Here is a 103,008-nt window from a genome sequence, read left to right as displayed (position 1 = left end):
CTTTCGAAGGAGGTCGAAAAACCCTTGTCTTTCGAAGGAGATCGGAAACTCTTTTATTCGAGGGAGAAAAATTCCTCCCAAAAGGAGGAAGCATTATTATAAACCTAAAAAAAAACTTAAAAGAAACAAGGATTGGGGCTTTCCACTGGTTATAATTAAACCGAGGGAAGCCCCTTCAAAAATCAACGATGGAAGCTAGGGTTTTGGAGAGAGGAAGGAGGAAATAGGAGAGAGTTTTGATTAGATGAAATATATCACTTATATCATTCAATTAGATTTGAAAAAAAATACACATTTATTTATTTATTAATATTAATAATAATACGTAATATTATTAATTATTACTACTACTGTATCATAAGGTTTGGTCTCAAACAATAAAATTTTCAAAACTTAATCAACTTAGTAATATAATAGGGTTTGATCCCGTATGCTATGGAAAATTTTCAATGTTTAAGCAACTAAGGTAATTGACATCTATTAAAAAAAAAAAAAAAAAAAAAAAGGTAATTGACATTAATAAATGGTGACTCAATATTTCCTCTCCAACTATTTAAGTTAGGATGGATATGAAATATTTATTGTACCCACACCTGATTTTGTGTAAAATTTTGTATATAATAAAATAGATTTTATACTAATAATAAATTTGTATAAAATATCTAAATCATATTTCAAAAAAAAAAAAAATCTTTCCTAAAAAAAAATCTAAACCATATGTGTAGTAAGAAAATGACTTTTTCAATCACATTTTATTATGTCACCATATCCACCAAAATTATGTGATTTGTAGGAGTTACGACCCCATCACAAATAGTTAGACCATGTTCACAACACCTTAAAAAAATAACATTCAATAAAAATAATTTTAATTCAGCAAAAATAATTTCAATTCAGTAAAAATAAATTCAAATTAGTAAAATTAAGTTCACTTCAGTAAAAATAATTTCGATTCAATAAAAATCAATAACTTTAAAGAAGAAATATAATATAAAATCATTTAAGTTCAGCAAAAATAATTTAAGTTCAACAAATACAAAGTGAAGTGAACTGGGCCTTAATTGGTATGTACAATTAAGATTTGTTGTTTGTCATACACAACTTTGACCATATATATAGTTACATTCTATTACGAGTAACAAATTGTTTATTACGTTGGTGTCTTGAAAATAGGGGTGTAAATGAGCCGAGCCGAGCCGAGTACTACCTTGTTCATGTTCAAGCTCATTTAATTTAGGCGAGCCCGAGCACGAGCATGAGCTTTCAAGCGAGCTCAAAAATTTGTTCAAGCTCGGCTCATTTAGTAAACTGTACTATATATATGTTCGCGAACGGCTCGTGAACGGCTCGTTTATTAAACGAGTATTTTTCATAAATGAGCAATTTTCCTAAACGAGCTTTGTACTTTTGACATTCGAAAATCTCAAAATTAGCATAATAATGAAATTCTAATTATAATCATAAAAATTAAATTAACAATTGTAACATCAATAATTAATAAAAAAAGTTATTATTGATCAAGCTATATTTCACTTAAAAACACTTTGCGTCTTTGGTAATCATATATTAAGATACTATATATATAATTCAATAATAAAACGATCTTTTTCATGAACATATATAAACAAGTAGTTCGTGAACATAAATTAACTAGTAGTTCGTGAACGTAAATAAACGAGTAGTTCGTGAACATAAATAAACTAGTTGTTCATAAACTTACTTGAACGAGCATATATATATGTTCATGTTCAAGCTCATTTATTAAACTAGCTTCAAATTTTGTTCAAGCTCGGCTCAATTATTAAATGAACGAACATGAACGAGCTTCAACCGAGCTCGAACCCGAGTAGTTTATTGGTCGGCTCAGTTCATTTACACCCCTACTTGAAAATAAGCATTGAGAGTGAACCAACCATAATAACAATTATTAACTTTTTGGTGTTTAGAAAGCCACAAGGGCGGGTGATGAGAATGGATCTCAGGAATTCATGATCTCCTGAAATCGGGAGGGAAGCTATAACTACTTGAGCTATCCCTCACTCTCTATAATACCAATTATTTATTAATATAACATTGAAAAATGTGGTCCAATTGGTATACAAATAGCGCAAAAGTACAACTGTAGCAAATAGCGATTATTAATGAATATGTATTGATTCATATTTGATAAGAAAATAGATTGAACTTAAATAAAGTATTATACCAATTAACTGTTGGGGTAGTGGTGATTGTGACTACATTTAAACTAATTCCTAAATTCGAATTAGCCCAAAAGGTGAACCGATTGAAAAAGGGGGGGGGGGGATTATAAATTTATAATGTTATCTTGACTTATGAGAAGTTCTTTTTTTTTTTTTTTTTTTTTTTAAAGGAAGATTTTTCCTACTAGGAAAAAAAAAAAACTCCTTAAAAGTGTTTAAGATATTCAAGTTTCACTTATATTCAAACTTTTATTACTACCTTCGATTTTTATTATTTGCAACTTTGAAATATTTTATATGTTGCAAATTATACCCCAAAGTTGCAAATAATAAAAATCGGAGGTAGTATTAAAAATAATCCTAAAATTTAACTAAATAAAAACAAACCAAATTGAATGAATTTTTTGGTGAGCAATTGATCAATTATTAATTTATTTAGCTCTTTTATATATATATATATATATATATATATATATATATATATATATATATAAACTCCTTTCTCTCTCTAAAACCCTAGCCTCCATTGTTGAATTTTGAAGGGGCTTCCATCGATTTTAATCGGTAGAAAGCCTCAATCCTTGTTTCTTTATTGTTTTTTTAGGTTTATAATAATGCTTCCTCCTTTTGGGAAGAACTTTTTTCCCTCGAAAGAAAAGGTTTCCGATCTCCTTCGAAAGATAAGGGTTTTTCGACCTCCTTCGAAAGACAAGGTTTATCTCCTCTTTTCAAGGGAGAAATTTCTTAGTTTTGAATCCATGGTAGCAGATCTAATGGATTGTCGTGAAATTATTTCGTTGGTGAAAAAGTTATCAAGTTTTTTAATACGAACAGATGAACCAGAAGGAAAACATCCTCACGGCTACAAAGGATCGTTAGATTGTCTCTCCAACAAGGTTGTAAAGCTGTAATTTTCAGCGATATAAGCGGGAGATGCTCCGCAGTGCAAGATCTACTCGACGGTCGTAGTTTTTAAGAAGGAAAATTCTATTTGATTCAATATCTTATGTATTTGTTAACGTCGAATCTCTATTGTAGATGTCGTATGACTTTTAATTAATGATATATTTTTGCTATTAAAATAAATAAATAAATATCTATATATATATATATATATTATTAAAAAATATATAAACCAAAAAGATTTTGATGTTTCCTCAAATAAACATATTATTTATAATAATTTGATATAATATAAAATATAAGTGAAAAATGTAATCACAACAAATACTACAAGTAAATATTAAGAGTTTAATTTTTACACATTTAAATATGTGAAAGTAGTCAACTATGAACAGTACTATAGTAGTACGTATGTTGGATGTGAGAGTAGCTATCAAACTTTTTACTAAATGGGATGGGGTCCTACGATCACATAAGCTTCATCTATATTTTGCCAAGTATTAAAAATGTGTTTGTAAACGTCGTTTTCCTACTCGGTTTGAATTTATTACTGTATTATTTTTTTCCCAGCTTTTATGCAATTTCAAATTTATCTCCATCTTAATTTTCTACTCGGTTTCTAAATTTTCTGTATTGTAAAATGTGAAATATTACACCTTTGAGTTATTTTGGATGCATATGCCACATTTGTTTCAGATTTTATAAGTCTCTCTACTTTGCAAAAAAAATTAAAATGTAATTAATGAGGGACATGGTTTAAAAAGTGACATCAAAAGGATGTAAAGGAAAAACTAATAGAGGAAAGAGAAAGGTATATTAGGATAATTAAAAAAAAAATCAAAATTAACATGAAACTATGAAAGGGAATCAATTTGTACCTTATTTGATACAGATTGCTAGTAATTTTATAATTATGTGAAACTAATATTCTATATGTTTGCTAAATTTGAGATGAATGAGCAATTTTTGGATACCTCCAAAAACTTTTATGAACCTCTTGAATATAGCATCACATTTCTAACCATATTAACCAATATCACATCACACATAAATTAACACCGTACATCTTTAATTAAGCAAAAAAAAAAATTATAAACAATTGTGCACCTTGAAAAAAACTGAATAAAGTTGAATAACCTCAACAATTTCAAGACAATGGAGAATTATTCTCCTAAAATTCTTTTTTTATTTCTCCAAAGTAGCAACTTGGTGTAACGCCCTACCCACACTAGCTAATTTTTACGTACTCCATCCGTTTTTTTAAAGTGCCCCATTGAGGAATTTTGCATTATTATACTTTGACCAATGTTTGTGAATTATACATAAGAAAAAATATAGTCTCGTGAATACTGGTTAGAATCGTCTTAATAAGTAGATAATTAATGATTAATTGTTATAATTTATAGTTAATGATAATTAATTAAAGATATTATTAGTCAAACTTTGCATCGTCATACGTGTCATGCATGTCACAATGGGACACTTAAAAAAACGGAGGGAGTATATATAAAAAACCAAAGTTGTGTATTGACGAAGTGTGATGGTGAAAGTGATGCATTTATTTAGATAGAATGAAAATAATATTTTTATTTTGTTTGAGTGACTTTAAAAGAGTAAAGCATACAACTACTCCCTAGACTTAACCAGAAGTTGCACTTTACTCACTAAACTCTTAAAAGTTGCAAGTTACTCACCACTCAGGTGGATGGAGATCATTTTTCAGGCAGTAACCTGACATAGCCAAGTTATTAATTCCCTAAACTTTGTCAATTGTATTAATAGGTAAACTCCCTAAACTTTGGTATTTTTTATTTTTTATATATATTTTTTTATTTAACAATCTAATCATACATTTGTAAGCCAATGGGAACTCTAAATTTAAATTCTAAAACTATCTAATTTTTATACTTTGAAGGAAATTATTTATTTATTTATTCCTTTGCACTAGTTTGGTTCAGTTATTTTTTATTATTTTTTTATTAGATGAACCATATACATTAACATCAGAGTAGAAAGAATGACTTACCAAATCAAACAATCAGGAAACAGATTATTCTTCGAACAAGATGAGCATATATATTTGTGTGCCATTATATATCACATAGTAATTAGTTTGAATGTTTGATTTATTATACATATAAACTCAACTAAATTTATGACTAGAATCAACATTGTTTTTTTTTTTTTACAAGAGCTAAAGCATTTGAAAATAATTATTAAAGGAAGACAAACTAGAATTAGCCATTTATTAAAAAAAAAAAAAAAAAAAAAAGACTTTGCTATAATAGCCATTTTATTTTCATTTTTACAGAATAATTTTATTTTTAATTTTTTTTTTTTTTTTTTTTGGGGGGGGGGGGGGGCTTTCTTCACTTTCTATTTTACAAAATAATAACAGAGTATCGAAAATGCATTGGAAAGTTTAGGATGTGCACTAAGGGCTTGTTCACATTTACTTAATTTCAGTTCAGTTCAACTCCAATCAGTTCAGTTCAGCTCTTAATTTCCCTCTCTCATAAAATATTCATTTCAGCTCAATTCAGTTCAGTTCAGTTCCAATCAGTTCAGTTCAGCTCCAATCAGTTCAGTTCAGTTCAGTTCAGTTCAGCTCAGTTCGGTAAATGTGAACATGCCCTAACTTTTATGTCAGAAAGTTTAGGGACGGAGTTGCTGATTATTATGTCAGAAAGTTTAGGGAGCTCTACCAATTAACCTGTAAATGAAGGTCATAAGAGGTTACAATGAGTAACTTGCAACTTTTGAAAGTTCGGTGAGCTAACTGCAACTTTTGGCTAAGTTTAGGGAGTAGTTGTGCAATTTACCTAATTAAAAAAGTTTACCTTCCTCCCCTATTCAAATTTTCTTTTACTTTCTTTCTATTTCATCAACATAAATACCTAATTTACCCCTCAAACATAGGCGGATAAGTCCAGACTCCATCCCCACCCCAAGTTACCCCATCCCTATCCCTATCCCTACCCCCACTCCAAGTAACTCAACCCCAACCCCAATAGAAAAAGACATAAATCAAATTAAAATTAAGTGCGTTTTTGTGTGGTTGGAATTACCTCTTTTTATTTTGCCAGGATTATTTATTCAAGGGCTACTCAATCGGTTAGGGGTTACTCCTAAATAAGTAAATTTGACCACACGGTGTGACCAACCATATATGAAAATTTGTGACCAACATAATTTCACACAATTAAATTACCAATATAATGAGGAGGAAATAGTAATAGAGTATTGTTATGTATTTGCAAATACATAACAAAAATTAAAATATTCTACAAACACAAGTAGATAGAGAAAAGGAGGAGAGAGATAAGAAGACATAGGTATGTAGGTAGACCCTACCTATTTTTTTTTTGTTACATTGCCATCATGTGACGGTGATTGCATGCTAATTGTTTTCACTGAAAGCTTATATAATACCATTGGATTTTTAGTGGTATTATTTATGCATAAATTTAGTACCATTGAATGCATATATAATATCTCTATATGCATATAAAATACCACTGAATGTTCAGTGATATTATTTGATAATCCAATTATACAAATTTAAATTTTGAAAATGCATATGTTTATGCATATACATAATTACATAAATGTCTCTTGTTATACACAAGCAAATGCAATGGTATACTCCCTTTAAAATGCCTTATGGCCTGTTTGGAAACCAAATTCTGGATTTGGCCCAATTACACTGTTTGGATTTACTCTGAATTTGGGAATTGGATTTGGCCCAATTCCAAGGTTTTGAAACAAAAGTTAATTTTGGTTGAATTAAAATTCCAACTTAAAAGATGTCATTCGAAATTCCAACAGTTAAAAAAAAGCCCAATCCTCTCTCCTAATTTCTCAAATTCTCTCTCCTATGGATGGGTTTCCTATTTTCTCTCTCCTCCATTGAAGAAGATCGTGACTACTGAGCTTTCTCGATCTCCTCTGTCGATGTTTTTGTCAATTAATCCTCCATTGTAGTGGCTTTTGTGCTCTCTTTGCCATTGAAGCTTACCTTGAATCCTCCATTAAAGCACACCTTAATCCTCCCTTGAATTAGCTTTTGAATTTCTCTACTCTTCAAACCTCCTCTCTTTTTAATTTGTTTGATAAGCTTTCGTTTTTTTCCCTAATTTTTGGTTTAATTTTGTCAATTTGATGAAATTAGGGATTATCTATTGTTAAGTTTTTCCCAAATTCATGCTTCAATTTTGTTGTAGTTTCAATTTGTTTAATTTGTGCGGCAGATTTCTTGTTCTTCTTTATTTCTTTTTTTTTTCTCTAATTTTTTTAATTCTCTGAGTTGATTTTGGGAAAAAAGCGAAAAGCAAGAACGAGTTCTGAAATTTGGTGGCAAAAGAAATCAATTTTGTTGCTGATGAAGTGTATTATCGTTTTAGCTTGAATCTAGGATTTGAAATTTTTTGTTTTCCCAAACAAGTTTTTGGAATTTGAAATTCTTAATTTGCCAAACATGAAACTTGGAATTGAATTCTAGAAATTGAAATTCTGGAATTGAAATCAATGATTTCAAATGAAATGTGAGTATCCAAACACAACCTTATGTAATTTAGAATGAAGGATATCTTAAGTGGTTAGAACTTTCCTCCCGATCTTAGATATTTGAGGATCCTGAGATGGATTTTCACTCGCGCCTTTGTGGCTTTTTTTTTTCCTTTCAAAAATCCAATATGTTCACGCTTAAATTAAAAATTAATTTCTTTCAAAAAAATAAAAAATAAAATAAAAAATTAATTAATTAGTTCAAAAAAGAGTTTAGGCAATATGGTCAATTTGCCTATAAATATCCAAGTCCATATTCCCCTTTTCTCCCCAAGTCCATATTCCTCGAAATCAATACACCAACCTCATATACAATTATACATCCATCATCACCTTATTCACGTCTTCTTCTTTCTCTCTCCTCTCATTCCCCAATTATTCCTCCCGATTCCCCAAATATTTTTAAATTAATCCCCTTAATTCTGTAAATTCGATTCAATCGGAACCCTAATTGCTGAACTTATTTTGAAATTGCCCAGAATTTCGATTGTTGTCATCTGAAAACCCTAATTTGTTTCCTCTTTGGTTGGTGTTCTAATGTGAAGAATCAATCATACGTATGAGCTGGTCGGTATTGAATCTGGGACTGTCATCGAATTCAAATCACTTCATTACTTGTCTTTTGATCTTTATTCTTCATTATTCACCTCAATTAAGCTCTACTTTGTTGTTTAATCTTAATCAACATAATTTTAATTCTTCATTATTATTATCATCAAATCCATCATCTTCATCTACCACGTTGTTTTTGTCGAATAATAATTCGACCTTAATTCTTCAGTCTAGAAATAATCCCAAATCATCATCATCATTCAATGGAGCTCAGAAACAAGAATAATCGCCAATTACGTCAAGGTATAATTTTTTTAATTAATTTTTAAAATTTCTTTTTTGGGATATTTAACTATTTCTGGGTGAATTTATTTTTGGAAGGAGTTTATTTGTCGGTTACTGATGGTGGGTCTCACTTTTCGCAGCTGTTGTTATGTGGTCGGTGTGGTGGGTTGTTATGTGAAATCTGAAATCTTTACAATATCAATCACTCGTTAATTTTTTTTATTTATTATTATTTATTTATTTTTTTTTATTTATATCTTACTTGTATCATTGTTATATGATGATGTCGTTATTTTCAATGTGTACTTTATATGTAGTGATTAAAGATTGATTTATGAGTTACTCTTCAACAAAAAAAAGTTTGATTAATCAGTGAGTGTAAAATTACCCAACTTTATTATCAATACCCTGTTTAATCTTAGTTGACATCGCTTTAAAGCGTGTTTGCTAGTACTTTGTACATGGTTTTAAACACGAATCTAACAAGACCCTACATGATTTTTTTGGACGAATGTTATTAAGGAGAACTTTCGAAGGCTTGTTGGAAAACAGGAGAATGATTTTGAATCTCACACTCTGCACTTAGTGCCCTAGGTTAGAGCCTTGTTGGGGGGTTTTTAACAGTTCTTCAATGGTTGTGACTATACATGAAAATGTGAACACCCATATTGTATAAAGTTTTGAACTTTCATGGTTTAATCATGATCCAATACATGGTTATATTCACTGTATTTGTTGTTGTAATTTAGTTTTGATGGAATTATGCAAATGTTCTGAAAATACTTGTATCTTTGCAGGTCTATGTTCTTCTGGCAATGAGGGGAGGCAGGGTGCCTCACCATCTGTCATAGTAATAGGTTCTGGTATGGCTGGTATTGCTGCTGCTCGTGCTCTTTATGACAATTCAATTCAGGTGCTTACTTAAGTTAAATTACTCTTGATCAAACCTACAAATTGATGTTACTTCCTACTTTATTTGATGGGATCTGTTGATCTATTGTATATTTTCTTCAAACTTGAATGTTTTGAGTTATTTGATTTAGCAATTTTTTGAAGTGCTGGGAAAGGGGATATTAAGAATCTGTTTGCCTTCTTTTTACTTACAGAGATTTTTTTTTTTTTTTTTTTAAATTTAATAAAAAAGATTCTTGTCTTTAGCAAAATATAGGAAAGAGAACATTTTTGTAAGAGAGATTTATTATGGAATTTGGAAACTTAAGCATATCACTAAATGAGAAATTGACTAATAAATGGCTCATTGGCCTATATTTTTTTTGTTGTTATGAAGAAGCAAATGCTATTTGTATTATTGTATAAATTTAATAGGAAATGCCTTTTGTGAATCCGTTATTTTGGTTAGAATAGGATTGCTGGAGCTTCTTTAATAGTCAATTAGGTGCATTGATGCTAGAGATTGCATAGTCCTTCACTGTATCTTGACATGTTATTCTATGTGATAGTTGCTGTAATTGGTGTGAAAACTTGAATATTATGTATTTTTTTGAAGGCTATTTCAGTTCTCAATGATATTCAGTTCTTGAACTTTTAGGTTACGGTGCTGGAGTCACGTGATAGAATTGGAGGTCGGGTATGTACAGACTACACATTTGGTTTTCCAGTTGACCTAGGTGCATCATGGTTAGTTTCTCAAGGACTTGAGTGATACATATTTTGGTACTTGTAGCTTTTGTTGTCCTTCTCTCCCATTGACTGATAATTAACTCATCAAGCTACTAATGATTCCTCAGGTTGCATGGTGTGTGCAATGAGAATCCGTTGGCACCTTTAATTGGTAGACTTGGCCTACCCCTTTATCGTACTAGCGGAGACAACTCTGTTTTGTATGACCATGACTTAGAGAGGTAATTCTTCTACGGTCAACTCTGTTGCTTATGATGGTATTAATTTCTATTATCAGTTGATACAATAATTTAAGTCTATTCAAGAATGAAGTTCTATCAGTTGTTCTTCAGGTGCTTCTGGGCCAAAATCTACACTTTTGGCTGGATGATTAATTTGAGTCTGAGTTTCTTATCTAATTTCCATCATTGAAAAGGTTGGTCTGAGAATCTTTCTGCCAGACAATTTTCTAGGTTATGGAACTATAAGTTCGCCCATGCTCAAGAGTCTTGACTTTAAAAAGCTCCGGATAAATCTAGTGATGCAGTCCTCATTCTGAACCTTAAAACCTGTGTAAATGGATGGGGTGGAGTGGTGTTTAATAACTAGTTTTGAAAAAAGAAAATTGTATGTATCATCGCATCTCCAATTTCTCGAGATGCTTTTAGGCTTTTGTGTATCTTTTTCACCGCATGAACATCATGATACAGGGTAGGGCAGGGTGATGGTAGGCTTTTTCTTGTCTAGTTTAATGTGTTTCATTTAGTATCACTACTACCCTGACTTTTGATAGTTTGACTGCCAGTCACTCGGCTGTCAGAGGATTGTATTTTGTTCTATTAACTAAAGTTACTAAACTTATCATAGCTGAAATATACCTTATGTTTTTATGAGTTCTCAAGTGTTGTGTCACTTCTTTGATGCAGCTATGCCCTTTTTGATTTGGAGGGGAGTCAAGTACCTCAGGAGCTGGTTGTCAAAGTTGGCGAAACATTTGAAAATGTTTTAAAAGAGGCAAGTAGCAGTTCTCACATTGTTTATCATGAATACTGTTTTCCCCTCAGAATGGCATTTTGGGGGTCACTAACTCACAATATTTACTCTGGTTGGTTTTTGATATTTAGACTGAAAAAGTACGAGAGGAATGCAAAGAGGACATCTCTATACAGGAAGCATTTTCAATTGTCTTTGAAAGGAGACCAGATTTGAGGTGAGTAGTATTTCTCTCTATTAAAAGTTATGCCTATTTGTTGTTAGGAAAGGATTCATTGCAAGTGTTTATAACTACAGGTTAGAAGGGCTTGCTCATAAGGTACTGCAGTGGTACTTGTGTAGGATGGAGGGTTGGTTTGCCGCAGATGCTGAGACCATATCTCTGAAGTGCTGGGATGAGGTAATTATTGTTCTCTCGTCTCCTTTTTTTTTTTTTTGCTTTGTTATTATTATTTTATTATTATTACATATATACATCTGTTCTGGTAGTTGTTACACTCTGTTTGTCCGTTGCATAAAGTTCTCAACACTTTTACTTTGACAAAATCTTTTTACTACCTACTCTTATCAAAAATATGTACCCCTTTCCAGTCTCTTTCTTTACTCACCTTTTTCTTACACCCATCCACTTTTTTTACACTCTTGTCTCTTTTACTTTTGTCACTCTTTTTACACCCTGTCACCAGTCTCCACATCAACTCTCTCCAATTGGCTCTTTATGTTCCAGATAGTAAATGTTGAGAACTTAAGGAAACCGAAGTATTATGCTGCTAATTCTGATGCATCATAGTTTTATGGCATTTATGCATCTAACCTTCCAAATTAGGCACTTTTTTCCATTAAAAATGCCTTTTTCATTTGTTATTTACTCTGGATTTTTGTTGCTTTCTTGTTCTGTAGGAAGTGCTCCTCCCTGGTGGACATGGGCTTATGGTGCGGGGATACCTTCCTGTTTTAAATACACTTGCCAAGGGTCTAGATATACGTCTGAACCACAGGTTAGAACATGGTATTTTTTTGTGTAAAACCTTCTATATTTCATACACCTTTTGTCTAGATGCATGACTTAATGCTGTCATTGTTCTCCAGAGTCACAAAGGTCACAAGACATCATAACGGGGTGAGGGTAATGGTAGAAAATGGCGGTACATTTATAGCCGATGCTGCAGTTATTGCTGTTCCTCTCGGTGTCCTAAAGGCTAATACAATTAGCTTTGAGCCAAAGCTTCCAAATTGGAAAGAGGATGCTATCTCCAATTTAGGAGTGGGAATTGAGAATAAGATAATTTTGCACTTTGAAAAGGTCTTTTGGCCAAATGTGGAGTTCTTAGGTGTAGTTGCAGAAACTTCATATGGATGCAGTTACTTTCTCAATCTCCACAAGGCTACTGGCCACTCTGTTCTTGTATATATGCCTGCTGGAAAGTTGGCCAAGGACATTGAGAAAATGTCCGATGAAGCCGCTGCAGGTTTTGCTTTTAAGCAGCTGCAAACAATTCTTCCAGATGCATCTGCGCCTGTAAGTTCTCAATTCTTGTGTTGATGTCCCATCTACCAGTTTGTGGGAAATGGATAAAATGTCTAGATCCTTCTTTTGGTTTGGTAGTCTTGTGGAACAATCTTAACTGAATTTTCAAATTATGCATGTTGTTTATGCAGATTCAGTATTTGGTGTCTCACTGGGGCTCCGATATAAACTCTCTTGGTTCCTACAGTTATGATACAGTTGGGAAGTCCCATGATTTGTATGAGAGGCTTAGGGTTCCAGTAGATAACTTATTTTTTGCGGGGGAGGCCACAAGCGCTAGTTTTCCTGGTTCAGTTCATGGTGCTTATTCAACTGGCCTGCAAGCAGCCGAGGACTGCAGAATGCGTGTCCTGGAGCGCTATGGCGAGTTAGATCTGTTCCAGCCAGCCATGGGTGATGAATCATTCAGCGTCCCCCTCCTTATTTCTAGAATGTGATGATCATGGAGGAATGATATTGTTTCTCTAAGGTGGAATATTGCATGTAATCTGTTAAAAGTGCAGCTTTGGTTAAGCCAATTGCTGTTCTATACTTTGTACCTTATTATGTTGTAAACAAACTTCTCAATATATAAATGAAGGACTTTGCTTGTGTGTAAATGTATATACTCCGTACTAATTTTCAGTGATAGCTTGTCAAATATGAAGTAATTACTTTTGAATAAGCAAACGTGTTTCTCATTTGAAATATAGTGGGGAAGTTGTCTATCCAGGGGATCTGAAGTAGATCGAATCAAGAATGATATAAGAGTTTTGTCGGTGTTTAAATAGCCAAGTTAAATCCAAAATTGAAGGGTTATAGGTACGGTTGTATGGATCGAATCACGGTTCGAGTTGTACGCGCATTGCACAATGTATGGCGTTCAAAGAAGCCATGAGATGGTTAGATACTTACACTTTGTTTGGATAGGAAGAAATGGAAGGAAAAGAAGAGAAGAGAAATGGAGGGGGACAAAATATCTTGTTTGGGTAAAAGATTGGGGGAAGGAAGGGGAAGGAGAGGGAGAGATCCATTTTCCCTTTCTCTATAATAATCCTAATCTCTCCAAAATTGGAGAGATTTGGAGGGAAAATGGAGCTCACCTCCCCCTCCCTTTCTTTTCCCTTCCCTTCCTCCATTTTCCCTCCCCTTCTTTTCCTTCCGTCTTTGCTATCCAAACAAAGCGTTAGAGTGAAGAGTGTATCAATGTCAATATCATCATTGTAGTAAAAGACTTTTCCTTTTGTGGGGTGACCATGAAATAAACGAAGATCCAACAAATAATAAAGTGTACACTATTTTTTTAAAAATTATTTTTCTCTCCTAATAATAATTAGGAAATTTTAGATTTTAACACCTCATAAAAACGCAAAAATTGATTTTAACACCCCCCCCCCAAAAAAAAAAGGATTTTAACACCAGATAAATTTCTAAAAATTTGGTATTACCACCACTTAACTGATTCTGTTTAGGAATCCGTTAAGTGGTCCATAAGCCACGTGTCGTGTGATTATTGGCCAAAAAAATAAAAAAAAAAGAAAAAAATAAAAAATAAAAAAAAATAAAAACCTAAAACTACCCAGCCACCACCACAGCACCACCCCCGCCTCCCCCCAACTCACCACATCCCTCCCCGAAACCACCACCCGTGTCGCACCACCACCCCCAACCCACCTGAACCCTCCCCCTCCCTTTCCCGCAACCGTATCGCCCCCAAAAACCACCAAACCCAAAACCCTTGTTCCTCAAAACGACCACGAATCTGGCCAAAAATGGCCGGTTTTAGGGATTAGTGGCCTTAACCGGCCGATTTCGGCCTTTTAAGGCCGGATTCGTGGCCGATTAGGGGGGCGAGGGTTTTGGGTTTGGTGGTTTTTGGGGGCGTTACGGTTGCGGGAAAGGGAGGGGAGTGTTCAGGTGGGTTGGGGGTGGTGGTGCGACACGGGTAGTGGTTTCGAGGAGGGTTGTGGTGAGTTGGGGGGAAGGCGACGGTGGCGCCGGGGTGGTGCTGTGGTGGTGGCCGGGTAGTTTTAGGTTTTTATTTTTTTAATTTCTCTTTTTTTTTCAACAAATAAAATGCTGACACGTGTTACTGTGGGCCACACTTAACGGAATTTTTGGATGGAAAACGTTAAGTGGTGGTAATACCAATTTTTTGGAAATTTATTTGGTGTTAAAATCCATTTTTTTTATGGGGGTGTTAAAATCAATTTTCGTGTTTTTGTGAGGTGTTAAAATCTAAAATAACCTAATAATTACGTAGTAGAATAATTGATGTTCATTTTAATTCAATATTTCTACTTTTAGTTATCTTATCCAACGTTCTCGGGACATTCGTTAGCTTTTTAAATATTTAACTATTTTTTTTTTGTGTTTAGAGAGTTACAAGGGCGAGTGATGGAAATCAAATAATCACTTGGCACTGGGATGGGGGAGGGGGGTTCTAACCACTTGTGCTATTCCTCACTTTCATTAAATATCTAACTAAAAATTGTAAAAACATGATATTTTGAACATACACATTACACGAAATCTAACACACGTGAGTGTATCTTTCACTTATAAATTACGAAAGCTAGTTAAAGTATAATTTGTATAATGTCATAAGTCAAATGCTTTTAATCCGAAATATAGGAAAAAAAATATCCATAGCTTCTAGTTCTAGGCCATTCACAAGAGTCAAAACTCACTTATGAAGGATGGAAATCAATTTAGCCTGTAAATTTATTATAGACAAAATTCGATCACAAATGGTATGTATCACTGTCCAATTGTTCTAACTAAGAAAAAATACACATGATTATGTTTTTTGAAAGAATACATGATTATTGCCTCAGAAAAAAAAATGATTACTTGAATAACCGATATTTTGACTTTTTTTTTTTTTTAGGAAAACCGGTATTTTGACTTTTGAGAAACAACAATTAGCCCTTTGGCTTTGTATCATAAATTCATAATTAGGTTTTTTGGTTTCGTTGGGTTTGTGGGACTACACGTTTAACACGAAACACATCATGTGGTTGTCCTTTCTTGAGTTTCTTCCTATCTTCATCTTTTGATTGGAAAAGTATAATGTTAGCCATATACTTATGGTAGCTTTCTCATGTAAGTACGTAACCTTTCATTGACTATTTATGGTTGTTTTTTTGTCATAAATGATATACTAATAAATGATATAGAGGTGATTTGATGGTGTTTTTTTTTTAGAGAATTCGAGAACTCCAATTATAAGGCCTTTGACTATGTATTGTAAATTCATAGCTAAACCTTTTCGCTTTGTTGGGTTTGTGGGACTACAAGAAGCATGTCATGTGGTGATTCAAGTAAAAGCCATCCTTTTATGAGAGAAGAGTCAAATAGAGAATGATGGGCCTCGGAGTAACAAACAATTTCTCTTATTGAGACAAGAACAGTAAATGTTAAGATTAGCAATTTTCTCATACATTGTATAAATTTAACAAATTTTTTTTTTCCTTTGTTGGTAATCCCAACTAGAAAATAGTTCTCGAACTAATAAAATGAATTAAATTTAGGAAGATATTGACTTGACCTCATTTTTTTTTTAAAAAAATCTATTAATTTAGGGCAGCGTCTTGGCTTGTCTTATAGCTAAAGCATGACAAGACACTGCCTAGAAAGACAAGGCAATACAAGGCCAAGAAAAAAGGTAAAATGGTCAAGATAAGACTAGAAAAGTCATCTTACGATCAAACATCATGACAAGAGGTGGACTAAAGCATATGAATGATTACAGGCACCGCGTTCGACTCTTAATTGGGGCCTTTTAGGAACCCTATAAAAAAACCTGACCAATTTCGGAGATTTTATGATCTGGTGTTGAAAACTCACAAGATCGTTGGAGACGCATCCTTGGGACATATAATGTGAATTGGAACAGTAGGCGACCATTAATTGGTCACATAAAGGCTCGTGGTGGCTTGAGTCCATGGAAGGAGGTGTATACATAAATCATAAATGACTAAATTGATAGTTTGGAAGCAAAGTAGATGGCTAAAACCACCCAAAAAGCTTCATGTAGTTTTGTGGTTCTCGTTGAGTCTACGAAAAGCACCCTAACATGTTTTTCTTTCTTGACCCAAAAAAGTCAAATATTGTCTAAAACTTCAGGTTATAATCCACGTTTTGGACCAATTTTGGAGATTTGGGACTTGATGTTGAAAACTATTAGGATGGTAGGATATGCATCTCGAGGTCATATAATATTGTAATTGGAACCATAAGAGGTCTATTAATAGGATTATAAAGTCTCAATAATGAGTTTGGTTCAGCTATGTGGCTGTTTTGAAATTATATTGTATGGGTTAGTGAAGAGCTACAAAAGATCTTTGTTTATATCTCCAATTTGGCATTCTAGGTCCTATTGCTTTCGTGGGCCTTTTTGTAAAACTAAATAAAATTTGCAAGGTTGGTAATCCTCTATGCTTTAATTTGAGTAGCTCCACATTCTCTCATGATGATCAAAGCTCCCAAAGTACAATCATAGTATGTCTCAAAAATACATTCTAGGATCATTCTTCAGTTGATTTTTCATTTTTTTTTTTAATTTTTTTTTTAATTTTTTTTTTTTTTTTTAAAATTATCTTTCTTTTTATAGGGCGTACATATATTAGGGAGCAGTAAGATCTTGACAAAATACATTGAAAGGGTTTGAAATTGAAACAATATTAAAGTAAAACTTAATAAATTATTTTGTATATTGAATAATTGAATGGAAGTTAATAATATTTACACATGACACATCCTTAGCAGTTAGATACATAAATAAGAACTAGCCATCTTATGACTTATCACCTCCTTCAGTCTATCTTTGTTACAGACAACACTTCTGTGTTCCTCAACAACCACTCATCTTCTCCGACCAGGCCGGTGTTGCCGAGAGAAAGTATTCCTAAGCTTTTCTTTTCACAAACTATTGAAATGCATACATCATACAAAGTCTTCTATCATAGCAGTACTCTGTCAAAATTTCAGCCATTTGGACGTGCAGTACCAAGGATATGCATGTTTGTGCATATCCACCAATGACTGATGACTCTCACGAACCCCTCAAACCAATAGAAAAAAGGAAAAGAAACGGAAAATTTGAACATGAATATGAAAGAATACCACCTATATTTTCTTTTGGAGAGGAAAATTGTATTCTGCAGAGTGCAGACGACAGCTGAGTAAGATCTAAAGAACAGAAGTATAGCTTTCGATAGGATCAGATTCTTCAAGCATTGAAGCTGCTTGAAAACACTCAGCAGCATCAGCATTTCGTCCATCATCTCTATGTACCAATCCAAGGTAATACCAAGCTTTACGACTTGTAGGTTCAAGTCTCAATGCATCTGACAACAAGTTTCTTGCCACAGGCAATGCTTGAGGTCCCATTTTTGACAGCAATGCACCGAGCAGTACCTTGCAGGGCACGTAATTTGGGTCCAACAAAATAGCATTGGTATAAGAAGCCAAAGCTTCTTTAACTAGCCCACGCCCTTCATACATGACACCTATAAAAATAGAAAAGAAAAAAAAAAGATCATGAAAAACACCTCAGAAAAACACAATTCTTACCCCAGAAGTCAATCAAACAGAAGTCTCTGAAACCTTCAGTTTTATTTAAAAATCAATCTGGAATTATGCAACCAATTACTGAAATACTGCATGATACAGGTCCTTTCGATTATCTATATTGGTAGAATTTCTGGCCATCTAAGTAAATTACATTTCTCAAGTCATAGCTAAATGCACTACAGTACTCCCATGATTTTCAGAAATCTCCTTTTAAATGGTCTAATCTACTCTAGATAGTCCTTGTCGTTTGAAGCCTTTTTTGAATTCCTTCAAACATTAATTAAACCATTTTTCTCTGTTTACTATACCAGAAAATGCTTTCAGCAAAGTGGTTGTTATTAATTTTTTTTTTTTTTTTTTTTTTTTTAAAAATTTATTTTAAGGAGGGGGAGTTTAAAATTTGCAATATCAAATAACAAATGCAGCGGTACGTCAGATATAATAAGTGAGCTTGCCAAGAGGAATGCAGGTTATATTTTTCACCTAAACATAAACTTCAAAACGCTTGCAAAAATTCAAAATCCATTTTCTTTTTTAATGAAGAATGATGGGTTTCACATCCGTAATTCTATGCTCCTTTTTCATTTAGTTCAATATCAAGGTTTAATAGCCTGCAACCTTGTACACAACTAGGCACAATAACATTGCTGCATAACTATTTATTGTTTTGGCAGTCCAATAAACAACTACATACAATAAGCAATGTCATAAACTACAAGAATTTTTTAACCATTAATTTGACAAAAAGACCGGGATCGAAATGGCACCAGTAACCCTTTCTGGTTCAGTCATGACTTAAGAAACATTATCCATGACAAGCAGATTAACATTATGTTAGGATGACAGTAGTGAAGGGAAGAGGGAGGGGGGTGGGGGTGGGGGGGTGGGGGGGAGTGGAGAAGAAAAAAAAAGGGAAGAGAAAGGGAGGTGAGGGGAGGGCGTGACCTTCCATTTTTCTTCCAGTTCTCTCCAACAATTGAGGGATTTGGATTATGAAAATGTGAAGTCAATGTACCCCTCCATTTCCTTTCCTTTCCCTTCCCTTACCCTATGCCTTATCCAAATAAGGGAAATTATATCCCTCAATTTCCCTCCCCCCCCACCCCCCTTCTCTTTAAATATTCCTATTCAACATAGTGTAAATTGCAAAAAAAAAAACAACATTTATCCGTTATAAAAAGCCGTGATGGACAAGGACAACTTTCAGGCCGTTTATCTATGTGTGACACAAAAAACCAATGCTCCCTCAAAGTCCTTGTCTTATGGTACAAAATAAATTTAGGGTTTTTCCCAATTACTGTCCTTAACTCCCTATATTACTTCATTTTCTATTTGTATCCTCCCTTTTACTGATTATAAATTGTACCCCTTAATTAGAAAGTATACACAATGTCTCAGTTGTTAACAGGATGCTTAAAAGTTCAATTAAGATGCATTTAAAGTACTTTTAAGCTTATGTATAAAGGTAATGTAATACGTTGAGTTATGTATTTTGATACTAAGATCTTAATTAAAGTTATGTTGCAGTTTCCGACTTTTAAACTTAATTAACGCAAGTCATCAAGATTTGTTAATAATTATCAGAAATCCTTATAACTCATCCTAGCAACACTTGTCTACATAAAGTTAATTGCAGGGATGTCGCATATAACTATCTTTAAGTTAGGGCTACAACGCTTTTTGAAAGGTGCTGATACAATGTAGAAAATGAAAATATTCATGAAAATTACTTAGAAAAATCTAGGAAATAAAAGTTGATCCAGACTGTTGACAGGAAACTAAGAAATAAAATCAGGAATGAAAATGGCATTTGTACCTTCGGTCTGGGGGACTAACACATCATTACTGAGTTAATATTCTGAAGGGTACCAGACTACCTTATATGCAGTTAAGTGATCTCAATTGTTAAGTACCAATACTTTTAAAATGAATCAATTTGAATGATGGCTTTAACAGCATTCTCAAGCCTCACAATTAAAATAAGATAATTGCTCAAACAAGAATAAAACAGCCCCGAACAGTAAAGCCATCCAATGTTCTGATAACAGTCAGCAAAATTCCCATTAAACATAATGTCAAGATCACTCGTAAAAGTCACTCCACAACTCATAAGTCTCACTCTACTTGTAATGTTAGGTCTATTTTACGTAATACTTGTCCCAAAAAGATTTAGGTTAGGTGAGAATAAATTAACACGTATATAATCTCACTCTAGAATCAGTTAAACATTTTTTCAAAAAATAAGTTATTTCATTTCAATCATCATCCAATCAGAGAAAACAGATCACAACTTGCCTTCTGTGTGTAATGTTTCAGCAGAATATTGCCTCAGAGACTGAGCTTTCTCCAAGCAGGCCTCGACATCCTTCCAGTGAGAAAGGCTTGAGTATAAATTTGCAAGACCAAGCCAAACTTCAAACTCATTGACTTTATCATCACCAGCCTATAAAAATATAAGAGGATCACTTTGCAGTGCTATATAAATAAATTTATATTTTGAGAGAAAGAAATACACCAAATCTTAATCCCTAAAAAACATTATACATAAAAAGAATATTAGAATTTCTATCTTAAATATGGAATTCTGTTTCAGCAAGTAGGCATTCTAACTAGATATAAGGGAGAGGGAGGGAGAGAGAGAGAGAGAGAGAGAGAGAGAGGATGAATGGAGTAAGGGTAAGGTAGTAAAAGGAGTTTGCCAGAATGGAGTGGATGAAAGTAATAAGAACTTATTGAGACGGATGAAAACGAAAGTGAACCTTTTGAACAGAAAAAAACGGAAAGAGTTAAGAACTTTCAGAAACGAAGTTCAAGTTAATCAGCAACCTAAAGTTAAAAGATTTTGGAAAACTGTAACATTTGTAATAGAGCTATACGCTTGCAATTATGTTTGTGAAACTCCTGGGTCAAATCCAGTACAGTTTCCTTTTTTTTTTTCCTTGTTTCACTAGAGTTCAAATACCTTAAATTTAACATTAGTAATAACATACGTAAGAAGTTCATCCAGTAACGCTTTAGAACTTTGTAGATAATTTTATACAATGCTAAATTACAATCTTTGAAAAGTAACCCACTTGAAAATTCGTTTTCCCTGGGAGGCGGTGACATCATGTGATGAGACCATTTTGGATCAAAATAAAAGTTAACCCCATATCAGAACAATTTTGAGCCTTCCTAAATTTCAAAGCCTATCAATGCATAATGCATGCATTATGCATATGACAGAATATCCTTGAAGTCATAACAAGAATTGTGAGAAAAGATAAGGCAGAAAGAGCAATGAGTATTCAATTCTGACAAAAGATACTCCGTATAAGAAAATTTTAATGAAAACTATAGATTTCCAAAATCATCTTTAACATGCAGCAAGGCCAAATAGATAAAATGATATTTTTTCAGACAATATTAGTAGACAATCAGGTATTATGAATAAAATGTCAGGGAATTATCCTAACCTGATGATTGGCTTTAATAGGACCAAAAGATTTCCTTTGGGCTTGAACAAGTGCCAGCAGGTAACGATAAGTTTCTATTGCACCCATTGGTAACGACTGAAAGATCTTGAGCTTTGCTTTCATCCTAAGAAGTGGTCCTTGCTCCCATTTTGCAGTCTCGTCTAAAGCGGCATCAATAACCACTTGAGCTTCGGAATATCTCTTTTGAGAAGAAAGGATCAAAGCAAGCAACCGCCAACCTTTCAACACAGATCCACCGGTCGCATCAATAAACTGCTTTGCATATCTCAATGCAGCATTTACATTGCGATACTCTGCATATTGAATTGCCAACTCTAAAAGAAGATCTGGGTTGCTGGAATCAAAACTACGGGCCTCCTCCAATGATTTTAAAGCTTCACACTGCAAACTAGACCTTTCATAGTCAGACGAGGATACTTTAGCTTGCCTCCCCAAACAATGTCCTAGCATGCGTAAAGCTACACCTTTAAAATGCTCTTGATCATCTGATGCACTAGTCATTGCTCTCTGTGCAAATCCCACACCCTCAGCAGCCAGAAAAGGGTCCTCACTGCAAATCTTAGCTGCTAATAACAAAGCCATAAGGTCATCTGGTCTCTCATTATCATGTAAAGATTTCCTTAATAAATTTAAGGCTTCTTTATTTTCCCCTGCTCCACTGTGACAAAGAGCCAAGGCAACCCAGCGGTCAATACGATTAAAAGTTCCGGGCATTACCTCTTCAAGTTGCCTTGCCAAGACAGAAGTTTGACTGCAAAGAGATAATGCAAACGTAAGGTGCTCCATGACTGATGGATCCCATTTGGTCTTGCCAAGGGCACATTTCCGTATTAGGATCATCAAAAGTAAAATTGCCTCCTCTAAATTGTTCCTAGGAATATAAGATCCATCAATCTGTACTGACAAACTGGGTGCTGCAGCATCTACACCACTATACAGCAGAAATACTGCAAATTTTTTCTGAATCCTTGCACAGCAGTCATTATCAAGGTTCCACTGACTAAGGAGGGCACGCCTATATGCAGCAATGGCTTCATCATGAGATCCAGCTTGTTTCCAGAGTTCAGGAAGAAGTTCCACTGCTTGACTAACTGTCTCTTGCAACCGTCCATCCACTTGCAAATCAGGTATACCGTGCTGGAATATCTTTTCCACTGTATCCAGAACACTCTTGCATTCACCAGCAGCCTCTGTAAAACGGTCAACAACAAACTTTTGTTGATTGTATTCTTTACAGAACAAAAGAAAAATTGTAGAAGGAATCAAAAGAAATGAAATGCCAAATGGGTAAAATGAGATAATGAGTGAATGTAATCATCCATACCAGTTAACCTCCCAAGCTTCTGAAGGGATTTGGCCTTCAGATATATGGCTTCAAGAACTAGGCCAGCAGCATGTTGTGGGACATTATGCACAGATTCAGTGCGAGGGCGACCCTTTTTAGATGGCTTATCACTAAGCGATGGCTGAAACCGCTGAATCGCAGATTGAAGATCAATACCTTCAAATACACGAAGGGCACCTTCTACATTACCTCTCTGGTACTCCAACCTTCCCAAAAGGGCCCTGGCTTCCTGTAAAGAAGCCATTCAATCAGTAACGAGCCATAGCATGCACATTTGTGTACATGGCAGGGAAGCTAATTTGATGCTAACTTACACCACTGTATTAAGAGCTCAAATATTGGCAATAAATAGTTATATCACAAAGAAACTGCAACAGAGACATTTTACAAGAAAGGAATATCAAAGATACAATCACCCTAGGCCAATAAGAATATACTAGTCATTAATAGTGGAGCAGACCAGCTAAATGAAGATAAGTGAAGAGTTGAAAACATTCACTGAAACACAAACTGATGCCAAAAAACATTGGCAACCAGTACTTCATTATTTTATAATTAAGTAAAATAGCTCAATGGGCTTACTAATTCGACAACCATTATATTGGAAGCACAAGAGTTTTTCAGTGTAAATTAAATCAGCTTAAACAAGATTCTAATTTCCCTCATTGGACATAATGAAATCCGTCTCTCTAAGTAATTCAAGACCTTTATCCTATGGGAGAACCACTTATGTCAGAATAAGAGATTTAACTGGATGCACAAACTGAAGTATACACCTGTGAAAGCTTTACACACACACACACACACACACACACATAAATTGACACTCAATTTCCGTTACAAATAAGCAATCACACATTCTGATTAAAAAGGCTCTCAATTGCATGTTACTAAACCTACAAGATCTCACATTCATGTTACAAAGGTGGAATATAATTGCACCCTAAAATCAGGCATGGAAAAGTTGATACACAAAGGACCTACCAAAGAAAGGCAATAATTGAACTTCACAAACACAGACACAAACACAAATCGAAACTCAAATGCAATTTATGCCAATAACATGATCTCCAAATAAACATGATCAAACAATTCCTCCAAGCAAATCAATATCCACCTTCATTCTACCAAGAATGCAACTATACAATTATACATGCCATCTTAAAAACACCTTAACAGTGTACAAAATCATATATATATATACGATTAAAAGGAAAGAAATGTACTTCAAAATTGAGAGATAAACCCTCACGCAACGACGATTCGGCTTCTTGAATGTTACCCTCATCAAGCTTAGCTTCAAGCTCCGCCGTTTTCATGGAATTCCCATTTGCACGGAATTCTCTTTCCCACGTTTCTTCTTCATGATCGCTCGAAACTGCCGATTGGCTGCCTGGCATATGTATTTCTTCCAATTCCCAGCCCTAAAAACCTCCCAATTTTCTTCTTCTTTCTTCCTCCAATTCAATTCAATCTAAATCAAAATTCCAACCCAGAAAAATTAAAACATCATACATAACAATATCTCTAAAATTAACATCATTTCATTGCAATGTTGATCAAAATTCAGATCATCAATATATAACAGGTAGAAATTCAGCTAATCAATGATAACAATGGCACTGTTTAATTAACTGCTGAATTTTCATTTTTTATCTGTTTTGCAGCAATTACATATGATCAATCGAAAAATGTAGCAAAATTAAATCAGAAAATTCAGCAAAATTACAAAAATGAAATGAAAATTGATGAAAATCAAAGAATGTGAATATGATTAATTAAATTACTTACAAAAAAAAATCGATTCGGTGAAAAATATCAAAGATCAAATTGTGAGAAAATATGATTGTTTCATTCAAAAAAAATTGGAATTTTCTCTCACTAATTTTCTCTCTCCTGAAAATGGGAAGAAAGTGGGGGATCCGTTGAAGGTGGCGAGATGGGAGAAATTGGGTTTGTAATTCTGTCTAATAATAACAACATGCACTTCATTACAATCATCTTTATTTTATTATTAATTTTAATTAATTAATTAATTAATTAAATTGGATTAATTATTTCTGAAAAAATAATTAATTAATTGGGTTGGATTCTGTATCTTTGTAAGACTGTAATTAAGAAAGTCTGTGCCTTTCATTTGATCAAGGCTATATATTGGTACTAAGTACGACTTTAAAAGTGGTGGACCCCACTTTAAATATCTCTTGGGATGGAGCCCAATACTTTATTATTATGATCACTACTACAGTTATGTGTCGAGAATAATCATAGTAGCTTTGTTATGGAGTGGTTAAGTTATTACGGAACAGAGGAAGTAATCAACAATCCAGACTATATTGAAAGAGTTTGTCACTGCAACAAGTGAAGTCAGTGAGCCTTGCAACAGCAAGCGAAGATCCGAAAATGGAAATCTAGACTGGAAAGATGGTTTCACCTCTTTTTTTGAGGGGAAACCTTAGCAAGAATATTATTTCATGTCAAGCTCCACTGAGTCTATGAGACCTTGCGGGAAAGTTTAAGACATAAGTTATGAACATTACGCGTGTCCCACCTCGCAACAAGATGGGCAAGCGTACTAACTTTATGAATAATAACTTTAACAAAGATTTAAAGATCAGGGCTAGAACAGGCAAAGTGGTCGTCTTCTACAACAGCAACTGAATTAAATCCTTAGTCCTATTGGTCTTTTGGCATGTTCAAACAAATGGGCTAAAACTTAGTTTAGGAAATGAAAAATTCAAAAGTGATAAAAAGCATACGGAGTACATCATAACTATTGCTGATTGATTAAAACTAATTCACAGTAAATACTACTTTATTGTACATTGTGTTACAAATTCATAATTTCTCCGTTTTTTTTTTACTAGAATTATTTCATTTATCACCCTTGTCAATACGTAAATTTAACTATCAATACCTTTAATACACGTAAAAAAAATATAACAAATAGATTTAATAATGGGTATTCATAAATGGTGAATACAAAGAAAAGAGAAGGGATAGGGGATGGAGGTTGGACGAGACGGCTTCGCAAACTCTGTATCATTGTCGTCAGATTGTTGCAGACACTGTGGAGGGTGAATTGGTAATTCGATTAACAATCTCCAAACGGCGGAGCAGTTTTTGGAAATAGCTACACCAATCCTACATGAATTGTCGAAAAATACTCTGTATAAATTCTTCCATTTAGCAGTACATCTGAAAAATTTCCCCTGAGCTTCACATGATCAGAACCAATACAATTATAGCATAGGTTAGCTCCCACTGACATTTTCCGCTTCAACAATGTTAACTCTTCAACAGTCCAACCCCAAAAAAACATTTAATGATACTTATACTACACAAAATTCTTTCTAAGACCTTATGAAACTACTATCTCACAAGCCAAAATTGTAGTTTCAGGAATGATTGAACGCATATCTACAGCATATAATCGTGCGACAAAATTGTTACATGTAAATCGAGATTACATTAAAAAGAATGCAGTAAATTGGAACTTGGGTTCCATGTCAACAAGGAATAGATACATCTTTAGATGGTACCATTTAATCCACTCTTTGCCCTCCTCTTTTGCAAGTTTGCATCATAATGTGCAAAAGCAGCATCCAAAGCCTGCATGCAAATAAGTTGACACAATCAAAAAACAAATTACAAGAATTATTCAGATTCAAGAATTCTCCATCCAGCTTTTTTTCAAGTATATTCAACAACATATAATAGAATATGATTCACATCATATAAACATAGTAATCATCAGAAGACCACAAGTAGTACATCATGTGTTCAGGTTGTTGGATGTAAAGTATTAATGGGATGTAGAGTATTAATCTGTAAAATTTCAGGAATTCTCAGTGCTAGCCTGATGGGCAATGGTTTGGTGCCAATTGTGTCATTGTAGCCTTTATCTTCTCCAAATAACAGGTATAAGTTTCCTTTACATAGTAGTATGTGAACATAATTTCAGAAAAGGATAACCATAAACAGAACTTCAAAATGGATCTATCTAGCCTAAAACCATTCATTGCCATTCTGTATCATAATGTGCAATAGCAGCACCTATGGTTTGCATGTGACATGTTGCCCTCCTTAGAATGCTCTGTGCACGGACACGCGTGTGTCTCCACAGAAACTATATCATGCAATAACAGGAGTATGACAAGCAAATTGGACTAAACTCTGTGTGTGTGTGTCTCTCCTCAGAAACTATATCATCTAATAATAAGAGTACGACAAGCAAATTGAACTAACCTGGACCATTGGCTGAACTAGAAGTGAGATTTGATGTCTGAGATCCGACGGCACAGACTCCTTAATTTGCTGCAAATAGCGGCAAAAGTTATGTAAAGATTAAATCCACTATTTGCTTGAAATTAAATAACGAAAGTCAGGGATCAATTCACATGCAAATAATGGCTCAATCTAGCAATCTCCCCAAACAGGCAACGGGGTCCCATCATCAGAGCCGCTCTTTACTTTATTGTTGCAAAGTAGTAAGCAATAATGGGGATATGCATCAACTATGTAACCACCATTGGTAAGAGACCTCAAGCACTAAAATGAAGGTCCACGGAAACAGAAGATCATATGTCAAGATGACATTGCCCATAGCTCAATCAATCACCATATAGTTTTTCAAAAAACCAAAGATCAGTACCAATTCAATCAACTGAAAATGCAGACACTAATACACTATAGCTACTATATCTCAAGTTTATTACCCCTTCCCCAGAGTTTTCAATATTTGGACACAAAGTTAATATTAATAAGTTATATTACAAGTTAGCTAGGTACTTTTACCATAACTTAGCTAGGTACTTTTACCATAACTTAGCTAGGTACATATACAATGATTCAAATATTTCCGATTAATGTATTTGTTTGATTACTTGATTCTACTATCTTTATACAAAAAAATTTCTCATGGAGTCACAGGCATTTCAGAAACTATGGGTTTAGGTTGTGTACATCAGAATCATCCAAATTCCAATAGTATATCCCTCTTAAAGAGTACAAGGATAACTAGTTTGGAGTAATAATAATAATAATAATAATAATAATAAAAAAAAAAAAAAAACCTTGTTAGTAAGCAAAAGATACGTAAATGTTATTGTTTAGTAGCAAAATATAAATGAGTACTTTATTTCTTGTCTGTATATTGAAATGATAAAAAAAAAAAAAAAAATTGTAAAATCTCATTTTTCTAACCAATCAACAAACCAGTCGTTATAATGAGGAAAAATCATCAGCTTCTAAGCATCAATACAAGGGGCAGGGGCACTTTAGGTAGTACCGTAGTAGCATTAATAAGATAGATACTCATAGGGTAAGCATCATATGTAGAGGCCGTAGAGCAAATAAGACAGCGTAAAGGCAAGCGACTGCTGAATATTTCTTTAGCTTTTAGATTAATAATTGAGAGAGAATCAAGCCTCATAAAATCTTCAATATTTTAAACCTGTGTTTTCCAGATTATACCACCTTCTTCTTCACTTAGATTCTACATTGACGGTGTCTAAGCTATGTGGATTTTTAGCATCAACAGCTCCCCGCCCCCCCCCCCCCCCCCCCAAAAAAAAAAAAAAAAAAAAAAACCAACACCAAAGCTTTATTCCCAAAAGGATGGGGTACACTCTATGAACCAAGAATCTATCTCATCTTCTCATGTGGTCATTGACAAAGACCCTCTTCCTCCATTCAGTTTTATGCAATTCTACATGCTCTTGCAAATACACTTTCTTCATATCTTTTCTAATCCCCCCAAAGTCATTTTTGGTTTCCCCCTGCTTCCTTAGAAATCTCCAATCATCCCAACCCTCCAACTTGACATCTTACATCCCCAAACCAATGCAGACATGGTAGTCTATTCTCCCTTATAATATTCTTATCAGCTTTCCTCCAAACATCAAAAGTCTTCATTTTAATCCCAAAAGGTGTCCCCACACATCCATCTCAACATATTGCTACACCCTTCTTAGAATGCTCCTTAAATGCCCAACATCTGACTTGTATAAAAAACTAATAATGCCTCAGTCTAATTGTTGGTTATCCTGTTAAATTTTCCTCTTAATCATAGTGGTGTTTCATTATCACACAATTATTAAGTTGGCACTCTCCATCTGAGTCAACCAGACTTGTGTAAAATCGATCCAAGGTACTTAAAACATCACAAATGAGGTAGCTCTTTACCTCAGTTCTTCCCCCACCCTCACCCTCACCCCATCCCACCAATACAAAGATGACACTCCATGTACCTAGTTTTACCCTGACCTAACCTAGCCTTAAATCGTCAAGACTCTAAACTGTGTCTCCATCGCTTCAGCTTAGCATTACCATAGCTCATCTAACAATACGATAATATTATTGTATTGATGAACAATAGAAATCATTAATCAATTCAGCTCAATTTATTTTGAAAGCATTAATACAACTTATACAGAGTTCTATAATAAGCATTAAAACTCTAACTCGTTGACTTTGAGCCTGCTCTGGTTCATAAATAACTCTAGCTCTGGAAAGGTGGTTTGAACGTAAACAAGAAATCAGAAGTAATGGTAGAAAGCAAAAGGCGAGAAGGATTTGTCACCTGTAGCTTTGGATATATCTGAGCCATCGCGTCTTTCAATCTATCAACCTGTAATAGAAACAAGAGAAGCAATCTCAGCTTTACCATAATAAAATGACACTTTTTAACACCAATCCAATCTCATGCAGGAACTCATTATTTCAGTTTAAAACTGTACATATACAATAACAATGATCCTTGCCAAATTCCAGTTTGTCAGTTCCATTCCTGGATTTCAAGAGATCAAGTTCTATCCTGCCTCGTTCATAACCAATTAAAAGCCCACATAACAAGGAAAATTCGCATATATGTCAAACTGGGACTAGGAAAAGAAAGAACCTTATCCAGTAGTAAGAGAAAATAGAATAAGATAAGCTCCCTTAGTTCTGAAAATATCTTTTCTGGTTAAAATTAATAATTTTGGTCTGGATCTAGAAATAGAGCAATTCTTATAAGACACATGACAAGCTGCAAACATGTGCAATATTATATCAACTGCTAAGTGCAATTATGCCTTGATCCTCTCAGTATTATAAGCAATTCATACACCACAATTGTCTGTAAGCTAAGGGCAGCCAGACATAGTAATCCAGTAAGAAAAAGCAGAGATGTTCTCCATTAACATAAATTAGCCTTTGAGTTCTTCAGAAATTGTTAAGAGTTTCAAGTAGGTAATAGTTATAATATCAAGTAGCTCTATGAATCAGTAATTGCAAGATAGTATACCTTTACAGAAAGATGTTCTGTTGTAATTGGATATGACGACCAGAAGTGCTTTAGCAGCTCCTGAATGGATGTCCAATGCTGAAAAGAATGGTGATGCAAATAGTAGCGTAAACACCAATAAAAAAAATCCAGAACCCAAATATGCCACATAAACACATAAAGACCATGATTATAATTACAATGATACATGAAGATTGACAAGCAAATTATCTTTTTTGATTGAAACCAACCAAGTTAGAATAATTGCTTTACCTGACCATTAAAAAATGTTATAAAATAAAGCAACCCACCAAGCTCATAACCTACTTAATTTCTTATGACTACTCAGAATATAGATGTATATCACAAAGTATAAAAAAGCTAAAGGTGCATTGAAGCGAAAAGGGATCTGCAGCGCCTAGGTGCGCCTCAGGCGCGCCTTAGTGTGCCTCTTTGAAGTGAGGTGCACTGTATGGCCAGTTAAAAAAAAGTGGCTGAAGTTTGGTTCAGGTGCGCCTCGGTTGCGCCTAACCAAAATCGCCTCGCCTAGACCGTATTAAGCGCATACCCCTCATTGCCTTGCGCCTCAGCGCCTAAGGCACGCTTTTTAAGACACTGTATATCACAATCACATGACTTAACTCTCCTCCAAGCAAATACCCATATACAGTTAACATTTTGCTAGGAACTGACATGGCTTACAGCACTAACAATGGTGGAAAATAAGAAGAAAACGTTGATTAAAGTATTATGATGAGAATTACAGCAGTGCAAATGGTAATTCCACTTTCGAGAGGTGGATTCTCTCCTAATATGAGTTTTTGAGAGGCTCACTCTATCCCAATGACAAACCCACTCAATATTCAACATATGCTTATTCGGTTATTCTTCCTAATGAGGCCTATTTGTAGAAAATTCCTCCTAACAAACCTCTAGATTATTCCCCAAGTTACTAATAATAGACTGTGACTAACATGCCCTTCCCCCAAATATTAATTCCTTGCACATTTAACAGTATATATCCATATCGGTCCCCTTCTGGTGTCCTACCTTTCCTTGCAACCAAGACAAAACTTGGTGGCATAAATGTGTTTGGTTGGTGGATAAGAAACAAGAAAATGAAGGCAGATGAAAGAAGAGAGAGGATGCGGGAAAAAGAGAGTCACACAGCTGATGGTCCACTAGCCAGAATACCGACTCTCATTGAAATTTGTGTATGAGGAGCAGCTAGACATTTTAATTATCTTACTAAGGTGATTCCCAAATTTTTTGGTTAAGTATACTCACAAAATCGACGACTTAAAAGGTGTTTTATGACAAAATCCTGCAAAGGTCAACCATTTTTAGCATAACATAGATATGAACTTAGTAAATGGTCTACAAAGCTATAGAGGGCTCAGTAATAATAATCCAAACAGATAGATTTTATTTATATAAATAAAAAAGGGGATATAAATGAGTAGTGAAGGTAGAGGATAAACCTTTTGAGACCTGCTATCTAGGGTCTCCCAGAAAATCATTGACTGCCAATGTTTCCTATTAAGACTTTACATTCATATCTCCACTGAGCACTAAGTTGGAAATGTTCTAATTTTCTCAACCTAGAAACCCCATTAGTTCCCTAAAAAAAAGCAACATGAATATCTGAATTTGTATAAGGTACAAGTCATTCAGCACTATAGATGTTTAATAATAGCATCACAAGAGAATTGAACAATGCAGATACATCATGATTGATAGCCTAAACTCATGCAATTTACCAATAAACAAGCAAAAGATTATTAATAGGGGATTTTTTATATTTTTTTATTTTTTTTTCAATTCCTTAGATGCAGCATATGGTCACATATTCTCGCAGACATGTAAAATATTATTAAGCCAAAAAGGAAATTTGCTTACATTTAACAAATCCTCCTTCGTCTTGCTGGGCAATCTATCCAGAACAGTTTCCCGATTATTTCCCCCAAGATTATACTTTGTACTAGATATACTATGGGTCAAACTGGCTAAAACCTGAGCAAGAGTAATAATACATCAAAAGTTCGTACGTGAACAGAAAAAACTATCCTTTCAAAAGCAGATGAAACAATGAGGAAAAACTACTGTAGATACACACACCTTAAAAGCAACTTCAGCTTTAATGATTGATGTCTGAAGTCCCACAGACTTGATATCAGACATGGATTCCCTCAAAGAACTATAAGCTTCCTGCGTGTTAATGTGGCAATTCACATGTCTAGCTCCAACAGCAGTGTCTCCCAGGGAATTCAGTGCATTGGCTTGTTGTGAATAGAAATAATCTCTAGGGTCCTGAAACAATATAAGAGATGATGGAGATTCAATTTATTTAAACATCTGATGTTGAAGATGATGGAGATGCAGTTTATTTAAACATCTGATGTTGAAGATGATGGAGATGATGCAAATAAGCAAACCTTGATGCAAAGCGGAGCCACAGGGGGTTCACGAGGTGCTTGCAGATCCTCAATTTCTGTCATTCTACAAACTCTATTCAGTCGCTCTTGGTTATCGTTCATTTCGGTTGTATCATTGGCCAGCTCTACTGCAAACATCCATTTCCAGCTTAGATTGAGGGGAAGAAGAATATAATGGACAGTTTATACATTGAAATTGGAAGATGAAAAGCTCACTAACCTTTTTTCATCCGAGCAAGTGCCTCCGCTACAATTCGAGTGTCCCCAATCACCACATCTAGCATAAGTTCAACAATACAACGGGAAAAAGGTTATAAGCCTCAATTTTAGAGCAAAATTAGAGTTCTGCAGATTTTTACAGTTAGCTGGTCAGATCTTAGAAATTTGGAAGCCACTAACCTAGAGCTCTTCCCTCAAGAACAACAGCAGCATGTCGATTGAGATCCTGCGACAAGTTCCTCTTGTATTGGTCATAATGTGTCTGGGACTCTGCAACTTCTTTATTTCCATCTCGAGGATTTCCATGATCCTATTTAATAAAAAGAGAAAAAGGGTAAGGAAATTCTAGTATAAACAACTTTATTTTGTGGCAAAATAAGAAAGATGCCTTCAGGTGCTTCCATAAAAATACAGAATTTAGGATATGTAGGCAATGGGTCCAAATTAGGATATATGTGAAGCTTAAAGAACAAGAGCAGAACTACTAAGGTGTACAATAATACTCAATATACCGGAAGGTGAGTGTAATCATCCCCTTGATCAGCTTCCATGTCTAATGTTGGATCAACCTTTCTTATCTGCACATTTCATTGCCACAATTAGCGTCGAAACAGAGCTTATTTATGGAAGCATAAAGGAGCGAACAAAAGAGAATATATCCTCTCAAGACCACCTTTCTACGAGCTTCACTTGCTAGTATATAATCCTGCTTTAGAAAAACAGCAAGCTGCTCATCTTCAGCAGCTTCTGCTGCAGCAGCTATGGCATTCTTGGTGCTGTGAAGATATTCTGCTCTGCAGTATTTGGTCCAAAAGTCTTTCTCGGACATCTGATATTTAGGACAATAAATTGTACAAATTCAATTTATTTATACATTTAAAAGAGCAAATAACAAGTGCACAAAAAGTTTCGGGAAAATAAGAAAACCTACCCTTTTTGGCACATAAGTCAGAAAAGCCTGATGAACTGCTGGCTTCTCAGCAAAAATCTGACAAATTTCACAATAGATATACATTACCTTAACAGAAAAATCCACCAAGAACAAAAGTTACAGCTAATAAGGATGAAGGTTATACAACAGTCATGAGAAGAAAAACAGTTGAAAAAGAGATGCTCGCTGGACTAATACTATTCAATTATAAACTCGCCTCCAACAGATACAGAAGGGGAGTAAGGTCAAAATACGCCAAAATTGTTACAGGTATGACAAACGCCAATTCTATATAATATTGTAACAGTGGAAACCTGAACCCCCCCCCCCCCCTATGAGCTCAACTCAGTCAAAGCCTGGTCTAAGGTTGATTTAATTGAAACCAATCCTAATTCTAGTAAGTCCAAGCTCAGGTTGGCTTGCCCTAAATCATTTTTCTTAATCATGAAGCCATGGAAAATTATTTGTAAGAAAATGTCTTTTTTGGGAATAAATTAGCATATAATATCCATAATTAATTCAAAACTTGAACCAAACATGATTATATTATGCATAAAAAAATGATTATATTAGTTATTTAAAGAAGATATTTTTACATAACTAAAAAATCTTTTCTTTAAATAATAGTTCAAACTTCAAAATGATTTGGTGATTATTTTTTATTGAGAAATTGCCATATTCGGATATAGTTTTAGAAGCGATAAATGATTTTGTCTAGGGTACTATTGTTTGTTTAGCGACATAATTTTTTCGCTCAAGGGGACTTTAAATAATTAGAGAGGGGGTAAGAACAAAGTACAGATATGGACCCTTTACTAGACACTAGCCTTAAACTACCAAGATAAAATTGAGTAATCAACCTAAGAAGTGTCTATGTGCAATTTAACTGGTTGTCTTGTTTATATCTTGTTTTCTTCTAGGACGGATTCGAGAAACTCAAGTACCATTGTAAATCTTGCGATAGAAGGAAAATGAACATCAATAAATAAATAAATAAATAAATAAATAAAAGGCAAAGATCTCACTGCATGAATATGAAATAAAATAAGCCAGGAAAGTCCAATGTAAAGAAATCTTGGTTATTTGTATTCCAAAGTGTAATCAAGCAAAGAATAAGACGAATGAGGTAATACCTGATGAATGATTTCTGGTGTCAAGTTAAAGGTAACTTTATTTGTCTGAGAGGCAAAACAAGAAGAGAGAATTAACACATTGTTAAAAACAATAGTCTTAACAAGCAACAAAAAAGATAACAGAAGAACTAGTCAATGCATCATGCATGAGCAGTAAAAGGTATTATAACACTAAGCACTTTTTATAACATCCCACTTACAATCTTTTATTCGCAAAACCCAGATCTAGTAGATTAAGAAGGCAGCTACTCTGTAGGTTTTAAAGAATTTCAGAAAATTTTGGCATCATACTTTCTGCATTATGGACAGATAACAAGGTAACAATTTACTTCACTAGTTTAAACAAATTTCATTCCACAATCACAGCAATAGAATCTAGTCATCTCATAAAGCACGATAAGGTGTCACCATATAGTAATCAAGACCAATTCTGAAGTATAAGCCTTTCCGTAATATAGCATCTCGGAACAGGATGGTGTCATACTTACAAACTATTCTAGTTAAGTTTGGCTTTAGAAATAAGAAAATGAGCAGAGAGTTGCAACTTCACAATCACGACAGAAGACCGTCTAAAATGCACATAATATAAACACCTATGAAGTTCTCTGCAGTAAAATAAGTTTAAGAACATATTTCTTGACATCCAGAAGTACAATTTTTTATGACAATTATTTGCCTGAACATGGAAATAAATGATTCTCTAACATTCAATTCCCAAACTCAAGTTCTCTGCCACATAAAAAATGCACTAGGAATACAATGAACAACTGCTTCACTCAAAAAAGGACAACAATGTGTCTCCAGTAACTCCAAAATATTGTAGACAATGAAACCGTGAAGAATGATTGATTTTTCTATTGAGATAGAAAGATAGATAGTGATGCTCAGAAGTCAGAAATCATATCTATGGGTGAAGATGTGGTTGGCCTAGTCATGAGCTACAAAATCAGTTTGATCAAAATTCATCCAAAGGTCCACTTGAAATTAAATGAGTTCAGCTGAAAACAGCTAAGCTCTTCTAAAAATGATCATGAGAAAGCTCAAGCATAAGAATTAAAGAGAATATCTCACACAAAACCCTACTAAACCAGAGAAAAAAAAAATATATAGGTACTTCTAGAAAAGCCCAGCATAGAGTCCATAACCTCAAATCAATAATATGTGGTTCACTGTCTTTGTGAATACAGAGGTTGCAAAGAGTCCCCCGCCCTCCCCCAAAATAGCGTGCACATACACACTCTGTACCAATTCAACAAATTCAGCACATTCAACAGCTTATTTAGGGAGTGAGTGAGAGAAAGAGATTTCACACAGTACCCGACCATCAGTTAGTGGCTTGATGTCTGATATCATAGCACTTTTAAATCCCACTCGCTGGGTTGAAGATAATCTTTTGTTTCCACCATCTAACAATTTCTGCAGAGTATCATCAACAAGAAAAAAAAGAAAAGTTATTATTTTTTATTTTACCATATAAATCATGTTCACTAAGAGAGTGAAGATATGGAAAAAGTACTAGCTATTTGTGATATCAAGAATAACTGATGAACATAGTCAAAATGACATATTCTGTTGAGTTACCTTTCTAGTTGCCCAAAACTCATCCTCTGTCAAAATTTTACCAATTACCAACTGTTTATGAAGTTTCATAAGCTCACTGCAAAAAATAACCAATATCCATATTCAATAAACCTTGTGGGAACAAAACATAAGAAAATGAGGTTCCGTTGCTCTCGTCATGGTAATTTCCTGAACCAACGGGCCTTCATGGCTCCGATCAGTACAAATGGAAATCCTTCGACATTTAAACACTGTTGGTCAGTTACCTGTCTTCTTGCAAAAGTTTTATTCGTCGCTCCATTTCTTCTGAACTTAATTGAGCAGGTCCTTCAGAATCCTTTTTGGGAACATCTGGGTGCTTCTCAAGGGCCTTGGCTGTTCACAATGTGTCATGCTAAATATCATCAGGACCAAAAACTTTAACCATACCCCTACATTTAAAAAAAAGGGATAGGAATTTCATGTCACAAAGTGAAGAATTACAAGCAACATCATTAATATTTAGGTCTTGGGAACTTGATTTGAGTATAATGTTGCACTAGTAGATTATGCTCTAGTAAGTTCTGGCAGAAAAATTGTAACCACACTAAATAAAAAAGGCAATCTTAACAGGGTAATAGTTATACAAAGGCCTTGTTTGGTAAAGTGATGATAGATGAGATTCTAGCTTTTTAAGAGCAATTAGATGATTTAACCACAAATCAGCTACTTTTAGAGTTTGAAAAATAGATGATTGAAAGAGTTTTTAGAGTTCAATAATCTAATTTGAAAAGGCTGCTCGACCAACTTTTTGTAAGAGTTGTTTTAGTAATTTCCTACAATAAGCTATTTTGGTCTATGGTGTTTGGTAAAATAGATGACTTAAAGAGCTAGTTAAAGCCACTAATGCGACCAACTAGTCAAACTAGATATGTCGGCCAGTTACCAGCTAATTATCAACCAGGGTGTAAACCCATGTCTCATAAGAAGTGGTGGAATTAATGATGCAACTAGTTGACATTGATTGGCTTAGAATGCATATGTTACATTTATACAATGAGTGTACCATAACAGGAAAAACTAGATAATCTAGCACATAAAAAATCTACTGATCAGGCAAAAAATCATTCTACAATCTATAGCATGACTAAAATTAAAAATTAGAATAAAGGTATAGCAAAAACCCCACAATTATATAGACTTCAAATGGCTGGAACACAGTGACAAGAGCACAATCAGAAAAAAAGATTGACATCAAATTGGCTCAAATGACCAAACAACAAATCCTTCCACAAAACTCCGTATCCTATACCCCGTGTCAAGCATAGATATTCTCATATAAATCTTTTATTCCCACTAACATCAGGACATCAACATAGACTAAGCAAAGATAGCTAAGAGAAAAATGCACTATGTTTAACACCAGCATTTCATCAATTTAGTATACACATGATAAATCTGAGAGTATCTAATGAACAGAAGACCTAGCAAAGTTCTACCTAGCAGCAAACTGTCCTGAATATTAGTATAGCTCAATAAGGGGGAAAAGACAACATAACCTAATTTGTCACTTGTGCTTCTTTGCAGATAGATATGTGCACACCAACTAGCGACTATTAGCTAGGTTCCAGAAAATAAAATAGCAGAAATTCATATCCCTACCTTATAAAAAGTGAGAAAATACTCTTATGAATAGTGCATGGACATTTATATCCCTAAAAATGTTCTTTTACATATTTACCCTTATTGAATTCAAAAGCCTTAAAATTGTCTCTTGAATCACCAAAATTGATTAATTATTTGTGTTTATTTCAATATTTAAAGCATTTTTTAGAGTTTAGACTCCATTTTTACACTCTCCATTTTTTACAAAATATGTGATTATATGATGACTTGTTTAATTTATTTAATTAGTCTCATCAATAAGTACTTAAAAATTACTATGCAAATAGATATAATAAAAATATATACCATGCAAATATGCATAAGGCATAAAGACCACCAATAATAATTCTCCTTAAAGGGCTAGCCATCTGCGCGCGTAAGAATCCCTAGTACATGTAAAAATCGATCTTGCATCACATTAATAAGTCACAAAGTCACTCTTTGCAATGTTGCACCAATCATGCGTGACATAGTTGGATTCACAAAGCAATAACAAACCTAAGTGGTGCTATAGATCAATTTTCAGCAAAATTCCTCAAAAGATAATGTCAGACACCGAAAAATATATAATTAATGTCATAGTTCAATTTTAACTTACTCACAAAATCCCGACACATATCTCTATCGCTGAAGTTCTCAAATTCAAATATATACCCTTCTGATCCTTCACCCTAGAAACAAAGATAACAACAAAATCAAATAAACAACTTTCAGTTACCAAGAGTAAATCAAACGATAAAGTTTCTGAGTTACATAGAACAACAGAGCCATTTTTATGCTGATAGGAAGAAGGCATGACTACTAGTTTAAGCTAATTGTATTAGCTGATTATTAAGTAGTAATAACTGAATTCAAACTCAAATTAAGGAGGTGTTTGGTTCACAAACTCTAGATGTGAGATAGGGGTTTAGAATGGTTTAAGCCTATATCATGTGTTTGATTGATGATTTTAAATCTTTTAAACCCATACTATAAAACCCCAAGGTTTGAGATTTAGAAATCTAGGGTGTGTGTGGGTGTGGGTGTGGGAGTGGGGTTGGGGTTGGCTCATACCAATACTTTCAAGTAACAAACCAATTCTAGAATTGAGCCAAAATCATGGTATTAAGAATTGAATTCCAAACCCATACTACATGAGTTTCATTCCTGATTCCAACCCCACACAACTCTAAGAAAACCAAACACCCTCTAAGAAGTAAGAACACCAATCAAATTATTTAAACAATAGATGGAAAAAACAGAACCTTCTTCAGCAAATTAAGTAGTGCCTGTTTACTTGATCCTTCTTTGGTGACTCTGTGAGCTGAATAAACAGGAAGGAAAACAATTAGTCAATCAAAGAGACATCCTTACAAAGCATAAGTCATCAAAGATATAAGATGATTGATTGCTAGAACCACGTTGAAATAACTATTACAATCTCTTACGTCGACAAAAAGATAATATGAAATCAAGTTCCAGCCTCCCAACTCACAAGGCCATGAGCCAAATATGACGTTAGCAGTAACAGATAATAGCCATCCAGTAGTGCTGTCTATTTACATGCTTTGCCATCAAACATATAAAAGAACCAGGATACAGGAGCTCAGAAATAGATAACAGGTTAGCTAATAAAATAGATAATAGACATTCTCCAAATTAGTTATTATATAGCTCTTGGATGCTGACCCTAAAAGGGCTCCACTGAGTGAATTTGAATAGCTAAATGGACCTTAAGAAATATTTCCTAGGCAAAGGTGGGTTTGAAAATATTTAAATGTGCATAAGAACAGCTTCATTAGCGGTTGGAGGTGCTTGGAACCTTGAACGGTTGAAAAATGCTGCTAGTTTGGGCCATTTGGCTGCTATAGAGGTCGGTGATGATCCTAGTAGCACCATCTTAGCAGAGACCCCAGAGACCGACAATCATCTTCTGTAACTTGTATCTACAGTCAAGCATGTATTTCTGGTAAATCGAGAGGTCATAGAATAAGACTTACTTCCTCCGTTCTTTTTTACTTGACCCGCTTTGACTTTTACACTATTCACCACCCCTTCTTTGACCATGTTTTGTGAATAATATGTAAGGAAAAACATATTTATGTTGATCATTTTGAATTGGTCTCAATAAGAACTATCATAATATATAACTTTTATATTTTTTAATTTTGGAGAATTAAAGTTATTAACCGTTAAAGTTTTGCATTGGCAAGCGTGATAAAAGAAACAGGTCAAGTAAAAAAGAACAGAGGAAGTACTAGTTACGATAGATCTTACCTTAATGATAAGAAGGAACGTCTAAAACATTTCATCGCCTTTTTAATATTGAAGGAGTTTGACGCTTTGTGCTTTAAAATCCTCGACAGTTGTAACCATGTGTTGAAAGTTTACTTACTATTAGCTATGAGCTTTTAGTGTTGCATATATAGGATACTAGGAAATAGGTTCTCTTAGCCCTTACAAAAAAAATATGCCCCAAAATAAAGTTCAACAAGCTCTAATGGTCTTAGTTACAAGCACAAATATCGCCAAAACTTGTCTTGAAAGCATGATTTACTAAATGTGCTTTTATGACCCCCTTACTAATCAAATCACTTTACTTAATGACCACATATAAGGAATGCAGAAATCAAGTGCTATTTCCAGCCTCCCTCACAAACCAACAATGGAAATTGATGAGGTTATGTAAAAATCACATGAATATTCAGTAAAAATAAATTGGGGGTATCCTCAATACATTTATTTTTTTTAATCATATCTATTTGAATCAATCTATGTCCCTGATTAATGTACAATAATTCCTTCATGATTTCATAGCAATTCCAACACTTCTAACTCCCATAGCCTTTGAGTATGAAAATCCCTGATTAATGTACAATAATTCCTTCATGATTTCATAGCAATTCCAACACTTCTAACTCCCATAGCCTTTGAGTATGAAAATCTACAGCTCTCTCTAATTGAACCCTAGGGAATTCAAGTTATCAAGAACTCAATTATTAACCTAAGAAACATTACATACACTGATACACATCGTACTCTCAACCTCACGACACTAAATACAGCCAGCCATTTCTTGCACACACTATCAAGGACAAATAAAAGTTAGAAGCAATATAGAACATATCAAAAACCCTCATCTTCATCGCACCCTACTCAGTTTGCGCGATTAACATATTAGCCCTACTAACCTCAATATTGCTTCTCATTTAATTACTACAGCTCATAAGAACCAAAACCCAATTCTCAAGCCCCCAATTAACATCAAGAATACCATTGGTACAACTAACTCTAGACGTAATCAATAACATAATGAACAGAATTCTGTCACAAAACTATTAATAAATCATTCACTCATTACTCAATCAAACAAAAACCAATTGTAGTACCTTTAATGGAATTGAAACGAACTCGAAGCTTCGTTCCAGAAGTGGGATCATTAGGGGCAAAAACAAACTCATCCATAGTCTGCAACAAGAAACAAAAACATTATACATTCAAAAATCAACCGATTACAAAACTTAAATTGGGAAAAAACCCAGAAAAATTATGAATTTGAATACCATCTTCAAGACACCAGGGTTTCCGGGGGCCTTCGGAGAAACCTTATACTTTGCACGCTTCACCAACATCTCACCACCAGACCCCATTTTTGATTCAATTCGATCAAAAAAAAAAAATTCAATTAGTTTGAAACCCTTCGAATTTCAATTGGGTAATGTATAGTTTTATCAAATCAAAAAAAATCAATTGAATTAAAATATAATGAAAATGGAGAATTTGGGTGGAAAATTCGGTCAGAAATCATGAATATCGGTAATCTATTCTAAATTGAGCAGTTTCATGTGTAAAATACAGTTCTCTTAATAGAGAGTGTGTGTGTGTGTTTTTGCAGTTGTTTTAAGCTAGCGTTTGCAAAAAGGCTAGAAATAATTGGAGATTTTGGTTACTTTTTCAAAGGAAGGAAACTACTTGCTTAGGAAAATTCTAGAATGGTTCCTTAAAAGAAAAACCGTCATAAATTATACTCCGTAATTTTTAATCTCAATTACGAGTATTAATTTATTAGAAATGATTTGTTTTAGGAATACCTTGAATATGATTGGATTATCTGGTTTTTATGTACGAATAGAGACACCTATGCTGACCTTGAAAATGGATCGATATAATATAACCCTTTCTAATGCCTAAGTCATCGTGCTAGAGAGAAGATGTGTGTTCGATCTAGGCCTCTTAGTGTACATGTGTAGTGTGAAAATGTGAAATGGCGTAACTTTCTAGTTCCTTTTAGAGCGAGGGAACCTAGCTATGACTGTAATGGTTTATATATTTGTGAAGGAAAATCACAAGAATTGAAGATGAGGTTGATTTGTAGGTATTTGTGAAAGGAAAACATAAGAATAGATCATAACCAAATATAGATTTTGAGCTACTTCATTCTTATAAGTCCAATGAATAACATCATTGATCAATTTTTTATTATTACTGATATGGAGAAAAGAAATACAAGCATTAAAGTTACTCCACGATTTTACTTTTTTGGTTGTAGAGAGCGTCGCAAGGCAATAATGTAGACGAGAATGATCCTACATGTCCAAGTCTTGGGTACCGCCCATAAAACTTTGACATGTGCATGAGGGAACAAAGGTAAATAATAAAAATGCATAGCTAACTTGGAAGATGAAGAACAGTAGTTGGTGTATCCCTTTGTTAAGGAAAATGTGTAGAATGGTAGTTGAGCACATTATTATATCTAATGATCTAAGATACATTTTCACCTTTTGACATTATTTATAAGAATTCATGCACACTTCTTTAAATTTGATAAAAACAAGTAAATCAAACATTAGTATTCCACCAAACTTTGACTGATCACTTCACACTTCATAGTGATCATCAGTTGCATTTCATGGGCTCATCAACAAGAGGAGAGGAGTACCAGACGTTGTTGCTTGGGTTAGACTCCCATTCACGAATCCCTGACCTGTCTTCTGATGTAATCGAAGAGTTCTTGGCCCACAAGCCAGTGGCCGCGAGGTGGTGGACTCGCCTCATTGCTTGGGAGTCGAGGCTTTTGTGGATCCTCTCTGGAGCTTCCATTGTAGTGTCTATCTTTAACTACATGCTTACTTTTGTCACACTCATGTTTACTGGTCATTTGGGTGCCTTGGAGCTTGCTGGTGCCTCGGTTGCTACTGTTGGGATTCAAGGCCTTGCTTATGGAATCATGGTATGTATCATTTTGCATTAGCTAATTGTCTAGGATTATCAATAATTTTAGTTTGAGTTGTAATTTTTCCTATGTTTGATTCTATGTTTCGCAGTTGGGAATGGCTAGTGCAGTACAAACAGTGTGTGGACAAGCCTATGGTGCAAAGAAATACTCGTCGATGGGGATCATATGCCAAAAGGCGATCATACTTCATCTAGGAGCAGCCATACTCTTGACCTTCTTGTACTGGTTCTCAGGTTCTGTCCTCAAAGCCATAGGTCAATCAGACAGCATAGCGGAGCAAGGACAGATTTTTGCACGCGGTATAATCCTCCAGTTATATGCATTTGCTATAAGCTGTCCGATGCAGAGGTTCCTTCAAGCTCAAAATATTGTCAACCCTTTAGCATACATGTCGGTTGGAGTGTTCTCATTGCATATACTCTTCACTTGGTTGGTTGTCGAAGTTTGGGACTATGGACTTCTTGGGGCTGCTCTTACCCTGAGTATCTCCTGGTGGATTTTAGTCATTGTGAATGCGCTTTACATAATTTTCAGTCCTAAGTGTAAGGAGAGTTGGACTGGACTCTCTGTCAAGGCTTTCACAGGAATTTGGCCGTACTTTAAGCTTACAGTTGCTTCTGCTGTCATGTTATGGTAAGTGATTATCTGCTTGCAAAATGTTTGATTTTTTTGCTTAGTTTTAGTCTAACTCGTCGCTTTCTGACATACAGCTTAGAGATATGGTACAACCAAGGATTGGTGCTTATATCAGGGCTCTTATCTAATCCCACAATATCACTAGACTCGATTTCTATATGGTAACATAGTTGATAACATATAAATTACAGTCTTGAGTATTAATTTTTCATCTGGTTTTTGTTTTATGTCTAATATTCCTCTGCATTCCAGCATGTCTTACTTGAACTGGGACATGCAGTTTATGTTAGGACTAGCTGCAGCAGCCAGGTAATCAGCTGAACTAGTCTAGCCGAAATTTATGCTTACACCTTTTCAGTAAAATTTAGGAAAACTGTTATACTAGTATTATTTTTATGTTTTTGTCTGACTACTATATGGTTGTATGATCATACAGTGTAAGAGTGAGTAACGAGCTAGGAGCAGCACATCCATCAGTAGCAAAATTCTCGGTGCTGGTAGTGAATGGGACTAGTATACTAATTAGTATAGTGTTCAGTGCTGTTGTGTTGATATTCAAAGTTGCATTAAGCAAGGCTTTTACCACTGACTCTGAGGTTATAGCAGCTGTATCTGACTTAACTCCTTTGCTCGCCATCTCGGTTCTCTTGAATGGCATTCAGCCTATCCTCTCTGGTAAAGAAAAACATATGAAATAAACCATTTCCTCCCCAAAGCAAATTTCTTACCTGAAGATGTCCAAAGCATGTAAAATATATACAAGTAACATTAAATTTTATTAAATTGTTAACTTCTTTGTGTTTGAAAATATTTTTCAGGGGTGGCAATTGGGAGTGGATGGCAAGCTCTTGTGGCATACGTGAATCTAACAACATATTACATTATCGGTCTACCAATTGGCTGTGTACTGGGCTTCAAGACGAGCTTAGGAGTTGCAGTAAGTATCAATCTGTCGTACGTTGTCCCCCATTCGTAGGACTAATTGTTACATTAAAACAATCAACTCCGTAAATTTCAGGGGATTTGGTGGGGGATGATCATTGGTGTTCTGTTACAAACTGTAACATTGATAATTCTGACTGCTCGAACCAACTGGAACACTGAGGTACAAAATATATATAGGACAAGTAAATATTATTATTTGACATTTCGTGTGTTTATTTATGTATCATAAGTTGAACTTAGTGTGCATTTGTCATTGAAATCATGACAGCTAGTCTTTTTGCATAATTAAACAGGTTGACAAGGCGATTGAACGTTTAAGGAACTCAGCAAATGAAGAGACGACAGCTCTAATCTTGGAGAACACTACATAATTAGCACAATTTTGGTTTTCGCGGAACAATAAATAAACAGTTTTGTCTAGTTTGTTTGTCCACACATTCTCATGTCATATTCAACTAATCAACTGGGTGACTTTATGGAGTGAAAGTGACTATTTCACAAATTTTCAACACTTTTAATTTCGGACAACTTTACTCTATCAACAATATAACCAAATATCAAGGCAATTTTCGATACTGTATCATTTACCATTTGTATGATTAATTCCAGTTTAGCAGTAGCTTCATTGCCTCATTGGTAATGATTTCTAATCCTGCATCACTAATAACTTAACAATCGACTAATCGATCGAGGTTGGTGTATACAAGAAGATTAACCTTTATCTAAGTCTATAGATTTGAGCATAAATTATATCTGCACAAAGAAGAATATATTCTGCTAGGATATCCACATCAACATTAACCTGACGTTGCATCCTTTGTTGTACAGTAGGAAACATGATATTGACAGGAGTTGCCTTTTTTTATTACAGAACATCAAAATAATATCGTAATCAAGGTCAAATCTGTATGATTGAGACTTTTGCAGCAATAATGAGTATACAAATACAGATTGCATAGTAGCACAAGTATAGTACTTAACCTATTAGTGTTACAGCATGCATGAGGTACATAAATTCGATTTTTTTCATATCTTTTATACGATGGGTTTAATACATAGAAGTACACGAAAAGCGACGTTTGTTGTACAAACTCTTAATACAGCTTCTCAATTATTAAGCAGCTAATGCATGAAAATAAGCCTTGTGCAAACATCAGATACAGCTTTTTATTTATTTTATCAGATACATGGATAAAACGCGACATAGAAGAACTATAGTTCCTTAATCTGAAATTTTGAAACATATTTTTTTTATTTCTTTCAGTTACAATATAACATAGTGTTGGCTCACTTTCACGTAGGCTTGAGTTGTACTTATTTTTTTAATAGGCAAGAAATCAAGCTTTTCAGTTTGGCTCCAAAGGCAGAAAGTGAACCATCAACACTCATATCTGTCTTCTTATCAAATTGGAATGGTGCTGTTGGTCTAGTCGCGTCTAGAAGTACATCCACAGGAATCTTCGGCTTTGATGGTCCTAATGGCTCGATGGAGTTTCCATACTTCTCTATCTCTGGACAGTAATTCTGTAAACAATAAAAGTGAAGATATAATTTAGAAAACTCTCATCTGAAAACTGTCCTGCTATATTGACAGTATCCGAAAACAAATTAATTGTGCTTACTTGGTTAGCATGCATTCGCTTGACAAACTTCTTAAACAGATTGAAGTTGTTATCTTCCAGCAGATCGCTAGACAGACGAAGATAAGCAAACCCAAACATCTTCAGTGCTGGTGCTCCATTGCTGTTAACACCATTCGGGCGAGCATTAAGCAGGATTTGATTGTAAGCTGTGCTGTCATATCTTGGGAGTGCATTTTCACCTGCAACTTTGACGTTCTCTTTCCATCCATCACTTAAAACCTGCAGATCAATCACTTTTATAGGTCAATATTTATTCTCAGAACATGTGAATGGTGTTCTAACTCCAAGACCAGATTGTTCGTTGTAACACGTGTCATCTCCTGGTGTGTCCTTAGTTTTGTTTTTTTTAAGCTATATAGGATGATTTCCTAACCTGTCGAACAAGTGCTTCAGGACCACAGTAAGCTTCAGAAGGCTGTTCAGTGTCCCTCATTTCAAGACATGTAAAATTCAAGATGGCGTTGTGCCTAGTAAGCATCCTTGCAATTGGCCGATATCCATCTCTACTATACAAGTTATAGTACCCTGCAGTAAGCTCAGCTGCGTGACAATGATAGTTGTACCACCAATGAATCCCTGACACCTTCATACCAATTAATTAATACAGCGTAATTAGTACAAGATTACATCAAATCCATGTCAAAGTTTGTGTCAAGTTATCATTAAATGAAATATGTATGTCAGTTAAATGAACGATTTGAAGACCATATGTACTTGGATCACACTCCCAAACTTGTTACGTTCTCACCTTAATCGCTAACTTGAGTGTGCAACCACGGAATGCTTTGTTAGCTTCTTCCAAGATCTGATCACCATGGTAAATCAACTTGGTGGAATACCAAGTTAAGAAGAAGACTCCTTTATCAGATTTGTAAGTTCCATTCCTTCTGAAAAATCCTGTATCTTCAGGTCTGTCATTGTATGTTCCGGCATCAGTTGGCAGCTCCCATTCAGGATGTCCTGCTTCTTTTGCTGCCTTCTTGAAGTCTGCTGCCATATATTTGTCATAACACTGTAAAAAAAACACAAAGGGCATGTCAGAATACAAGTCTGATCAAACAAAATCCGAATCTGAACATAGATGGGCACATTTTACAGACGAAGGGAGTACATATAAACATACTTCATACTGAAGAACTCCATATGTATTACCTGAAATTCTCCAATTCCTGGAAAAACCCATCCTTGAGACTCAGGATAAGAAGGGTATCGTAGCTCCCCTGCTGGACCTGCACCTACTTCGATGTCCACAATGGTTCCAGCCTCAAAGAAGTCCGACATATTCTCTCTAAAACTCTTCATGAAATCGCTGTACATCTATACATACATACATACATACATGATTTTCATCAGTACTAGCACATTATTACTTGATCATGTAAAAACACAAAAACAGAACAAATTCTGTATGTACACATGTTACCTGGATGGGTGTTCGGCCCTCAAAGAGAGGTTCATTATCGACACCAAGGGAAAGGTACTCGACGTTCCTAGTACCATCAAGATTGGTATAAAAGACATCGTTGTTGGATCTACCAATGTTGAGAACCCACTCAGGGAGGGGGATAGTGACAACATCCCCTACATTGCCTCCACATTGATGGAAAGACATAATAGCTTGGATTTTCAAGCCATATTCCTGCACCACTTGGAACAGACGTCGATAAGCCCTCCAATCGTACTGCTTTGGACCTTGGCCTTCTATAATTCCCCACCACACGTCCACCATTATTCCATCTACACCGGCTTCTTTTAGTTTCTGAAGTTGCTTCCTGGTGCCTTCTTCGTCTTTGAATGAATTTCGACGAGATACCACTCCCAACTATACACAATGTCATTCATAAAAAAAAAAAAAAAAAAAAACAAGGGGATGTAAGAGATCACGTTGCAAAAAAGTTCACACTACTACAAAAAAATGCCTAAAGATCGCGGTTAGTTCTTTCAGTCCTAGGAAGCTAACTGCTAAGTGACTAGAGAGATCTTGAATCTTTGTTGGTACGAGTACAATAAGACCATGGTTCCATTGATTCCATGCTGTGTAGTTAGAACCATATATGGTCATTAAGGCTCTGTTCACTTCACCTTATTTTTGCTGACTGAAATTATTTTTACCGAATTGAAATTATTTTTGCTAAACTAAAAATTTTTTTTACTGAATTTCTATTATATTTCTTCTTTAAAGTTACTGATTTTAAATTTTTTTTTTTTTTTTTTTTTTTTTTTGAGGGAAAGTTACTGATTTTAATTTATTGAAATGAATTTATTTTTGCTGAACTAAAATTAATTTTTACTGAATTTCTATTATATTTCTTCTTTAAAGTTACTGAACTGAAATTATTTTTACTGAATAAAAATTTTGTTTACTGAACTAAACTTATTTTTATTGAATATTACTTTTTTGAAGTGAAGTGAACATGGCCTAAGACTGCGGTTTTAGAACACTTGGGGTCATTTTCCAATACATTGCAGTATTGCACGACCACAGTTTTCAGGACTGTGGTCTTATAAAACTACCGCGGCCATCTAGACAGCAGTTCGCCAGGCCAGGCCAGTTCAATCCCTATAATACCGGCCAATATCTTAACCGCGGTCTTATTACACTTAATTATACGTTGTTATGTAGGGTTGTCATTTTACATGCCTATAACAATAATCTGATATTGGTACTATAAATTTACAGTACAACAAAAGATGGATTTACTGAAAATAACTTGGAGGGTATATATCCGAGTTGATGATTAGGACTTACTGGTAGCATCACATAGACAGGAACGTAGTTTAAGAGCATCTTGTTAAAGCCCAACTTCTGCACGTAAGAAGTGCAACAAAACAAGGTTAAAAACATTATATAGCATGACATGCAAGTGCAAATTAAATGAAATATACTAACAAGATAATCTAAATTAGAATTCCTCGGTTTTGGTTTTTTCCGGTTGTTTATTTTGTCTACTTGACACGTGTGTATACTGTCGCACTTTAATTATGTCATATGATTATAAATATGTATGTTGAGACGGTTATAATAATAAGATCCAACCTAACATAACTATGATTTTATTATAAATAATCATTAAATGATGGTTAGAAAGTAAAGTAGGTGAATAGTCGTGGTAAAAATGAATATGGATCAACTACTTAAAAAAGAAACGAGAGAAGTATATAGCATGATGTTCTATAATAATTAAGGATATCACTACTGTATTTGGTGGTAATCCAAGCAAATTGTTTTGATCAATAAGTCCGAGAATCAAGGTTGGCCTAGTGATTGGAGGCCCTCCTTTCACCCCTGTGAGAGGGGTTCGATTCTCACCCCAAGCAAGTTGGATCCCTTATTTTCCCCCAACTTCCAAGGAAATTCTCCTTACCTTAAAATTAAATAAATAAATAAGCCTGAAAGTTCTTTTACAATTTGATTTTTTTTCTCACAAGTGAATTGCACTTTGCATGTTAGACTGTGTAATATTGTAGTAGTCAACTTTTTTTTTCTCGAAAGATAAGTAGATGTCAACCTTTTTTTTTTTTTTAAGGATAGTAGATGTCAACTTAACATAAAGCAAAGTGAGCATGTATACTACTACGTATATCGTAGTTGGTTAAGTGTTATATGGGGTGATAGTAGGAGATTAAATCTCATTTACATCATTATTATGAATATTATCATTTGATTTGCGGCTCTTTATATACAAAAGAATATACTTTGTACATAAAATAATAAACTAAAATTGTCAGATTGAATATGCATGTCCTCATCCTTATTATTTATAAGTTGCACGTCCAAATATGAATGCATTTTCTAATCCAGATAGTCCAGTGGTAAATTCACCAACATGCATGAGTACTTATAAAGTACCCATTTTTTTAACCCACTAACTTAACTCAAGCTAGGTTACCATTTTGAGTAGCGAGGGAGAAGAATAAGGAGATCCCTTTCCTCAAAATGTCCCTAATGGAGATCGAACTCCTAACCTCAAAGCTAAAAGGTCCATTATTTACCGCAAAATCAATAGACATTCAAATTTAAAACTATTGAGTATTATTGGGAGAGATTATCTTAAATTGACAAATATGTTTGATATATTATACAAATATATATAAAAAAAGTCAGCTAATAAATGGACAGATAATATAATATGAAGAGCGAGAGTATGTATATATAATAATAAATACCTGGTACTCAAAACTCGGCGTATCCATGATTGTGTATTTTGCTTCAACTTTGTTTTGCCAACCAAGCTTTGAGCATAAAATAGAGCAAAATTGTAGCTTGGAAGGTTGAGGTTTCTTCTTCAAGATGTGCTTCTTATTTATACTACTCATGGAGCCAAGATTAGAGTGAAGTGTTCGAGTTTCAGCACGTGCATAATAATTCATTTTTAATTTAATTAAATTTAGATTTTTTTATTTATTTTTTTTTTTTTTTAAAAGTTAGGTGATACAATTATGATTGGGCTATAAAACTTTAAAATGAATAATGATATTCCTATCAACAGTTGTATGGTGAGTTGGTGTCTTGGTGACATTCAATTAACGGTACGTCCATAAGCCACGCCAATTGATTGATTTTTTGTGCTAAGGTATGGGTGGTTGGAATTGATGCATCTTGTTTGTATTTCATTAAACCATATGAAATTTGAAAAGACTAGGATAATGCATCATGTATTCATGTATTATTAGTGTACTACTTTGAAGTTATGTGAAAGGATCATCCCAAGAAATCTAATACTCCTTCTGTTTTTAAATACTTGTTCCATTTTCTTATTTAAAAAGTTTTTATAATATTTTATTCATTTTTCTCAATTAGTAGACCTAACATAAATCATACGGAGTATTAATTTCATATTCTCTCTCCTCCAATTTTCTCAATTACTTTTGCTTTTAAGAATTTTTTATTCTTTTATCTACCTCATGACCTTCATATTTTATTACTTTTTTCAATTTCTCCTAAAACTACGTGCATGAAGAAACGGAGCAAGTATTTAAAAACGGAGAGAGTAACAAATAAGATTTGACACACTTGATAAGACTCTTTTCTTATATCTTTGATATTTTAATTAGGGTCGGCCCGGGGTTCAAACTTGCCAAGTGAGGACACTTCATGGTGAGTATCTTTGATATTTGATTTAGGGTCGGGGTTCGAACTTGCCAAGTGAGAACACTTCATGGTGGGAATTTTCTTAACTTTCTCAAGAACCTGGCATGTAAAATGGTAAACCAAATATACTGTGAGGGTTGAAGCTTAAAGTCTTAATACTCCTTGTCAAGAGTAGTTATTGGCAGTATTGGGTGAGTCCTGGCCTTACCATCGTATAAGTTCACTCAATCAATACATAAAATTTCAAAACTAATGTGTCTTGAATTTGCTTCCTACTTCTGATCTGCTGCTCAGGGATCAAACTTTTGCTCTGATGATGCTAATCATCAGCTATATCTTGAATTAATATAAGCTACTTTCCCTTTTGTGTTAAAAAAATACATAAAATTTCAAAACTAATGTGTCCTATAACTTACACGAAATATGAAATTTTTCATGAAATATCCTAAAACTTATGTCTAATATTTCAAAAGTCAAAATGTTCATACTCTTATATATATATGATATATGAAATGCCTATAAATTTATAATCATCTCATCTTGAGTCCGGACTCACGCAATACTTTCTTTAAGTATTTTAACTTTTTCATAACAAGTGTTTCATAAAGTTCATCAAATCTTAGGATATTTCAAAAATCTTAACTCACTTTTTACATATTTTGCTAAATTATTTATGAGAGAATAGCTTTGCTTGATTATTATTGATCAATAGGTAGAGTATTTATACAATACCTACGAACATAAGATAGGAAACAATATTCCTAAAAGATATACTACCATAATCATAAACCCTAAGGATATATTCTCTAAATAATATCTAACATAAATATCCTAAATATATTATTCTCCTAATAAGATCAATACGGAAAATATATCACACATATATTTTCCGATATTATCTCTAACACCCTCCCGCAATCGTAACGGCAGTAACACGAACGTTGCGATTGGAAATTCTTCAAATTGTTCGAAGCCGAGATGCACACTCTTGTGATGTCGCCTTCAAAAAAAATTATTTAATGATGAGAACGTTCATCTTTTCGAACTCATCTGTCCTCAATCAAACAGGAACGTCATTCTTTTCGAACCTGTAAATATAACAATTTTTAGTTTTTCCAGAGCAAAACCGAGCTCCAATCAAACATTGGTTTGTCAGAGTAAACCACACTCAAATTTCTTATTGGTCTTTCAGAGTAAACCACACTCAAATCCAAAGGAGCAAAATTATGCTCGAATCAACTCACAAACCTTGTCTCACGGCACAAGGAGAACCAATTTCTTGTCTCACGACACAAGAGAGCCAAAAACCTTTTTTTTTTTCTTCATCTTTGAGAGTCAAAGACACACCAACAACTTTATTTTGATCTCAATGCTTAGAAAAGCCACGCATGATGTAATGTATACATCAAGTCAAACTCTGCACCAACACTTCACAGCGAAAAAAAAAAAAAAAAAAAATTGGTAATTTTTGCTAAAGGATCATCCCACCGGTGGGTTTAATTTCTAACCCACCGGTAGGGGGGAAATTTTTTATGAACGGTCCCAAGATTTAACCTGCTCTTGATACCATGACAAATTATTTATGAGAGAGAATAGAATGACTTGTCTATTATTCATCAATAGGTGAGTATTTATACAATACCTACGAACATAAGATAGGAAACAATTAATATTCCTAAAAGATATACTACCATAATCATAAACCCTAAGGATATATTCTCTAAATAATATCTTAATATAAATATCCTAAATATATTATTCTCCTAATAAGATCAATACGGAAAATATATCACACATATATTTTCCGATATTATCTCTAACATATTTCCAAGTTTAACATATATCTCCTTAAACTATTATCTTACTACACACTATTTGCTAATTCTCACCTATTCTTCCTTATTTTATTCATATTTAGGTGATGTTTTGTTCATCTTATTTTCACAAATTTATTTTTTATAATTTCATATAAGAGGTTTGATATTTAAGTGTCACTCATGTTCAAATTACAATTAAAATAAAATTTTAATGAAGTCTAATAAGTCTAGTTAAGTTATCTTTCATTTATGACCTTTTTTCTTGTCGTAAAAAGGGGGGGGGGGGTTTAGTGTCAAATCATTAAGAAGTTTCAATTAGTGAAAACTAGGGGAATAATATATTCCTTATTGTGTATTTTATTTGACCTTTCCTTACATCCACTCACTTATGTTAGTTACTTTTTCAAGTTTTCGTAGATAAATCTCTACAATTTGTGAGTTGGATGTTCTTAAATGCAAGGATTAATTAACTCCAAAACCTTTATTATTCGATTAAACTTGTGTCTTTATAGTCATTTGTACTTCCTCTGTTCTTTTTTACTTGACTTATTTATTTTATTACGCTTGCCAATACAAAACTTTTAACAATCAATAATTTTAATTCTTCATAAGTAAAAATTATAAAATTTATATATTATGATAGTACTTATTGAGACGAATTCAAAAGATCCTACCTGGATATGTTTTTTCTTACATATTATTTATAAAAGACAGTCAAAGAAGGGATGGTGAATAGTGTAAAAGTCAAAGCGGGTCAAGTAAAAAAAGAACAGATGAAGTATATAGGAATGACACCAAAGACTTGCAATAAATAATACCTACAAAGTAATGTTTTGTTCAACTTTCACATCATGTAAAAAATGATATGGTCCTCATGGATCGATGTTGAAATGTTCCACACTATTCTTGCCGAATCTTTATTTATTTTCCTTCCAAAATAAGGAAATCTCAAAAAAATACATAAATTAAGTAAGTATAAAATGACGTTCATGGACTTAGCGATTTTTACCATAGAATTTTGGCACCAAAGCGATTTTAACCTTTTGGTTTGTTGTGAAGTCATTTTCATAACATTATTGCCTTGTGATCTCAGCTTGATTGGGCATGAAAACCAGATTTATTAATGTGTGGAGAATTGAAGGTGTTTGGTTAACTGATTGCCTCATTATGTATATAGAGTTATACTCTCTCCGTTTTTTTTTTTTATTATTATTTTACACCATTTATATATTCATTTTGATTAAATTTTTTACAAACTAAATAAAATATACTTTGTCATGATACATATTGTAAATTCCACCAAAAAAAAAATGATACATATTGTAAAATAGGTATTAGTATAAAGTTTTGTAATGTAATTTTTCTTTATATAATTTTTAATTATATATAAATATAAGTCAAACTGCCTTTAAAAAAACAAACTACTGCATCATCATGTGTACAAAGTTTCACTGTGTGAGTTATTTTGGCACAGGAGGAGTAGACTATAGAGTTAGATAAGTAGAAATCTAAGTACTCGTATATATATTTGTATGTATACATTAAGTTAACATAAAATTGCATACATCCCATCTATTCAAGATGCTTTATCAAATACTCATAATCTTGTAATATTTGGTTAGGTAGTTAGAGAGATTATTATGACCTCACTTCAAACTTCATTAATTAGGGGTTGATGGAGAGAATTCTCTTATCCAATCCTCCACGCTTAAATATAGAATATGGTTTTTTAAGTTGGGATGTGTTAACTTATGTGAGGTAACAAATTAACAATCGATGATCAGATATCTAAATTATTGTTGACGAATAAAATTTGGTCTGGTGCAACCGTGCAGGGTTAGTACAATATGTCACTAACTCAATATGAGTTGAAGAGTTGGTCAATTCGAAGTTACGATATTTATGTATTTCACTTTAGTTAGCTTTGATGGTTTATAGTTAAGATAAAATATAATCATGTAAGATCTTGTTAAATTTGTATCAATTTATAATATCATAATATCACATTTATATAATTTTCACGGATTGATGTTAATTAAAGATGTTAACAAATAACAATTGAAATAATAAAAATGGAGAAAGTAATATATACTTCGTATACATTATGCAAAGTTAGATTATACTCTTTTATATTGTATGAATGTACAGTATTAGAAAATATCATCATAATTCAACTACAATCACGTAAGACGTTCCTACCATACTTCTAGATTTGTGATGGTAGTATTATGGGACAACATGCTGAAAATAATCTTCAGTACCAATGCCGATTAACAATGGCCAATTATGGTCTTTTCATATTTACTGAATTAATTGGAGCTGAACTAAACTGAACTGATTGGAGCTGAAATGAATATTTTATGAAAAAAGGAAACTAGGAGCTGAACAGAACTGAACTGAAATAAACTGAAATTAAGTAAATGTGAACAGGCCCTTAATACCTCAAGTCTTTGTGCTCCTCCCTTGATGCAAGTTTTGCTTTTTAGTTATTGCTATATCTTTAAATTTCCAATTCAATTAAAATATTTCCATATGAAAAACTTGTTTATAATATCCATGGTTTAAGAATTAAAGTGTATAATACCCAAACCGAACCAACCTAATAATATTTAAAACCGACTAGAATCAATCCGTTAATTGTTTCGACCCGTTATAAACTGATAACCGACAAACCAAACTGGCAAACCCAAACCCAAAATCGTATCGTATACTAGATTGACACCCCTGCATCGAATGATACTATTGCATCTGTTTCAATCCAAATTTCACAAATCAAAAAAAAATATATATATGTTACACATGTTCCATTTTCTAATTGGAAGTGAGTCATATTATTACACTTATACAACTATATTTCATCCGTTTTCTTTTAAATGCAACACACTTCTCGTTACGCAATTTGAAGAAGAGATTAAACAATGTAAACAGACAAATCAATAAAAAAAAATCATACACGTACTACCTATTACCTAACCCTTGGTGTTCAAATTATAAAATCACTCATTTACTTATTTAAATCTACACCCCCTCCCAAAAAAAAAAATGTGTCCAAAAAGTATGTTGCATAACTTGTACTGTAATTAAAAGAAAACAATGAAAGTACTCGTATAAATTTGGATCATTTAATACTATCAATTTATAAGGTTTTTTTTTTTTTTTTTTTACTATTGGGCCTTTGAGGCCATTTTACAATTTTTCGGCCCATAATGGTAAAGGCATTTTGGCAATTGAAGTTCCAGTTCTCATTTTCCGAACTTGTTGAACAGATTTCGATTTCAATTTCTATTTTGAAAAACATATTGCAACAGGTTCTGGTTTCGGTTCCAAGAATTTTGACAAGGTATCCTGTTATGTTCACCCCCTCCATTTAACTATTTTTTACAGTTAGAATAAATGCATATTGTATGCATCATAATTTTTAATTTTGTAACTTTTTTTTTGAATAGTAATTTTATAACTTTTTTTTGAATAATTTAATTTTGTAAATTCAATCTATTGGTTTTCATTACTTTCACTACTATCTTTTTTTAACAAGCAAAATTAAGATCGAGACACAAAAGCTATGACCACAAATACATAATAAAACGATAAAAGTGAATAAAAACAAAGAAAATAGGAAGATAAACTATAAACCAAAAAAAATTAAGAGCTAATATAAAAGGAGAATAGAAAATAAGATAAATAACAAATAAAGGAGAAGATTAGAAAGAAAATTACCTAAAAATAATTGACATTGTTGAAAAAAAAAAAAAGTAGTCGAGCTTGCCCCATAATAAACCAAGCATGATAAAATGGAAAATTTGTCAAAAATAACACCATTTTTGGGCGATCTTCTAATAATAGCACCACATTTTGATTATTCCAGAATAACACCACCTTTCACATGTATTTGCCAAAAATGAAACAAAAAACCGATAACCTGTTTTACAGGTAACCCTGGGACACATGTTCTAGTTTGATTGGTCAATTTTTTTATTTTTATTTTTGATTTTGAAAAAACTTTTAAAAAAATAAAAAAAAATTAACCCCCCCTTCCCACTTTCCCAACCCTTCTGCCCACCCCCTTTCATCGGCATCCACCACCCCCACCAAGACCATCCACCTGAAACCACCCTCCCCTCAGCCCCCGTCCCAGTTTCTGACCCCATTTCCAGCACCCCCTCCCCTTTACCAACCCATTTCCATCACCTCCTCCCCTTCCCTACCCCTTTTCGGCACCCTTCTCCCCTTCTCGACCCCTTTGCACCACTCTTTTCCCTTCCCTTCCCCTTTCCGGCCCTTTCCCGTCTTCCCTTTTCCGATTTCGGCCCCCTCCCTCCTTCCCTTTTCAACTTCGGCATTCTCTCCCTAATTTCCGTAGGCTAGGGTTTCGGGAAGGTGGTTTTTGGTCGGGTTATTAAGGGTTGGGTTTGGGTTTCATGTCGTTTAGCTAGCTGTGGGTTTAAGGAGGGGGCACCAATTTGCGGTGGAGGAAGGGGTAGGGGTTCGTATCCGGGAGGGGGAAGGGGAAGAGGGTTGTGTCACAAGCAGTGGTGGGTTATTTAAGGGCGGGGGAATGGGTGAAGGGGTGTCGTTGAAAGGAGAGGGAAGGCTGGGGAGGTCGATCGGCGACGAGGGTGAGGAGGGGGGGAGGCGGCGGCGAGGGTGGGTAGGGGGTGGGGGCTGGGTAGGGAGAGGGTGGCGGGGGGCTAGGTGGTGGATTTTTTTAAATTTTAACTTTGTTTTTTAATTACTTAGGTTTTTTATATAAAAAAAATTGACCAATGACATTGTGACACGTGTTTGTTTCAATTTTGGCAAATACATGTGAAAGGTGGTGTTATTCTGTAATAATCAAAAGGTGGTGCTATTATTGAAAGACCGCCCAAAGGTGGTGTTCGTTATTTTTGACAAATTTTCCTAATAAAATCACAAATAGCAAATTAGAAACCCACTGCCTCCACTTTGTTCAAATGGGACTAACTTCTGACCTTACTACTCTATCAAAATTAATTTCAATCTCACTTTTAATTAGACACTAATAAATATTGATCCAAGTTTTTTTGTTTATTTTCACCAAATTTGCTCACTTTGTTTTATTTATTTTCAACAATTAGCTACTAATATAATGAATGAAAAGAATAATAGCTCCTACCTTAATTATAGAAATTAAAACTGACAAACTCCACTTAGTGTTGTCCACTCCTCAAGGACCTAATTCTGAAATTTTCATCATACACCCAATTGTACCATGCTCATGGTACACCCACTTAAAAACAAGTGTTATATAAATGCGGAAAGAACATGGTGTGCATTTACAAAATACACGAGTGGAAAAAAAAATCAAAATGATTCTCTCCTTGATTATTTAAGGGATTGATTTGTTATTTATATTCCTTGATTTATGAAATTGATTTATTATTTACATTCTATATTACTTTTGGTAAATATAATTCCATTTTTTTTTGTTAAGAGAGAGAAATTGAGTTTTTATAGAGAGAGAAATCTTGATAAATTTTGGATTTCAAAGTGATTTGATATTATTACGGAGTTGATTTTATCATTCCAATGAATCTTTTAATTGAAAGATGTCGTTAACAAATTCGTTGAGTAGAGAAAGTATTTTTCATTTTTTAATCTACTAGGGATTCTTACGCGCGCGATGCTCGCAATATGACTAGCCCTTTAAGAATAATTATTATTGATGACCTTTATGCATGAATATTTTATTATATTGATTTGCATGGTAAGCTTTAATTACTTATTGCGATGAATTGAATAAATTAAATAAGTCATTATATAATTATATGCTTTGTAATTTTTTTACTCCATATATATTAAAATTAATTTAGAATACTTTGTACTAAAGTGTTTATATTCCAAATAGAAAAATCCCAAAAAAAAATGAAAAGACTAAAAGATGCTTTAAATATTAAAATAAACACAAATAATTAATCAATTTTGGTGATTCAAGAAACAATATCAAGGCTTTTAAATTCAATAAGGGTAAATATGTAAAAGAACATTTTTATGGATATAAATGTCCATGCACTATTCATCACAGTTTTCTTAAACTTGGGAGGAATTTTTCAGTTTTGATATTATTTTTTAAGGTTAAAGATGATGTTTTTCATATTCTGATGAATGTCTTTTATCATTTTTTAAATAAAATAAAATACTACACACACACACACACACACACACACACACACACACACATATATATATATATATATATATATATATATATATATATATATATATATATATATATATATATATATATATATATATATATATATATATATTTAAGTCTGTCAACATGTTCTTTGAGTCTAAACTATATTTCTTTATATTACAAACAATGTTTTTTAAGTATATAATTAAAGCATGTTCTTCTTTTTACTTGAATCGTATGTTCTTAAATTTTGAATTTTGAACTTTTGAAATTTAAAAACGAAATTATGAATTATATTTGGGTGAAAATAATTTAAGATAGAGAAATTCTTGATATTTGAATATTTTGAAATGATTTAACATTAAATTTTTAGTAAAACTCAATTAGTAATTACTCCGTATCTTTTACCTTTTTAAAATACCGTTTATCAGAAATTATTGTATTTTTTATATTTTAGTGATATGTTCTTTCATAAATTCATGATATTCTTTATATTTATATACATGTTCATCGTTCAACTTTAATTCGAATGTACTTGGGTGTATGAACCACCAATTGAAAAACCTATATCCATTTATTGTCATAATGTTTTCCGTGTAGGTATCTTAAGGGATGACAGTGGTACTTTCTAGGGGGATTTACTGCTAACTTCGGAGTTTGCACAACATACAAAGTAGAACTTCTTGCAGTCGAAATAGGACCGGAACTATCTATGAGGAAGAGAATCAACAATCTTGAAAAACAAATGGATAATCAAGGCTGCATCGAAGCCTTGAAGAATCCAACCATCCAAGGAGGAGAGTGTGTCTATATATATTCTAAACAAGTGTCGTTTTCTTTTAAGTTTGTCTAGTTGGTCAGTTCGTGTTGTGCATTGTTATCGTGAGGGGAATAAAGTCGCAGATAAGTTAGCAATTTAGGGGTGATCCAAAGGGAGAAGGTAACATTCTTTGATGTTGCACTATTAGAGATTTGTGCCCTTCTCAATGAGGATATCATAGGAGTGGCCTTGCCACGCTTCGTCACTTAATTTTATTTTGTTTGTACGGGTTTGTTCCCTCTTTTGCACAAAAAAAAAAAAAAAAAAAACCGTGTAGAATTTAAGTTTTTTTTTTCTTTACACTTGAATTCTCGAAATCATATCTTATATACTTAACTAACTACTTTGCTAATCACAATTTCCTGCAACATTATTATATGCTTTGTACTTGATTAACGGAACCCTTATTTTAAAATTAAAATTTTGATTCAAAATATTTTTGTCTTCCTTTGAACCCTTACATAAAATCATAAAAGTAGTACTTCTTAGAGCTAGAAATCAAAGCTTTAAATAATACACCATTTATAATAGGGATTTTAACACAGTATTTAAAACATAATATATTTAAAAAATCTTATTATTAATATTATTACACAATATTTATAATATTATATAATATGAAATTAATTAAAGTAATTCAACTATAGAATTTTCTTTATATATGTGAAATCGAAAAAGAAGAGGGTCGAGGAAGATTGAACTACCCTTCGACATCCTCAAGCAGTTGTTAATTTGTTATTGCTCAATGACATTGATCATTTGGTAGCTTGCTCATGGTCGGACTTGTGGTTGGAGGTAGTGGGGCATCAAAGAGAACACACAGGAGGGGAGAGAGACAAGCGGAAGAGGGAGTAAAAGATAGAGTGTATACACTTAGTCTCTGTTCACTTCATCTTATTTTTGTGAAGTGAAATATTTTTATCGAACTAAAATTATTTTTGCTGAATTTAAATTATTTTTAGTGAATTGAATTTAATTTTATTGATTCTCTATAATATTTCTTCTTTGAAATTACTTTTTCTAAATTGAACTTATTTACTGAACTGGAATTAATTTTACTGAATTAAAATTATTTTTACTAAATATTGTATTTTTAAAGGTGAAGTGAACAAAGTTGTAGAGTTTTGTTTGCTAGGGGTGTTATTACTTTAGGCCATTCAATTATACGAAGTATGAAAAATAGAGCATTTATAGTTTTGCTTGTGAGGAGGTGGAAGTAAAGGATGTTTTAGATTACTAAAATAATTTTAATGAATTAAACTACTCCTTTTTTCTTATTTTTAATTATATATAGAAACATTTACTTTCGGCCTTGTTGAAAACAATAACTATATTCAAAACATCAACTATATTTATTTTCATAATTTGCTATCACACATGATGAATTTGGATTGGAACGAGCGAAACTATTTTTTTTTTATTTTTTTAAAGCCAACGACATTCCATTAGTCGTAATAAAAAGGTTCACTTTTTCCAGGAAGCTAACAAGTTTAGAATAGGCGATCACCCTACCCATGTTACACCTAAATAACGCGATAACCCGGATTTAGGACATGCATCGATCCATGAAGCAAGTTGTGATGAATACACATTTGGTAACTCAAACTATTCATGTAACCTTGGGATGGGGGTGGGCAATTGGCAAGAGGGACTATAGAAAAAGAGTACAATGATAACAATAATAATGGGCTAACCCAAATTAAGCTCTAGAGTAGCACACTTTCCTCTTCTTCCATTCCTTCATTACCCTTTTCCTTTTCTCTTCTTACTTGCTCTTTTACTGGGTTTGGCTGTCCGAAAAACTTCCCAAAAGATCTACCAAAGATTGTACTCTTGCTTAAACTTTCATACCAGCTTCAATCAATCAATCACCAAGTTGGGAGTTTGTTCTACCATTTTCTCTCTCATCCTCCAACTTAGAGATCTAACTAGAAGCCTTTTGGGGGTAATCGAGTTCAAACCCTAGTTAGCTGAGCTTTGCTGAAAAATGGGTTTTTTGTTGGAGTGAAGTTTTCACCATTTTTAGAGGTTGTTGAGTTGCTGAAGAAGCTTCATTTTTCTGGGTTTTTGATTTTGGTGGGTGGGAGTGAAAGATCTGAGGCGCATGAAGCAGAGAAGGGTGGATTTTTGCAGTGGAACTGGGTTTGGTTGAAATCATTTTATTGCCCTTTTTTGGGGAATTTTAGGTGGGTTTTTGGAGGGGGGGTGGGGGTGGTGGAGGGAAGAATTTAGTTTTTTTAATTTGTTTTTTTGTTTTTTTTTTTTTCAAAAAATTTCCCCTATTTTTTTGGGTTTTTTTTTGATTGATTTTGCAAAATGAGGTTGTCACCTTCAGCTTTCCCTCATCAACCTGAGGAAGGTAAGCTGATTTCTTGTTTTCCTTTAATTTTTGTAGTGTTTTTGAAGTTTTCATGCTTTGCAATTTGTATAGATAATTATCAAGTGATGAAAGAAAATTGAGTAGAGTATTTGCTACTTACTATTGTTAGTAGCTTCAACTAAGCCTTAAATGTGTAGTGTTGTTGTTTTTGCTTTGTCGGGTTTGTGTTGCTGGAATATTTAAGTTTGAGGTGTTTTCACTTGCTGTCAGGCTGATTGCACTAGATTTATGTAATTTGTAAATTGTAATGGAGGAGCGAAATTTGGGCTAGGGGATGATTGCTGGCAAATTAAGGAGCTTGTTTGTGTTATAGTTGCTAATCTACGAGGTGTAAATATTTAGCATTGTCACTCTTTATGTGAGACTCATTGCAGTTGATAAATGATTAGATTTTGTTGCCTTAATTTCTAGTTATATTCATAATCTCTTAGCTGGATAAGGGATTAGATTTTGTTGCCAATTCTGATGAACAAGTAGATATTTCGTAAAGAAACCAGCATTTTGACCTTTAGAGGATTCAAAGCCTTTGGACAGCATGTGTTCATTCTTTTAGCTTCCGTTCCCCATCATATTAAGCGTATGGTTTAGGTCTCCTTTGCTTTATAGTGATAGGAAGTTGAAAATAGGCAGAATGCAAATGATAGCAGTTGCTGAACCACTTTTGTTGATGGTTCCTGGCTGACTGGCTGTCATCAAGGCCACGGTATGCTAAATAACCTTTACAATGCACCTGCAATCTGCCCAAGACTTATGCTACTTCTTTTGGTAGATGTCAAAAAGTTGTTTCTTCCTATATCACGAACTCTTCTAGGTTTATCTTCATGTAGTAGAATCACCAATTGTGGCTGATGTAACTATGTACGTGCCTTTTTGCTGTCTCTGCTAGTTATGAAGCAATGCATCTTTCATTGCATCTGACCTTTGGCCAAAATTTTATTTTCAGGCGAGAAGAAAGTTTTGAATTCAGAACTATGGCATGCATGCGCTGGTCCTTTAGTCTCCTTGCCCCCTGTGGGAAGCCGTGTTGTATATTTTCCTCAGGGTCATAGTGAGCAGGTTAGTCGTTGTAAGATGTTTGATATTATTATTCATCTTGGCATAAGATCTGAAAAACCATTATGGGTTCTTTTTCCTTGGTCTTATTTCTATACATTTGTACTCTCCTTCCTTCTTCCAATATCCCCTACTTGGAGATGTGGATAATAACTAAAAAAAGGCCCTCCATTTCCCCTTCTGAAACAATAAAGCTACAAAATTGTTGCATTAAGGTTATGCTGAATGTCTTATTATCTGCTACTACTTCAAGGGCACACGGTCTGGTCCCTGGATTTGAATTTTCAGTAGTCCTCTACTTTGTTGCTAATGGATGCTGAAACTTATTTGTTTAGGTTTTGCTTCTGCTGTACATCATAGTAATTATATCATCCTACATGCTGTTGCTGAATATTCCTTATCTTTTATTATCAATTTTTTAAGGCGTGGGGGAAGAGGATGATATTATTAGGGGAATTACAATATACAAATTATATGTTAGCTTTCTCAAAAAAATGCAATATTAATCGCTTTGCTGATTTGGTCTGACTGCTGATTTTGTCTGACAATATTTGGAAGTATTTGCAGGTTGCAGCTTCAACTAACAAAGAAGTAGATGCTCATATTCCTAATTATCCTAGCTTGCCTGCCCAACTTATTTGTCAGCTTCATGATGTGACCATGCATGTAAGTGCTTTTTATTAGGTACTTAACATATAATTATTTGTGCCAGCTGCTTCTAAGCTTCATATTTATGATTACAGGCAGATGTGGAGACAGATGAAGTATATGCTCAGATGACCTTGCAACCCTTGACTCTGGTATTTTGTTTTCTGTTTAACATGTTGAAATTTCTGTTTTTATGTTTCTCTGCACTGGTAGTTGGTAAAAGAATTGTTATTTTTGTAGCAAGAGCAAAAAGATGTCTGTCTCCTACCTGCAGAATTGGGCACTCCCAGCAAACAGCCAACTAATTATTTCTGTAAAACATTGACTGCAAGTGACACTAGTACTCATGGAGGATTTTCTGTTCCTCGTAGGGCAGCTGAAAAAGTCTTTCCTCCCCTTGTAAGTGTTGTTCTATAGTAATCTGGCTTGTTAGTCTCCTCTTTGCTTGTTTACTCTGCGCATCAATGTTAATTATCAATCTGACATTTTACAGGATTACACCCAGCAACCTCCTGCTCAAGAATTGATTGCTAGGGATCTGCATGATAATGAGTGGAAATTTAGACACATCTTTCGGGGTAAGCATATATGCCTTGACTTCCAGATGCTATCAGTGGCAGATAGTTGTAGTCTAGTATAAAGAGATTGGTTTTTTCTTTCAGTGATCCCATGGAGATGGCATTGTTGGATCCTAATGTCTATGTTATTTGGACCCTTCATTTCACCTCAAGTGGACACTTGACTCATCAGTTGGCCCAAAATCATGAAAAATTTCATGAAATAGCCTAATCTGACCCTTACAAGCTACAAGCATTCATGTCCAACATTAGACTGAAGTTAGAGTAACATACATGTGTTGTCATTAGTTAAACCACTAGTTGTCATGTGTTGTAGAATTGCAGTATAAATTGGTTGGCATCAACTCATCAAGCATGAATAATGGATTGTACGTGTGGACCAGATTTGCAAAAAATTTGATCATCGAAGCAAGTGAATTCCTTTCGATGTCTGGTAAAACACTAATACATCAAAACATGGCCTGATTTCATCTTTGAATGTTGACTTGTCAATGCAGGGCAGCCTAAGAGGCACCTTCTTACCACTGGATGGAGTGTCTTTGTCAGCGCTAAAAGACTAGTTGCTGGGGATTCTGTCATCTTCATTTGGTAAGTGCATCTTCTTGGCCCATTTCTAATTTTTATGTGCACTTTGTTCAGTTATCTTTTGGCATTCAAAATTGATAAAATCAATCAATCAATCAACCAAAGCCTTAATCAAAATTGATAAAATGTTACCAAAAAGAAAACAATATGTTAAGGCTCAAGTAAAACTTTCAGTGGCTCATTTTTCGGTCCCAGTAAAGCTGGTGCCTAGGAATTTTTCTTTGAGAAACATATATTCATGAACTGCTTCCGAATGAAGCTTTTTATTGCCACGTATGCAAGCTATAATACATTTTTGTTGATTATCATATGGTGTTCTCCATCAGGAATGAGAAGAATCAGTTACTTCTTGGCATTCGGCGTGCTAATCGTCCACAAACTGTGATGCCTTCATCAGTATTATCAAGTGATAGCATGCATATAGGTCTTCTTGCTGCAGCGGCTCACGCAGCTTCTACAAACAGCCGTTTCACTGTATTTTTTAATCCCAGGTATAAGCTTGTACTTTTACAAACATCTCATAGAATTGTTGACGCGCTTGATTGGTAAAATAAATTCTTTCTTGTAATCCGCCAGGGCTAGCCCTTCTGAATTTGTGGTTCCGTTAGCGAAGTATGTCAAAGCTGTCTACCATACCCGTGTCTCTGTCGGCATGCGATTTCGGATGCTGTTTGAAACAGAAGAATCAAGTGTTCGCAGGTATGTGCATAGCCTGGATGATTATTTCTGGCAAATTCAAAGACACACACACTATAATTTGCCTTGTTAATTGCCTCGTCAAAGATCCTAAGTCTCACGCACTAAATTTTTCATCATAAAGAATAGCCCAAAACTCAATTCAAGTTGGACAATAAAGCACTTCAGTTTAAATATTGAATGGAATGCTAATTATGACCCAAAAAAAAAAAAAAAAAACTTTTATGGGGCTAACACAGTAACACTTCATGCAACATGATCTATGGTCTCATTTATAAAGTTATTGGTCATTATCAGATACTCTTGAAGGATTTATTACAAAGAATAGCATAATCTGTTTCTTGAAATTTGAAGGAACAATCATTCCAAAGTGATCTTCAATAAACTCATCAACTTGATCTTATGGGCAATTTTATAATTTTCTCTGCTACTGTACATTGATTCAAGATAAATGGACATTGTTGAAACTTGGGAGTACTTACCAGTTGCCCATTGTCGTTGGTTATTGCGGTCCCTTTTTTGGGGGGTTAAGGAGACTAAATAGTGTATAGTCACTAATACTGCTCTGAATACTATATACTCTGGCAGCTGTCACAAATTTTCCATGTGGAAAGTTATTTAGGGTATATGGAGTGAGCAGAGGATTTAGATGTATGCATCTGTATTTCTGCAAGACTACAATTGTATAGAGGTTCTGTTTTAAAGGCTGCTGATTCAAAAGCCATAGTTAGGCTGCCATTTCATGACAAATTTTTATGGTTTGTTGAGATAAGATGGTGAGTTCAGTGGATAATAGAGAAGGTACAGTCGTACAGATAGAGGTGAAAATTTTCACACAAGTTAATAACGAAAGAAGTATTATAGGATGTATCTTTATTAAAGCAGACAGATTGTTGTGACTTTATAATTGAACTTCTCATGAGACCTCTGGGTTTATGGTACTTGATGTGTAGAAGGCTCATATGTAGAGTTGTTTGGTATTTCAGTTGTTAAAACTTTCAAACTGTTTTTTTAAAGACTGTTTGCTAAGTCTTAGTGGCTGGTGGAAAGAAAATCATTGATGAGTTCCATATTTTCTGTTTGGGTGGGATGCGTAGGAAGGGCTGGGATCTACCACTTGTTTCCTCTGTCTCACAATTATCCACTATTTCCTATTTTGGGCTGTTACAAGAATAATTCACACTTTTGCTTCACATTAACTTTTCCTCCTCACTGTCGCATCAACCCTTTTCCTCTCTACAATCATTTACTACCTCTGTTTTTTTTAGCTGACACGTTTTGACTTTAGCACTACTTACACTCTCCCCTTTGATTGCGTTTTGTGCTTTATACGTAATGAAAAATATGGTCATGTGGGATCTTGTTAGATTCGTCATGATATATATTTTAAAAAAAAACAACTTTTCATAATTTTTGCTTATCGGTAATTAAAGATATTCATGATTTTATTTGTGCATTGGCAAACGTGTCAACTAAAAAGAAACGGAGGAAGTATTAAATTTTCTATTCACAAAATACAGATACAACAACAAAGCCTTAGTCCAAAATGATTTGGGGTCAGCTTAATCCTTAAAATTTGTGGCAAACCCAAAAGTAATTTTTTTCCCCTTTTCCACAAAGCCGTCTTCCTGGAATAAAATGAATTCAGATTCTTGTGTTGCAATTTGTTTTTCCAGATAAGATTGTGAGATGGATTGTTGGATTGACATCACTTTTCCATTGTGACATCTTTGCGATGTAGGTATATGGGCACAATTACGGGGATTAGTGATTTGGATCCTGTTCGTTGGCCAAATTCCCATTGGCGTTCAGTGAAGGTATGTCTAGTCTTGTCACTTCCTTCCTTTTAGATTATACGAAGTATTAAGCAATTTTATCACCTCTGCAAGTAATATGTGTATTCTAGATCTTTAGTTCTCTGCTTTAGCATTGGGGGTATTAGTGTTACACTTTGTGGTGTGGGTACTACTGATACATATTAACTGATTACTTGTGTGCTTTTCTATTTGGATCTGACCTGGTCTGTATCTAATACTACCTCTGTTTTTTTTAGTTGACACCATTTGACTTTTACACTATTCACTAACTATACTTTGACTAGCTTTTGTGGTTTATAATCTATGATAAAACATAGTCAAGTGGGATCTTGTTTGAATCGACTCAATGTATATTTTATTAAAAACCATTTTTTATAATTTTATAATGTCGAGATTTAGAGATATTGAGCGTTAAAATAGTGCATTGGCAAGCGTGAAAAGAGAAAGGTGTCACCGTGTCAACTAAAAAGGAGGTAGTATATTATAGGAAACTGGTCTGAGATGTGAGAACATTAAAAACATTATTCACTGAAAAGTTCTGTACATACAGGTTGGCTGGGATGAGTCCACTGCTGGAGAAAGGCAGCCCCGGGTCTCTTTATGGGAGATTGAACCTTTGACTACGTTTCCTATGTATCCCTCTCCATTTCCACTAAGACTGAAGCGTCCATGGCCATCTGGTCTGCCATCCTTTCCAGGTTGGTTCATCTGCTTTTAGCTTGGCTGTAATTGTCTGTTTGATTTGTGTATCAGAAACTAATTCTTGTTTTCTCTGCTCTTGTCTGTGCACCTACTCTTTTCAACTTTCTTTTTCTCTGTATTTTCATGGTTAGTTTTGAAGGATGGTGACATGGGCCTCAATTCTCCGCTTATGTGGCTCCAGAGAGAGGTTGGAGATCGTTGCATGTCATCCTTAAATTTCCAAGGTTATGGGCTCACACCCTGGATGCAACCAAGGCTGGACCCTGCTATGTTGGGCCTACAACCTGATATATTTCAAACAATGGCATCTGCTGCTTTACAAGATCCACGGGGCTTGGAGAAGCGTCCTAACCAATCTCTTCTCCAATTCCAGCCAAATCAAAATGTGTCTTGCCAGCAGTCATCTCTTACAAATCATTTGTTGCAGCAAGCTCAATCACAGCAGAACTTAGTCCCGAACTTTCAAGAAAACCAAAATGTGACTCACAATCAAGTCCAAGGTCAGCTCCTGCAGCAACAACTGCAAAATTCCCGTGCATATGATAACCATCAGCAGCAGCAGCATCATCATCATCATCAGCAGCAGCAGCAGCAGCAGCAGCAGCAGCAGCAGCATCAGCAGCAGCAGCAGCAGCATCAGCAGCTGCAGCAGCATCAGCAGCAGCAGCAGCATCAGCATCAGCAACAGCAACAGCAACAGCATCAGCAGCAGCAACAACAACAGCAGCTTCCACACTTTGAGCAACTACGAAGTCAGTTTTCTGATCAACAACAAATTCCAAAGGTTATTGGCAACAGCAAGTCTCCTTCGTTTGGGTCATCAACTCAGGCCTTGCCTACATCCTTGGAAGCAATTTCTTCTGCATGCTCGCAGCAAATGTTCTCGAACTCGATCATGAACTCTGTTACTGCAGCTGGCATTTCTCCGATGCATAGTTTATTGAATTCATTCTCACACGATGGGGGATCCCGACAAATTAATCTACCTGACTCTAACCTTTTGGTATCTTCTACTCCCTTATTATCGAAGCGAGTTGCAGTTGAACCTCCTCAGCTTTCTTCTAGTACTGCCCCGTGCTCGTTGCCTCAAGTTGAAGAGTTAGGAGGGCCACAAACTAGGATTTCTGATCTCTCTTCTTTGTTACCACCTTTGCCCGGTAGGGAATTTTCTATCTACCAAGGGATTGGTGATACACAGAACAATATGTTATTTGGGGTGAATGCTCAGCAGAATGAGCTGGTGAACCTCAGAAGTAGTAACAATGAGAATGACTCATTGTCCATGCCATTTGCTTGTTCCAGTTTTCCAAGTGCTGCTGGGACTGATTTTTCACCTGCTTCTGATATGATGACTGCTAGTTGTGTTGATGAATCAGGGTTCTTGCAGTCATCGGAAAATGATGATCAAGCGAACCCACCTAGTGGAACCTTTGTAAAGGTGAGTCTTTTAGTCTTGGAATTTTTTAATCGTGTAACTAATGACCTTTTGTACTGTAGCCTCTGAATTTAAAGCTGTTCTTTTACACTTATACATGCTAGACTATAGCCTATAGGAGATGCTATAAATGATGGCCAAATAAGATTTTGAAGAGAGCATACGTGAAGTCAAAAGAAAGAAAAGAGGAAGGGGAAAGAAGGGAATTATAGGAGATTTACATTGCATCTCCTTCAATCCCGCTCCTCTATAACCTTAATGCTTCTTATCTATCAACTAAATGAGAACCTTGAGAATATATTTTCGGCTGTTTCAGAAATGAATTTGGGGCTCTGTCCAGAAGTTGTTGGTTTAGAATAAGATTCAATTCACGAGCCAGTTTTAAGATACATTAAAAAAAATACACTTGAAAATGAATTGGTTGAGGCTTTTGACACTTGAGGTACAGTGGGCATGTCTAGCATCTTTTGGGATTTGCTTGCATGTATTTTGATAGTTTTGGAAGAGTTAAGAGGATATTTATGGAGATTAGCTTGCTTGGCCATGGTGTGAGACCTATGTCTGGATAAATGGAAAAAATTCTGAACTTTCTTCTAGCTGTGTTGCTTTTTAGATAGGCACTAGCCTCATTACCACTTCTCATTACTACTTTCTCACATACTTTAGTTACTTGCAAGCAACTATAATCTTGTTTGTTTATCGGGACTTATAAAGTTCTTGTGTGACAGGTTCAGAAATCGGGGTCCCTTGGGCGATCACTGGATATATCTAAATTTAGCAGTTATCATGAACTGCGCAGTGAACTTGCTCATTTGTTTGGCTTAGAAGGCCAACTGGAGGATCCCCTGAGATCAGGCTGGCAGCTTGTATTTGTTGACCGTGAGAATGACGTTCTCCTGCTTGGTGATGACCCCTGGCAGTAAGTTCTTAATCTTTTTTGAGAAATTCCCATTGGCTGAATATTTTTGGCCCATTGTTCCCTGGTAAAATCCTCTTTCAATAGTTGTTTTTTCGAACATAATCAACAAAAATAGTCTCCCTGAACCACATGGGCGAGGCAAGAAAGGGAAGGCTTAACTTGTTTCTTTTTTCTTTTCTTTTTGTGTTTGGAAATGCAAATGCAAATGAACTTGCAACTTGGCTTAAATCCTCGTGTGGATATCAACTTTTTTTAGGATATAATATGCTTTTAAATTTTGGTGCAACTTGTGAGGATATGCTAGCTCACACAATAGCTGATTTTCTCTTCAACTTCAAATAAAAAATATTCAGTACAAATCATATAATCAGCAAAACTTAGTTTTCATCATCAAAACCCAATTTAATCATAAATAATCAGTAATTGCATGAAAGAAAACACGAGAATAGTGCCTTGGTGGTTACATTCTCATCTATGTATGGTGTATTTCATGATTTTATGTTTACTTGATTCATCTGTTTAACCAAACAATGCAATTCCTTTTTTAGGGAGTTCGTAAACAATGTGTGGTACATCAAGATCCTATCCCCTCAAGAAGTGCAGCAGATGGGCAAAGATGGCCTTGAATTTCCAAATTCGATAAGGCCCAAGCACCAAAACAGCTTCAACAGCTGTGATGACTACACACTTCAACAGGACTTGAGACATAATAGCAATGGGATGGCATCTGTAACCTCTCTTGATTACTGATGACTGGTGCCAATTGCTGAGGATGTACTACCTATATGAAAACCATCGAGCTCGGATAAGGTGGCTTACAAGCAGATGCCTAAAATGTGTATCTTCGCCCTTAGCCCGGAACTCCCTATTTCATTATCCAACTGGGCTTTTGTGGAATCGAACTGAATGTTTATCAGCTAATTTTAAGGTAATAGCGCATAACGCGACTGGCAGAACATTGTAAATTATCCTGTGTGATGTCCCTGAACTATACTGTTGGGCGAGTCACGCGACTTCCTCTCTGCAGGGCAGTATTGCAGATGTAACTTCAACACTTCCATCATTGTATTATTGTTGTAGCTAGTATGTTTGTTGTCAGAAGCTTAATTAATATTTGCAGGTGCTTATTGTCAGAGAATCACCTGCTCCATTAAAAGCTTCCATATATTATATTCATTAATGTGCAGCAGAGTTCACATTCACGTAGACTTGAGAAGTTAAGATGTTAGTATATCTCTTTCTCATTTTCCTTTTCATTTTTTTTCCGGGGGTGGGGGTGTTGATGCTTTGGCGGGGCGATTATAGTGTCATACTTGGTGCAATTTTTGTTAAGGACTTTTATCAGTATAGATGAACCAAAAACATGCGAATGTTGGCCGTAAGCTGGAGACTATGCATGAAGGTCTCAAATGCAAGCTAATCCTTGGACTCTCGAGTTTTGATACTATGGCCTTCCTCTTCAACCAATATTGGATTGCTCTCTTTTTCTCCCATCTACGGAGTATATTTCTCCTTTGATAGGAGTTTACAATTCTGGCTAAGGGTACCTATTCTTCTAAATTTCAACCCAAATTTCGAAACTACTAATCAATTTTGATAAACAATGAACTAGTAAAGAGGTACAAGTTTCGGTACAAATGTGCTTCGTATTATGTTACTCAAATCAACAGCATAGTTGTATTGAAATTTGGTATCTGATATTAGGATGAGTATCCAAAATCTGAAAAACTATACGATTTCACATAGTTGTAGAGTCCCCTATAGAAGGCGAAAAGGCCGAAGGTTGTGTGATTGGAGACGGTAGGGATACGGAGTATTTGCTTGGTTTCTTATCTTTCTCTTTTGTTGGAGGAACAATTTTAACGATCTCTTTATTGAGCACCCTGGAAGGCCATGAAGTTGAAGATTTAGGAAGAATGTGGCCATGTTTGCTCCGATTCCAGACATCGTCTTCACCATTGTCTCTACGTCGTGTGTTGCTGACCATAAAATTGCTCTTGCCTGCATACATGTGAATGGTTACACCACAAGTCCACAATTGAGCCATTAGGAATAACTTTGTTCTCTAAAAGAAGGTAAGTACTGCATGTACTATTGAACTAAATTCTGTACCTGTAATTCGGTTGCATCCAAAACACAAATACGGCCATTGTAGAATATCGTCATCTGTTGATCCTTCTCATCTTCTTTCATACTAACACATATGAATTGTTTGTACAACACTTCATCAAACACAATTTTTTACGACAATGGTAATGAATAACTCATACTAGAAATACAAGTAACAACATGTAATATAGGATCGAGTCAGTATGGATCAAGACAACATATGTAATTTTAAAATAATAGCTACGGAGTACACATTTTATGATACAATCATCTATAATTTCGTGTTAAATTATATCTTATCAATGACAGTCACGTAAGTGACATAGATTTGTGAGTTATATCAATGTATGTCATTAATTATGCACGTTAACTCGTTTAGTAATCAAATCCAAGAAAAGAATTTGAAGTAGAACTTACTTGAAATCATGCCAAGAATTAGAAGAAAAAGCTGGTGAATGAAGCAAGCTTAGATCTAAGTGATTTCCATGAATCCTTCCCATTATAGAAAAAAATGCATTTTTAGAGAGAGAAATTATAGAGAAAGTTATTAGCTTGGAATAACAAAATAAGGTGAAGGAAGAAGTGAATATATTATACAAACATTTATGTAAAACAAGTGGTTGTTCAAAGCTTTGTTTAGCTAAACAAGAAAATTGAATCAAAGAGAAAAAGTTAATGCTAAGTGCAAAAAAAGAATTACGTCAAAATGAAGGTTTGGAAATTGGAAGATAGGTTTTAATTTGGGCATGAGCTACACGTTGTTTAGCAATTGTTTATTACATTATACTACTACTCAAAAATGAATACTTTTAAGTTCTTTTTGTCAATTTTATTGGTTGGATATTTATAATTTTCCAAAAGGGGAATGCTATTCGAGATATTTCAGATTTTTATTTTTCTACCAATGAGATATATTCGGTAAAATCCGTTGTTGTAGCCTTGCACTAGTTGGTAGTTGTGTTAGTAGATGTTAGTTGTGAATGTAGACGGTATCTATCAATTATTAATTATTATAATATTATAAGTAACTTTGTAAACTGTTTAATGAGCTATTATTTGTTGAATTTGCTCAATACAAATTAGTGATTTGTAACATATTGTTAAATTATTGGTAATTTAATGAAATTTTAATTAGCTTTTGATATCTCCCTACTTCAAAAGCTTTTGTACAACTCTACCTCACAAGCTAAAAACAATTATTCACTACTAATTTACCAAATACAATAAATTAATTATTTAGAGTTTTCATTTGATCAAAGTATATAAGGTTATTCCAAAAACTGTTGTTAAATTCGCCCACAGTATTTTAATTTGACTAGTAATTTTTTTTTTTTTTTTTAAAGAAGATATTAATTCTCATAGCACAAGATTTTAAATCCAAAAAAGGTTAAATTGGCACGTTGAAAATGAGCAATCTCTTCCTTGTCTTGCACAACATGTATGCCAAATTGAAAATCGAAAGTATTTGCTTCTTTTTCCCTTATGCATGCCTTTCATAGTTTCTCTCTTTCAGATGGCTAGATGCTATTTTCACGTTGTAAAACTGGAGGTGGGGCCTCTTCCATTTTCTAACTTGCCTCTCTCAATTTATTTAATAAAAATAAAAATAAAAATATTAGGACTTATACAAGTATATTATTATAATGGGTAATGCTATATGCAGCCCAAAGAGGTGCATATAAGCATTTAATATACTTCCTTTTTAGTGTTAAGTTGGGAATTTATAAACACGACCAATAAATTGGTGTAATAAATGTTTATTTATTGTCAATTCTTTCTATTTTTAGCTTCTTATACATATACCGCCCATATCTTTTTTTCTATTATAATTTATTCTTTTCATTATTTTGATTTATTATGTATTATTTATAGTATTAGTATTAGGATTGCAACATCTCGAAGGTTGATAGGAACAGGTTATAATCTCCAGCTATGGGGCCCACCAGTTAGAACGTCCATCCTAAAATTATGAAGATTCTAGCCAGAAAACTTGGTAAGACAGTACTACTCAAACTTTTTATGTATTTGTAGTAGTTTTTTCAAAAAAAAAAAGTTTTAAATAGTAGTTCTTCTCAAAATTAGTTATTTATGTGGTAGTTTTTTGCAAAATTTCCTTAATTGAATGAGCAAATAACCCCAGATGTACAGTTCACTCGGCTTTACATAATAGGTTCTTTGACCGCACAGAAAACGTGCGGTTAAGATTAATCTAATTTGCTCGGTAAATTATTAGATTAGTGTTTTAAAATTGTATAAAGATGTTTTCAAATAAAAAAAAAAATGTATCCATAGTAATATATAAAGTGAAAGGGGGTTTTGGGTGATAAATTTCACTTTCCCAAAATACCCCTTTCATCTTTTATAATTTCCAAAAGAAAACTACCATAATTTAAAAAATACAACTACCATTTTTAAAACAAAAAAAAAAAAAAAAAAAAAACTACCATCCTTTAATTTATTTTATTTTTAATTTTTTTTAAGGGAAATCATATTTTGCATAAACATTATAGTGTACTCATATCTTACCTTTTAACCTCTATGATTTCATCAATTTATAAACCCATTAATATTTTTTTTATTAGAATAAGGTAGATAATATTTTAGGGGGAAAAAAAAGAATCGAGTCGTGCATATTAATTTCTAATGTTGCACACGCAATTTGCGTGTGTCTCATAGCTTGTAAATATTAAAACGCGGGTAAATGAATTGCAAACGACTACACTAATCACATTCAGTTTTTGATAATCACGTCCATTAAAAAGGCGGGAAAAAGAAGAAGTGAGAGAAAGTATCGCATTCTTCAAGGTTTCAACAAAGAACAACAATGGCGAACTCCAGAACACCGATAATCCAAATCCCAGAAGAAGAAGAAGACGTAGAATTCCTATGTCAACTCGATGCAGCAGAAGCTCAAGCCCTCTTACTCTCCACCTACTCCAAACGCCGCCGCATCGCCGTCGATACAACACCGAAATCGGAAAATCCGAAACCATTATTCGGTGAAGTAATCGAAGAAGAAGGAGCTTACACTGCTGCTCTCAAAGGAAGCAAGAGTCTCACATGGCAGAAACACCAGCAGATTAGCCGAACTACTCAGTCGACTGTTACAACCACCGTAGGCGGCGTCGGAGGTGGCGTAGGCGGCGGAGGAGGAGGAGGTGGTGGTGCTTGTTTTAAGTGTGGAGTGGAAGGTCACTGGGCTAGGGATTGTCCTCAAACGACGTCGTTTGGGGTGAATATTGGGTCTGTTGCTCCGTCGTCAATGGCGGTGGTGGGGGTTGAGAAGGCGTGTCCTTGTGGGATGGGGAGTTGCTTGGTTCTTACTGCTAATACGGAGCGTAATCGCGGTCGGAAGTTCTTTCGTTGCCCTAATCGTCAGGTTTGTGAGTTTATTTTCTAATTAGGGATTTTGTAATTGAAATTGTTGTTTTATAATATTTGTGATTTGTGTTTTTATAATTTTATCAAGTTTAATTTGATGTAAAAATGAGGTTGTGGTAGTGAAAATTGATTTGTTTAAGAATATATGGCTGTTTATTAAGTTATTTCATTTGATCAATTTGGTATTTGGATGTGAATTGCAATAGACCGTTTTCGGAATTTAGTTAGCTTAATTCTGTATTTGTGTTGATGTACTGGTTGTTTGGATGACTTAATGTGTTTTGATTGGTAATAAGACTAATTGTTTTTAAAATGTGGATTGTGAAAGCAATGAATTGTTTGCTAATGAAGAAATATGGTGTTTTAATGCTAATGAATTATGAATGACATTTTGTTAATAGTCTTCTTCTCATTTGTGGTTGTTACTCGGACCTCTTTTTGGCTAGCGCATGATGTGATTGTTTGTATTGCACTATTGCTTATATATGTAGTAACTATGGTGTTTTTAGAGAAGAAAAACTGTATTTTAAAGCTGTACTAATGATGATTGAATCAATGCTGACTTGATGTGATTCACGGCATAGTCAACAAGAATGTTAGGGAGCTTGCAGCTTTTATATTGTCCTGAATTTGAATGTAAAATCAACTGTGAATTTGCTATTGCTACAAGGCCCTATATGATCCAATCTTTAGGGAAAGAAGAGACTCTAAAGACAAATTTACGTAACTAGGAGTTTGAGAAATTTGGGCTCTGGTTGTTTTGCAAGCTGCAAATTTCTTTGGAAGATTGGTTTTGGTACATCTTACTTTTCTTGATTTGTATGCACTGTTATGTGGAATTGTCTTGGTTACTATGCATAATTATGTGGAATATAGTCCATATCTTGTCTTTGGAGTAGGAGCTTTCCTTTTCTTGTATGCTACTGAGTACTGAGTATCGGTTCCCTTCCTAACCCTTTTATAGACTTTCTGATGCAAACTTGTCGTGCTGAGAAGAGATACCTATTTAACCATTACACAGGGTGCATTGTGGAGTGAACCTACGTCAGTGGGTGAATATTTTGAGTTTACTGCTTTACACCTTCTAATAACTATTGGTTCTTTTTTCCTATATGAGACTATAATAATGTTGGGATGCTAACTTTTAGGTTCTTTTTTGCAGGAGAATGGTGGCTGTGGGTTTTTTGAGTGGTGTGATGAAACATCTGAAAAAATTGCTTCTCCTGAAGGTAGGAAAGGTTTTACATTTTGTGGCCGTTGTTGCTCTTGAACTTCATATATTTCCTTACAGTAATTCTACTGTTTTTGTATCAGCAGATAAGGCTTGGAAGAATGGAGGGCAGCAGCAATTCTACCAGCGCCCTACTAACCAGCCGAACCAGGTACTTTTAAGCTATGATAATGTCTGTATACGTTAGATTAATGACTTCCAGTCATACAGCTATGTCTTTTACCTTTTTTTTTTTTATTCGTATGATATTTTTCTAGTGCCTTTTGCAATCTCGATTTGGTTGCTCAGATGTACTTCTGGTTAACTACCTACCTTGTTTTCCTTTTCATTTTCTAGAATTAATTCTTTCTTTTGAAGTAATGTAGTAGTTAAAACTCTATTTGATCATTTCTAAGTTGACAATAACAATGGATCCTCTACAAACAAAATGTTTTATGTGTGGAGTATTAAAGTGTGTATCATTCTAGCACTTGAATGCTAAATATCTGTGGACTTACCCTAAATATCTGTGGATTCTGCTCAGGAAACTAGATTATATATTTAGCCTTCATGAACTTTATTTTGCTGGACATTATTTGGGGATTTCCTTCATTTCAGGAATTGGATTTGTGTGAAATACAGTTTGTAATTTTGTCCTTCTGCTTGGTTTTAAAGCTGCATATTTTTGGTTCTGGACAAAGGAAAAATATGGTTTGATGGATGTCCTGTTGTGCTCTGGACTCCGGTATGGAAGGGGGGTTGCTAATTGTGTTCGGTGCCATTCCACGGAATTTTCATCTTCTGGCAATTTTTTTGAGTATTAGGACTTTAATTATTGTATACTGTGTAAAATAAAACTTCTGACTTGGTTTTCAAGTTTATTAATTTGGTCAGTCAAAAATATTTTCACAGGCAGCTTCTGGGTTTACAAGATCATGGAACGACTTTGATAGAGGAACTGCTCCAAACACCAGCTATGGTCAGAAGTTCGAAGCCACCGACAACAAAAGCTATGGCGTGAAAAGTGGTTCGTCCTGCTTTAAATGTGGCCAGGAAGGGCACTGGGCAAAAGATTGCCCTACTACTACATCCAACGTAGCTGCTGGTGCAATAGGAAACCAGAAGTTCGAAGCCACTGACAACAGAAGCTATGGCATGAAAAGTGGTTCGTCCTGCTTTAAATGCAGCCAGGAAGGGCACTGGGCAAAAGATTGCCCTACAACTACATCAAATGTAGCTGCTGGTGCGATAGGAAACCAATCATCTGGTACTTGTTACAAGTGTGGCCAGGCTGGACATTGGGCAAGGGATTGCTCCCAGTCCCAGGGCCAGTCTACTAAGCTCCGCAGTTGGTGAAATCTTGTTATGTGTTAAACCTTTTTTTGTTCTCGCTTACCAACATCTGTTTCTGGTTGTTTTGATTGTGTATAGGGCTTGTTATGGTGTTTGTTGGCAATTGTTGCCAATGCTGATATACATGCGACTATTTTACTACTAGAACTGGTGTTGTAAACTCATACATGTGGATTGTGATGCCTACCTTTAGCAGTTCATATTTCTTACAGCAGTGATGAATTATGCTATGAAATCTTCGCCACTCATTCATGCTCAGATAGCATAATGGAAGTAAAATTCAGTCGCTGTCTTAAACAAAAGCAAAGCATATCATCTCCTTATGAGTTACAGCAGTCAGGGAAAGCCGCACTTGCCTAGTGGCTTTACTGGCTCATGTTTTTTTATTTTTTTGGACAACAGAACTGGCTTATGTTATGTTAGCTTTTATTTATTACTCCTGTTCCAGAGTTTGAATAAGATATATATTTTTTTTTTACATAAGCAATGTATACAGAGATTGACCTGAGGGCACCTCCTCCTCGAGCAAGGTCGCACAAGTAACAAAGGGTCAAAGAATAGCAACAGAAGAGTATCAAGTAATTGGCACACAGATAGATATTGACAAAAGATCAGCAGTTAGGTAAAGCATCGAAACTAAAAAGTAGATGAGTTCATACAGTTAGGAATTACATGTTACAGTTTGACACCAATTAACCGACTACACTAGAAAATGTTCTTTCAAAATTAAGACCTATACCAACTACCAAAGGCCAGGTAAGTGTAGTTGATGCATATCATGCAGTTTCGACATGCTGCAAAGACTTGGCATCTGCAAAAGTGGATACAATCAATCATTAGATAATAATCACATACAAGAAATATATCTTAGTTTCACCAGTCACAATGCTCCACTAAGTTTGAGTCGACCACTAAGCTAGAGCATTATTGGTGACATGGTGGAACAAATTCTACTGCAGAAAGCAAAACAAATTTACCTCCCCTTTTCTACTCTCTATGGTTTTCTGTTGGCACCTTCAATGTAACCAGCTGAGATATAGCCTCTTCAAGTAGTTCATTGATCTTGCTTTTCTTGGCCTTTAGGGTTAAAAAAAGTGAGTGAGTAACCTGAACACAAATGCAAATCTGCAATCAAATAACTTGCATGCAACATACCTTCAGGGAAGGGACCAACGCAAAAGCCTCTTCAGCATTCTCAGGGCAAGTATTGGCAATGACACATATCTGCAATAAGAGGACTTATCTTTAGTGATATCAACATTTTCAATTACCAATTCACCAAGTTTGTGACTAACCTCTCCATCAGAAACTCCGTACTTCTTGAGAGTCCTGCTTGATGAGTTAAAAGGCTTAACAATTGAGAGTTGTTACATTACAATACAATAAATTGATGAAAGACTTGTAAAAGGAGACCCGAGAGCCTTTCTGACAGCCTTGGGATTAGAATATCGTCCTCCAGCTTTGGCATATACTAATCCCTTGTCAAATGAACTGATGAAAGACTTGTTAGAGGTTATGTAATATCCACTAATCTTGACAGAGACATTTGAGAAGCCAAAATGCCAAATATAGCCCCTCACCCACCCCCTCTCCACTCTAAGCAACTCTAAGACCATATATGAAACATGAATTCTTACACAGGAAGTTTGACAGTTGGATCACGAGAGAGAAAAATCATTTGCTCCTGGATTCCTTGTAAGATGTCAGCTGCCTCACAATCCATCACACATTTGGAGTTCTTCGGAAGCTCTACAGGCAAACAAATAGGAGAAATATGCAAACCATTATCAATAATGTAAATTGACATACAAATAAGTTACATATTTAATACTAATAATAATATTAAAAAGAAAAAAGTTCCCCTAATCCAAATGGATACAATTCTTCTGATCACAGAAACTTAAAACAAGCTATTCCCCTGAAACCATGGAACCATATCTCACTTACTAGATTACTTTTCATGGGATAAGTGGAAGTGAGCAGCAACAATTTAATTAACATGAAGATATCAATGAAGTAGCTGCAAAGAAATAATCTAAAGCATACACACTAACAATCTGACAAATCATACAACTGAAAAAAAATTCCTACAATATTAATTAGGCGCTGTTCGGTTAAAGGATTTCTAGAAGGGAAAGGGAATTGATGAAGTCCTTTAACTTCGAGTGTTGGTTTTCTTTTCTTTGCCTCCTTCCCTCGAATAACTTTTTACTGTAATATATGCATCTGTGTTATTCTTTGCCTCCTTCCCCCTCTAATAAATTTTCCTTTCACTTTCCTCGAATATAAGCTTACCCTCCAAGGGTTTTGTGTTCCCCCAAATCAAAGTTTGGAGCTTGCATACGATATTTCAATCCTTTGAAAGCCCAAGAGAAATTTCCGCTGCTCACATCGCTCATTTTGAAGCGGCAGTTAGTCTTAAAATAAAGCCTGAGTAGATGATATTAGTAGGCGACAGATAAGGTCCCAACAGTGGGACATTTCACTTTCAAAAGTGAGATTGAATCTCTCTCTCAACTACTTCCCTAAGATGGAAAAAAAAAAAATTTATTGGTAAAAGTTGTACTATTACCCTTATTTATTTAAAGCCCATGGCCCACATATTATACTCCTAACACTCTCTCAACCTTATTTTAAGTGTATTAAAGCATATGAGACCCACTTTTCCTAAATACCATGAAAAAGTGTGTGTTGCAAGTATAAAAAAACGGAGAAAGTAGGTATTTAAGACTTCAACTTGGAGCTCCTTTCATTGAAAAGTTCCAAAAGAAGGTTGATAAGATTAAAACCTAAGTTTCTTTCTAATATATCCACTCCTCCCATTTACTCAATGTCTTTATTTCACCATCAACATTAGTATCCAAATAAGTTGGAACATATCAAGATCAAGGAGTGTTGAGTATTTATTTTATCTAGATAGATACTACCAAATATAGTGTTTAATTTTATGGTAAGCTTAATAATAGAAAGTCACTTAAGAATACCATTTTAGCATTAAGAATGGTGTGGTGAGCAATTTTTAAAAATTTGTTTGCAGCTGTTAACAGGGTAACCTCCATTAAAGTGATGGTACATAAAGTGGTATCACGGAATCGCTGCAGATTAATGTATAATATCCTTTTCTAGACCACTCAATGACTAGGAGTCTAGGACAAGGTCACAATGCCTTCTTATTTCATTTTCTAAGAATATAATTCAATAAAATGGCAGTGTACTTGCTCTTGATAAATTCTGCAACGTACTCTACAGAGATCATAACCTTAAATTATCTTACGAGGACAGCTGGAGGTCCAAGGCTCCTCCCAAAGCAATAAAGCATTTTTCTTTTCCTGTAAGCCAGCCAGGGGAAGATCTTTACAACAGATGAACTCAACCAATTAGCATTCCCAACACATGTAGCTACGGCAAATTTAATTTATGATTCTGTGACTGCTTTTTATTGTTGGCCAAATTTCCAAGGCCCCTTACTTATCACTGTTAAAGAGGATATGACCCAACAAAGTGAAAGACATTCAGCTAGAGGTATAAGAAAAAGTGGGTAGCAGATATGTACAAGGTACTCCCTCTGACTATTTGGTGGTGATCATGAAAGATTGTTGTAACATAGCAGCCTAGAAACACCTAATTTTGTGAGAGACCAGGAAGTCTAGTAATAGTATGCACTTAAACTCTTAAAGATTACTTCTAACTTCTAGACCAAGAAGCTTAAGAATAGTATGCACTTAAACTCTTAAAGAGCAAAGGGTAAATAATTTAATTATTTGTTGAGCACCATATTAAAAGTGTCAAACAGAAATTACAAACCTGACTGAACATTAAGTTCATACTTAGCCGGTTCTTTTCGAGCAGAGCCCTTCCCTCCTTTCAAAGGTTCACCCTTTCCTCCAGATTTTGACGAAAAGTTTGCAGGGGACTCTAGATAATGCCAAGAAATTGCCACCAAAAAAACAAATAATTACAAAAAAATTTCAACAAATAAATTCACTACTAAACATGCACATATGACATGTAATACAACTAGTGCATGTATATAGGCATTAGGCAGTATCAGCTTCATCGAAGAAAAATAAAAGCCAAAAATAGAAGATGACTCAGAGTCTCAGATATTTCCATCTATCAAGAAAGAACTACGTTACACACAAGGCAAAAGATTCAAACACTCTAACATAGCCAGCTAATGCTACAAAAGGATAAACTATGACTACTAACATATAAAAGCAGAGAGCTAAACTTCAAATATGACAAAAGGTACACATATCATCTTAAGCTGACGACAGAACCTAAAAAGAACTGACATTGAGGAAGAAAGTAAGGAAATTATTCATAGTGTAGATTAGCAGGAGAAGAGGATAGTACCTTCATCTTCGAACTGCACTTTCCTTCCCTTCTTTAATTTCGTGGAGTCATCATCCTTTCCTTTCAAGGGCACTGCACGAAAGAACATGTTAATGGCATCTTTTCTATCCACAACATGGAGGAGCATCCACAAAATGTTTTGATATGAAGTATCTTTAAAATATGCATAACATTATATTATGAGCACGAAACAATCTAACGTGCAACTTAAACGCATAACACATATATGCATGCTATGATCAGTAATCTCAGTGTGCATGGGCCTTGGTAGAGTCGTAGAGGTGGAACAACCATTACTCTTGCAGTAGGCTCTAGAGCTAAGGGGTAAAAGTTTGAGACAAATCAAATTGATATGCTGCAATGTAGGCATCATCTACATTCGACTGTTGCATGCTGAAATGACTTGAAAAGAAATACATCTATCATTCAACAAAAGCTATACTTCACGGCGTGCTTGTAGTGCTATACATATATCATCTATCATCTTAGATTACTACATGCCTTTACACGCCAAGACTCTAATGGTATGAAAGCAATCAACTTACATGTGTCAATTCATTCTTTCCAACTTCTATTAAGTCACAAATCAAATCATACCAATAATTTCAGATTATTAAAACCCAATCACTATAAAAAGATACAAAATTTAAGTTCCAATCACTAATTTGCCTCAACTTCCCTTATCTAAACTAGCATTGATGGTACAATTAGCAAACAAACATACCAAATTAAAATAGGAATACAAATTACACTGATGAAAAATTATAACCCTAAATAAAGTTGGCATTTTTATATAAATCATAGCAAATATTTTAATGGTTCTGAATTCCGAAACCCAGCAGCATAAAGAATTGCTTAAAACTAACGGCAATTTTGCATTTTTTTTTTCCATTGAGGGGAAAAAAGTTGAAAAATTGAATCCTAATTCAACGAAATGTGAAACCCTAAATTGGAATTGTCAAATTTATAAGAAGAAGAGAAAAAAAAAAAATAGGGAAGACGCAGAGGGAGTGAAAAAAGAGGAAAAACCTGCTCCTTTGCCAAGAGAAAACCCTTTTCCACCTTTCTCCGCCATTAGCGCTGCTGCTGAATATAGCTGAAGAGACGAGCTAAAAACACTTTTTTTTATTTTTTATTTTTTTTTTAAACGGCTAAAAACATGGGTATTTCCTAATGCTTGCAACACAATATTAGGAGAAAGTTGTTTTTTGTTAGAAGTTGTACTACTTCCCTAATTTTAATCTCATGCCCAATTAAATTATACTCTTAATCATCTCTCACTCTCGTTTTAAGTGTATTAAATTCCCATAAAAATATAGTAAAAATGTTTAAATTATATGAGCCCTATTTTTTCTTAAATACCGTGAAAAAATTAGTGTTGCAAATATAAAGAAACGGAAGAAATAATTGAACACAGATTGTAACACTTATTAAAACACGAGGAAGTATTTCTTTTTTTCATAATATTTTTTAAAAAAATAATAAAAAGCTACTCCCTCCGTGTTTTAATAAGTGTTTTTTTTTTTTTGGTAGAAATAGGAACTCCATTAGATAATTAAAACATAAAGTTTACGGTTTACATGGCAGAACCATGCCCTTAATACAACTAACACCACCATGATTAAGGTGGGTTCAAAAGTGGTGCACTAGCACCCAAATTAGTGTCTTGGTTACTGCTAGATAAAAGTTTGCTGCCAAAAGAAACACTACTGCTATTACAAATTTCCACTCCTGCTACAGGAGGGTTAATGATTACACAAATCTGGAGCAGAGTGCTAAAATTCCAATCTTGCCTACTTGAAGGTGTTAGACTCAGCATAGCTTGCTTGGCCACCACATCTGCTTCCCTGACTTGAGCTCTAGGGCCTTTGGATAGCTTTACCCTTGGTATCCGATCCTTCTTAACAGGTCCCTACAAAACAAGTAATGGTTCCCCATCTCATCAAAAGCAATGTTATGGCTGTTTATTCCTTTGATTGCTCTCTGACAATCAGAAATGATGGTGATATCATCCCACCCTTCTCTGACAATCCAATTAACAGCAGCAATAATGGCCATGGTTTCAGCCATAAGGGCAGAAGAAGCCCAAGTGGATGAGGCAATACCCTTGACCCACCTCTGATGCTGGTCTTTGCAAATGCAAGCAAAGCTTGCATAATTTCCCTGTTCTCTAAAAGAAGCATCAACTATTATGTAAAGACTAGAGTCCACATGGGTTATAACTTGAGGGTTAGCAACTATTATGGTGTTTTAATAAGTGTTACACTTCATTTTTTGGCAAAAAGCTACATAAAAATATTATATCTCTCTCCTCTCATGGTCCCCACCCAAACCTACTACTACTTTTTTTTATTACTTCGTATATCTTTCCTCTCACATTCATTACTTTTCAATAAACTATTGACCCCACTATCTTTCTTTTACAATTTTTATATACTCCAACTACCCCACCTACCTCTTATTTTATTTAACTCAATTAACTTGCCTAAAACTATGTGTCGGTCAAACTGTAACACTTAAAAAAATACGGAGAGAGTATAAGACATCTACCAATGAAATTTGAATCAACAAATATTTCAATATTCTTTATACAACTAAAAGTTAAAGCACGTATCGTAGCTAGCCATGTCTAGTAATGTCGATTGGGCGTTATGTTATAACTTTACTTGTGACTATTGTTAATTACTACCTCTGTTACATATTATTTACAACGATTTGACATAAAGTAGAGAAGAAAAATGTCTAATCGTTGCAAATAATATGTAACGGAGGTAGTAGTAAAAATATGGAGACAAATATTTTTAGAGGTATTAGATGTTCACACACTATTTTTTTAAAAAAACAACTAACATTAATGAGGACAAATATGTCAATAAATATTTTAGGGACATCTAACCGTCGCAACACTATTCATAAAAGCATGGTCATACTTTTTAAAAAGGGTTAATACATAAATAAACATTTCTAGGGGGTATAATTGTCTCAACACTATTCATAAGAGTTTATTCGTACTTTTAAAAAGATAGGGAAAAGATAGGGATTTAGAGACATAATCGTCTCAACACTATTCATAAAAGTGTGGTCATAGTTTTAAAAAAGGGGTAAATATGTAAATAAAATATTGTTAAGGGTATAATCGTCTTTAGTTCTTAACACTATTAATAAGACTTTACTGGTATTTTTAAAAATGTAGGTACTTAAGGACATATTCATCTCAACACTATTTCATAAAAGTGTGGTCATAGCTCTTAAAAAGGGGTAAATACATTAAAAAATATTTTTAGGGGTATAATCATCTCAACTCTAATCGTAAGAATTTACTCGTACTTTTAAAAAGGTAAGGGTAAAAGAATCTTATTACTAATACATTATACATATTTAATTTGTTAGGATTGCAAGCCCAACAAGAGGACTTAGAAGCGTTGAAGAATGTCAGGAGCAGGGTCGTTACCATTGTTGTAGATGACGATGATGATGTGGCACAATAAAAGGAACAATGTTTGTTGGTGCATGTGGATGGTAAGTTGAGTTTAAGGGAAGGTTTATATGGAAATAAACTAAACTATTATCAAATACTAATGAGATTTGTTTTGGGAAAGAATATGTTTTATCTTTTATTTATTTCTATATTTGTTTTCCTAGTCAAATGATGTTTTAATTAGGGTGAGTTTCCAAATCGCTCCATTACAAACATCCATTATAACAAATTGGATCGTTAGTTTTTGAGGCCAAAATCATAAACTCTCCAACATGTATAATATTTAAAGGGCAAAACTACAAACCTTCCAACTGTGTCTTTAATCATTGTCACGACCACAAATCCCAATACCTTTCACCGAACTTTGCCAAAATGAGAAATTCGTCTTTTCGGTAAATAGTTCTACTTTGTATTTGTTCCCAAAATCCTTCATGACTCAACCTAGCTCTTGCTACCAATATCGTAATGAATGTTTGCAATGGAGCGATTTGGAAGCTCACTAGAGCAATGTTTATGAGGAAATTTGGTTTCCTCTTATCAAACAAAGTATTATTTAATCAAGTTCCTACAAATAAGGTATTAACGCTCTCGATGATTTTCATTCGAGATAAATCCATCATTGCTTCACACTTTCATCGTCTTGATGATTTTTCATAAAGCATCATTAATAACTTAATACTAAAACAGATATTGAGGGTGATACATGTCACATCATGGTGCTGTTTTTTCCCTCCAAAACTCCCCTTCCCTTTTTAACCGTTTTTTTTTTTTTTTTTTTTTTTTTTTTTTTTTTTTTTGTGAATATTTGATACAACTATCATATCATATAACTAATATATAAAGCTAAACTTTTAGCCAGGCGACGAAACAGCAACACTTGGCGTTCCAACTTTTCGCCAAGTGTCGTGCCATGTAGGATAGAATTATATAGAATTCAATTTGTAGAATAAAAAAGGTAGTTTAGAATTTTATTTTCAATCAAATTTGGATAGAATTTTAGGATAAAATTGTTAATTTAGAGTTTTATTTTTTATAAAGTACCAATATTTCATATGTACAAATTGAATTATAATTTTATTAAAAAAAAAAATTAGATTATAACTATCATAAATTATCATATAAATTTACTTTTTGTATCATAATATTTTTTGGAGCGAAGGAATTAGTTCAAAATGTACCACATCCATGGTTTATAATATATTCTAATCAATTAAAATAATATACTTCACAATCTAATATAATTTTATTACTGTGTGTAGACCTGTCAATCAGGTCGGGTCACGAGTCATTTCAAACAAGGTCAAAAAAAAAAAATTTCATCAATATTATTATTATTTGTCATTACATGTCTACAAGTTTAAATCGTCACAAAAACACGTCAATTCCTAACTAATTAATTTTGTATCAATGATATGTTTTAAAATTTGACATATAAATTAAAATATATCTTTAAATTTAATAAACAATCTGGGCATCGCACGGGCACAAAACTAGCAACTAATATATAAAGCTAAACTTTTAGCCAGGTCATGAGGCTACGACACTTGGCGTAGATAAAAATAGTTAATTTAAAATTCTATTTGGATAGAATTTTAGGATAAAATTAGTTTTATTTTCGATAATATATCAATATTTCAAATGTACAAATTCAATTATAATTTTTTTTAAAAAAGTTATTAGATTATAATTCTTAAAAATTAATAAATTATTTTTTGTATCATAATATTTTTCGGGCAAAGGAAATAATTCAAAGCGTAAAACATACATTTATAATATATACTAATCGGTTAAAATAATATACTTCACAATCTAGAAAATCGTATAAAGATTAAAAATTTATTTTATAATTCAATAAACAACCCGGGCATCGCACGGGGCACAAAACTAGTATATATATAAAGCTAAACTTTTAGCCAGGCCACGAGACAGCGACACTTGGCGCTTTAATTTTTCGTCAAGTGTCACACCACGTAGACAACTATTAAATATTGCATGCCATATAGGAGTTATTTGGGTATATTTTTATGGATAAAAAATTATATTTTTTTTATTAAAATAAAAAACTTGGATAGATATTATAGGATAAAAAAGTTAGTATAGAGTTTTATTTTCAATAAAATTTGGATATATTAATAAGATAAAATTGTCAATTTAGAGTTCAATTTTCGATAAAATACCAATATTTCACAAGTATAAAATAAATTATAAGTTTAACCAGACTACGAGACAGTAACACTTGCTGTTTTAACTTTTCACCAAATGTAGTAATTAAATAATAATTTATCATATAAATTTATTTTTATATCATAATTTTATTTGGATTAAAGGAAATATATAGTCCATAACGTACGACATTCATTTATAACTAATATAAAAAAAAATTGGTCTTCAAATTCAATAAACAACCCGGACATCGCACGGGCACCAATCTAGTAAAAATATATATCATTCCAAATATTTTATCTTTAATTATGACAAAAATCCCAAAAAAAAACAAAAAATCTTTATGACAAAAATATTCCTTTTTATTTGGTATTCATAATTCTTCCATACACATTTACCTAAAATATTATTCCAACTCCTTTTTTATTATCTAATAAACAGAGTAATGTTAAATTTTTGCCAAAAAAGTAATACTCCATAATAAAATTGATTCATATTATTGATATTAAAGAAATTACTTTAAAGCATCACCTTTATTTGTTAGATATACTTATTTTTTTTTTAATAAAAATTAGACTTATCGTGCATGACTCGGGGCCTAAGCTAGTTTTATTTCTAATAAGCCTAAACCCTCTTATATAGGCTAATCTGGAAACCCACATTAATTAGGATATTTTACTTGCTCTCCAAACCTAAATAATCCTAAATTGATTATATACCTAAAATCTTTCATAAATACAAATTGGTAAGTTTAGTTTATTTCCTAACATAATTTAATAACGAAAATAAAGCTTTTTTTTTTTTTTTTTGGGTTCCACCCGGTTCAGCCTTTGGGCTAATTCGAATTTAGAGAACAGTTTTGGGTGGTTAGGTTCCAGTCCCCTCCAATTGTTGTTGTGGGGGATCGAACACGTATCCTCCCAACTGTTGGGGTTTAGTGAGTCCGACTCACCGCGGAAACAAACCCCGACCCAAGGAACCACTCGCAATAATTAAAATCATAAAACATAAATAAATAATCACAAAGAAAAGATAACGAATCTTACCCTCGAAGCGAGCTTCGCCCAAAAACCGGGGCTCTTACTTGAAAGCTACGAGCACGTCAAGCGCCGCGCCTCCGACGGTATCCACCCACAAAAAGGCGAACACAACTTTAAGGTCTACTACTTGGGGGTTAGCGAGGTCCGACCAAAACCCGAGTGTTATATGAGTTTAAGAGTTTTCCCAATATTATGGAATGCTCTTTTTAACTCCCACTCAAGCAAAGAATTCTCAAGCCATTCCATGACTATTTATAAGGAAGTATGCCTTGTGAATTTCACTCATCTTTCAATGTGGGACTTTTCACAAAAAGATCCCACATGGAAAGATTGGTGAATTCAACCCTTAGTTAAATAAACAAAGGAACAAGTAACAAGTGTCACATGGTTAGGTGTGGACCACTTTCTCACTTGGTCCCCAAGGCATTTCACATGCAATGTGAACTAACCATGTGTCACCCAACCTTGAGCCCCAAGTTGGGTTCGGTTGACCCATTTTATTTTGGCCCGTGTCCATGACCCATCAACCCGGGTCCACGACCATTGCCACATGTGTCGCCACCGTGGCGCGCCGCCATCATGGCGCTGCCACGTGGCACGCTGCCACGTGGCACGCTGCCACTTGGTGGCTGCCAATGTGGCGGCTGCCAACGTGCTGCCACGTGTGCTGCCACATGGCGTTTTGCCATGTGTGCTGCCACGTGGCATGCTTCTATTGGGCATGCATTCCTAGCCTTTCGCGTGGCTAGGATTTTACTTGTTACTTGATGCATTTTCCCGTCTCGCCAAATCCTAAATTTTGGCTCGACATTTAAGATTCTCCGACGCTCGGTTTCGACGCTCCAAGCTCGAAATTTCGACGTCTAAATGTTTAACACTCGGGCGACGAATTAATTTCTTCCGAATTAATTCGTCGAGTTGGTTCGTATATTTTGCTTGGGTGTGACCCGAAGGGTTCAGTCAAGATTAAGCTGTAATATTAATTATATTAATATTACTGATCGGAAGCGGCCTCCACCCAGGCATTCCGATCACTTGACCTTACTGAATATATTAGCTTTCTAATAATTCTGAACCCGCTATCAGAATAATACACTTGTTCGAAGGACACCATTCCTTTCACCAACCAAGTGTAGTTGTAATACCCCGTATTTTTATGTATTTTTATAAAATATTTAAGTATTAATAAAATGTATTGTCAAGGGCTTAATTAAATATTTTAAAGGGTTAAAGTATTTTAAATATAAAGTTTTATAAAAGTAAAATAAGTTTTGGGCCAAACGTTTATTAATTATTGGGCAATGTAAATTATTCATAATACTCTTATTGGAATAACCCATTCCAAAACCCATAACTTAAGCCCTATCCCATAACTCAAGCCCACATTTTTATAAGCTCAAACTTAACCCTACACTTTTTAGTTTTTACTCTATAAATAACCCATGAATCTCCAAAAATTTCCCACACAAAAAGGTTAGTCTTATTTTCTCTCTCCTTTGTTTTATTAATTTGTGTAATTATAATTATTGATTTATGGGTTTTGATTTTATTGTTTGAAATTAATTTAATTAGTATCAAATTGTATTTTGATGATTGAACTTTATAATTTTCAGATTTTGTAAATTTTATAACCTAGGGTTTTTAATTATTGAAAATCATGATTTTAGGGTTTTTATGAATAATTGATTTAGGGCTTTTGTAGTAATGATGTTTTGAAATTTTGGTGATTATAACTACTTATTAGTTTAACTTAATTCCAGATTTATTTTGAACACGCAAATTCATGTTTTAATAATTAGAATTCCGTTCGTTAATATTAATCTCGTTTTAATCCCGATCAGGTTCTAAACTCCTCCGATTTTGATAAAAAAAAGTAGTGTTTTTCGAATGGAAACAACGTTTTAAGAAGGACTCACTACCTTTGGTAGTAAGCACTACCATCTCGTGGCCAAATTCAGCCTCTAAATACGATTTTCGAGCAGTTTTTGATTTTTAACGAAGTTTTTTTTTATGCTTTAAATTTTATCTTTGAGTTTAAAAGGGGTAAGAGATAATTTAATGTTTCTATGGATAATTTAAGTATAAAGATGTATTTTGATGAAGTTTTAAAGGATTTTTGATTAGTTTAAAATGTTGGAATTTTATTTAAAGTAGTATAATTGTGATTTTTAATAAAAGGGTGTGATTATCCATTAAAAAGGAAGTTTAATTAGGGGTTTTTAAATAATTTTCAGATTATTATAAGTTATTTAAAGTGAGTTTAAGTTGCTGGAAATTGTGTATACAAGAGTAATTAATATAGTATTATTGTCCCTTTATGTAGGAGACTTGGTTCGAGAATTGTTGTAGAGTACTCGGTTATTTTAAGAGGTTATTTGAGGTACGTCCGCGTACTTAGCATATTTTGATAATGTAGAATCATGCTAGGCTTGATTTCAATCAATTACAAGTAGTATCATGCTAAGGTTTATGTATGGAATTGTGAATTAATGGTGTTGGTGATTGAATGGTGAAGCATGAATTATTTGTGATGGTTTATGGATTGGAAAATTATATTTTTGGCATGTTGTGTTTGAACCACATTTTTATTTATGGCATGTTAGAAGGCATGATTAATTAAACTACATGTTTAATTATGTTTGGAATATTGAAAAGGAATTTTATTATGGTTCAAATAATTTTTATTGATGCTTTAAGCATGAGGAAGGAGCTATATAAGTGTCTATGTACACAAGGAATAAATTGTATGTTGGTGCCTTTGTGCACTTAAGGTGTTTTTAACACCGAGGGATAGGATTTTTGGCGCATTATGCGTTTAAGGTGTCTTTGACACTGAGGTAGAATTAAAAAGGGTTCAACAATAAATAATATGTGGTCACTAATTATTCAAGAATTAAATTGGTATGTTTGTTTGATTGTATAATTATTGTTGATTGACTTATTATGTTTTGAGAGTCATCACCAAGTCTAATAATATGTAAATAACGTAAAGTGAAAGAGATTACGCACCAAAACTCTTGGAACGTATATACCTTGAGTATGAACAATGGGGGGAGTTATGGGGTTTTATATTTAACCATAACTTCCAATGGAGTACAGGACGCTGTATATTCCTTTTTTTTTATTATTTATTATTATGCGCAGGAATTCCGCCACCTTTGTGTGGTTTTGTCGCTGGCACGGTTAGCTCCCGTGCCAGTTAACCTCAAATTTATTTGGGGGAGGTTAATAGGTGGAAACCCGTTCGATGCGTAATCAATGAAAAATGAATTAATTAGTGTCTAGTCATTGTGTCTTATTGATTGGTGTGTGTGCTGGTGAACAGGTGCAATGAGGTAAGTGTGTGTTGATAGGTGAAAGCATGTTAGTGTGTTTAATTACGCTTATGTACTCAGCTTTGCTGATTGTGTGTGTTTGTGTGTTTTGGCCATGTCTTTATCTTGGCCCTATGATGACCCATTTTTAATGGAGAGTAGTGGAGACAAGTAGAGATAAGCTTTTCAGGTATTGAGGCATATTCATGATGGGGCACGAGTGAAGAGCGAATCATGCTAGTTTATATTAGTTACAATGTGTTTCTGCTTTAATTATTTATGCTAATATTTATATGTGGAGCTAACATCAAGTTTGGATTTGGTTTGGTTTTTAATAAGGGCCTTTAATGGTTCCAAGTTATAGGTTGATTTTCATTTTACTTCGCTCATTTTGGTTTTAACTTTACTTTCGTTTGGTTAGCTTTTCAAGTTGGTTTGTTTTGGAAAGGTTTTTAAAATTAGTCTTCCGCTGTGTATCTTTGCTATTTGCCTTAACCGTTTTCACGGTGGCGGTAATGTCTTAAATATTCCTATTAAAAGTTTTATACAGGGCAAAACATGTATTTTAAAATAAAGGAATTTCTAGGGTGTTACAGTAGTCCCAATCAGCACTACACCAACAATCAATTGGTTAATTTTTCTTATCAAGCAGTGATAATAAGAAAATTTTAAGCTTTGGGTTTATATATTATTTTAAGAATTACTTACCTCCCCACTAGACATTATTTATTTTTAAAATATTGAGCTTCATGTTCTTCCTAGTTCCTACCCCACTAGACATTATTTTCAAAAGTTGTTAACAAAAGTTGTTAACAGTAAGTTTGAAGGAGTGCATCTTAGCGCATACCTCCTATATATTTACAAAACATATAGGAGGGCAAAAATGTAAATTTGGCAAGATTTTGGAAAAAGCTAACTCTACAGTGGTACATTATAATGTACCATTTTGCATGTATAATGTACTATTAAAGTATAAGGTTTTTATATAATACTTTTTGTGTACTATTATGCATGTAGTGGTACTTTTTACCATCCTATAGGTTGAATATTTTCTCCCAAAATACTTGCCATCTATCACCTATTATACATGTAAAGATACATTTTTCATCTTATATGTTTGCTAAACCAATAGAATCTATGTGCTAAGGGTTAACCAGGCCAGTTTGAAGAGTGACTAAAGTTATTTGAAAGTAGGGGTGTTAAAAAAAACCGACCCGATTGTCCCGACCCGATTTCCCGATGACCCGGTAAATACCTGTAGGCGTCGCTCGAAGTGCGCTTACGTTAAAAGCATGTGGTGAATATGCTTGACACTCTTAGGAAGTAGGAATTGACATAATACGATTAGGGACAAATAAAGTAGGGAGCCGCCAACAAGTTTTTAAGGAACTTGTAAACCGTTCACGGATCATAAAAGGCAACCACGAATAAAGGGACAACGAAGGCAACAACGATTGACCCGTGAAGGTTATACCCCATTCATAATCCATGAGATTACTAACTCCATATGGTTCGGAACCACGAAAGGAGGATCGGGGATGATGGTACGAAGTGAGTCATGGAGTCATATTCGCCCGTATTGGCCTCTACTCGATTCTTATAGTGAAAAGTGATTCCTGCGATCTCAAAGGCATACAAACAAAATATTCAATTTGCTCCAAACTATTATTAAGCTAAATTGGTTGAATATTAATGCAACACATAATTCTAAAATATTGTGATCACTTGATTAAACAACAAGATTAAAAAGGAACCTAAACCGGTCGTCCAAATTATCTTATTAGGCGTGATTTTCAATTACATATTCCCTTTAAACATGCAATATGGTGATCATAAAAATAATAGAATAAACATTAATATTGGAAGCAATTTAGCAATAATTCCAACAATATAAAATCGTTAGAAAAGTAATAGAAATAAGAGGAACATAATTCTTACTTTGATTCTGTTTGTTTGCAACTACAAAATAATAAACGAGTTAGTAACTTCAAGGAAATAATAATAAAATATCAATTAAATTAAATTAAACAAAGTAGAGTTGATTTGGGGCCAAACCCTCAAACAATTCTACCTTTCACGCCTTGGCTTAAGGACAGAACCACGAGTAAAGTATGGACTCCTTGGAGTACTTGAAGAAGGAATTTTGAAATAAGAAGGGTAGGCTAGTGTTTAGGCTAAAGCATAGAAGAGAGAAAAATAAACTAGAGAATTAATTGATGCCCCGTACATCAGAAATGAGGGGGTATTTATAGAGAAAATGTGCTGAGGGAGCACACGGAACCCTAAAATGATAAAAACCCTAAAAAAGTATCCCGCGACACGGCAAACTGTACCGTGACACGGGAAATCCCACTGTCAGACGGGAAACATTCCCATGACACGGTGCATTTTTGGTGTGACGCGGGAAATTTTCAGTAAACGGGGAAGAAAACGCGTTAAGGGTTTACGCGGAAAAGACACGGAAATTCCCGTGTCACGGCAGATTTCTCGTGTCACGGGAAATCCCACCGTCAGACGGGAATGATTCCCGTGACACGGTGGGTACCTGCCGTGGCGCGGGAATTCCCAGCCTGCTTTTCCGTTTAAATACATTTTTAACCCTAATTTCGTTCAGCATTTTAAGTGCCGATTGATAATTTCGGGCCATTTTCTGATTTATTATTTTTTGGGCTGAAATAAGGAAATAATTAAATAAAATAAATAAAAGGTTTGGGCCAAAAATAAATAATAAAATAATAAAATAAAAAAGGTTTGGGCTAAAATTAAATAATAAGTTTGGGCTGAAATTAAAACTATGCTTTTACCAAACATCAAGACTAATCCATAGACTGTTCAAAAATATGAATTTAATCAAATACGATTTTTTAAGCACTCTCGGGATTAAATACTGAACCTGTAACACCCCAATAATTCTCTCTTTAAACCTGTGAGGACCCTGAACAATATTCAAGAGAATTACTGGCGTGCTACCGCCACGTGTTCAAACGTTAAGGCTTTATCAGAAAATAGCAGCGGAAAAACTAAATCAGTTATAAATAAGTTTCAAAACCAACGAATGAAACCAAATTAAGTCATACAACTTGGAACCATTAAGGCCCTTATTCAAAACCCAATAAAAGTAGTAAGTGATTAAATTCAGTGTTCAAATAATTTCAAACCCAAAAGAAATAGTGTCGAATAAAATCGAATTAAAATAAATTCAAACTTGCAAAAGAAATAAAATGCAAACAATCAACTCTCTACTCAAGATCCCACAACCCTGATGAATGCTGCATGTGTAAGAACCTGTGGTAATTCTGCTCCCCAATATTACAAGTGTAAAAATTGGATCGTCACAGGGTCATTGAAAGGCGAAGGCCATGACCAAAGAAAGACACACACAAAAGCACGCAATCAGCAAAGCTGAGTACATACAAGCTGCAAAATAAATTAAGAAATCCATAACATGCTACTAATAATCAATCATCATGCACCATTAAATTATAGACTCAACACACGAATCAACTATTTATATTATTAAGACTCCATTAATTAATAATAGGTAAATCATTATTTTTATTCATTGGATTACGCAATAGACAAGGTTGTCCAACCCATGCTCCATTTGGAACATCAATAAAAGAAAAACCCCATGCCTCCTTTCGAAAACATCAATAAACATCCAACGACCACGGGCGCGACTCCGTGACCGTAGTTAGTATGAGATCTCACCTAACTCCTAGTTTTGAAAAATATTTGAAATAAGAGACTCGTAGATCAGACGGCCTCGAGAAAAGTACACGGCTAATACCCCATGTACCCCAACCCCTGATTGTCATTACTCTAGAAGTGCACCAATCCAGAGTTTTATTGCTCATCCATCTTGCACTTTACGTGATTTACAGGTTTAGACTTGGTGATGACTCATATGCATAACAATACAATCAATCCAATATCAATTCAATCAAGTAAAACAACTTTTCAATTTCAATTCTTGATTTATTAGTGGCAAGCAACATTTATTATTTATTCCTTTACTACCTCGGTGTATAAACACCTTGAGTGCATAAGGCACCCCAAAACCTTAACCTCGTCTTAGAAGACTTAAATTCTTCCTTTACTCATCCTGTTTGCATAATCATGAATAAGTAATAAATTAATCATTACACCAATCATATACCTTTGCCTCTAAGCGCACCTTGCATAATTAGAGCACAAATAATACTTGCAATATAAAATAGTGCACGTCATACGAAATTCACAATGTATAACCAAACAATTTAACTCAGTCATCCCTATACATGATACTAAGTTCTCGATCCGTCGTCCTTAAACATGCACCTAAAAGAAAGGTTTCGTAACTTGTACGTACCTTGAGCAAACAAATTGGTATGCCACTTTACTAACTAGAAATCACCTTCAATAAAATCCTCTCCTAAGCCAAATAATAACATCTCAATCAATACCCAATCAATCAAATTTACAGCAATACTAACTTACTTTAAAACCTTCAAAATCCAAATCAAACAACACTTTAAAACCTTCCCTTTAGTTTAAAATTAAAGGCTTATATATAGTTCTTTAAATTTTATTCATAAAAACCTTAAAATACACTCTTATACATGAAATTACAGCAAGTTTAAAGTCTAATAAAAATCTGAAAATTATTTTAAAACCCCTAATAATCTCCCTTTTTAATGGGTGATTAAACCCTCTTTATAAAACATCAAAAGTAGTATTTAGAAACTATTTCCAACACTTAAAAATTCAATAAAAACATATATTTATGCTTAATTAACTTTAAACATAATTAATTTTATTAATCAAACTCAAGGATAATATTTTAAGTATAAAAAAACTTTGTTAAAATAAAAAACTGCCCAAAAATCATATTTAGAGGCTGAATTTGGCCACGAGAGGGTGGTGCTCACTACCAAAGTAGTAAGTCTTTCTTAAAACGTTGTTTCCACATGGAAAACGCTACTTTTTCATCAAAATCGGATGAGTTCAGAATCTGATCGGGATTAAAACGCGATTAATATTAACGAACGAAAATCTAAAAATTAAAACACGAATTTACATGTTCAAAATAATCTGGAATTAAGTTAAACTAATCATTAGTTATAATCACCAAAATTTCAAAACATCATTACTATAAAAGCCCTAAATCAATTGTTCATAAAAACCCTAAAATCATGATTTTCAATCATTAAAAACCCTAGGTTATAAAATTTACAAAATCTGAAAATTATGATACTTATAAAATCTGAAACTATAAAGTTTAGTCATCAAAATACAACTTGATACTAATTAAATTACTTTCAAACAATAAAATCAAAATCCATAAATCAATAATTATAATTATACAAATTAATAAAACAAAGGAGAGAGAAAATAAGACTAACCTTTTTGTGTGGGAAATTTTTGGGGATTAATGGGGTATTTATAGGAGAGAATGTTATAGGGTAAGTAAGAAGATTGGGCCTCATAAAATTATTGGGCCAATTAGGTAAATGAAATGGACTAGGCTTTGTTTGTATGATCATGAATTGTAGAACATAGGTTCATAAAATAGTTTGTGCTAAAATAATTTTTGACCAATATTAATAATTTTAAACTTTTGTAATTAAATTCCGGAAAAGTACAAATAAATATTATAAATAAAATAAAATTTCATTTATAAAATATTTAAAAATACGGGGGATTACAATCCCGACCAATAGTGGCGGTGAAAGGGTGTTCATCATCGGGTTTGGTTTTGGGGAGACATTTTTAGGTGTCTACAATACCCGATGGGAAATTTGGGAGAAAAATCTGTTTTTCCGGGACGGGTACCCGACCCGGGAAAATTGCATGTTATCCGAGTCGGGACATGGGCCACATTTTTTAAATCCCGGGTACCCGAATTTCCCGAAAATAAATTAATATTAAAAAAAAACCCTCTTCAAACTTAAGCCCAGCCCATTACTCCGTTAGGGTTCTCAACTTCTCATTTCTCAAAACCCCCTCTGCCGCTCTCTCTCTTCTTTTCTCTCTCTTCCTCTTCCTCTCTCTTCCTCTTTCTTCCTCTTCCTCGGATTGAAGCTATTCCGATCCGCACTCGGATCTTCCTCTCTACTTCGTGGCTCGTGGCTTGTGCCTCTCTTTCTTCCTCTCTCTGCTTCACGGATCTTAGTATACTCAATTCTGGGTTATTAGAAGGTGGATTAATTTGGTAGTTTGGTTATCTATACTGAAGTTATTAATCAATTCTCACTTGTTTAACAATTGATTTTGTTGCGAGAGTTTTCCCTCTCTTCCTCTGCTTCGAAGGGTTTGTGTTGCTGATGATGGATTGATGGCGGCGGTCTCGACCGAGTTCCGGTGAGGAGAGTGGCTGTCGTCGACTCGTCGTCTTCGATTTTCCTTTGGTAGAAATGGGTGTTCGAGGAATTCTGATTTTCCTTTGCTAAGTTGTTCTCTTATTCTTGTAATTGAATTTTATTAAAAGATTATTAATTTACAAAGTATTTGGTTGATTGAGGTTATTTGATTCATTCTTAGATTTTTAATTGGTGATGTTTATGATTATATTATGCTTGTATGCCTGCTTTTTTTGGTATTTGAGTGTTTGAGCTTTTTGAGAATGAGGGAATGCCAATTAGAGAATGAGAGAATGAGAAAATCCGGGTACCCAATGTCCCGACCCGAATAATTCGGGTACCCAAAACCCGGGTACCCGAGATATTCGGGTCGGGACATGGGACGAATTACCAACTACCCGAAACTCCGGGTACCCGGTTTTCGGGTACCCGTAAACCCGGGTACCCGGATTTGAACACCCCTATTTGAAAGCATGTAGAGTTGACATTATTTAATTTATTATTATATGTCCATCACAAATCCAACTCGTTGATCGAGTCTCGATTGTTACAACTTTCATTTTTGAAACTCTCCATCGAGCGATGGTCCTTTTTAGGGCCTATTCTCATACAATTTTTCAGTTCAGTTCAGTTCAGCTCCTAATTTCCTTCTCTTATAAAATATTCATTTCAGTTCAGCTCTAATAAGCTCAGTTCAGTTCAGTTCATGAGAACAAACCCTTAGTGGAGCAAACACCTCATTGTGATTCCATTAATTAAAATGACTTTTTGGGGTAATTTTTAATTCTAACCTCTTTTAAAAATCCCTTTCTCTATATATTAAAAAAACACGGCAATTTTTAGTTTACATCTAATCTTTTTTTAATTCCCACTGTGGCATTCACGTCAGCAAAGGAAATTTAACCGTTATATATATATATATATATAACAAGGAGGAAATTACGCATCCCAATGCACATTTTATATGCTAAATATCTATGATTGTGTAAGAGTAAAAATTATTAAAAGTTGATATTGTTAAAGTATTTTATGAGACAAATCCAACAAGATCCCACATGACTATATTTTGCTTAGCGTATAAATCATATTATATGGTCAAACAAGAATGATGAATAGTGCAAAAAGTCCATTGTTACAATATTAACAGAACGGAGGAAGTAAGTATATATATATATATATATATATATATATATATATATATATATATATATATATATATATATATATATATATATATATATATAGGGTCGGGATCCGGTGAGAACCACCCTTTATGTGAGAACCCACACCTTATGTGAGAACAAATCTCAGCCGCTAGATTAGATGAAATCCAACTGCTGAGATTATAAGCCTGCCTACAAGCTAACTTTCAGCATCTAATTTATCTCTCCCCTCTATTCTGTCTGCAAATCAAAGCTCATCAATGGCGATTTACTTATCAATGGCGATTCACTGAGTATGCTCTTCTTTCGGCAAATTTCAGCGGTTTCTTTCTGCAATTTTCAACGGTTTCTTTTTGCGAATTTCAACGGTCGCAATTTCATCCACCATTGAGGTTTGTTCGTAATTTTAATTTTGAATTGCATGTTAATCTGAATATTCAATATATTTTGATTTTACATCTCTGAAAAATTTGGAATTGCATGTTAATTTTCGAATTGAATTACATGTTAATTTTCGAATTACATTAATCGAATTGAATGTTTAATTGCATCAATTATTTGATTGAATTGAATCAATTATTTAGGTTTGATTAATTTGATAGAGATTTTAATAATATCACATTAAACTTTATAGTGATTGAATCAATTATTTATGTTCTTATTTTCAATCAAATTCAAAATGAGCAAATAAATTAAAATGAGCAAACCTAAATATGTATAATAGAACAAAGTGGATATGGAATGAGAAAAGTCATATAAAAATGAGCAAATTGAACTTTGCTGTTATTATGTTCTTATTTTCAATCAAATTCAAAATGAGCAAATAAATTAAAATGAGCAAACCTAAATATGTATAATAGAATATTTAAAATGAGGTAACTACAATTAAAATGAGCAAATATTAATGACATTCATAAGTAATTCAAGGATCTATAAGTTTTGCAAATATTAGCTTGTAAAAACACTAAGTATACAGAATTGTGTATGTATGTGTGTGTGTGTGTGTGAGTGAGTGTAACAGTGTGTCTGTGTGTGAGTGTGAGTGTGATTGAGTGTAAGAGTTTATATATGTGGGCATTGAATTGCATGTTCATTTCACAAATGAGCAAACCTATCCCCCCCTGCCCCCTCCTCTTTCCGCTTGCAATTCTGATTTCAGAAACTGATTTCAGTTATAATTATAGATTATGAAATTATTGAGTGTGTGTGTGTGTATGTATGTGTGTGTGTGTGTAAGTGTGTATCTATGTCTGTGTGTGTGTAAGTTTGTTTAACAATCTGATTTCAGTTCTAATTATTAAGAGTGTATGTGTGTGTTTAAGTGTGTTTAAGGAGGTGCATATTCACAAATGATGAGCAACAACGAACAAGTTGAGAGTCAATCAAGTACCATCACAAATGTGCCAACTACTCCTACAATAGTAGTTTCTCCTAAAGTAGCACCTTTGATCACTCCTGGAGGAACAAAAGAATGGCATCTAATATGCCCCAATGAGTTGAAACTAGCTATAGGGATGAAGTTTAATAATCTTGAAGAGGGCCTTGAATTTTATAAAGGCTATGCATTTTCTTCTGGTTTCAATACAAGGAAGTCTACAACTAAAAGACAAAGAAGAAGCAAAGAATTAAAATATCAGTATATCTTGTGCAATAAGGAAGGATACAAAGAAAAAAGAAAGACTACTGTAGAAAAAGATTTAAATAACAAGGAAGGGGAAAACAATGAAGAAAAATCTTTAATCAAAAGG

At 34.1% G+C, this 103,008-nt stretch overlaps 8 protein-coding genes across 10 annotated transcripts; 4 read left to right on the top strand and 4 right to left on the bottom strand.

Annotated features, from left to right (window-relative positions):
- The first annotated feature begins 7,974 nt into the window (after positions 1 to 7,974).
- On the top strand, positions 7,975 to 13,247 carry LOC145558236 (polyamine oxidase 2-like). 2 transcript variants are annotated; one of them, XM_081619395.1, is made up of 10 exons: positions 7,975 to 8,525; positions 9,305 to 9,420; positions 10,057 to 10,145; positions 10,256 to 10,369; positions 11,054 to 11,141; positions 11,252 to 11,337; positions 11,418 to 11,520; positions 12,021 to 12,118; positions 12,210 to 12,639; positions 12,780 to 13,247. In XM_081619395.1, exons 1-10 carry the CDS (start codon positions 8,486 to 8,488, stop codon positions 13,083 to 13,085), a joined length of 1,470 nt encoding a protein of 489 aa, XP_081475521.1. In that variant the 5' UTR covers positions 7,975 to 8,485; the 3' UTR covers positions 13,086 to 13,247. The 2 variants fall into 2 exon arrangements, with proteins under 2 accessions (XP_081475521.1, XP_081475522.1); XM_081619396.1 differs by lacking the exon at positions 7,975 to 8,525 and adding an exon at positions 8,839 to 9,101.
- A 4,071-nt stretch (positions 13,248 to 17,318) lies between these two features.
- Positions 17,319 to 24,503, bottom strand: LOC145559379 (protein NPG1-like). The gene is made up of 5 exons (XM_081620801.1): positions 24,252 to 24,503; positions 23,005 to 23,254; positions 21,660 to 22,870; positions 20,500 to 20,647; positions 17,319 to 18,140 (listed from the first exon to the last, which is right to left on the bottom strand). Exons 1-5 carry the CDS (start codon positions 24,423 to 24,425, stop codon positions 17,821 to 17,823), a joined length of 2,103 nt encoding a protein of 700 aa, XP_081476927.1. The 5' UTR covers positions 24,426 to 24,503; the 3' UTR covers positions 17,319 to 17,820.
- Positions 24,504 to 26,178: 1,675 nt separating this feature from the next.
- Positions 26,179 to 42,098, bottom strand: LOC145558235 (general transcription and DNA repair factor IIH subunit TFB1-1-like). 2 transcript variants are annotated; one of them, XM_081619393.1, is made up of 20 exons: positions 41,757 to 42,098; positions 41,583 to 41,661; positions 39,459 to 39,517; positions 38,813 to 38,885; positions 36,837 to 36,945; positions 36,592 to 36,667; positions 36,328 to 36,426; positions 35,011 to 35,055; positions 33,878 to 33,934; positions 33,620 to 33,775; positions 33,459 to 33,524; positions 33,127 to 33,256; positions 32,948 to 33,004; positions 32,728 to 32,855; positions 32,411 to 32,602; positions 32,192 to 32,305; positions 30,314 to 30,391; positions 29,609 to 29,656; positions 27,274 to 27,342; positions 26,179 to 26,637 (listed from the first exon to the last, which is right to left on the bottom strand). In XM_081619393.1, exons 1-20 carry the CDS (start codon positions 41,841 to 41,843, stop codon positions 26,557 to 26,559), a joined length of 1,803 nt encoding a protein of 600 aa, XP_081475519.1. In that variant the 5' UTR covers positions 41,844 to 42,098; the 3' UTR covers positions 26,179 to 26,556. The 2 variants fall into 2 exon arrangements, with proteins under 2 accessions (XP_081475519.1, XP_081475520.1); XM_081619394.1 differs by having other exon boundaries at positions 32,728 to 32,852.
- A 1,004-nt stretch (positions 42,099 to 43,102) lies between these two features.
- Positions 43,103 to 45,381, top strand: LOC145559284 (protein DETOXIFICATION 41-like). The gene is made up of 8 exons (XM_081620713.1): positions 43,103 to 43,423; positions 43,518 to 44,062; positions 44,140 to 44,226; positions 44,318 to 44,374; positions 44,502 to 44,740; positions 44,884 to 45,002; positions 45,084 to 45,170; positions 45,304 to 45,381. Exons 1-8 carry the CDS (start codon positions 43,103 to 43,105, stop codon positions 45,379 to 45,381), a joined length of 1,533 nt encoding a protein of 510 aa, XP_081476839.1.
- Positions 45,382 to 46,225: 844 nt separating this feature from the next.
- On the bottom strand, positions 46,226 to 51,039 carry LOC145559377 (beta-amylase-like). Its single transcript, XM_081620800.1, has 8 exons — positions 50,821 to 51,039; positions 49,403 to 49,459; positions 48,077 to 48,475; positions 47,806 to 47,970; positions 47,402 to 47,665; positions 47,027 to 47,236; positions 46,633 to 46,872; positions 46,226 to 46,534 (listed from the first exon to the last, which is right to left on the bottom strand). The coding sequence occupies exons 1-8, from the start codon at positions 51,022 to 51,024 to the stop codon at positions 46,325 to 46,327; spliced, it is 1,749 nt and encodes a 582-aa protein (XP_081476926.1). The 5' UTR covers positions 51,025 to 51,039; the 3' UTR covers positions 46,226 to 46,324.
- Positions 51,040 to 62,235: 11,196 nt separating this feature from the next.
- On the top strand, positions 62,236 to 72,558 carry LOC145558234 (auxin response factor 6-like). Its single transcript, XM_081619392.1, has 14 exons — positions 62,236 to 62,898; positions 63,863 to 63,975; positions 64,540 to 64,638; positions 64,716 to 64,772; positions 64,861 to 65,019; positions 65,114 to 65,198; positions 65,696 to 65,786; positions 66,110 to 66,274; positions 66,360 to 66,482; positions 68,221 to 68,296; positions 68,847 to 68,994; positions 69,130 to 70,436; positions 71,162 to 71,352; positions 71,901 to 72,558. The coding sequence occupies exons 1-14, from the start codon at positions 62,856 to 62,858 to the stop codon at positions 72,100 to 72,102; spliced, it is 2,859 nt and encodes a 952-aa protein (XP_081475518.1). The 5' UTR covers positions 62,236 to 62,855; the 3' UTR covers positions 72,103 to 72,558.
- Positions 72,559 to 76,263: 3,705 nt separating this feature from the next.
- On the top strand, positions 76,264 to 79,638 carry LOC145559376 (uncharacterized). The gene is made up of 4 exons (XM_081620799.1): positions 76,264 to 76,840; positions 78,005 to 78,071; positions 78,160 to 78,224; positions 78,965 to 79,638. The coding sequence occupies exons 1-4, from the start codon at positions 76,286 to 76,288 to the stop codon at positions 79,406 to 79,408; spliced, it is 1,131 nt and encodes a 376-aa protein (XP_081476925.1). The 5' UTR covers positions 76,264 to 76,285; the 3' UTR covers positions 79,409 to 79,638.
- A 343-nt stretch (positions 79,639 to 79,981) lies between these two features.
- On the bottom strand, positions 79,982 to 84,949 carry LOC145559375 (DNA-directed RNA polymerases IV and V subunit 4-like). Its single transcript, XM_081620798.1, has 9 exons — positions 84,791 to 84,949; positions 83,762 to 83,833; positions 83,210 to 83,320; positions 81,043 to 81,154; positions 80,819 to 80,896; positions 80,701 to 80,734; positions 80,561 to 80,629; positions 80,383 to 80,482; positions 79,982 to 80,216 (listed from the first exon to the last, which is right to left on the bottom strand). Exons 1-8 carry the CDS (start codon positions 84,834 to 84,836, stop codon positions 80,393 to 80,395), a joined length of 612 nt encoding a protein of 203 aa, XP_081476924.1. The 5' UTR covers positions 84,837 to 84,949; the 3' UTR covers positions 79,982 to 80,216; positions 80,383 to 80,392.
- Positions 84,950 to 103,008: the final 18,059 nt, after the last annotated feature.

This window comes from Chenopodium album, chromosome 9, assembly GCF_948465745.1.
Source record: "Chenopodium album chromosome 9, dcCheAlbu1.1, whole genome shotgun sequence".
NCBI classification, from domain to species: Eukaryota; Viridiplantae; Streptophyta; class Magnoliopsida; order Caryophyllales; family Amaranthaceae; genus Chenopodium; species Chenopodium album.
Note: the sequence above shows the minus strand (reverse complement) of the source record. Positions and strands in the feature narration are given on the sequence as shown.

What these genes read in the sequence shown, in the direction of transcription:
- LOC145558236 (XM_081619395.1), top strand. Translation starts at nt 8,486, where the DNA reads ATGGAGCTCAGAAACAAGAATAATCGCCAATTACGTCAAG. An exon ending in GATATACGTCTGAACCACAG is followed by an intron (nt 12,119 to 12,209) that starts GTTAGAACATGG and finishes ATTGTTCTCCAG; the next exon opens with AGTCACAAAGGTCACAAGAC. An exon ending in TTCCAGATGCATCTGCGCCT is followed by an intron (nt 12,640 to 12,779) that starts GTAAGTTCTCAA and finishes TTGTTTATGCAG; the next exon opens with ATTCAGTATTTGGTGTCTCA.
- LOC145559379 (XM_081620801.1), bottom strand. Translation starts at nt 24,425, where the DNA reads ATGCCAGGCAGCCAATCGGCAGTTTCGAGCGATCATGAAGAAGAAACG. An exon ending in GAAGCTTGGGAGGTTAACTG is followed by an intron (nt 22,871 to 23,004) that starts GTATGGATGATT and finishes ACCGTTTTACAG; the next exon opens with AGGCTGCTGGTGAATGCAAG. An exon ending in TGAAACATTACACACAGAAG is followed by an intron (nt 18,141 to 20,499) that starts GCAAGTTGTGAT and finishes CTATTTTTATAG; the next exon opens with GTGTCATGTATGAAGGGCGT.
- LOC145558235 (XM_081619393.1), bottom strand. Translation starts at nt 41,843, where the DNA reads ATGGGGTCTGGTGGTGAGATGTTGGTGAAGCGTGCAAAGTATAAGGTT. An exon ending in TGGCTCCGCTTTGCATCAAG is followed by an intron (nt 32,603 to 32,727) that starts GTTTGCTTATTT and finishes ATATTGTTTCAG; the next exon opens with GACCCTAGAGATTATTTCTA. An exon ending in CGAAGGAGGATTTGTTAAAT is followed by an intron (nt 30,392 to 32,191) that starts GTAAGCAAATTT and finishes CATTCTTTTCAG; the next exon opens with CATTGGACATCCATTCAGGA.
- LOC145559284 (XM_081620713.1), top strand. Translation starts at nt 43,103, where the DNA reads ATGGGCTCATCAACAAGAGGAGAGGAGTACCAGACGTTGTTGCTTGGG. An exon ending in CTAGACTCGATTTCTATATG is followed by an intron (nt 44,227 to 44,317) that starts GTAACATAGTTG and finishes TCTGCATTCCAG; the next exon opens with CATGTCTTACTTGAACTGGG. An exon ending in GGACTAGCTGCAGCAGCCAG is followed by an intron (nt 44,375 to 44,501) that starts GTAATCAGCTGA and finishes ATGATCATACAG; the next exon opens with TGTAAGAGTGAGTAACGAGC.
- LOC145559377 (XM_081620800.1), bottom strand. Translation starts at nt 51,024, where the DNA reads ATGAATTATTATGCACGTGCTGAAACTCGAACACTTCACTCTAATCTT. An exon ending in CTGAAGCACTTGTTCGACAG is followed by an intron (nt 46,873 to 47,026) that starts GTTAGGAAATCA and finishes ATTGATCTGCAG; the next exon opens with GTTTTAAGTGATGGATGGAA. An exon ending in AGCGAATGCATGCTAACCAA is followed by an intron (nt 46,535 to 46,632) that starts GTAAGCACAATT and finishes TATTGTTTACAG; the next exon opens with AATTACTGTCCAGAGATAGA.
- LOC145558234 (XM_081619392.1), top strand. Translation starts at nt 62,856, where the DNA reads ATGAGGTTGTCACCTTCAGCTTTCCCTCATCAACCTGAGGAAG. An exon ending in TTCATGATGTGACCATGCAT is followed by an intron (nt 64,639 to 64,715) that starts GTAAGTGCTTTT and finishes TTATGATTACAG; the next exon opens with GCAGATGTGGAGACAGATGA. An exon ending in ACTGTATTTTTTAATCCCAG is followed by an intron (nt 66,275 to 66,359) that starts GTATAAGCTTGT and finishes GTAATCCGCCAG; the next exon opens with GGCTAGCCCTTCTGAATTTG.
- LOC145559376 (XM_081620799.1), top strand. Translation starts at nt 76,286, where the DNA reads ATGGCGAACTCCAGAACACCGATAATCCAAATCCCAGAAGAAGAAGAA. An exon ending in TTCGTTGCCCTAATCGTCAG is followed by an intron (nt 76,841 to 78,004) that starts GTTTGTGAGTTT and finishes TCTTTTTTGCAG; the next exon opens with GAGAATGGTGGCTGTGGGTT. An exon ending in AAAAATTGCTTCTCCTGAAG is followed by an intron (nt 78,072 to 78,159) that starts GTAGGAAAGGTT and finishes TTGTATCAGCAG; the next exon opens with ATAAGGCTTGGAAGAATGGA.
- LOC145559375 (XM_081620798.1), bottom strand. Translation starts at nt 84,836, where the DNA reads ATGGCGGAGAAAGGTGGAAAAGGGTTTTCTCTTGGCAAAGGAGCAG. An exon ending in TTCTCTTGGCAAAGGAGCAG is followed by an intron (nt 83,834 to 84,790) that starts GTTTTTCCTCTT and finishes TCTTTCGTGCAG; the next exon opens with TGCCCTTGAAAGGAAAGGAT. An exon ending in AGTGCAGTTCGAAGATGAAG is followed by an intron (nt 83,321 to 83,761) that starts GTACTATCCTCT and finishes GGCATTATCTAG; the next exon opens with AGTCCCCTGCAAACTTTTCG.